The sequence below is a fragment of the Diospyros lotus genome, chromosome 4 (genome assembly GCF_014633365.1).
Source record: "Diospyros lotus cultivar Yz01 chromosome 4, ASM1463336v1, whole genome shotgun sequence".
Taxonomy (NCBI): domain Eukaryota; kingdom Viridiplantae; phylum Streptophyta; class Magnoliopsida; order Ericales; family Ebenaceae; genus Diospyros; species Diospyros lotus.
Window position 1 is genome coordinate 3104284 of NC_068341.1, and position 104208 is coordinate 3208491.

Here is a 104208-nt window from a genome sequence, read left to right on the forward strand (position 1 = left end):
GCTGAACGTATGAATAAAACCATCCTAAACAAGGTTAGATGTCTTCTAAAAGACTTTAACTTGCTTAAGAAATTTTGGGTTAAAGCAGTTTCAACTGCTTGCTATCAGATAAATAAATCCCTTTCCTCTACCATAAACTTTAGGACTCCTGAATAGTTGTGGAGTGGGAAAATACTCTCATTATACCACCTTAGACCATTTGAATGTATAACATATGTCCATAAGAAAGAAGAGAAGTTAGACCCTAGAGTCAAAAAGGCAGTATTCTTAGGATACCCTCAAGGGGTAAAAGGATACAAGCTTTGGCTGATTAATGAAAAGAAGACAATCATCAGTCGGGATGTAGTATTCAAAGAATCAAAATACTATATGCCAAATAAGGTGAAAAATATCAAGGCAGACCAAATTGTGACTTTTCAGTTTGAGGTGGAAAATGGCAGCCTTGTTGAATCTGAAACAGAGATCGAAGAGAATGAGGATTCAGCTGAAATCATTTTTGAATAGGATGATTATGTCCTATCTAGGGATAGGGTGAGGAGAGAGATTATACCTCCTGCTAGGTATAGCCATGCAGATGTTATTACCTATGCTTTTAATATTAGAGATTTAATTGAGCATAATAAACCTGTTAGTTATCAAGAAGTTTGCTTTAGCAAGTATAGAACTAATTGGTTAAAGGCAATGAAGGAAGAGATGGAATCTTTTGAAAAGAATAAAACCTGGATACTTGTTAATAAGCTTAAAGATCAAAATGTTATAGGCTGCAAGTGGATCTATAAAAGAAAGTGATGTGCCCAAAATACAAAAGAAATACTAACACCCCTTGTTTGATAAGAAAGTTCGCCACAAACAAGAAAATATTAGTTTTGATTCGCCACACTCTAAGATAGAAGAAGAAAGAGTTATAAGAATCGAGTAAATTTGCCACTAAACTAATGAATTGCTTAGATAAGAATTAGAATAAAAATGTTCTTGCACTTTCTTCATAAAAATGTTTATGTCAAAACACTACAAGATCACACATATAAATACTAATCTTAAAAGACAAACCTAATAATTAAAGAAAGATAATATCATTGCCTCTTTTGACAAAAGAGGGTTAATAATGATAAAAGATAAACCAAAAGTATAAAGTAAAACATCATCATGCCACTTTTAACAAAGGGAATCATGATTGCCTCTTTTGACAAAATAGGGCTAATGATGATAAAAGACAAACCAAAAGTATAAAGAAAAACATCATCATGTCACTTTTGACAAATGGAGTCATGATGATAAAACACAATAATACAAATAAGACAAAACACTCTCAAACATAAAGGATAAATGAAGGGTGACATCATCCATGACATCAGTTATGAGACTTGGGCTTGTTGGAAATACTCGAGCCTGGCAAATGGGCTGATTGCTTGGGCTTGATCATGGAGTGCCTAGGTTGCACTCTGGTTCTGAGCTTCCAAGCAAACAAGTCATGTAATTAATTTGGTCTTTAACTCCTTCACTTTGAATTCTAACTCTTTCAAATGGGCTAGAGTCTTCCCAATAAATAACTCAAGTTCCTTTTGAAATTCTTTAACCATTGAATGAGTAATTGGCCCAAAACTTACATGCGCTTGGACAACCATTGCCTTTGTTTTTTTACCGTTCACATCAAAAAATCAGGTATTCTAGGAGTAGAACCAGCCAGATTTAAGGCAAGGTTAGTAGCCAATGGATTTTCCCAAAGAGAGAGCATAGACTACCATGAAGTGTTCTCCCATATAGTAAAGCATATCTCAATAAGATTAGTCTTGGCCTTAGTAGCCTTATATGACTTAGAGATTGAGCAATTAGATGTCAAGCAGGGGCAGATTTATGGGGGGCAGGCACGGGCTGCAGCCCCCTCCCCCCAGATTTGCAAGGCAAATCTGGCCCATTTGGGGTGAGGGGGGTTGAAATGGCTTATGGATTTGGGGGCCAACCTTCCTCCAAATCCGTTCCTAAATCTGCCCCTGATGTCAAGATTGCCTTTCTACATGGAAACCTATAAGAAAAGATATATATGGACCAACCTGTAGGTTTCATAGAAAAAGGTAAAGAGAATAAAGTTTGCTTGCTGCAAATGTCACTCTATGGCCTTAAGCAATCTCTTAGGCAATGGTATAGGAGGTTTGATAAGTTTATGCTTAAAGAAAATTACACTTGGTGTAACTTTGACCATTGTGTTTACTTTAAACAGCTTAAAGGAAAGCTGTTCATATATCTCCTTATATATGTAGATGATATGCTTATCGCATGTAAGGAAAAAAAAGAAATAGATAAATTAACTCAAGCCCTAAAATCAGAGTTTGAAATGAAAACTCTAGGTGTAGCCAGGCGTATTTTGGGTATAGATATCAATAGAAATAGAAAAAGAGGTACTGTAACCTTGTCCCAATATGATTATTTAAAGAAAGTGATAAATCTCTTTGATATGGAAGACTGCAAACCTGTCTCTACCCCTATTCCTCCATACTTTAAGCTTCATGTTGTAAAAGATAATTTACCTAAGGAAGAAGTTGAATATATGAAGAAGGTTCTCTACTCTAATGCAGTGGGAAGCCTAACGTATGTCATGATAGGAACTAGACCTGACATAGCTTGTGGAATCAGTCTAGTAAGTAAATTCGTGAGCAATTCATCTAAAGAGCATTGGTCAGTTGTTAGGTGGGTTCTTAGGTATTTAAAGGGGTCAATAGATAAGGGTTTAATATTTAGTTCTAACACTGAAAATTCCAGCTACATTCAGGGTTATTGTGATTTTGATTTTGTAGCTGATTTAGATAAGAGAAGGTCCTTATCAGGGTATGTTTTCACTGTAGGTGGAAATGTGATAAGCTAGAAATGAAATCTACAGCACATAGTGGCTTTATCAACTACAGAGACAGAATATGTTGCCCTAACAAAAGCCATGAAATGTGCAATTTGGCTGCAGGGTATAGTTAGAGAGTTAGGTCTTGGTGACGAAATCCCTAGGGTATTTTGTGATTCTCAAAGTGCCATTCATCTTTCAAAGAACAGTTCATTTCATGAGATAACTAAGCACATAGATGTGCGTCTTCATTTTGTTAGGAATATTATATCCAAAGGACAGGTTAAGGTAGAAAAGATTTCTACAACTATAAATCCAGCGGATATGTTAACCAAATCTGTTCTAGTAGCTAAATTTGAGCAAGCTTTAGATTTGCTTAATGTTCTTCCAACGTAGCTGTGGAAGACATGTAAGGGTCTCTAATTCAATATTTAATCCATTCTTAAATCAATGTGGAATTTGTTGATTTGTGTGATTTAGAATTAATTAAATAATTTTTCCATTTACATTTTGATATTCAAATCTGATTGCATGTTGTTATATGAAATCGAGTTTCACTTATATTTATTTGATTTGAATTTAAATGTTATATATATTCTGTTGATATATATCATGTGAGCCTTTGGTTATATGGGCTGAGATTAGTTATGGGCCAAGCCCAGGTTCGTATGCCTTTCCATGTTTCGCCAACTGCTGGCCCAGCCTAATTTTCAGTCCCATTTGACGGTGCTATAAAAGGGCATAGATGCTGCCCTAATTCTAGAATGTTCATTCTTTCTCTCGCTTACTTTCTAAAACCTTAGTCGATGCCTTGAAGTGAGACACTTCCTCATGAATCCTTCTCTCGTTCGATTAAATATTTTGTTTCTATGGTAAGATCGTGTGGTAGGTAAATGTATTGTTTTAATCTCTGTCATGTTTTAATCGCCTGAGACGTGAGAGATTGGTAGGTTGATAGAGCAGATTATTTACCTTGATCGCGAGATCGGCTGAACAGAACTTCGATTGTTCTTGTTTTGTGTTCTATTTTAGTTTTCTTTTGGTTTGCAATACTGTTTTTACTTCAGTTAAAGATCTTGTAATCCGATTGTAACTTTGAGATTTTAATGGATTGATTAGAGGCTCTGCCTCTACCGTGAGTAGAATCTATTTTGATCAGAACACGTATCTTGATATGTCGCTATTTTGTGTGTGTGAGTTATGATTGTACTCTTTCGTTTCTATATTTCGTTTATTATGCTTAATTTGTTATTTGGCCGAGTAATAGGTTGCGTTATAAAACCTGTAACACTCCACAATACTTCTTATGCAATAGATCAAATTAGCCTACAAAAATGGATTGTTTTTAATATTTTTCCCTCATGAAATTGTTTTGTTTTGGTGGTTTTATTTGTCCTCTTGTTTCTCTTTGGCCACCCAAAACTTTTGGATGTTCTTAAACCAAAACAAGAAGTGGCACCAGTGGGCAGGGGCACGCGCGCAGTTGTCCTTCTCAATAAAGTCCATTTCTTTAGCACTTTCTGCAAACAACTCTAGATTGAAATTAGATTAAAAAGAAAATTGAGTCGTGTGTATTACCTTGCCAATGCCATGGATGAATTTGTGTACTAGCTAGCTAGCCTCACTAATAATAATAAGAAGTGGCAGAGAGGTTGTCATGTAGTTGTCTCACTCGACTAAACAAATTGACAATACAAAGGGGTTGGGTCCGAAAGTTGCAACCCAAACCCATTAAGACAGTACTTGTTATGCATTGTGATGTAACAATATCTAGTAATAGTAACTAATTAACACCTGCAATTAAGATCTAATCCATCTAGACCATCGATCACCACCTTTTGTTACTCTTTTTTTTTTTAGTTAGTAGCAAGGGAGAATAATTAATTATAAAGACTCAAATGAAATTTATTTTGAAATATTAAAATAAATTTCATTAGTATGTATGTATGTATGTATGTACGAGGATATGGAGAAAAATAGTTGAACGTACGTATGTGACATGCACCAACTTTACATAACTTCAAGTTGAAGCAACGAATGGTGAACGTAGAGAGTATATGAATACGTAATCATTTTGACAAGTACAATTTCTTTGCTTTCTTTGTGACTTTAGTTTCCAAGGTGCCACACCACTTACCACTCTCTTATTTTGCTCATAAAGATATATAGTTACTCCTTTTCTCTAATTAATTCAAGTCACAGTGCTACGTACAATATGATTACAGTTTCTAAGAGTATATATATATATATATATAAAAGAAAATGAACAGGCTAGGGTGGGAGAGAGATTGAAGGAGAGAACTGGCCATGAGGATTAGCAGATGCAAAGCAAAGGTATTAGGTGATGATATGCCCCTAATCTTTCGGTTTATGCTTTGAAATGTTGGGCTTTAGTAAGACAGGACTATTGATGACACTTCAGCAAATCTCTTTTCTGATGATGTCCTCGAAATCATTACACCTCAGTGGCATTCATTTTCTCCTCTTTTAAGAGCTCTTTTGGGAATATGAGCTTGTTTATGGGCTTTTGAGACCCTAAAATAACTTTCGCTTTCCCATGATTGCCCTTCCCGTGGCCTCAGCAAAAGTTGTAGAATTTAATAACAAATCAATTTGGGGGGTGGGGGGTCCAGACCCTTCATAGTTTGTGATCTTGGGAATCCATTACCATCAAACCCTAATCTCAGCAATTCTGCTCAAACAAAAAAAGGCACTAATTTCCACACACCAACCTGTACACCACCCTCTTTCTCATTAACCCTATATATGCTCTCTGGGTGATGATGCAACATATATACATACACATGCATGCAACATTTTCGCAAACAAAACAGAAATGATAGCAAATGCAAAATTTTCCAAACCCTAAACGTGTTCTCCAAATTCATATCTTTTCTATTCCCCAAAAAAGTAGTTTATTTTGCTACGTTTGTCTCTTCATTGCTTCCCTTGTTTTAGGAATAATTTTGTTGGAACACCCACCAAGCTTAACATGGGTGTCACGCATTTCAAAATTTAAAGTGTTTTGGTATATATGCAACAATTTTTATTAATTTCCACATTTTGGGCTTGCAATTTTCTTATTACAAAAGAATAATTTTAATTACCATTAATGGTGTAACGACTCGATCGCCCTCGGTGTCACGGGTTTGAAATACAAAAATTTACTAAAAGGGGGTGTTGGAGAAATGAAAATAAATTATGTAAAATATATATGTTGTTGCAGGTGTACTGAAAGAAGGCAAATGGTGGGCTAGCTAGCTTAGCTATATATATATTTGGGAAGGGGAGGTGTTTGGGGGGAATAGTAGGGGGAGATGGAATTGATGAAAAATATGGAAAAGTTGGTGGCAGTTTCTTTCTGTCAAATTATTCACAGCCGAGGGAAAGCTTTTGAGTGAGTGCTGAATGGTGATGGATTGGGACCTCTTTCTCTCTTTTATTTCTCTCTTATCTCTCTCTTTCTCTTATCTCTCTCAGATGGTAGATGAGATGTCAAAGTCCAAGTGGACAGCCCCACACTAATAATGATACTACTGCTTACTCATATGTATTCATCAAAGTCACAAAACTGGCCTCTTGAATTATTATTATTATTATTATTATTATTAGTTTGTGACACAGCTCAATATCTCAGAACTTATTAACTAGTCTCTTAGTTGAATAATGAATCTACACACAATGTGACACATTGTTAAATTTGATATTTTAGTTTAATTAGGTACCCCATGAAAATCTTATGGGTCATTTTTGAATCACATTTGGAACAGACTCCGTTTTTATGTTTAAATGATGAGATTTGTATGTGTGTGTGTGTGTTTAGTGTAGAGCAAGGAGAAGTACATTATTGAAAAGCGTAGGTGGAACCCACAGTTTAACCTTTGTGAAAAGTTGTACCTAAGTTTGGAAACTCTGGGGCACGGTGGTGGAGGGTATGTGTCCTTATCTACCCCAGAGTTGATGAGTGTGGTGGCCTACAAACTCTCCTTGGCATTGAGACTAGCTAGCTAGTGGTCTAGGATAGGAGTCAAGACCCTCGGGACCTAGCTAGTTCAACCATATAATATAACTCTATATTTCCAAGCCACAATAATCGTATTTATATGTAATTTTATTTATTAAATTATTTTATGAAAATATATATTTTTTAATTCAAGCTTGTGATCATAGTCACGAAGGAACAACCCCATATAATACGATTAATTAATACAACAGAATTGATTCTCCTATAAGATTTCATATAAAGAATATCATTAAAGCAACGTAAAAGAAGTCATCTTGTAATTATGACCTATTTTGATAATTGTTAATATATAAATATTAATGTGATCATGGAAAGAAAAAGGCTTCCTTTTTTACATTGTGCAATTGAAATAAAACTATATAAAACTCTGACTAATTAAGCACATATTTGAAAGACGAGCACTAAAACAAAGTCAAAGGAAGATGTATATGTAAACTTATATATCTTCTTGAAGATTAATGTTCATATAGTCTAACTTAAACTGGATCAGGTGTCAATTTTTTTTTCGTGATTTTAGGGGATAGCTTCCAATAACATCTATTTATCGAAACTTATGACACTTCTCGACGAGTACTATGTTCTATTTTACTATTAATTTATTACGAAAAGGGTAATTAATTAATAATAATATTGAAAATAGGAGAAAAAGAGAGAGTGGTTGAAATGATGAATTCCAGAAATAGGGCTCTCAAAAAAATAAAAGCAAAGTGAGTGTGTGATTATGACTGATGTAGCTATGATTTGCACAAGACATTATATTATAAATAAATATTGTAAAAAAAAAAATAAAGGAAAAAGAAGGAGCCATGATTAATAAGTTGGAAAATTTAAATGATATTAATTGTCTCATTTTTCTTTTAGCAAATAAGCAATAAATAAATAAATAAATAATTCTTAAAATAAATATATAATTAACAATGAAAATGGTGGCCTAACCTAAACCAATATTTAATTTAGATAAAATAATCCCCAAGATTTCTTTTAAATTTAAAGCGTCACCTAATGCAACAATCCAATCTAATCCACATTGTTTATATCTTAGAGCATTAATGGAATCAAATGATATCCCTTAGTTTAATAATAATAATAATAATAAATTAACATGAAACATTAATTAATAATGTAGAATGTGATAAAAAAAATATCAATATTTAAATGATAATTTTTTTTAATATATTTATTAACAATATTATCTCGAGAGTGATGTGATGTCACATAATCTTAATAATAATTTATGTAATGAAAATGTGATGGGTGTGGCCCACAAACAAAGACATGATTTTATTTACTTTATTGTTTGTATTTTATTATTGTTAATCTCTTCTATATATAATGCTTCCCCTTGTTAATTATTGCCTATACACTTGACTTGGGGCACATCTATATATATATATATATATAACATCTCAATGATAATATTTTCAATTTTATCCTATGTTTCGTCACATTAATATACGTTAATATATTTATTACACGCTAAACTCATGGTGGCAAGTGGTTAATATTACTAACCATTGATGATGGATCGATGTTCATTACCCTGCAACACAACACAAGATGCATGCATGATCGATGGTTAATATATATTACTAAGATCAAGATCAAGATCATCCCGATTAACTGACAAAAATATATATTTATAAAAATAATAATCCCAAAAGAAAAAGGTATTGGATGAATGAAATATACGGTGGAAAGATGAAAAGCCCTCAAATTTAGTACATCAATCATTGTAAGGGCACCACTCCACCATGGGATTAATGGAACCTCCAGTATTAATTAATTAATTAATTAATTTAAGATGGAGAGGAGGAGGAGGAAGGATTGTTTGTTTGTTTGTTTGTATCGATAAAGACAAAAGTTAAGAAATATTGAATTAGGAGAAATGACGGATGAGGACATTAAGGTGTCTGACGGGACATGCTACATCAGATGGGGATGGCGATTACGATTACGATGATGATGATGATGATGATGTTGATGATGTTGATGGGAAACAGATACATGCATACGTACATACAAGATACTACATTGCATTATTATACATTACATTACATACATACCATCGTGTGAAAGATTCATAATTATTGCTTGCCATCATGATATCTACTGTGTTTAAATGATATTAAGGTAATTTTTTTTGTGGGATTATAAGATATTGCAATGGATCTTTTTCTTAAATTATTATTTTATTTTTAATTTGTTGCTTATCAGTGGGCTATGTAGACGAAGAATTATGTGGGCCATATTTAATGGGCTTTGTGGGGGAGCCAGGGCCCATTTAGTTGATGAAAATGGACACACATCGATCATGGTTCAAGCTGGCAAGATTATTTTTATTTATTTCCCAAAACTAAGCTAAAGCAATTAATCAAGATCCACAAACATATCCTCTTATTAATTTATTTCTATTATTATTATCATTATTTTAACGTCCTTATAAAATGCTTGGCCACTATTGAACCCCTATATAGCATTGAAGTGGGATTTATTTGAAAATGATGGAAGGAGTTGGTCTTATCCCATCAGTGTATCCATACAACTCTTCTGTAATCTTCTTTCAGGTACTTATCAGCATAAATATATAACATAAAATAAATTTATATTTTTTAAGGGAAATTGCCATAGCTATTTTGTAGGCATGCCAGACTTCCTATATATATATATATAACATAATTGCCAAACGTTATTTGATGAATATTTAATTAGCCATGACTTTAATAAAAATAGATTTTAAGATTACCAAAAGTTAATTTCCCTTTTTCAGTTGATTGCTTTTGGCAAAGGGATATGGCATGGAGATCGAGATGGCCCGCTGATTGTGCAGGCAATACTATGCATGTGTGAAGCTTTGGGCCTCTCCTTTGGAAGCCTTTTTGTATGGTCACAAGTCATGGAATAGTTAATTTGAGGCCTATCCATGTCCTAGTCAAGGATAAGCTACATTTAATTTCATGAGTCAGCCTTCGAGAATTACTTGTACATATCTGTATGTATATATATATATATATTCTAATATATATTTTCTTGATATATAGAGTTATATTACACAATAAGGTAGGTAAATATCCATAATGCTGAGTGATGGCAATTCTTTTGACTAGTTGCTATAGGAAGACAGCCTGCATTGAAGGACAACGGGGGGATAAGGGCAATGCCCCATTGACAAAACAATTTCTTAAATTTTTCAGCAAAAAGGAAGAGTCTATTTTATTATTATTATGTATTATGACATACCATAAATCTCATTTCCAAACACTAGTAATAGCATAGGGCAACTAACTATTAATGCCAGAATATATCCATGGAAAAGCAAGCTCAATTTTCTATCTGAAACTAATATATAGTGCATGAAAGAAAGAACCCACAAAAAAAAAAAAAAGGGGGGGGGGGGGGGGGGGGGGGGGGAATAAGAAGGCAAAACGACAAAGTGCTTGAAATGATGGCTTTGTCTTTGTCCCTCCCCACCACCAACACCCTCCTCCTCATCTACCAGGGAATTATTGCGGTTCTATTCTTGGCTGTGTTTTTTTTTCCTTTTATTTTTCCCTTTCACAAAAGCCTAAAACAAGGCGCTGTAGTAGGTTTGTCCTGATTTGGGTTGTTTCTTAACAATTGATTTGTAGGGGTTTCCTTTCCCTGTCAGATGCCGCCTAACAACTGCTGCCTGCTTTAATGGAATTGAATACATGCGGTTGAATGGGCCCCCATTGATGGACTGCTGGGCCCCATTGTGGGCTTTTATGAGCCCGGCCTCATTCATCATTTTGGGCATCTACCATACTAGATGATAGACATAATCCATATCCATTTCCCATCTTTCTTCCTCGTATAAAGCACGTAGTAAAAGATTGATTAATTTTTTGACAGGGACAAGAGAGATTAATTAGTGAAAATATCACTCTTACCCCTTCTCCTACTCATCCACCGAGTGGTTAAATCATAGTCAAAGTAGCTTGTTTATTTCGAAGGTTAGCATCATTTCTTAATCAGTCAAATACAAAATATATTAAACTTCATAGATCAGGGTCTGATTAACATACACAAGAAAAATATACCAAGTTTTTTTTTATCTTATTGTGTGGACTAGTTGGTAGATAAAAGACTAATTAATGTCCTAAATGCTAGAATTATCAACATTAGAATTGTTTATTGCCTACTAGGTACACAATCAATCTAAAATTTAGATGCAACCTCAGTTAATAAAGTACCTAGTACAAGGTAAAATATCTTTTTGACAAAGAATGAGATTGAATAGGTAAAACATCACTCTTAGCCCATGGAACAAGTCTTCAATTGGGCTGTCCATTCATGGCTGGATAGATTTAAAGCCATATTTAACTAATGATTGAACCCTTTAGCGAGTGTGGTTCCCAACTAAATTATTGCTAATGGGGGGATCATGGCAACAAAGTCCACAAATTATTTAGTGTGGCAGTTGTTATTAGGCTTTCAAGTCACCTCCAAAGCTTTACTCAGCTTTGTTCTTGGAGAGAATATATACTAATATATGCAAGAAAGGTCCCACTGCTTTACAAAAACTTCAACCCACCTTTGTGGGTTAGTGAAGATTACAGATGCATACATGAATCCAAACTCCAAAGAGCAAGTTCATCCTAGTATATATATATATATATATATATATTTTCCTAGGTCCTACCATTTGTTTTTTTATTTGGCATGCTGCATAAGTTACATACTCGTGGACTACGGTTATTGGATATAAAAAAAAAAAAAATACACGTTGAAAAACATATAAATCAAAAAAGATAATCACAATCATTTATAAATGCAAAAGTGTTACTGTCACGCCATTCTAACCATAATGCCATGCGTCTCCACATTATGGTGGTTCTCGGCCAGTCACTGATAATATATTTACCAAAAGCTGTTCAAAAGAGGAAAGTGATTAATGCCATACAGTTCTGTAGTCCCTTTACAAAGTTCTATTATGCCTTTTCAGAAAGGTATGTTGCATCTACTCTATTCTAGATTTTCAAATTTTATTCGTCTTTCCTATGGTAAGCAACTTCAAAATGTACAATAGACAGCAGAACTGCAATTCAGAACCAGTAAAGTTTGAAATGGGTAAGCTAAAGCATCATGGACACTGAATCAGCCTGATTTGAACACCTGAATTTCAAGTGAAATGAAGTGCCTAAGCTTGTTTAGATTGTAACTGTTGGAGTTATTTGACCAAATGTGATATGTTTGAAATATATTTTAGAAACTCAATGACAGATAACTCGTGATTTGGAACCACAAGACTATGAGTTTAGTCTGAATCCTGATTTGGAAGCCAAGAGTCCATGCAAAGACAACCCTGTCAATCTATTTAAGTCACAATGGTCCCGCGAATTTCAACTATCATTACGGCAACTAGACTACCTAGTTTCAAAGGAATCTACTCAAGTTTGTCAAAAGGAAATGCATATGAAAACTAGCAAACTTTACCCCTTCTTTTTTTTTTTTACTTTTTTTTTTTTAGATGACGTCTTATTACTGGAACCCCCACCAACCGGCCCCACAGTCCAGTGAAGGATTAAATTAAGAACCTAGCGAGAAGTTTTGATTCCAGACACACCCGCAAACATGAAGGCGGAATACCCATCTATTGAAGTCGCCCTATTCGCTGAACTATGCCCTGGGGCAAGTAAACTTTACTCTTGCTTTCACAATAGTTAGTGAACGCTAGGCTTCGACGGAGGAGAGTTTCAGTGCAGTCCCATATAAAACCGAACTTGTCATGAAAGAAAGCTTCTCAAACGGCCTTTAATCTACAGGCAACAGATATAGCTTAAACTACAGTTAGTGTCCTAACATTAATGCCGTTTCTCGGTTGATGGATCTCCCGAGGTTCAAAAGCAAACTACCCTTCCAAGCATTGAACTATAAGGATATGATTAGAACTTAGAAGTTAGTTTGGTGACAGAAAAAAGACGACGACAAATCATTAGAAACAGAAGTTAAAAAATTGAAGTTGGATTTATTTATGTCTCAGTTTACTTAGAAATGGAGGGAAAATGAATAAAAAGTTTGAGAAAATATCAAGTTTCTAGGTTAGATCAATTAAAAATCGCATATGTATAGATAATTTTATTTTGCTTTGCCAAGAGAAATAGCAGTTGCAGAAACATATTAAAAACCCCAAAGGCTCAAACTCAGCTTCCGGAATCTATATTATTCATGCTCACACCTCACATTTGCGGTGACTTGGGGTAACTTATAGGAGGGTCAGGATAAATGTATTTTTCACTGAACATTTCAGTAACCAAATTAAATATGCGCACTCGCCAATACGCATACACTTGGTCAGTTGAACGAGTCAATAAAGAAGCTGCATTGACCATATTCATCAAGTACATACAGCTAAATACACATCAAAGTAGCAAAATGTCTTCCTCATGGGAGACTTAGGAGGGTGCGTTTGATTGACCAAAATTTTCAAGAAAAATGCCCATTTTCTACTCAAATTCCAACTTGTGTTTGATTTCCTTTTTTTTTTTTCTAAGCAATTTATTTTCTAACTTTTGGTCATGTGACCTGATTTTCCTTCAAATGCTAGAAAACATTTTCTTATGGAGAGCTAGTTTTTATTTTCTAGGAAACTCTTTACACTTCCCAACGTTTTCAGATATTTGCTCATAGAGATTTGATTGATGTACTACTCTCGCTAGCCAAAAAATCCTCAACCAACGCTAGCGAGTGCTCATTCTCCATCGATTGAACGCATGCCAAATTGATTGCCTTGGACATGATCGTCGGATCCTTGAACACCTTCTCCACCGCAATTTCTTGGATCATGTCAGAGCTCCTGAGGCATCCGAGAGCGATGAAGAAACTCCAGGAAGAACTAGATCGTGTTGTAGGGCGAGATCGAGGGGTGGAAGAGAGGAATCTGGCAAATTTATAATACCTAGAAATGGTGATCAAGGAAAGCCTCAAGCTCCACCCGGTTGCCCTGTTTGCTAGTTCCTAGAGAATCCATTGAGGACATTGATGTCGTGCTCGAAGAGGATTGCTATTTCATTCAGAAGAAATCACGAATCATCGCAAAGTGTTGGGCGCTGGGGCGAGATCCGGAGGTGTGGTTGGAGAATGCAGAGGAGTTCTTGCTGGAGGGATTTGTCAACCGTGAGGTAGACCTCCAGGGGCGCCATTTTGAGCTATTGCCATTCAGATTGGGTCGCCAAATTTGTCTCAAAATGCACTTGGGGCTAACGAACATTCGCCTGGTGGTGGCTCAAAAGGCTATAATTTCCAAGGGTGGAAGAGAGGAATCTGGCAAATTTATAATGCCTAGAAATGGTGATCAAGGAAAGCCTCAAGCTCCACCCGGTTGCCCTGTTTGCTAGTTCCTAGAGAATCCATTGAGGACATTGATGTCGTGCTCGAAGAGGATTGCTATTTCATTCAGAAGAAATCACGAATCATCGCAAAGTGTTGGGCGCTGGGGTGAGATCCGGAGGTGTGGTTGGAGAATGCAGAGGAGTTCTTGCTGGAGGGATTTGTCAACTGTGAGGTAGACCTCTAGGGGCGCCATTTTGAGCTATTGCCATTCAGATTGGGTCACCAAATTTGTCTCAAAATGCACTTGGGGCTAACGAACATTCGCCTGGTGGTGGCTCAAAAGGCTACAATTTCCATGGAAAAAATAACATTTTCTATAGAAAATAATGGCTATCAAATAACAAAAGCTGAAAAAAATAACTATTTCCATAAAAAATAATGGCAATCAAACACCAAAAGATTGAAAAATACAACAATTTCTAAGTTAAAAATTAAGTTAATCAAACACATTTAATTGACAATTTCCATGCAAATAATTTCTAGGCAATTCAATTGCCTAGAACTTATTTTCTTTTCATGCAAGTCCCATGCTTGCAATCAAACATGCCCTTAGTCTTTCTAGATTAGGAACTCATAGCCTCATCAAATGACTAAGCGTTACAACAGATGATGCTTTTTTATTTTTTGGTTAAATTGTGAAGACTTTGTTCGCTTTTGACTGGTCAGTTAATGAAATTGATCAAGGGTTTAAGTCACTGTTAGGGGTTCTTGAGGACAAAGCCAGAATTGGATATGAATGCTATATGTTAACATTCACATTAGCTTCAAGAGGTTTGCAACCATAGTCCACAATGTTTAGTTCAAATTCAAAATCATTCAAGCAAGAGACATTTGATTGAATAAAAAAATATTTAAATACATAATATCTTGATAGATTGTAATGCCAACGACAACTATTCATATTACAGCCGTGACATATCACCATCCAAAGGACACAGGACCCTGGTTGAGTTTACGGATTACCTCTTAAATATCTGACCACTTAGATTACCCTATGTTCTCTTTCTCGGCAAGGACTAAGTTTCAAACTAACAGTAGTAGAAAAAGCACCCTAATTAATAACATTAGCATGGGCCAAAAACCTACTGATGTTTATCATGGAATATTCATAACTTGAATGGATTGCAACATATCAGAGACAGCAATGACAAGGTCACCTGATTTGATCATTCCCCTGGCCTTGAGCAAGGAAAAAGTTTTGTTGAGGTTGCTTTCCATATCATCAGAGAAGCTCAGGCGGAACGGGATAAGACCCCACTGCAGGTTCAGACGCCTACGTACGGATGCTGTGGTTGTAAATGCAAAAATTGGGCAGTCAGGTCGGTAACGTGAGAGGAGAGATGCCATATGTCCTGTCTTTGTGTAGACAAAGAGTGCATCCACCTTTAAATTGTTGGCTGAAACCATAATCCAAGTTAATTATCAGCAGTATCTCCATAATAATAATAATAATAACAGAACAAGCATAAAAACAAATCAAAGAAATAAGATCAGAAATAAGGGAGAAAACCCACATTATCTTCCTTGGCAATAAAATGACTAAAGGTCTCCAAAACCTCACCAAGAAGGAAAAGAAGAAGAAGAAAAAATTGGCAATGGCTCCTAGTTATTGGCAGGGTTCTGAGATAGTGAGCATTATTCACATGGGGCACTTGCACATACCACTGAATTGGTATGTGCACATACCCTTCATGATTTCTACAAGCTAATAATGCAAATTTTAAACTCTTGATCCAGTAGAGGACACAGGACCATATTCAAAAATAGAATAAGTTCAATACCAATGTCCTACAAAACCCTTTTAATATCACATCAGAGAACTACATAAGGGAAAACTAACAGCCAACAATTGTAAAATAATAGACTACTGGGCATGGGAGCAAGGATTGTGGCCAAAGTGGTTAAAGTTTCGAAGTGACTAAAGAGAGAGTATCATGAAAATGATAAGGAATGAGCAGAAGCAGCCTACAATTAAAATGGAAAAATAATGGTAATAAACAAAGCAAATGTTTTTCAAGGAAACATATTGCTAGGCTGGGATATTGCAGAAAACAGATAGTTTTACATCTACAAATTTGCAGATTTTACTTCCTTAAAGGAAACGTGTTTAAAGCTGAAGTCACACTCTGCCTTGACCCGGACACAAAAAACATATAAATTGTAGAAAACATGCACCAAATAGGTCCATGCCATATGATTTTACTCAAATACTTGCATCATGGCTTCAGAGATACAATGTAGCTGGCTCATCAATAAGAAAGCCAAAATATTCTCTGGCTCATCAATAAGAAAGCCAAAATATTCTCTTTTCAGAAACCTGAGTAATTGTAGTTTTGTTTTAATTAAGATCATAACTTGAATCCTTAATTTACTAGCAGAGTGAGGATAAAACTTCTCACCCATCTTTGCAGCAGAACTACAGATCTCTTCCGAAATACTGTTGGCAAAAGAAGGTCCCATATCTGGTAGTCCTATAACTTCATGGCGTTTCTCTTCCCTCCACCACCTTTCAATCCTCAAGCTAACACTCCTCAGCACTGCCAATGCTTTCTCAGGGAACTGTCCCATAGCTGACTCACCAGAGAGCATTAAAGCATCTGCACGTTGCCTAACTGCTTCAGAAACATCAGCCACTTCGGCTCTGGTAGGCGTGGGGTATTCAATCATGGATTCAAGCAGCTGAGAGGCAACAATAACAGGCCTATTTAACTTCCTGCACAGCTGGACAATCTTTTGCTGGGTTGCAGGGACCTGTTCCAGTGGAATCTGAGCACCCAGATCCCCTCTCGCAACCATAACTCCATCTGATGCTAGAATGATCTCCTCCAAGTTCTTCAAAGAGTCAATACTCTCTATCTTTGCAATGACTGCAATATCACTGCATCATCACAACAAAATTAAATTTCAAAACTATAGCTCTACTTAGAGCTTGAATGAATAACATGTATCAGTACAAATCAATGTACTCTTTACTTTTTAGGAAAAAGAACACTTATTAAAGCATGCAAAAAGCGAATTAAAAAATAACTTTTTGTGATCTTTTTAAGTCACTTGAGTCAACAATTACGTAATTATTTAGGAAATTGAAAGAGGCCATTCTTGAAAATGGGGAGATCAACAGGTCAGGGCACAATGACTGTAGACAAGATGCATGAGAGATCACGCACTCAAATTCTTGTAGACAACTTCCTCTTTTTTGTCAGTTACAGTTCCTATTCCGTTCCTATTCCTCCCAAAATGGACGGCAGGGGAGGTTGGGGAAGAAAAAATTGAAGTAAAAAAGAACAATATCAAGCATTCTACAATACCTTATGCAGAACATAAAGATAAGAGATCTTACCCATCCGGAGACTGTGCCTTAATATAGCTTTGAAGTTGATTAATCACCTCAGCGGACTTGACAAATGATATTGCAATAAAATCAATCCCCTCTGCAATTCCAAAATCAATGTCCAACCAATCCTGGAAATACAAATTGCTAGAATGTTGGCTAACAGAACTCAAATGTTTTGTAAAACACCTATGCAACGTAGTGTAGATATACATCATAAATGTTCTGAATCATGCATCAATATAAATACTTACAGAATTCTGTATGAACAAACACATGAACATGTACCAAGATAAACTTATTCCAAACTACCCATGCACATTTAAATGAAGATCCCAAGTCATGACATGGACTACCAAGTTTACATGGCTAGATTTGAGGAGATTTTCAATCCCAAAAATTAATTTAATAACAGTGAGAAACATGTTCCAGTGATAGTTTAAGGAAATGATTAAGAGGTGGCACTGTAGACAATCACAGATAACAGTGACAAAATAAATTGGACTGTCGAAGGAGAAGTTAACCAAATATGTATTGAAATGGCTACTGCTATTTAAAATTTAGGGAAAAACTAAACGATTCTAGAAGAGACAAAGAGAAAAGTTCCAAACTAAAAAATAGTCTTGGTGGCGGGAAGAAGATGTACAAGAAAAAAATCAAAACTAAAAGAACTTTTGCTACAGGAATTTTCATGCAAGTTGTAATGAAGAAAATATAACTAAAAGAGTTATTTTTTGCTAAAAAGGAAGCAATGATGGTAGTCAGAGAAGTAAATTCAAAAGCTTACGAAAATTCATACCAATGACTAGACACAAAAAAATATGGGAAACTGATACGAGTTATCTTATAAAAGATATGGCCATAGATCAAAATGATTGGCAAGTTAGAATCAATGTAGCCAACTCCACCTAGTAAGGCTTGACATGTTGTTTTGGGGGTGGTTAATTTATCAAGTTTGAAAAAGAAGACAAGAAATCATGCTAATTTTAAAATAATAATGCACGACCAAATTCTAAGCACTTTTTAAACACTAACCAGACAAACTCAATTAAAATCAGTGAAATATAGATATTTTGTAGCTAACAATAATTGGAAACTGATGCAAATAGGGCTAGTGTGAATAAATTGTGGTAATAACCAAATACTAGATTATTAAACAAAAATTTGAACTGAGAGAAATGAAGAAAAGATCAACCTGTTCATTATGAACAGAGATTGCTCTGCTGATTGTTTTGGTTGTTGACTGTGACTTATTTTCTTTGGGACTGAACTGGCTGCTGTTTTAGGCTGCAACTGGGTCAATGGAAAGACTCTCGGGCTTAGGCTTAGCAAGCTAGGCGTTTGGATTTGAGTGGCTTAAAGAATGGTTGGGTTGTGATGTGGGTTTAAATAACTGGGTTATTGGGCTAAAAATTGGTCAGGTCAATACACAACTCTTTCCAGAGTCCCATCAACTGTGAAAGAAACTTTCCATATCTTCCTCAATTGACTCTGAAAAAGAAAAGCTCCAGGTTTCTCTAATCCTAGGAGATCTAGATACTGGGACTTCTATCGGTGGTTGAAGCAGTTTTGAGATTCATTCTTTTTTAATGTTAATCAATTCCAAGGGGAAGACTTCAGCTCTAAAGGAAGAAAGAGGCACCAATGATGCGGGAGAGTAGGAAAAATTGCAGAAAGTAGGGCAGAAAGAGAAGAGATTAAGAAGAATAAGACGAAGTTTGAAAAGAACAAAACCCAAGAGAGAAAATCAATACCAATGTATTCAATAATCAAAAGCTGAATAAAAAGTTACATCATGAGCCTTATTTATAAACCAAAACTAAATCTAACTACAATATAATTACAAATCTAAATCTGTCATGATTCCAACTAAATCCTATAATATCTATAATCATCCAATAAAAATGAAAACAAATCAAATCCAAGATAACAAAAGAATCCAAATCTAATAAATGTAAATCTAACCTATAAAACCAAAATAGGAAGCAATATCAAAATATTTCTATCCTTATTCTTATCAACCAACCTTGGAGGAAATTGTAGGGAGCATGGCATTACGTTCCCGCACCACACTTCCAGCCCGCCAAACAGTCAGGTTAGCCCGAGGAAGCAAAAGTCCAGGATCAGTACACCGGCACTTGACATCTGGACCAATTTTCTCAATCACCTCAAACCTTACCATTCCACCATCCACTAGGAGTTCATCCCCAACTTTCACATCTGTCGCACCAAAGTTCAGTTAAAAATCTGATGAATTTAGTGTCTGTATGAAATAATACTGAACCAAACATAAAAAAAAAAAAATGACCTTTTTCCATTATTCCATAAAGATCATTAACAACCAGAATATGATTACATCACAACCTTCAGAAAAACCGTCATAGTTCACATGGATAGCACGTTCAGGGCAAGCTGAATCAAGGACTCGAACACTAAAAGTCCATATCTCCCCATCCTGCATGAAAAGAGTAATGACACAAATAAGCTCCATTGGCTATGAACTAGGACTATAATATAAAAGCTGTTACAATTTGTATTAGTATAGCTGTTAATTTCTGTAAAGGGCAGATTTGTCTGTTAGGAAATGTTTTTTATTCTTATGTTTTATGTGTTTAGAATATAACGGAAATATCTCTTAGGTTATTTCCGATTAAGCCTTGTATTTCCTTTATTGCATTTCAATCCTTAAAGTTGTAACCGCCTCTATATTTTATAAATAGTGGCGGATAGGTTCTGTTGAGGAGATGAGAGAATCCTTCTATTGTATTCGCACATAGGAGTTAGCGAATTGTGAGAGAGTGTTTAATTGTGTGAGGAATCAGATCCAAGACTTAACAATTTGGTATCAGAGCCTAGGATTTCACATAATTTTCTTTCAAGATTCATCCAAGAACCCGTTAGATCAGTCTTAGAAACCTTCAAGGAATGGCGATGTCCGGTTCCGCATCTAGATATGATATTGAAAAATTCAATGGCACAAACGATTTTTCTTTATGGAAAATCAAGATGCAAGCCCTCCTCGGAAATCTAGGTTTAAAGGAGGCGTTGAGAGAGGAACCAAGGGATAAAGAAAAATTAGGGGATAGTCCTAAAACCCTCTCGGCAAATCAGAAAGCAGACATAGAAGAGAAGGCTTTTAATACTTTAATCCTTAGTTTAGGAGATAAGGTATTAAGGGAAGTGTCTAAAATGACCACTGCCTTAGAAATATGGAAAAGATTGGACAATCTGTACTTAACAAAAACCTTGTCTAGCAGGCTATATCTAAAGACTAAATTCTTTACATTTAAGATGAAAGAAAAACAAAAGCTGCAAGACCATATAGACGAATTTAATAAACTATGCCTAGATCTAGAAAACATCAATGTTAAATATGATGATGAAGATAGGGCATTAGTTCTATTACATTCTTTGCCTCGGTCATATGAGCATTTTGTTGATATTTTGCAGCATGGCAGAGATAAGTTGTCTTTAGAAGATGTTATAGGAGCCCTAAATTCAAAAGACTTGAGGTATAACCAAGAAGAATGACCCTCCAGTGGAGATGTTCTGACTGCAAGATCTAGGGGTACAAAAAAGGATTCCAAAGGGAAAAATAAATCTAGATCTAAGTCAAGAAATGGGAAGGGTCCAGTTAAGTGTTATCACTGTCAAGAAGAAGGGCATTTTAAGAGAGATTATCCAAAAAGGAAGAAAGATTTCAAGGATAAAAAGGCCTCAGATGGTGGAGTTTCAGTGTGCGAGTTTGGGTATGATAGTTCTGATGCATTAACAGTATCTTAGAACTCAGTGAAGGATATGTGGATCTTGGATTCAGGCTGCTCCTTCTTCCACATGTCACCCAATAGACACTGGTTTGAAAATTTTCAAGAAGCTGATGGGGCTAAGGTTCTTCTTGAAAATGATCATGAGTGTAAGGTTCTAGGTATAGGAGATGTTAGGCTTAAGATGTCTAACAATACCTACTGGACTCTTCAAGGGGTAAGATATATCCCATAGTTAAAAAGAAATTTAATCTCTCTAGGAGCTTTAACTAAATCTGGCCATAGTTTTAAAGGAGAGGGAGAAATTCTTAAGGTATTTCGAGGATCCCTAGTATGCATGAACGAAAACCAGCATAATGGAATTTATATTCTACAAGCATCTGCTTTACATGGGGAAGCAGCGGTGGCTGGCGGTAAGGATGTCTCAATCTCAAGATTATGGCACCTTAGGATGGCTCACATTAGTGAGCTTGGCTTTAAAGAATTAGCAAACCAAGGGATTTTACAAGGAAACCAAGTGGCAGGCTTAGATAAGTGTGAATCATGTATCTATGGAAAGACCACTAAGGTAAAATTCAATAAAACTGCTATTCACTCTTCTAAGGGTCCTCTAGATTACATCCATAGCGACTTATGGGGGCCAGCCCAAACTATTACTTATGGTGGAGCTAGGTATTTTTTGTCCATAATAGATGATTTTTCTAGAATGGTATGGATTTATGTTTTGAAAACAAAAGAGCATACTTTTGAGGCATTTAAAACATGGAAAACCATGATAGAAAATCACAAGGGAAGGAAGATAAAGACCATTAGGACTGACAATGGTCTTGAATTCTGCAACAAGGAGTTTACCGATCTATGCAAAGGAAGTGGGATAGTTAGGCATTTGACTGCCCCAAGAAACCCTAGGCAAAATGGGCTTGCCGAGAGGATGAATAGGACTCTCTTAGAGAGAGTTAGGTGTATGTTGTTTCATGCAAACCTCTCGAAGGCATTTTGGGGAGAAGCAGTAAATACTGCAGCCTATGTGTTAAATAGATCTCCTTCAGCTGCAATAGAATTTAGAACTCCTTATGAAAAATGGACAGGTCACAAACCTAGCCTAAAACACCTAAGGGTATTTGGGTGCATATCATATGCCCATGTAAAACAAGGAAAGCTGGATCCTAGGGCTCAAAAATACATTTTTATAGGATATCCAACTGGGGTAAAAGGGTACAAACAATGGAGTCTAGAACCTGAAAACCAAAAGATCTTAGTTACTAGGGATGTCATCTTTGATGAGAATTCAGTAGCTAAGGGTCTGCATGATAATGGTAGAAATGAGCCATCATCTACAATAGAGAAGGTAGAAATAGGATGGCATGAAGATTCTCCCAGTGCAGAAACATCTAGCTCACAAAGACAGGACTTGGAAAATCAGGTAGACCTAGACTAACCCATAGCTGACCAAGATTTTGACCCTCATGGAGAAAGGAAAGAGGGTTCAAATGCAGAAGATGAGCCTGACTAGCATAGATATAATGTTGCTAGGGATAGATAGAAAAGACAATCCAAACTCCCTAAGAGATATGGCTTTGCAGATCTGGTTTCATATGCTCTTACGAGTGCATCCGAAGTTGCAGGTGATGAACCTCAATCTTATGAGGAAGCAATAGCCTCTAAGGACTCAAGTAAGTGGATTAAGGCTATGGAATCAGAAATAAACTCTCTAAGGAAAAATCAAACCTGGACTTTAGTTGATAGACCTAAGAAGTAGAGAATAGTGGGCTGTAAATGGCTTTATAAAATAAAGGAAGGAGCTGGGAGTGAGCCTAAGCCTAGATATAAAGCTAGGTTGGTTGCAAGAGGGTTTACTCAGGTTGAGGGAATTGATTATAATGAGGTATTTTCCCCTGTTGTAAAGCACACCTCAATAAGAATGCTTCTAGCCATAACTGCTCACATGGATTTGTGTTTAGAACAAATGGATGTTACTACTGCTTTCTTACATGGAGAATTAGATGAAAAGATTCTCATGGAGCAGCCAAAGGGGTTCAAATCTAAAGGGAAAATAGAATAAGTATGCCTTCTTAGGAAATCCCTATATGGGCTTAAACAATCCCCTCGCCAATGGTATAAAAGATTTGATACTTTTATGATTGATCATGGGTTTGTAAGAAGTTCATATGATTGCTGTGTATATTTTAAGAAAATATCTAACAGCATATTCTTGTATCTTTTATTATATGTTGATGATATGTTGATTGCAAGTCAATCAAGGGAAGAAATCCAGCAGTTAAAACTGGAATTAAAATCAGCATTTGAAATGAAAGATCTAGGAGAAGCAAGAAAGATATTGGGAATTGAAATTAAGAGGGATAGAAAGGTTAGAACCCTAGGTTTATCGCAAGAGAATTACTTAAGAAAATTAATTCAAAGGTTTGGTATGGCTGAATCAAAGGCTGTCAGCACTCCGTTTGCTCAGCACTTTAAACTTTCAGCAAGTCAATCTCCTATAAATGAGGATGATAAGGCAAAAATGAGGAATGTCCTATACTCTAGTGCAGTAGGAAGTTTGATGTACAGCATGGTCTGTACTCGGCCAGATCTTGCCCATGCCATTGTCATGACCCAAGATTCCATAGAAAGGCATTATAGTAATAGATTTAGCAAGTTGTTAGGAGATATTTTGTAATGCTGTTACAGTACATGGATGCTGTTATTTTTGTTAGAGGAAGTCTATATAAGGCTGTTGGTAGGAGAAGGGAAGGAGATTATTGAATGAATGAAAATCTGATTTCTATTTCTCTCTTAATTCTCCTTTCCCTCTCCCGTCTCTCCCTCTCGTTCTTCTGTTTCTTCCCCCTTCTTCTTCTGATTTTTCCCCTCATTCTTCTCATTTCCTCCCCCAAACCAGGCAATGCTTAGTTCTAAACCTATCAGATCCTTCCGATTTCCGATCTAATCCTAGATTAAACCCTAGGTTCGTGACAATTAGTATCAGAGCAGTCCATCCTTGGCTGTGGTCTTGATTCGAGTTCCGACGGTGATTATCGGCTGTTGATAGGTGATTGTTTTCAATTCAATTCGGAGGATATTAAGATCGGTAGTGAACGAGAGGGAGCAAAGCAGTTTTCGCCAACTACATCAATTAATCCTAAGCAGTTTGAAATTGAAAGGTGGAGTAGTGTCAGGAGGTGACGGCCACGATTCTCAGCAACCCAGGCGAATTCAAGGAACTACCATCGGCTAGTGGTCCTCGGCTCAGGAGGTAGCGACTGGCACAGGAGTTCCAAGCGATCGCGGTTGTGTAGCGGGTTTCTGGCGATCGTGGTGTGATCGGTGATTGGGTAGAACTTGAGGAAGGAAGCGTTGATTCATCACTGGTTGGGTTATCACTGGCAAGAGGTTCGCGACTGTTGCAAGTCAAAAACAGCAGAGGAGCAGGTTCCGTAATCCACTGCGACTTGAATATTGGAGGCAACGCTCCTCGGGGAAGAAGCAACGACTGAAGCCAGAATCAAACTTGGATTTGGAAGGCGTAGCCGAGTAGAGCAAACTTGGATTTGAAAAGCAAAACTGAGCAAAGTCACTTCGGCTCAGAATTGAAGACGAGGTAGGCTAGGAGAGGTCCGCAGTAATACCGAGTTGAATTTGGAGGCAATTCATAGTGGTGCATCGGTAGTTTCGTGGCTGGAAACGTTGCTAATCTCAGCCTAGATTTGAAGACGTGTGAAGGTGAAGCATACCTCGGCTCTGGCTGTTTGATCTTCAAGAGAACTAACCAGAGCAAGGTCCTTGGCCGTGATTTATGACAAGCTAGGCGAACTCTCTAACCGCGACCACTCTCTACTATGTTCCCGTGATCAAATTCCTGCTGGATTTTGAAATTGGATTCAGACGCACTAGGAGTTCCAGTTGATCAGAACTTGCAGGCGAAATCAACCTCCTTGATTCCGACGAAGGGATTCTTGGCTAATTGGCCTTGAGGCAGTTGATTATCCAACTGCTGTGATGCTGATTGTGATTTTCGGGTGAGAGTCAGATGCTTTAGAAGGCTGATCAAGTTGCTATAAGTGTGCAATTTGTTCTGCTGTTACAATAGATTTGATCTTGAAGCATAATAGTGGCTACAATTTGCCATTTATTGGATCAATTTTAGAGGTGATTGGGTGAGGCAGTTACAGAAGGTAATTAAGATGGAAAGAGCTGCTGTTTCTTGGCCTATTGCTTTTCCAGCCAGTGAGATTTTGGCCAGGAGGAGTAGTGCTCGAAGGAGTCCCATGGAGTCTCAATTGCAACTCAAGAATGCTTCATTTTCTGCTGAAAGGGAGCCTCAATGGCAGCCAAAGAAGGCTACATTTTCAGTGGGCAGCAACAGGGACAAACGAACAAGCAATGGGATTCATGAAGAGTGCAAGGAATTTGGTCGAATGTTTCGCGAGAAGTTGCAAGAGTTTGCAATGATACTATCTAAGGAGTATCATTACAGTTTTCCCGCCGAATACTTTGATGACTATCATGGAAGTTTCAACAAAGAGGAGTTTCTTAAAATAGAGAAGCCGAAGAAAGAAAAAAGTGAGGAAAAGGAATTGGAGGAAAGCAATCAATCAATTGACAGCCTCTCAAGCACTCTTACTAGTGCTAAGACACTTGGCCAGGTGTCAATCAATGAGCAATCGTTGGCTGGAAGTGAAGTTGCAGCATCTCCTGATGTTAATGCTCACAAACAGCCTTGGTATGAGTATTCAAGGAAAGAATACAAACCTCCATTGCTGCATTTTGAGGCTGTTGTTGATATTTCTGCAGCAAAACATGGTTGTGGGTTGAATGGGGATATAGTAACAGCAACAATGGCTGTAGATCTTCCCTTCTTACTTGTATTGGACGGTGATGAAGTTTTCTCTACTGAAATTCTGGGCCAATTTATGCTTGGATTTGATCTTGTAAACCTAATAACGAAGAAGAAGAAGCCTAGAAGGAGGAAGAAGGAAAGAAGGATGAACCAGATGGAAAAGGCTGGAATTGGATGAAGAGCTATGGCTACTTGTTGCAAGTTCTTGGGGACAAGAACTCTCTTAAGGAGGGGGGAATTGTCATGACCCAAGATTCCATAGAAGGGCATTGTAATAGATTTAGCAAGTTGTTAGGAGATATTTTGTAATGCTGTTACAGCACATGGATGCTGTTATTTTTGTTAGAGGAAGCCTATATAAGGTTGTTGGTAGGAGAAGGGAAGGAGATTATTGAATGAATGAAAATCTGATTTCTATTTCTCTCTTAATTCTCCTTTCCCTCTCCCGTCTCTCCCTCTCGTTCTTCTGTTTCTTCCCCCTTCTTCTTCTGATTTTTTCCCTCATTCTTCTCATTTCCTCCCCCAAACCAGGCAATGCTTAGTTCTAAACCTATCGGATCCTTCCGATTTCTGATCTAATCCTAGATTAAACCCTAGGTTCGTGACAGCCATGAGTGTAGTTAGCCGATTTATGGCAAACCCAGGGAAGTCTCATTGGAGTGTTGTCAAGTGGATGTTTAAATACCTAAGAGGATCATTAGGTATTGGTTTAGTTTATGGTGGAGCAGGGAAAGAATTAGAAGCTAAGATTCTAGGATACTCCGATGCAGATTATGCAGCGGATCAAGATAGGAGGAGGTCAACCACTGGCTATGTTTTCAAGGTTTGGAATGCCACAGTTAGCTGGAAGGCTGGTCTACAACATGTTGTAGCTTTATCCACTACTGAGGTAGAGTATATTGCCCTAGCAGAGGCAATAAAGGAGGCCATGTGGTTGAAAGGGCTTCTAGGGGAATTGCTAGGTAGGGAGATAGATACAACCCTAAGATGTGATAGCCAAAGTGCCATTCACCTAGCTAAAAACCAAGCTCATCATGAACGCACAAAACATATTGATGTTCGTTTGCATTTTATCAGGGAAATTCTTGACAGGAATCTGCTGAAGCTGGAAAAGGTAGCAGGAGAGGAAAACGCAGCAGATATGTTCACCAAGACTGTTCCAGCAGCCAAGATGAAGCATTGCATGGAGCTATTTAATGTAGCTTGAAGGAGTCTAAGCTCTTAAGCTTAGGAGGAAGCCAGAAGATGGAAGAAAAGGAAGTTGTAGCAGAATCTGGAAGATTGAAGTCTTAAAGCTAAACTAATCAAATTGGTGGAGAAATTGTTAGAATTTGTATTAGTATAGCTGTTAATTTCTGTAAAGGGCAGATTTGTCTGTTAGGAAATGTTTTTTATTCTTATGTTTTATGTGTTTAGAATATAATGGAAATATCTCTTAGGTTATTTCCGATTAAGCCTTGTATTTCCTTTATTGCATTTCAGTCCTTAAAGTTGTAACCGCCTCTATCTTTTATAAATAGTGGCGGATAGGTTCTGTTGAGGAGATGAGAGAATCCTTCTATTGTATTCGCACATAGGAGTTGGCGAATTGTGAGAGAGTGTTTAATTGTGTGAGGAATCAGATCCAAGACTCAACAAAAGCTTTCTCAAGTACAAGGATAAATGTGAATAATAAATAAGGTAAGTTGTGTGACAAATTAAATAAATGAGTAAATTAATCTCAATGAAAATTTTGGAAAGATCCAGACATTCTTTTCAGTTAGCAAAGTTAAGATGACAACTTGGGCAGACACCTGCTTAAGTAGGTGTTCATAAGTACAAAACAACAATTAGAAACTACACTCAACTTGACATCTTCAACGCCACTTTTTTTTTTCTTTTTTTCTGAGATCCATCAAATTGCACTGGCAAGGAAAACAAGTCAAAGAAAAAGCAAAGTTTTGTTACATATTGACCATACCTTCTTAACTCAAGAATAATAAACATTTCCCTAACTGAATGAGCATTGTAGGAGATAAATTACTGAATAGGAAGAAAGAAGAGAAAAAAAATCATCATCCGAGCAGAAAATGGTGAAGCTAGATTGTTCTTGTGATTTTGAGATTCCCTATTGATAAACCCAAAAGCCTACTTCAAATCCTGAAAGCAAAAGTTTGGAGGGTGGGGAAGCAATTTGATCAGCTAAAACGGACAGTTGCACTGGTCATGCTAGCTACAATATGTTCCAGAAAATGTGACCTCCATCAAAGTATGAAGTATTCATTAATAATTAGAACCAAGCCAGCTGCCCTCTCTTTTTTCCTATGGAACTTCCAACAAGACTTCATAAACAAAAAAGGAGTCCCTTGACTAATTAGATTTCAAACAGATTAAAGGAAAAACAAAGGTTGAATATGCACTGAAGTCATGTCACATCTCATTGTACAACAGGTGTATCGTATTTGGATTCACAACACACTTCAGACTTGGACCCAATACATTTTCATCAAACAAAAACAGCAGCTGAGTCCATTGTAACGGATAAAGTCTATCACAAAAAATATATTGGTACTACTCTAGGACATTGTACCTCCTTAACTCCAGAAAGCAACTTCACTTGATGTGCACTTATGGTAAGAAATAGCCTTTCAACTTCCAGTCTCAAACCCTCATAATTAAGATCCTTATAGATTCGCAATCAACTTGTTATATATTTTTGTGATTGGACTATCAGATTGTCAGTAACCTTGATATATTTTGCTACTTGGCTGGTCAATGACATCAGTGGGTGAAGAAGGAAAAACAGAACACAAATTTCTATCCTGCTGCCAGTTGGATGGCATTAACTTGCACAACAGACCTTCTGCGCCAAAAAAACCAAGCATGATGAAAGAATATAAACAGTGACTTCCTAACGAAAAATATGTACCATAGACTACGTCTCCCAAGTGATGGACTGGTGATGTTGTGAGACCAGCAAAATGGTATGTTCTTCAGATGACTACTACAATCTTTCATCAAACCAGACAAAAAACACAACCAGATAGCACAAGAAAGCAATAAGTATTTGTCCAATTAAATATGTATCAGAAAGTAGAAACAAGGAGAAGATAAAATCACCTAGTCATGAGCATTTGATAGTTCAAATGATTCAAAAACTAACTTTTATTCACAATTGAAACAACAAAACTGTAACTGAAAGCAAACGATATTAGCACAAATCAACCAAATTAAATGAATATACCTCGGCTTTTGCTGAAGGAGCACCACCGAGATCGCCCATGTGAATCTCACTGCCTTCAGTGTCCATCATGATTGCAACAGCATAGCCTTTCTCTTCATTCAACCTTCTCACCCGCTGGATCACCCTCCGGTGCCAGTCGCGCGTGCCGTGGCACATGTTGATTCGCGCCACATTCATCCCGCCCACGGCCAACGCCTCCAGCTGCTCGAATCCACACGTCGCTGGCCCAATCGTGCAGACCAGCTTCGTCCGCCGCGTGCTCCGGAATCCGTTTTCCTTCAGCTCCGCCTCCGTTACCGTATCCACCTCGATCGAGCTCGAATCCGCCGACCACCACTTGTAATCCGGCAACGCTCCACCGCCCTTGCCGTTAACCGACGAAAGCACCGACGACTGTGCATCGAGGTCGGAACACGACGCCGCGATCGATCTTCTCACTAGTTTGACCGGAAAAGGAGGACTAAAGGCAGACAAATAGGGTTTTGAGTGGGAGTGCTTTGCAAATGTGAAGTTCGGCGAACTGTAAGTAGAAGTTAAGAAATTAAGAGACTGAGACATTCCTGCCGAGAAATTTGACGAATCTCCGATTTCCGGCGATCGGAGATACGTAAACAAAAGAGAATTTCGCAGAACAGGAGGATTTGAATTAGAATTTAGAGGAGGTAACCGGAGACGAAGAGAGACGGTGAAGTGGTGACAGAGCCCGTTTGGACCTCACCTAAATACCGATAAGATCCTGTTGAGGTACTTTTCATGGGAAATTTGCAGAAATAGGACTGGCGTGATTGAACTCCTGAAAATATGACTCTTAATTTTTTTTTATAAAATTAAGATTTTTGAGAGTTGAATAGATTAAAATATTTTCAATTTAAATTAACTTACAATTCTCTTCGTCTTTTTCTTCTTGCACGCACATCTCCAATCGCCCCGTCGATCAGAACATCTCTCTCACTTGTCTTCTGTTCTAAGCATCTAGAGTTGCTACTTTTTCGTCGATTTTTACCTTCAAAGCCATTACAGGTAATTTAAGGATATCTGATATTTGTTAAAGATATCTGTTGAGAATATCAGTAACAGATATCTATTAAAGATATCTATCATAACCACGACAAGAAACTAAAACAGTCGCAGTGAATATATCAATCACGACCACAATCAACGATGCCATGGCCTTACTGCGATCGTTTTTCTCATTTTCTTGCACATGGCTGCCATTTATCTCTTTTCCTCTCCCATCAACGTAAATACACACAGTACATGTATAATATATGTATACATAATAGAGAGAGAATGAGAAAAACCCACATCTCTTGAATCCAATTGTTAAACATGAATAATATATACACATATATTTAGATTACAGAGAATGGTAAAAGAACAAAAAAATGATAGATGGATATATATATATATGTATCTTATATATATAAAGTAATAGAGAGAGAAAGAAAAAGATCTATTGAAAAAGGAGAAAAAAGAACACGAAAAGAGTTAATTTAAAAGTAAGGATATTTTTGTCCAATATACATTCAAAAGTCTTATTTTTGCAAAATTTTTTAAAACATCTTATTTCTGCAAAGTTGCATACGGGGAGTCCTATTTTTGCAAATTTCCCACTCTTCAACAAAGGTTAATTACAATAAAGTCCCTCTAATTTCGCTCAATTTTATCTTTTAATTTGTCAAAATTTATATATTAGTTCAATTGGATGATTATTTATACTATTTCGACATTTCCACTTCCATCCCCTTTTCACAACACATTAAATCTGTTGCATTTAATTTGAATTTAAATTTAAATTATTTAACTAAAAGTATATGTAATATATATATGTAAAGGAGAATTATAAAATTAAGTATATTAAAATTTAGATTTAAGGGCGAGATAGCTCATCTCCCTAAAGTTCATAACTAATAAAAGAATTAAGGGTTAAATATATATTTTAATTTTTATATTTATATATATTTTTTATTTAAATATTCAAATTTTTTGTTATTTTAATTATATAACTTATAATTTTAAGTTAATTGCACACATCATCGTATTTAATCCAATATATGTAATGCATGCATGCTAAAATACTCAAATTACCCTTAATAACCATCATTTCCACTATTTTTTTTTTTTTTCAATAGCTAACAACGAGACATGTGCAAGTCGTCAAAAACAGAAAGTGAAAGTATTGATTATAGACAAAAACGGCAAGTGCAGACTACTAAAAGAAAAAGCTGTGGCATAAATAATGATAGTGAGAGTAATTTAAATATTTTAATAAGCATGCATTGCAAGTGCCAGATTAATTATAGTAAAGTGTGTAATTGATTTAAAATTATATAATTTATGGATATAATTAAAATAAAAAAATATTTAAATATCTAAAAAAAATCGTACAAGTATAAGAATTAAAATATATATATTTGGACGATATCTTCTATTCTATTACATAAATAAAGAAATGGGCTTTGCATAACGGGCAAAAAATCTTTGATAAAGGATATCTCCTATCCTATTACATAAATAAAGAAATGGGCTTTGGAGCCCATTTCATAACGGGTAAAAAATCTTTGAATGAGGCCCACCGGCCTAATAGCCGCACAAACTCTCGCCCAATCTGTTTCCTTGCGAACGTGGCGATGGAAGCCGCAAATGCCAATTCTTTTTCCATCATCAAACCCGCCATTTCGAACCAGGCAGAAGAGAGAAATGGAACAAGCGCATTAAGAGAATCGAATCAATAGCTTCATCGCAATCGTCGAGCTCTTTCGCACGCGGTTCAATTCCTTCTCTTAGGCAATTTTTTTAAATCGAACTGCGGAATATCTCTGTATAAGTTTGAATTTGATATTAGTGTTCTCTCAGTCCTACTGAAAGGAAATTAGATTTCTGAACTTTGCGTATTTTTTCGGTAATTTTAGGTGAAGGATGGGAGCGTTGATATCGAGATTCTGGCTCATGTTATTCCCTGCCAAGGAGTATAAGATTGTCGTTGTCGGGTTGTCAGCACGCATCCTAGAGTTGGCGGCAACGTTGAAGGGCTTGTTTACAAGAATATGCCCTTTGAGGTGTGAAATAATAGGTTTTTATATTGATTCTTCATTGTTTTCATCTTCATAAAACTAGAAAATGTTTCTTGAATTGAAAGTGTGTTCTTTTGGGAAATTCTAATACTCGACTTGATTGGTTAACACTAGACTTGTTCAGTGTGTCTCGGAATCTATTTGCAAGTAGTAGCTCTCTCTATTTTTGAGTTAAAGTCGTACGCATTAGCCTGTTCTTATTTATTAGACATGTGCGTCAGTTTTGGTTCCTTCCTCAAGAGAAAAGGAAGACGTGATTATGTTTTTGGGTGCTACCATGACTTTCCAGCAAACTTGGTCGTCCAAATGCCAACTTAAAGACTAAGGGGGTGGATTGTGTTGTCATAGTATCAAAAGAACAAAGGTTTATCTTGAATTCCAAACCCCATCACGGCATTGCAAAAATCTATTGTTAAATTATAGTTTTAGGGAATTGACAAAGTTCAGTGTAGGTGATGCTAAATTTAAGGTGACATTTTATTTGCATGGAAGTTTGACTATGCAACTCCCATTTTTTAGTCAGGCAGTTGGTGGATTTGATTTACTACGTGTCGAGGAGCTTAAGTTAAGTAGATAGCTCCCTAAGGAAAATAGCTAGCTACAAAATAATGGGATAAGTAGCTTTTGTCTCACACCTTCCAGAGAGGAAAGGAGAGGGTGGGGGGATTTTTGATTCACACAACATGGTGTATTTTCATATTGCCGAACAATTTCCATGGTTGATTTTTGTTATGGTATGGTTTGGATTGAGAAACTAGTGTGCAGCTAACTTTAAGTTGTAATTAGCAAGGTATAGGAGTTTGAGTTAACAAATAGAGTGCTCAAAGATGGATATCTGATTGGTAATAAGAAATGATAAGAATGATGACTAGATGCAGTATGAAGTTAGTGGTAGATCTCTGAAGATTTTCCCTGAGGGACATGCCTGTTATGGTTTCTTTGTGTAATGACTGTACCTATTTGGAACTATCACACAAGCATCTGTAGTAAATGAAGCTAATGGGAAGCAATCTTCTTTCTTTTTTGTTTTCATGACATAATGTTATTCCAGATGTATTATCAGGAAAAGAGGATGTATACAGTATACTCTATGTACTCTTGTTTTGAGTGAGTAATATATACTTGGTTGAGTTCATAATGAGTAGCATTGTGAGTTAAGACCTGTTAGGAAGAGAAATAAAACCATGTATACTGTGCCTTTAGTGAAGGAGATTGACATCAAAGGAGAAGTGTAAAGATGTTATATGAACATGCCAACCTCGTAATCTGTGGATGGTGATCCTTTCAGTTTGTCTGTTACTGCAATTCTACAAGTCAAATTAGATATTCAAGAGAGATAATATGGCAAATAGGATCATTCTTCCTAACAACAACATTAGTGAGGCTTAATCCCGCTAGGTGGGTAGGACCATGCTTCCTAGATTGCAATGGATTTATCATTTACTGTCGATTGCAATATTGCTTTTTACTTGTGTATTTGTCTCTCCAACTTTGGTGGATCTTTATTGGTGGGCAAATTCATTCAGCAATGAAGCTATGCTTTTATTATTTAGGGCCACCTTAACTTTCTACCTTTAAACAGGACTCTTTGGGTCACATCCATATAAGTTGTTTTAGTTTAAATCAGTTATACCCTCTGTTGTATACCCTTCTAGGCAGCAAGTTAAACTGTAAAAGACACTTTTGGTTAAGCTGTGGCAATCAAAAAGGATTCAGGTTAATCACAAAATTTAGCTTGAAAATAGGTCATTTTGTTGGCCGTATAATTATGTGATCATAGGACTACATTGTCATAGGTTTCCACTTTCTCTTTCGTGGGCATTGGGGTTTTTTGCTTCTGGAATATTTGAGGGACTTTTATCAGGGTGCATTAGATCCACCAATTTAGATAACTTTTCTGATGTTAGTCTGTCCCTGGAAGGCAAATTGTGGATGGATATTGAGTGGTTGAACTGATAATTCATATTTGCTTCAAATTATACATGCTCGATTCATCTTGATGTAAAATGTTTTTAGTAAAAGATTTTACTTATTTTTTAGTGTTTAGATGGCAAACTATAAGTAAAATATTTTTTAAGTAAATACTTTTTTTTTTTTAAAATGACTTGGAAATCATTTTTTGTTTTGAGACCAAAACTAAAACTTCATCATCTTAACGGGAATCACCCTTGTACAAAATGAAAACTAAGATGATAAAACTTTTTTTTTTAAATAAATAGAATGGAAGGCATGTCGTTTTCTCATCTCTTTTATCGATATCTACAAACATCTTTGGTGTTCCATTTATTTGCTTGACTCTTGGGATTATTTTGTTCATGGCTGATGGAAATAGTGATCTTTGCTGTCACATTTTTCCCACTCAAATTCAGTGGAAGTTGTTCTGACGTGTGAAGTTCCGAGTAGTGAAATTCCAATCGAATGCCTCATTTCTGCTGGATACTCACGGAATGGTTCATGACTCAATCTTCACAATAACGCACGTTCATTAAGCTCAATGATACTGATTCATGTGGCACCTGAAACGGCACTCTGGTTGTTTCCTTCTAATTTTCTCTTCAACCAGGGAGAAGAAAGTTTGTTTCTGATAGATAAGAATGAGTTTTGGAGTTTGTGATCTTGGTTTGATTTCTGAATTCCTTCCCCCCCTCGCTATAATTCCTGTAGTTGATCTAACTAGTTTGCTAATGATCTCTTCCTCAGGTCTGGGATCTTGGCGGACAAGGAAGGCTCAGGACACCGTGGGCTACAAATTATTGAGGAACTCATGCGGTAATCGTAGTCATAGACAGCACTGATAGAGCCCAGATTGGGATAATGAAGGACGAACTCTTCAGGCTGCTTCCACACGAGGACCTTCAAAGCGCTGTTGTACTCGTATTTGCAAACAAACAAGACTTGAAGGATGCTATTACTGGCACATTCAAGCCTGCAGTGCCCTCACAGACGAGGGATGGTTTGGGGTGGATTGCTCAGCGAGTCATAGTGAAAGCACCAAGCTAGACAATGTAAAACTGGGGAAAATATTTCAATTTGAAGGATTAAACATATTATTCTGTCTTGTATCATCTAACCGTAATATTCTTGCTTCCAAGTGATCTAATTCTTTCTTGACTTCCCTTGCAAGAAAGAATTGCTCCCTTCTGCCTACCGTAGCTTTTTGTATATCAGTTTTTGATAGAAATAGAATCCTTTGGTACAGTTGAAGCTAATCACAGGAATATAACCATAAGCTAACGCAATTAGAATCAAACCATTTATATACAAAAGGAGCATCATATTGGCAATGAAACAATGAAGAGCAGTTGTAGATAATAAAAGAAGAAGCATTTGCTGCAAACCGTGAAATGTATCTCATTAACAATTCCTAAGGCTCAGGGTTGAACTATAATTTCCCGCACAAGAACAATTCAATTGGGATTTGCCGCGGCCAACGCATTGCTCTAAAACTTGACATGTTTCTAAGCTACCAACGCCTCATTGTTAATGGGAGTCACTCTGTCAACCGGAAGTCACAGTATCGAGCAACGGCAACCCTGTGATTCTTGGGGTCCTTCAAACCATCGATCCCAGGAAGGATTTGTCGGGCCACTTGTACTGCAAAAACAAGCAAAGCTTTCAGGCTCCACTGACGTTGAGTGGCTGCAATTTAAAGAGATACAGACAGCGGGTTGAGGGGACGCATTACAGTGGAAGTAATGGATCTGGTTTTGGTTCCACACTGCTCAGCATTCTGGTGGCAAAGAATTAGACTCAATAAGGAAATTCATTTCACTAGACAGATCATTTAATGACTCGAATACATTCCCGTACTTACTCCTTGCATCCAGCTGAGGTTGCCTCCATTTTTTCAAGTTCTTCCAGCTCTTCCTGTATCAAGAATCGAGTTAAGATTGAACCACATACCAGATAAACCTACACCGTATTATCATAGCACTGGTCTAAACAGTAAAACAATACAGCATATGGATGATGACTGAATACTCTCAGATGCAGCACTTTAGTCATGGACACGATTTGATCAAAAATAAAACTGGAAATTTATGGGGAGTATCTTCCAACATATGAATTCAGGATTGTTCAGAGAGAATTTATGAGACAATTACTAGAATCTCTTTTTTAGCAGGAAATTCAGTGCTCTACGCTTATATATTAAGTCCAACTTTCCGCGCTGACAAGGTATAAGAGAAATGAGTTTCTGACTAGTCTTTTCATCGACCCAACAACCAAGGTTGGACTGAGCAAAGTCACAGGTCTCTGGGGCATAAGACCATTATGATCTTGTATGTCATAGAAAAGGGGCCAAGGTATTACGTCCTAAAGTCCAACGACCATGAGAAAGAAGCAAGAGAAGGCATTGAAGAAATAGGAATCTACTGAGCCTGAAAGAGAGGACAGTGCAGTTCTGACAATAAAAACATTGACGAAGTCTGGGCTAGAGTTGCTCATTTTAACTTGATGCCAACACTATGTAAACTGGTCTAACCTAATCTTGTGGTAGACTGAGGTATGCCAAAATGGTTGCATACGTGCCAGGACAACTTAGGTAACAAGTTAGGGTGACAATTTTTCTACTTCACTCACATAATATCCAGTCATTATCTTAAACTCCAAACAATATACTTGCAAATTACCAATAAGGATCAGGTGAAAGCACCATTGATTGCACTCTTACTGTCTTTTCTTTTAATATAATTGAAAGCACTGTTGCTTGGGCCTGAGAATGCAAATTCAAACTTAGATGGCAACCAGAAAGCAACCACTTTATGCGTATAAAAATCAGATGAACCATACCTACTCACCAAAATAAAAAGGGAAAAGGGGGAAAAGAAGGAATAGCTGAAAGGTTGCATCTAGCACATAACAAGCTATGTCAACAATTGAACCAAGCTATTTCAATTTATGCCATCTCCCCAACTTACCTAGTCATAGAACATTGATCACATAAAAGATCAGAAACTTGACAAGATTGATTGCTGTGTTCCACATAATACAAATAACTAGTCACTTCTCTAGTAGAGGTTGAAGTTGTTCTAGTTTTATTTTCATTACCCGTCTTTGCAAATTCCTAGAGCAGTTTGCTTTCTGATCTCTAGGATTCCATTACTGGTTGGATATTTACTATACTAGTTCTCATATTTACGGATACTTGAATTCTGCAGAAATCCATCAAGGAAGTTCATACATCTTGGGGAGGTTTACTGAGTTACTTTGAGATAATGTGATGTCGAAACCTTCAGAGATTCCTATAAGGCTCATTATCTCTTTCACATAAGTGAAGCCTATCAACCAAAGTGCCACTGGATCTGAACACCATTGAAGGAGCAACCATGGGACGTTTCCCCAAGACTAACATTAGCACAAGCAGCCACATTACTCTTATCCACTAATCCTGACAAGGTTCAGGAACTTATTAGCAATTTAATCAAACAGAGACCCTTTGTCCATCAAGGACTTTAACACACTAGTCTAAACCGATAAAGGCCATTATACAGAGTTTGTCAGGGTAATGTAGCCATATGAGTCAGTCCGAGATTGGGTCCTCAGCCTCATGTCTCATTTGCACTAACTTCCTCATACTAAACCTTTCATTTTTACCCTTTGAAGCATGGTCAATAACTTACACTATGTTTAGAACTAGAATTTTTTGGGGCAAAGAAGTATAAATATACCTATGCACCAGGGATTATGTACGCAAAAAAGCAGGTAAATAAATTCTTTTCTTTTCTTTTCAATTTCCTTTTCCGTTGAAAATCCTTGTCCACATCAGAGGGTTAGTTTTTCAAGTAATAGATTTTTTTTTCCTTTTTTTATAAGTACATAATTGCCATCATTTACTCAAACCATTCATCGTTTGCTCTTCAGTAGGGTGAAATATACTTATGATGTTGACTATAATCACCATCACATAAAGCCGCAATTGACCAATTTTATACAAACAATCAGTTCATTTCTCCTAGGTTCAGAAAGAATTGCAAGACATTCAGAAAGCAAGGCAACTCGAAAATCACAGAAAATGCGCTACCCAGATCAAGATTCCAACTTTTCCTCCACAATCGATCAAGAAGTCGACTAACCAGACACCCAACAAAGAAATGGAAAGAACAAATTTAAACAACTTCAAGAACCCATGAAAGTAGCAAAGAGAAGTGACCTCCAAGAACCTAGCCTCCTGCTCGAGCCGCTTCAATTCCGCCGAAATTCGATGCTTCCCTCGAGTATCCGCCGCCGCCGCCGATCGAGCTTGCTCGCTCCCCTGATGATCGGCCGATTCAGATTGCATATTTCTCTCTCTCTCTCTCTCTCTCTCTCTCTCTGTCTATATATATATATATTTGAACAGAGATGCTTGCAACAGTGAAGAACAAAACTTGAAAGAATCAAGTACTTATGGACTCTTCAATCTCCATTCCCAGATTGGACTTTTTTTTCTTTTTTTCTTTCTGTGGTGCTTATGCTATAAGAGTGGCATGGTATCAAGCTCTAGGCCATGGATCTAACCACAGCTGAAACGAGTAATGGAGAAAGAGGAAAGGTCAGAAGGGTTCTCAACTCAGTTTCTTTTGGATTTGGGCCTCGGGTTTGTTTCTGCCAGTTTTTGAAACTTCTGATTTGAGGAGCACGAATTGGGACAATACAAAGGAGGCTTTTTGAGGGGATTGGATTGTTTTTGTATTGAAAGGTGGTGTTTTTTTTCTTTCATTTTTGCGAGTCAATTTTTTGTCTCTCCCTCTCTCTCTCCTCCTTGTTTCTGGTTCCCAACTTTTATTCCACTCCTCTTTTCTACCCTGAAAACCAAACACCCCCCTCCTTTGGAGCGTGGCAGTGGCAGAGGCTGGAACTATCCCAAATCATTTGGCTCAAAATCTGTCAACTGTTGAAGGGTAAAGAAAATTGACAATAAAACCAGTTTTTAAACTGACAGCATGAGCATGACTTCAAAAGCAAAGAACACCAAGCTTATATTCTATCTATTTTTTGAATAATAGTATTTAGTTGGGTATGGCCTGTGACCTGGGTTAGGTTATATCTAAGGTTAAGAATGTAGCTTGCGAATTGCAATTTAATTTGTTGCACCATGGCGTGGGAATACGCGGCGATGCTGGCGGTTGGGCAAGTCCCTGACGGGGAACTGGTGCTTGTTACTTGGGGATCCACTCATCAGGTGGCACGTCGCCTTTCGTCTCCATCATCCTGCACGCGCGATGAGCTGGCCTTAGTAAAAAAAAATCCCAATTTTAATTTTTTATTAATTTTTATCTTCATATAGATACGATTTTTAATATATAAAATATATTTACGTTGGATTCAACTCAAGGATTCCAGTCAAACGAGACCGTTCTTTACTCCCACACCCAGAAAGGGTGGTCTGATTTGTGATTGCAGTCTTCGACGTCGTTTCTGATGACCAGGTGCTATGAAATTGTGATGATTTTATGATAAATACATAATATTTTTGTATTTTTAAATACTCGTATCTGTAAAATTGTTGTTATATATGATGATGATGATGATGATTTATTATTGCTTTGGGTGTAGAATTTTCGCATGTATTGAGAAGTTTCTTTCTTTTAGGATTATATTATAAAAGTATATATTCGGAAGTTGGTATTCTGTACCATGGCGTACACGTGTCGCTACATAGATACATACGTGTCAATTGCCCGGACCATCTTCTTCTTCTTTGCTTGTGATTCATACTGAAGTCCAAACACGCAACTCATGGTTCAACCGCAAAGAGTCCCATTTCATTACGCAGGGCAAAATGTCCAGTTTCTCGGCTGTCTCATTCAATCTCACGAACATGAAGAAATCAATCCCATTTCCACCGCCACGTGCTTCAAATTCCACTACCAAAGCCTTCTCAATCTTCCACTCCCTCAACCCATCCCCACAGCCAAAACCCATCTCGATTTCCGGCCAGTCGGCGTCGAGTACCCCGCCGGAGTTCTCTCGGCCGCCCGACTTGCCACCGGAGGTGCCCCGGCCTCCGAACGTTCCAGACTTCGACCCGATTCCCCCTGAAAAGAGGGCGGCTAACCCGCCCCCGCTGTATCCCGGGCTGAATCCGGACTTTCCCGGGCCGCCAACGCCGTCGCCGCCTAAACCCGAGGCTCCTAGGCCGCCGATGCCGTCGCCACCACGGCCGGATGAGCCCTTGCCTCCGCCGGGTGCACGGGAGATAATGCCTCCGAAGCCGCCGGAGGTGGGGCCCCCGCACCCAACGCAGCCTGATTTTCCGCCACCTTCCTCCAGTTGTTTTGGATCATTTGTTTTCTAGGCTGGCCAGTAGTGTGCTCTGTATTTCATGTGCTTTATGTCATTTTATTTCTTTCTTAATCCATGGATGAGAAACTGATTGGGTTTTGAGGTCATAAATACTAATAGTGCAAATTTCTTGAGCTGGTTCTTTGCTTTGCTTCAAATCTCCAGCATTTCCCCTTACAAAACGCAATTTACATCCACCGTAGCTTTGGGTGAACACTTGTGGAATCACATTATCCGTCTAATCTTAATTTTAACAGTTATTCCTTTGACTTTGAGTTATCAAACTCAATGAATTAAGATATATTTTGAAAATTTTAACTCACGATCCTTCAAATATTCTGATGCTTTAATCCCAAACGCAACGCGGGACTGGCCGCAGGAGATTTTGTTTTGGCGATCATCATCCCAGCACCTTATCAGGCAACCAACCTCCAATAACAAAATGCCACGTAAGCCACCATCTTTTTGATGGGCCTTCACCATTAGCAGCCACGTGTTAAACCATATATTTTCATTATTTTTGAAAAACAGCCACGTGTATCTGTTAATCCGGCTCCAGCACGATGTCCTCTAAAGGGGGAGCAGAAGCATCACCAACTTCCTTCGAATCCAAGAAAATAACTTTTACTTTTCAGAAAAGAATGAAAAATATTATGTAAACCTTTAAATCACATAATAATTATTAGTAATACATCATTTGATTTGATGATAAATATTTGGAGAAAATATTACTCTCTTCCTGGTTGTAGTTCCTATTAATTAATTAATATTATAATGTTAAGTAAGTGAAATGAATAATAATATTTATTATTCTTCATTTTAAAAAAAAATGGCTTCCATTCATTCATGGATGGGTTTTGAGATCTTCAAATCAAAAGAAATTAAAAGAGCAGTATTAATTAAAGTTAACGAAAATGAAATTCCACGCTTCGAATCTCCGTAGCAATCACGATTCACGGGCACTTTCTTCTATGCCTTCAAATCCACCGCCAATTCGGCCTCCAATCGGCTCCACTCCTCTGCGCTTCTCAGCTCCAGGAAATGGCGTCGAACATCGGTGCTTGTCCACGCGCAACCCCGCGCGCCGCTGTAATGTGTCGTCAAAGCTCCAAGTTCTCCGGCATATCCATCGTTGAACTGTCGACCTACTCGGGACCGAGAGTGAAGGGCAGACCCGGAGGGAGACAACAGAGCTGGAGAATTAGGGCTTCGAATGGCGGCGATTCGTACCTTAGCATGTGGAAGAAGGTGGTGGAGCAGGAGAGGAAGGTTGCCGAGTTCCAAAGACTCGCCGACAAGTCGGCCGGAGTTGACGGTAACGTTGATGGTTGGGAAGGTGAGAGTCCGGAGGTCTTGGAGAGGAAGAGCAAGGAGTTCGAGAAGATACTGGAAGTTCCTACGGAGGAACGGGACAGAGTTCAGAGAATGCAGGTGATCGATCGGGCCGCCGCTGCGATTGCCGCCGCCCGCGCCGTTATGAAGGAGAGTTTGTCACCGCCCAATGAGGTTTCTGATGGTGCTAGTTTGGGGGCTGAGTTTGGTGGACACATCCATTCTCAGCAAAGAGGTATCTCAAAACTTTGAAAATTTTTGCTTATTTGGCTGAGTTTTCCGCATTGTCAATTAAGTAAAGCTTCTGGATTATTTCAGAAGTCTTTTTTCAGTTTTAATTATCAACATCAAGTCATCTACGACAAGAATTAGTTTTAATTATTATCGGAAATTCTATGGTGTTCCATGTTTTTTGGGTGGCTGTAAATCTACTTTCCCATTATTTCTAAGATGATTTTTGACAGTGAAATTGATGCCTTTGATCCCCTCTTATGTTGAATGATTTCTTCGCTACCTTGGCCGTACCTAGATGATCGCATTGCAGCTGATCTTGTTTTTCCCCTTTTCTTTATGAAATGTTGAGAGCGGAAGCTACTTGTTGCATGGTATTATACTATGTTGTTAATACTAGTTATTATTCACCAGCTTCCTGTTTTTCATAAGAAGTCATCTGCTGGTTTGCAGAATCGTGAATTGATCAATTTTGAACTGGTTAATATGGGGGTCTGGTTGTAAAAATACAATGGATCCTGTATTTAATAAGAAGTTTTTGTTATGATTAGGAGCTCTTAGAAACCGATTCAAGACTTAGGTTTGCCAATCTCTCTTCACTTCTCACCCGGAAATCAAACCAACAACAGAATATAGATAACAAGAAATGAAAACAGTAAAGAAATGAAAGAGACAGATCAATCAAACCAACAAGAATCACAGAATTATCCTGGTTCGGACTGCAAAGCGCAATCCTACATCCAGCCTTCTCTCTGAGAGATAAATCCACTAGAAACGCTTGAAACAAGATACAAGAACCTTCTTTCTCTCCCTCACACAAGTTCACTGCTCACACAAGAGAATACAAGGACAAACTTTCCCTCTAAGCCTTTCTTTCTCTCTCTCGGCAGTATCACTCGCATTCAGAGAATAATAGAATGATTTGATGTTATGTTCGACTTGAGCCTCTCGCCTCCTATTTATAAACTATAGGGAGGCGGTAATTACAAGGTTAACAACTTAGCCTATACAAAAGACTAACATATCCCTCATAATAAAATAACTAAGTTAACTAATCTAACTTAGAATAAAAACAGTCGGTACAAACATCTTCACTCTAACAGATTCTTTTCTTCAACTTCTAGAAATAATCCTCCATGCAAAAACCCAACAGTTTTCATTCCCGAAATCATAAATCAATCCGTTTTGAACTGGTTAATTGAGGCATTTGGTTGTAAAAAGAAAATCATTCCAGAACTTAAAATTTTTTATTATTTTCTTTCACAACTTTAGTTCCACTATTTACTTTTAATTATTCTTTAAAAGTTCTTATTTGTGTACTGGCAAATGGAAGAAGCATTCCCACAGATTGTGCCTGAGAGTGTGTAAATTTAAATACTGTGTCCCTCATGCCATTTAGTTTCTTTTTTCCATCAGTTATTGGTTTTTATTCTGAGATTTTGAAAATTACGAGCTTGTTATGTTTTGAATTTGGCAGAAGCACAGAATGAGAGCTTGATCAGTTCTCAGTCAACTGGTGTTGAAAATGGCACACCAGGTCCGGATTTTTGGTCCTGGACACCTCCTGCAGAAAGTGATTCAAAATTTGATGATGAAAGTCACAGGACGTTGGCCAGACAAACGTATCAATATCCTATTAATGTGAACCCTGTGATTGAGAAGGAGCAATCTGTAGACTTTCTTGCCATCCCCCTTGAGAGTAAACTTTCTGAAAGCAAACACTACCCTCCCCTTCCACCTCTTCAGTCACTAATGGAGGTTGAGAAATTGGATGCTTCTACTTTCGGTCAAGAGCTGGAGAATGCAGAAGGGAAACGTATTGCTGACATTCAATTTTCAGCTCATGCAGCAGAAGCAGCTGATGCGCTTAAAACAGGGAGTGAGACGTCAACACAAGGAGTCAATCCTGATGGATCAAGGTGGTGGAAGGAAACCAAAGTTGAACAAAGGCCTGATGGTGTTGTTTGCCGGTGGACACTGACCAGGGGGGTCACCGGTGACAAGGCCCTTGAGTGGGAAGAGAAGTACTGGGAGGCAGCCGACCAATTTGGCTATAAGGAGCTTGGTTCAGAGAAATCAGGACGCGATGCTGTTGGAAATGTTTGGCGTGAGTTTTGGAAAGAGTCAATGTGGCAGGTCAGTCTGCGTTATAAAGTTGAACAGTAAATGCCCCCCTCCCCCTTCTTCCTTTTCCCTTTTCATGGTTTGAGTTTGGAAGTAGCCTTGAAGAGTACTTGCTCTCCAACCTGCACTCCTTCCCCCAAACTCCCATGGGATGGTGAGGCCAACAATTACACTACATGTGAATTTTGAAGGGATTTTTTGGCCACAATCTTATATTCATATGAGTTGATTTCTGAATTTGATGTTTTGTTTAACACTTTGTATCCTCACCCAAAAGTGTTATGTGAAGGTGATTATTGGGTTCATGAAACCAAGTAATGTACCCAAGACATTTCTAATAGACTACTGATGTGAGATAGGACTGTGACATTTTTGTTGTGCTGCTGTAATTTTTTCAAACAGCACAATTTAGCAGCCAACACACACACACACACACACAAAAAGATATATTGATAAGATCCTTATCAGCATGCAGTGAAAGAGGCATTTTCCATCATTTCCTTTACATTTGAAAAAGCAAATAAATGGTACTGCTAAAAATCGTTTCCTTTACATTTACTTGGGTCGTCCTTGCTGTATGCAATTTAATTCCTACCTTAATGCGTCTGTAGGAGGTGGCCGGTTATGTAACTGTCTGCTTGTCTTGAATCACTTTCTATTAGATGGATATTAGTGTAGTTTTTCCTCCAGCTGGAGGGATAGTATTAATTTATCTATATCCTTTACCTGGGTTAATAATGGTCTAGATCACCTCTGGAACCCTCCTTACTGCTTAAAAATGGAGAAATCAAATAACTCATTTGGCACATGTTGTATGGCTCAATACATCTATTAGATTCTTATTGTAATTGCTTTTCTCTTGTAGGATCATGGACTTGTGCATATGGAGAAAACAGCGGACAAGTGGGGAAGGAATGGCAAAGGCGATGAGTGGCAGGAGAAATGGTGGGAACGCTATGATGCCTCCGGCCAAGCAGAGAAATGGGCTCATAAGTGGTGTAGCATTGATCCTAGCACACAGCTTGAGGCTGGTCATGCTCATGTTTGGCATGAAAGGTATTGAATCTATTGTTTTCGAATCAGATTAATATTTGAGTCCTGATTCTTTGCTCATTGGATATGGTTCTGATGACTATCCAAATTAGTCTTCATTCTGTAAGTATGACTCATAAAACTGCTCTCTGTCGCATGAAGTAAGCAAAGCACAATCCTATAATTCTATATTTCTGTCATTTTAGCAAAGCACAATCTTCATTGATGCATGTCTTATCTGCATAATTTTAGCAAAGCACAATCCTATAATTCTGTCATTTTCTGAGAGATGGCTATGCTGACAACTGAAAAATCATTCTTATTTTGTGTCGCACATCTTATTGATATTTAATGGTGCCATTAATCCTGTTCGAATTATCAGTACCGGGACATTGTAAATTAAACATACTTAGCATGACACCCCTTATTGACGTTTTTTATGTAATCATCATTAGTACTTCACTATCACATCAGATAAATGTACTCGCTACAAAGTTTGTTGTTCTTCCACCCAACAACAATCCAAAATTTTGCATCTCTCATAATAAGAATGCTCACATTTAGTTCTTTTTGGCAGGTGGGGTGAGAAGTACGATGGGAAGGGTAGCAGTGTGAAATATACTGACAAATGGGCCGAACGTTCAGAGGGTGATGGCTGGACAAAATGGGGTGACAAATGGGACGAGCACTTTGATTCGAATGGTGATGGAGTCAAGCAGGGGGAGACATGGTGGCAAGGTAAGTTTGGAGAACGATGGAATCGCACTTGGGGGGAGGGCCACAATGGTTCTGGATGGGTGCACAAGTATGGCAAGAGCAGCTGTGGCGAGCATTGGGACACTCATGTGCAGCAAGAAACATGGTACGAGAGGTATCCACACTTCGGTTTTCAGCATTGTTTTGACAACTCAGTCCAGCTTCGTGAGGTTCGAAAACCATCTGACTGGTCATGATGAGACATTGATCTTGTTTCAGTTCTGACACTATAATAGAGCAAATGAAATCTTTTTCTAGCCAGCCGTTGCAATACGAGTAAATTAAACCAAAGTTTATACCTGCTGTATTTATTTTCTCAATCACAGCTGTATCATTGAACATCAACAGTTTCATGCAATAAAAGTTGTCTATTTCTTCGCACTTTCAAGTGGTTTGGAAGATGAAATTCTAAGGCAGAGCCAAGAAGAAGCATCTTATCTACTTGATTGTATCACAGAGCCGATAATTCAGGGATTAGGAGCAGCAGTGATTAGTATATGATAATAAAGTCGATTAGGAGGGCTGTCATTTCATTAGATGGCGAAATTATACTAACTCTAAATTACTACCCGATAGGTTAAATACAACCATCATTGACTATGTCAAAAGGATTTTCGTGTTGGAATGAACGTAGCTTTGCATGGAGTACAAGGAAAGAGGAACTTCTATCTTCATCTGCCCCACTGTTTTTTTTAGATAATATTATAATATATGCAAAAATAAAATAAAATGATATATATAACTATATCATAGTATGGTAGGATAGGGTAATGGTAAAGCATCATGATCATATCTCCGTCAATGAATATTTTAAGTATTTTATTTATATTCTTTTTATAAATATTTCTTAATATTTACATTTTTTATTAAAATAAAATTTTAATAAATACCCTCAATATTTACGATATCTATTGCAATCCCTACAGCGGGTCAACTTTCAAAGGGTTTGCTCAATCTCCACAGTAACCCCAATATGTGGTAGCAGGACCCTTTCCGCTTTAATCAATTTGGGAAGCCTCTTCTCACTTCTCACTTTTCACTTCTCACTCTCACTAGCCAGCTTTAATACACTAGCCAGCTTTCGAAATCTCGAGTGGGTTTCCTCTTCCATGGCTTCTTCAGTGCTGAGCGGAGCCGAACTCAAACTTGCAGTTGCCATTTCCCCAACCGGGTCATCTTTTCTTGGCTCCGATGTCCATGGCAAGTCCTTTCCCAGTAGGGTTCCATTCTCCTACCATAGGAGTTCGAATTTCAAATCGTTGGCACCCAAATGCAGTTTATCTGCCTCGAGGCCCGCTTCTCAGCCCAGGTTCATCCAGCACAAGAAAGAGGCGTTCTGGTTCTACAGGTTTTTGTCCATAGTCTATGATCATGTGATAAACCCTGGGCATTGGACGGAAGATATGCGGGATGAGGCGCTGGAGCCGGCTGATCTTTTTGATCGGAATTTGAGGGTGGTGGATGTGGGTGGGGGCACTGGCTTCACCACTCTCGGCATAGTAAAGCATGTTGATGCTAAGAACGTGACAATTCTTGATCAGTCGCCTCATCAGCTTGCCAAGGCCAAACAGAAGGAGGCTCTGAAAGAGTGCACTATAATGGAGGGTGATGCAGAGGATCTTCCTTTTCCAACTGATTATGCTGATAGATATATCTCTGCTGGGAGGTAATCTTCCTAGATTCCTTGTTTTTGTATGCTTAGGACGAAACCTTCTCTTTATTATCATTATTATTTTCAAAGAGGCTATTTTTGCAATTCGAACCCGTGACCTTTCAGTCACAGAACAGCATACTACTTTTTCTAATTTTGTGTGTATGTTCTTGATCCTCAATCCACGTCCATATGTATAGCATAAACATACTCTGATGTGTCAATATACTGGTTGGTATGGCCTATGATGATAAGCTGTCGAAAATGTAAACTATGTGTCAAGCATGCCACTTGGCATATCCATTGATAATTCAGATGAAATTTAGTCTAATTGAGACTTGAAAGTTTGAAAAGTTATTCTTCTTTTTTATGTGGGTTTCTTTCTTCTATTTCACATTGGATATCTATTGCTATTATTCGTGTTTTTGATTTGCTATTTTCGTTTTTGATGCGTCATTTTTTACTGGAGTTAAAGATTTTTACAACTTAGGTGGTATGATGGTATAATTTGATGAACATACTTTTACTTTTTTATGTTGATGTGATATTTGAGTTATATATTGATTGAAGTATGCTTATTTGATCAATATTTTTGGTTGCTTTTTGATATATATATATGTAAAGGACGTTTTTAGTGCCCAAGGCTCCTTGCTTGTGAGGGTCAAGGGAAGGTCATATTTCGTATACAGCTTTCCCCTTGTTTTGTTTATGCAAGAGACTGTCTTCAGAACTCGAACCTGTAACCTTCCTCACAAAGGAGCAACCTTACCCTTGCTACCAGTGGTCACCCCCGTTATACAAAAGAAAAATGTATAGAGTATATATCTATGTTCTTTGTTTGGTGGTTAATCCCTAGACATGATATTATAATGGCCTTATAGAGGATATGGCCCTGGGTAAAGATGGTTGAAGATCTAGAGTTCATGTTGCCAGCCCTACCTAGTATGATTAAAGTTTGTGATTGTTGTTGTATCATGCGATTCATGCTGGTTCTGTGTCCTTATTTATTCCAAATGGTTGTATCCCAGCCACATCCATGACTGTGTGTACATGTCTATTTCCCCACGTGTGCCTCTTAGATGAGCCCTATAATACCTTCTTTATTTGATTTATACATAGAATTTTGCTGTAAGCTGATTAATGTGCTTTTGGATTATGGTTCATAACAAACATATAGATCACTGATTATCCCTAAAACTGAAGTTAGGAGATGAACCGGCAATAATATCAAAGTGCCCGGTAAGATACATATTCTGGTACATACTTACTATGTAAATAATATATAGACTCCAATACTATTATGTTTTCTCCCATCTTTCCATCTTGTAAGCCCTCCTTTGCCACCACCAATTTTCTTCATGACGATTTCAACAGCTGCATCCAGCTTCTATCACATAATTTTGGAATAACTACCTAATGTCTTGCAATTTCAATGTAAGTAGCTTGCATGATTTATGAATTGGTATGGTAGATTTGCTTTTCCACCATATCAAGCAAAGACACAGTGATCTTTAGTTCAGGCTATAAAGAGAGAGAAACAGGTGCATGCTTCTTTTTTGGTCATAGGTTCTTCTAATGTATATGACTGTCTTGTCCAGTATTGAGTACTGGCCAGATCCCCAGCGTGGCATCAAGGAAGCATACAGAGTACTTAAGATTGGAGGAAAAGCCTGCTTAATTGGTCCTGTGTACCCAACCTTTTGGTTGTCTCGTTTTTTCTCTGATGTGTGGATGCTTTTTCCAAAAGAGGAAGAGTACATTGAGTGGTTTCAAAAGGCTGGTTTCAAAGATGTTCAACTGAAAAGGATTGGTCCACAATGGTATCGTGGCGTTCGCCGGCATGGCTTGATCATGGGCTGCTCTGTGACAGGTGTGAAGCCATTATCAGGGGACTCCCCACTGCAGGTAATATTTTTTTACCCAGGAACTTGTATTTGGAAACTCTCTTTATTATTGACTTTTGTGGTTTTACTATTGGATTGACATTTCTTGGTTATTGATAACATTTAGTGATTTGTTTACTATCTGAATATAGTATTGACATGGTTAAAATGGTGTAAAATTGAAAATTGTCATTTACATCTGGTTGAATGGTGAAATCTTTCAATTCAGAGATTGGCATTTAGAAGTTCCGTCAAACAAAGACTTAGTTTTTGGCATGTTAATCTTTTAGGGTTTTTGGTGTGTTAATCTTTCAGGCTGGCTTAAAGAGCACATCTTATTAGAAATGAGTTTTCGGTGGAACACCTGCTAGTGAAAACTCTTTATTTGATTTTTATGGTGATTATGTTTATATGAAGATGGCAACCCTAGTCATATTGAAAGGCTCAAATGCATAAAACCATGTGTCTAAGAGCATCTCCAATGAATACACCAATTTGGTGTCAAATGTTGCTCCAATGAATATGCCATATTGGTGTTGGGCACAAATTTCAATCAGCAAATTTGGTGTTGAGTAAATATCAACACCAAATTTCAACACCAAATTTGCTTTTTTGTTTTATTTCCAATTTTATCCCTCTTGATATAACTCCAAAACAAATTTTTCCCTTTATATCCTTTATTATTTTTATTATATTTGTATATTTTGATTAATAATTAGAAATACAAATTAAATTGTTATAAAGAATATATATTGTTGGAAATATTTTATTGAGATCTATAAAATGAGTATAATATTGCATATATTTTAAATTTTTTAATATATATTATAAATACCATGCTAATATAAAATGAACTAACTTTGTTTATATATATTAACAAATATAATTTGGCTTGATAGAAAGATAATATTCTTAATGCAAAAACTCAATAATATAATAAAAAACAATAACATTCCCATTAACTTAAATTAAAAATACATGATGAAAATAGAAAAAAGGTTAAAAACAACAACATGGCTGTAAAATAAAATACTTGATATACTTAATTCTAAACTACCATTTAAAAGTCCGGAAGGTTATCTTCATTTCCTCCATAGCCACCAAAATACTAGCCAAATGAATTTGATGATCCGCTTTCTCCTTGAAATTGTTGTTTACGGCCCTTTTTTTCATAAATTCTCATTTGTTCACTTCGAAGAGCATCACGTAGCATTGGATCTTTTATGAGATGGATAAATAATTATGTGGATAAACAATTAGTTTGATAAAAATTAGGTGGAAAAAATTAATTAAAAAATTACTTGAAAAATTAATTAGAATAACATATTTCGTAAAAAAATTAAAAAAAATATGAGTAATTATTAATTTTTTTATAAAATGTGACTAATTATTTTTAATAATAATATTTTATATTAAAGAAATTAATTAATATTGATTAAAGAATTATTTCTAGAATATTCTTTGAAGATGCTTTTTGCACCAATTTGGCGTTGAGCACATTAGAGTGAAAAAAAATTTGGTGTTGAAAAATTTGGTGTAAATTCTTGTTTGATACCAAAATAGTGTCAAATTTGGTGTTATACATGGGAGATGCTCTTAGAAGGCTTTTATGGTGGATTTTTCAGCTATCTTAAGACCTTTGTCTTGTGCTACCCAGTCTCATCTCATCTCATGTGAAGAGATTGCTGAGTACAAACATAATTTACAACCAAATACATAATAAAAGATTTGAACCTATAGCCTGAAATCAGTGTTCCTAGCTAAAGGTATCATGATGTCTGACACAACCGTACCTTTTCTTCTCTGACTATCCACTGAAGATGATACCCATGGCAGCCAGGTGGTTGAGATTGAGATGGTCAGTGAAGATTTGGGTTCATGAGACTGATACATAATGCCTTCTCAACAAAATTAAACATACTAGGCTTTTATCCCACTGTCTGGGGTTTTCTAGCCTTTCAACTAAATAAAATAGCCAAATCTTATTACCATTATCTTTTGGTCATGGAACAAAAAATGTATTTTAGACAACTGTTGATTCCCAAAACCATGGAAATTGCAATAACATGTGAATGGTGTTTCTCTTACAGCACAAGTTCCACTTTATTTTGGCCTAAAGAGGTCTGAATAGCATATAGAGTTTGTGCTGGGGAGGAACGTGATATTTCTCATATTTTCTTTAAGCTCCATAAAGATGCACATTGCTGGATAGTTCGTGGTAGTTGAGTAAATGGTAATTCATTTTTTTCTTCTTCAGTCTGTGTTTATTGGGTTTAAATAGCAATAAACTGCTATAGTTCCTGGCAGTTGGCTAATCTGAAGGTTCTTCTAATTTATCGTGAATTAAAAGTGTAATGAAGCTTCCCCTAGCTTATACTCAATTCTACTAGTTTACGGTCCTTGTCCATAAAACTTAATGAATGATGCCAGAAGTATGCACATTGTACGGTTTCACAGATTCCCCAGTTTTCTAATCTATGGGGAAATTGTGGGATAAAGAAGGGTGAAAGCGGATTAAACAACAACAACAACATATCCAGCTTTTATCCCACTATGTGGGTGAAAGCGGATTATCAAGGATTTTTGTCTTTTCTTTTTTGGCTTAACATTTAGCTAGATTCCTTACCTTCATTTCCTAATTTTTGTTTTCCCTTGTGGGATTATTTTCTGAAACTTGTATTCTTGCAGCTTGGTCCGAAGGCAGAGGATGTGAGTAAGCCTGTGAATCCATTTATGTTTCTGTTGCGGTTCATTCTTGGCGCAACGGCAGCAACCTACTTTGTGCTAGTGCCTATCTACATGTGGCTCAAGGATCAAATTGTCCCAAAGGATATGCCTATCTGAGGACAAGAGATTTGGAGAAGCCATGGTTACCGCAATTTCGTGCTATCTTTACTGGACTCAGATCTTCGTGCTTGTAAAAGCAAGCTGGTGTTCTCTAGCTCCCCAAGTAAGCTTTTATCCAAGTAGATTGACAAGCTTGTAGAAAATGCCTGCTAGAAATGGTTTTAAGACTCAAATGTTTGTACAAAAGTAGATGCTTTCCTGAATGTTATCACCAGCATCTCTCTATAAGCATTTGCGTTTCCTGAATGGGATAAACTCTTTCCAGTGATCTTATGATGATTTGTTGAGACTTCTTACTGGTAAAAGATAGGAATGGCCTATTCCTATCTGACCCTAATGATGAAATTGTGGCCTCAGAAGCTAAGTACTTCAAGTTCAACCACCAAAACTTGTTCCAATCACCCAAGTTAGGTCACTTTTTCCTTAAGTCAAAAGAACAGAGGGCAACAAGTAGAGGGCTAGTTGGAGAAGATGAGGGCAGCTAAAAGAAGTAAAAGATTTCCAGCTGTGTATATCTTCTTGCAAATTGGTCAGCATTTGATTGGTCACCGACTGGGCGATTTTGCCTCAAATGGGTCCACTCCATGAAGAAAACCAGTCAGGAAATGCAACCCGTGAAACCCAATTGTTAGCAAGACAGAGAGAACCCAAGCATAGCATGCATGTCCAAAAATACAATTAAGTCCACGTCCCACATCTCCAAATCTTCATTGTTTATTTCTCTGTGTCTCTGATTGCCTGTATGAACAAAATCATTGCCGTTCTAGTTCACAGCTCTACAAGCCGGAAAAGGTGTGATTTTGACTAAGCAATTTTGGTTCACCCATCCATCACTCATTATCCACAAGGGAAGCACACCTACCAGATAAGGGAGCCCAATAGCATTGTTAATAGTTTTTAGTTGATGCATGTCTCTATGATTAGTGCCTAGACAATATATATCTTGATCCTCTATGATACTTGTGAGCCTGAGGCCTTGGACCCAGGCACCCAGCTCTCCCAATTTTCTTCTTTTAAATTGAAAATCCGAGCCATAAGCGTCACAACACACTTTATATATTTTAATTTAGTAAAAAATAACTTGTTCTTCTAAAATATTTAAATTTTATGAACTCTTTGCTCCTCCAGCCCCATAGATTGCGTACCTCTGCTAGCTCTGAGTTTCAAAAGATAGATACTTGGGACTTGGAGATGTGCAGTGCAGATGCAACTAATTTAGAAGTGGTAGCAAATGCAAATATATATATATATAATATGTATATATAAATCTTGGAGTTGGAGCTGAGTAGAGTCAGTTTGGGGATAGGAAAACCGCGTTTGACAGCCAAGCACATTAATGCCAGTTCTGATTTGATTATCTTTAATCCTTGTCTCTTCTTCATAAAGTCTGCCTTCCCTGCAGCTGCTAGTTGGTTAAGCTTTTCCTTGGTAACCCTAACTTCTAGATGGAGGGAGCTTCATCCAACCCAACTTCTGGGTTAGGTTGGACGTTTGAAGCACTAAATGCTATTATTCCGTCCAGTGAGTCCAAATCCTTTGCCCCAAGCATGGCGTTGGTCAAGTTTACTTGCCTTTCATGCTTGCTTCCTCCCTCGCTCTCAAGGCCCCGGGTCCCCGGCAAGCAGGGACCCTACCACCGGCATTGACGACACACACACACACACATATATATATATATATATTAAAAATTTAAAAATACTATTTAGACGTTCACCTATGAACCCTTATATATATATATATTAATATAACACACATCATATATTATAGTATATGAATGTCGTATTAATATCACAAAAAGTATCTAAACAATATTTTTGAAACATATACACATACATAATTATTGTGACTTGCAAATTTATTTTAATTCACTTATCAACCTTACTTTCATGGATTCAAATCATTTAAACATGCTCCCAAGTACAAGATGTAGTGGTAAAGTATTTGAAGTTTCACACAAAATATTAGGGTTCAAATTAGTGCGAAAACTTTCTGAAAGATTTAAGTTTCATATAGACTGCACTGAATGTCTAATTCTAAATGTGTATAAACTGTGTTTGCATCTAGATTTACTCAGAAATGCATCAGAAGAAAACTCACCCGCCCCAGAAGATTAGTTGGGTGAAATATTTAAATATTTCTTTAGTCTAAAGGGTACGTCTGAATTTCAAGAGACACTGCAAAAAACCAACCCTTTGCTACGCCCATTAAGTCCACGGTTCGAAGGTTAAGTTTGCACTATCCTGCTCATATTGCACCAAGAGCAATTGATGAACTAACGAGGCCATTGTTTGGAAAATTTAATGGGTTCTAAAATTTATGGGATGTATTAAATTTTAATGAACTTATTAAATATTAAATATAATTAATCAAACATTAACATTTAAGTGAGTTTAAGAAACCCAATAAATTGTCTAGACTTTGTCCAAACCAACAATAACTTTTATTATACTTTAATAATAACATCATCATCCAAGATAACTTGATAATAACAAGTAAGAACTCAAATGATAAATTAAAACATTTCAAGGAATTCAAAAAGGAGAGCTCAACACGCCTCTCTGTGACAAGACTTCCAAACAAGTCTTCTCTCTGAAGGCAAACTGTCCTCCAAACGTGAAACATCACAGCTGTATTTCATAGTATCTTTAATTAGGAACTGTTAATTAATAATGAGAGTAAGTAAATGCCTGTGCATGAGATGCATAATCTCGTTAGCGATACAATTTCGAGAAATAGAGAAATAATGGAGTGGCCACGTTGAAATAAAATTGCCCATTTGATCTTTCCCAGGCGATTAATTAATTAATTTATAATTATGTTGTTCAGACAGACAGACAGACAGACAGTTGAACCAAGTTTATTTTCATTACAAAGACCTCCTAACCAGTTAAATGGTTTAAACTTCAATAATAATTTGTATTGTTTCATCTTAAATTTTTTTAGAAAATAATTTTATATTAATTTTACATTGCCACAATGGATTATAGTCCAAATCTAGTCCTAAAGCTTCTCCTATTTCTTTGGGTAACATTGCAATCCAACCGAATAAAATATCATTAGCTCAAACTAGGCTCCAGTTCGGATCCGTCATAACTTAATATTTTATTTTATTATATATATATTATAAATAATTAAATTAATATATATAATAATTTAAAATTTAATAACTTTATATTAAATAATATATTTATAAAATTATAAATAAATATATTAATATATTTATAAACAAATTTATTCACGAGTTATTTGTGAATTTCTAATCGAGCAAGTTTATAATCCTTTAATTAAGTCATTAATATTTATGAATATCTAATCACACTTGTTTGTGAGTTTTAATGAGATAAATTTATTAAAATTCAAAGTTAGGCCCAATTTTAGATCGTTTATTTAAAAAAAAAAAAAAGAACACAAATGAATTTTATTGAGTCAAACACCAAATTTTTCTCAAATAACTCGATTCACCTGTGACCCTACTTTGAGGTAAAAATGATATTTTTAAGAATTTCTTTTATAATTATACCTCACAATTATGAATTTCTTTCATGTAGATTAAGCTAGTACCATATAAAGATAAATTTTATAATTATCATTTTTTATTATTCCGTACATTTAAAAGAAGCACCCATTAAAATGGGATTATCGATATATTATCTTAATTGAACTTTTATAAAAGGAAAATCATAAAAATCTCATTTCCCTTCTTAATAGTTAATGCTGTCTTCGGTCTTTAGTCCTCAACATACTGCAGGCTTAATTTTGACCAGGTATTAAGTTTCTAAATAAAAAATCAATGAGATATTGGCCATGGAAAGGGCTCCACCATCCTCCATTTATATTTCAATTCCACACATATACATATATATAAGCCCAGCTAGCATCCATTCAGCTACACTCATCAAATCTCTCTCTCTCTCTAAATTGCCTCATCGCTGTCTCTCTCTTTGAAGCTCCAGTATCTATCCATGGCAGATGTGTTGAATGAAGACCAGATTGTAGAGTTCCGGGAAGCTTTCTCTCTGTTTGACAAGGATGGAGATGGTAATTAATTAAGCTTTCTTTCTCTTAATTTCTGTGCTCATTAATTTGTACATTTTGGTTAATTACGCTCTGGCTGAGCATATGAATGTGCAGGTTGCATCACAGTGGAAGAACTGGCGACGGTGATCCGATCACTGGATCAAAACCCGACGGAGGAAGAGCTTCAGGACATGATCAGCGAAGTCGACGCTGACGGCAACGGGACCATCGAGTTCGCCGAGTTTCTCAACCTCATGGCTAATAAAGTCAAGGTAATTAACTGAAATTAATTTCTCTGCTTCAACATATTAATTCTACAGATTACCAATTTGTTGAAAACATAACATATATTTAAGGACTCTCTCTCTCTCTCTCTCTCTCTCCAGGAGACTGATGCAGAAGAGGAGCTCAAAGAAGCTTTCAAGGTGTTTGACAAGGATCAAAATGGCTACATATCAGCTACTGAGGTGAGACTAGACAGACGCTTATTCATGATATTTTTCACACTTTTTGCACGTAAAAATTAAAATTACAAATATCTTACTTCTCAACCTTTACAAAATAGAGAGTCGATACATCATTACAGACATATATATGTATATATATATATATTTGCATGCATTATGATTTTTATACACAAACTATATATTACAAGCTTTAAACATTAATATATTTTCTTTTCATTAACCAAAACTTTCCAATATCTTGGTGACTAAGTAGTCCTCAAAACCGCGTTGCTAGCCTCGCAGTGTGAACGTCAAAGGGCTTGTTTTCAACAAGAATTTTGTAACATAAAAAAGATAAATTACCATAAGTCTCTTGACTTCCCATTGTCAACATTGCGAGAAAGCGACTTCTTAATCAATGATAATGATATTGCATGAGAGAGAGAGGGGGGGGCGGGCGGGGGGGGGGGGGGGGGGGGGGGGGGGGGGGGGGGGGGGGGGGGGGAGAGAGATTAAATTAATTAATATTATATATATATGTATTGAAATTGGTGAATGGGCCTTTTAATAATGTATTTAAGTACAGTTGTTTGACCAGTGACTTGAAGGGCATCTGCTTAACAGTGTTTGTTTGTCTTGCAATGAACATTACCTAAATTCTAGTTTTAACCTAGAGTGCATCCGTATTTGGACTGTTTTTATATTTATTTTTCTCAGAAAAGATTCTAGCTACTAATCCAAAGTTCGTATATATATAGATTTGATTAATTGAATCTTTTGCAGCTGAGGCACGTGATGATCAACCTTGGAGAGAAGCTAACAGATGAAGAGGTGGAGCAGATGATCAAGGAGGCTGATCTGGACGGTGATGGCCAAGTTAACTACGAAGAGTTTGTGAAGATGATGATGGCCGTCTGATTTGGATGGGAATTATTAAACCCTTCATTCCAATGATAATGATGAAGATTAAGAGATAGTCTGATTCAAATTTGTTTATTTTCCAAAATAATTTTCTTCCCAATTTGTTTTTATTAATTCTTGTTGTAGTCTAGTCAATGGATATGTAGTGACTAGCTAGAAAACGTAGAATGATCGCCTTGACCATCAACCCGTCTCATCATTTCCATCTATCCCTTTTTGTAACTTTAATTTCTTTTTAATTTTAATCCTGAATTTAGCATAAAATGATATAGAAAGTCTGTTATTGGAACCAGAATGCAAATTTAATTATTATTTGTCTAATATATGAATGATATAGATGAGTTAGAGATTTAATTGGGATTATTCAACTCGATTGGGTATGGGATGGAAGGGTTCAAACCCAATGCATATTTGATATGAACTTTTCCTTCTAAAAGTCTATATGTAAAAGAATGATTGTTTATAATCTCTTGGCAGATGGCTTATTTTGAATGGCACCTTATGTCCAAATAATCAATCTTTCAACCCTAATTATTGGTCTCTGGCTAGAAAGAATGCATTTTCTTTCCACTTCACTAATTAATTGTTCAAAATTAGCATTTACTTATCTTACTCTATGGTTTCAACAACTCAGCCTAATTAGCCAGGTATGCTGCTTTGAAATTTCAATATTAATTTAAGGGGGGTTGTTACTTTTTGACTTTGACTGGAGATGAATGGCCATGGCAGTGAAGATGAAGATACTTGGAAGAAATATATAATTTTGATCAGATGCCTCCAAAATAAATATTCCTGTTGAAAAGAGAAGCCTCGTTAGCTGTCACATACTTCTCCTTTCATATTGATATTGCTTTTGCTTTTGTTTTTATTTTTAAACTTTGCTTGCTTGGATCTGCTCTTTACATTGCCTTCTCACCCACTGTCGGTAACTCTCAAAGAGAAGGTGATTATATATATAATAAACCAACCTTAATTATATTTAGTCACACACCCAAAAAAATACTATTAATTAAACTTCCCTAGCATTGTCATGAGAATCCCTTTTCGTCAAATTAAAGCCATGCATGCCCTACCCTATAGTAGGGTAGACTCATTCAATTCAAAATGTGGGCAAAAACTAGGTCAATCTTGAACAAGTCCAGAGACCCACTTCGTATATATAATTATGGAATTCACCAAATGGTCCATCCATCACCGACCGACCAATTCCAATGTTTCTTTTAATTTCTTCATATATACTTGTTATCAATGAAAGCCCCATCCCATTCTTACATTACAAGTTCAAGTATTGAAAAGGTGCCCTATGGGCTATGGTATTGTAAGATAAAATATGGCCATTTAAATTCGATATGGCTTTATCATTATTCTTAAATCGAATAAATAATAATATAAAAAATCCAAGCCTGTCCAAGTGTCCATTATATTTAAACCCACCTTTAATTTTTCAACAGTGAAACGATACGTTAGGCTCTTAGAAATTTCTTAGATTAAAAGATCAGTAAGTAATATATATTGAAATCTAGAAAAAGACAAAAGAAAAAGAAATATATTGGATATAATATGACAGGTATAATCGATCGAGGCCAAACTTATATTTTTGTTCTTATATTTTTTTTTTTTTGTATAATTGCCTTGTTTCAATTATATTCTTAAATTTATATTTTTAAATCAATTTAATCTTTATACTTTAACATTTTTTTCATATGACAATCCAAACTTTTCATTGTTTCAATTACACTTTAGTACCGATATTTTTGAGTCAATTTAATTCTTGTACTTTGATATATGTACAAACTGTTGACTTATCTCACTTTATTTATTTTTTTTTTACATGTCAAAACATATTAGTTAATTTGACTAAAAAATGAAAGCATAATGGTGTAATTAAAACGGTGAAAAGTTTGGGTTATTATACGAAAACAAGTCAAAATATAAAAATTAAATTAACTAAAAAATATAAGGTGAGAAGTGCAATTGAAATAATAAAAAAATTTAAATAATTAAATATAAAAATACAAAAATAAAGATATGAGTTTCGCCTTCGATCCGGCTAAAATATTGTACCCAAGGCAATGGGCCGAGCTAGGTCCGGCCAGGACAACCTTAATGATGCAAGCGCAGCTGTGCAGCCCAATTTCAAAGTTGGGCCTAATATAAATCTGCCCAAACTGGGCTCAATGGGCTGGTGATAATAATAATTGGTTGGGTCTTAAATGACTACAAGGATGTCTTTTATGATTGAAAGTCAGATATTATGCACGTGAAAAAAGATAATTTTAAATAGGAAAAATTTTCCGTTGTGATATTAATATTTAAAATAATTGAAAGAATTATTTTTAATGTTTAAAAAATAAAATAAAATATCCTTGAAATTTAATATTAGCTGCAATTTTTTTCTTGTGACTAAATAATCGCTACTAAACTTTATAAAATGACTAAATTATCTTTATATTTAAACATTTTTTCCTCTTCTTTATATTTCTTTCTCTCAATGTTTGCAATAGTAGGAGTTGTTCGCGATGATGAAGACAGTGACAACGATGACAAGAGTATTTGTTTGAGGGAACTATTCATCTTTTTTCTTCCTTTTTTTTTTTTTTTTTTTTTTTTTTTTGTGACGGCAAGGATGGTCATGATGGCAAAGATGGTGGGGGCATTTGCTATTTGGGAAATTCTATCCCCAACCCGCCAAATTACTCTTCACAGCCAATGCCATGCAAAAGGAAAATTCTATTTGCAACTATATGTTTTGCTTTCCGTAACCTAATTTTAATATTCCTAAAATACCCTGAGCTGAAAACTCATATTTCCCCTTTATTTAAATCTTTAACGCTCAACCACCCATCATTACTCTTCAAGTGCGTTCACTCACTTTCTCGATCACGATTGCCACAACCATTTTACTCATCCACAATTATAACTAAACATCGCACAATCACTATTATTCAACTCCGACTATTACACAACCAATATTATTCAACACCAAACATTACTCAGGCCAATTGTTCTTGCCATAACCAATTACTACTTACTATCAGCAGTTACTATTAGCAATGAAAGATATCCACTATTATTTACGTATTCTAGCAAAAAATAACACAATTTACAATATTTATCACTAATTAAATCACATAATTTACATATAAATACACGAGGGATGAGTTAAAAAAATAAGATTAATTAAAAAATAAAAAATACGTCTTGAAACCCCGAACCTCGAGGTTGGGGGGCTAGGGGATGCCCCGAACCTCGCGGTTCGGGGGCTCAAGAGTGCCCCAAACCCCGAGGTTCGGGGCTAGGAGATGCCCTTGAACCCTGAGGTTCGGGGCTGGGGAATGCCTCCGAACCCCAGGATTCGGGGGTTAGGGAATGCCCCGAACCCTGGGGTTTTGGGTGTTCAGGGAACCCCGAATCCATGGATTCAGGAAAAATCAATTCTCCCGAAGTCATGAGTTCGGGAAAAATCATTTTTCCCGAAACTATGAATTCGAGAGAATTGCATTCTCCTGAACCTCAGGGTTCGGGAGAATGCAATTTTCTTAAATTCAATTATATAACATATTATATAATTAATATAATGTTAACATATATGAATTGAACGGGGGATAATTGCATTCTCCTAAACCTTAGGGTTCAGGAGAATTGCATTCTCCCCAAATGTATATAATATATTATATATATATATTATAATTATATACATATATATAAATTATTCTGAATCATCGTGTTCCGAATATTTGGATTAATATTATATTTATTTTTTCTTGAATTAATATTGCTTTAATTTTAATTTTTTTGAGTTAAATGCAAATCGTAATAAAATTATATTTATTTTTATTTCTTTAAAATTTATATTAAATTTATGATATTTTGTCATAAATTAAATAAAATAAAATATAACAACAAATACTAAAATAAAATATTATTACAAATAACTTAATGTACGTTGAAAAATTATAATTATAATAATACAACAAATAACAACAAATAATTCTAACCAGAAGAAGCTATGAAGCATGGAAACGGCTCGGAGATGCCGTTTCGGCGTTTCCGAACCGTTTCCCGTTTCGAAAATGGGAAAAATCGGGCTGTTTGTGTAAATTTTAGAAAATTCTAGGCCGTTTTAGAATTTACCAAAATTTATTGGAAACGCGTTTCTAGCCGGACGCATTTTAGCCACACAATTTGATGAAGCCTTGGTCTAAACTCCTCATCTTTTTCTCTCTCTTCTTCTTCCAGTTCGGCCCTGATCTAAACTCCTCATTTTTTCCTCTCTTCTTCTTCTTCTTCCAGTTCGGCCCTGATCTAAACTCCTCATTTTTTCTTCTCTTCTTCTTCTTCTTCTTCCAGTTCGATCGCCTTCACGCGTTTCTATAGCACGTTTTCCTGATATAATGCTTCTAGCTATAAGGGCTAACTTACTTATGCGATGTGGATCCTCGGTCCTCGGGTTTTCTTGTTCGGCATGATGCAGTTTCTACTCTTTATCAGATATTAATTGCCGTCCAGTACCTTGATCTAGCTGAACAAGTATGTTGAAAGCTGGAATAAGTACATTTGCCCCTGTTTTAGTGTGCTGAAAGCTGGAATAAGTACCTTGAGCCTCTCGCTTTTGTCTATTGTTTATATTTGATTTTTTTTATTTTTTATATTAAAAATTATATTTACAAAAAAGTCCTTATATTTTTTAAATTTACAGTTTACCCCGCGTTTCCGTTTCCTACTTTTTTAGAAAAATGTCATTTCCACGTTTCCGTTTCCTATTGGAAACGTCTCCCGTTTCTGTTTCCGTACAACCTAGAGAAGAAGAATAAGAGGATTTGATGCGCGTGGAGTGTCTTTTTTGGTGATAGTGTTTGAAGGGTATGTTTGAAATAGAAATAATTGTAGAAAGTAATAAATGTGGTTGTAAATAATAAAATTTAATATTTTACTTTACACATTAGTTGCGAAGAGCAAAACATATGGTTACAAATAGAATTTTTTCATGCAAAATTCTCCCTTAATTTTAAAATTCTTATTTTAGCCCCCACAGTCCCCCCTCCCCCACTCTCGCTCTCCCTGTGCAATGGCCGTGAGCCGTATCACAGAGAAAGAGAGAGACAGAGAGTGGGTCGACTGCCATGGCTTCGCCAGGTAAGTGTGTGTATATATATATGGTGTATGTGTGTGTGGGGGGGGGGGGTCGGTCATGGCAACTGATCCATTCTCTGTCTCTCTCTCTCTGTAATACGGCCCACGGCCATTGCGCAGAGAGAATGAGAGAAGAGGGGATTAAAATAGAAATTTTAAAATTAAGGGGGAATTTTGTATAGGCTGGGCTGTGGAGAGTAATTTGGCAAGCTGGCTTGCTATTTTTGTCACTTTATCCCTTTCATCAATATTTCTTTCTCTATAACGGTGGAGAGTTGTTCACAGTACCAGCAACAACAACAATAATAATAGTATGGGCATTTGCTCACTCTCACTCTCTCTCTCTCTCTCTCTCTCTCTCTCTCTCTTCTCTCATCATCGCAGATCTATGATGAGATTGAATTTTCCTTCATTGTAGACTTGCAACGAATTTGTCGCATAAATGTATATTTACATTGATCACAACGATGATGATGGCAATGAAAATGAACGTTGATAGGGTTTGCCAACAAGGGTTTAACACACACACACATTATTCTTCGAATCTAAATCTGAGTTGAATTCATCACACGCTGATGATGAATCCAGGCAATGAACACACATGGGTTTATCCCAATTTGTTGCGATAAACCCAAATAAGATCACTACATGGAGACCCGCTAGGTTCATCTTCAATGCCGGTGATGAACTCAGTGAGTTCCATATTGGTGTGGATTTGTTTTTTTTTTTATTTTATTTTTTGTTTTTCAATTAGAAAAGAGAATAGAAAGAATAAAGGATAAAATGATCATTTATTTTTTTATTTAATAAGAGAGGTGGTTATTACAATTTCTTAAATTTCGTGAAGCTTCAACCATGTTCTTTTGCAATTTACACTTTCAAATATGGGTTGGTTACTTCTTTAGGTGGTTACTTATATATTTATATATGCAAATGTATATACATATAGGAAAGAGCACATCAAATAGAAGTCATATGATTTTATCTGAAAGTATTAAGTAAATATTACAATCAAAGGCAAGCAAACGAGCTAAAATACAATCCCCCCGCCCTCTCTTCCTCCAATGCCATCACTCATACAGATTTGTCCCACACAAACAAACAATGAATCAGAATATAGAATTACAAGAAGCCAAGGCAAAAAAGAATTCCAGCAATTAATACAAGTCAATAGATAGTAATTTCCGAAGCTATAATCACTCCTCCTTTGGTTGCAGAAAGCTCAAAAAGCTAGCAGAAAAACATAGCCATGATAACCAAGAACATCAAATGTAGCTGAAGAAACTTGTGATTCTGAATGCTTTGGATCTTTCAATTGATTGCAGCTGCGCAACAGATGCAGGTGCTGAAGATCGAAGGCCGCGGCCTTCGCTTCCCGCTCCTCTTTGTTATTGCACCAGATTCCTTGACTGCTTTCTTTTCATGGTCATCTTCTTCTTTCTGGGACTTAGCCATGAGTTTGGCCTTCTCTTCTTCTTTCAAGAAGTTCAGAAATGGAGCTCTAGACTTATCTGAATCACTTCTTTCCACTTGGATGGTCTTCTCTTCCACTGAGATTGCCTCGTACTGCAAGCTTCCGAATGCACTTTTGTCATGATGCAACAATGGAGTTTGATCCGACTCTTCAGACCTGGTTTTATGCGGGAGATCAAAACCGAAACTCGGCGATTTCCTAAGCTCAACTGCAACACTTGGGTTCTCTGGAACTGATCCTGTACTGAACCTTGCTGAACTTTCTTCTGCTTCAGATGCTTTAGGTTCTACACTTTTCTCCTCAGTAGGCTGGTGTGCTACGGCTTCAGTTTCTGCAACTGTGACTGACATTTTCCCTGGAAACCTTTGTAGATCTTCTTCAGCTTTCCCATTCTGCAATCCAACTTCAGAGAAAACAGCTGGCTCAGCTGAGTTGTTCGTATCAACAACTGAAGATCCATTCACAATGAACTGACTGCACCTTCCTTGTTTTGAATCTGTCAAACACACAGCATTGCTTTCAATTTCAGAATCCTGATTTTGATCCGGGCATTTCGGAGAAGTATCAGAAGATGCCAATAAATGATAATCAATTAGGTGAGTTGCTTCTATTCCACTCTCCAGTGCCTGCATATTCTCTGTTTTTTCCTCCATGTCATCGATGACCTCCTTTTCTTTTGGTTCTTCTTCTTTAGCATGGTTGTTTTCCGTTGAAACCATTCCAGTTTCAGGATCCATTTGAATTACTTCTTCCAAATCTCTGCTCATTTCTTTTACCTCCCCATTGCTAGTATCTTTCTGGTAACCATTTTCAGCTACCATCATTTCGTGGCTTTGGCTGTCTTTCTCAACTGTAGAATTCCTTGAAGAATCAGCCATGCTCTCCTTTCCCGGATCAGTTTTAGAGGCATTACCCTCATCAGCCTTGGCTTCATCCTCCACGCCCTCATGAAACTGAGGCCGAGGATGAGTCTTTCTCTCCTTATCTTCGGTGAGAACAATGCATTCATCTTGTGGATCATAAGATTCTTCAGGAGATATCGATGACTTTATCTCAGAACCAGTTTCTTCTGATGACTTTGATGACCCATTCCTAGCTAATTCCACCAAGCCAGGAACTTCTTCATCACAAGTGTTGTCAATTCCACTCTGTGATGTTAATTCCATGGCACTCAAACCATTCTCCACCTCACCTTCAGCATTAGTTTCACCTTCATCATCACCAGTACATGTAACTACTGATTCATCTTCAGTTGCTGTCTCATCCACTTCAGCATCTGAAACAACACTTTCGTCCATGTTTCCCTTTGCTTCAACTTCACCACGTTCCTGCTGATTACCCTCTGTTGCTGCAGATTCTAGGGGTTCTTCATTGAGTAATGCAGATTTTGTTTCACCAGTCGAATTTCTTGCCCCTTCTTCCTCTGTCAGATTTTAGAAAACCAAATTGAATGGATTGAGTTTTAAGTGCTATAATTTTGCTTCTACTTATCTTAAGCTGGATCGGACTCTCGGTTTAAACACGAAAAAACATCAAACAGACCTTGCCTAAAGGATGTCTGATCCCCAATTTCCTGATCATTTGCTCCCAACACATTCTCCTCCAGATTTGTCTCTGATGCCTTGTCAACACGGTTCTCGTCTTCAGCTGAAGAGGGAGCCTCGTTGTATTCTATTTGAGCTTCACAAAATTTAAACAATGGTTTACAAGCCGGTGACAAGTTGGGAAGACAAAAGATTACCATTAAAACACAAACCATTTCCGTCTGATGGATGCTCAGAAGACAACCCTTCAGATTTCTCATGAAAATCTTTGTCTTTCCCTGCGGGAACTATCTGGTTTTCCCCCTTCCTATCTCCTACGCGATCGCCTTCTCCGGCAGAACTTCCTGCAGCTTCACCTGGTTTGCTCTCTTCTTCTGCATTAAGCGTCACAGCAAGATAGACAAAGTCTAGCATTGTCTCTGATCATACAAAAATATTTTGAGTTACAAAGAAACTGTAAAAAATGTATACCTTTCAGCCCAGAAACATTGTTGTTGCCCATCTCATTGCCCATATTCAGCTCCTCAAATCCTGCAAAATCTCAACAAGTTCTTGTAAGCTTGCAAACTTTTAAATACAGGCAGCAAGTTTTTGCTCCAGAAAGTAAGAATCGAAAGGGCTCTCGAATTCGAAATCTGAATGCCTAGCTAATAACTTCGTTACCATGATCATGATAATTAATGATGCTCACATGCTAATGGCTATGAACAGCTTGAAACTCTGAGGCTGCCAGAGTGTTAACACTCGATTAGCACGACAACTAGAGTGATATTGCTTTAAGCACAAGCCTGAAATGGATGAACCAATAAAGCTAGGCAGTGGAAGTTTTGCCTTGTATCTTTCTGTCATTATGAATTTAATACTGCTGAATGGGTTTCTGGTTAAGTAAATTAATCTCACTGTCGGTGACTAAGCCTGCTAATATGATTATGCTCTGCCAGCACCCTCTCTTATAATCAGTATTATTCCGTAGGTTAGGCATCTCTTTCCAGGCCAGATCGAAAGCTCTGTATCTGCGGCGCAGAAGAATAAACAGCAAACAGTGTTTGAACAAGGCGGAGGTACATCATCGTCATCATTATCATTATCATCATCATCATCATAACTTGGTGTAATGTTATTGAAGAAATTCCTTTATTTTGCACATGAATTTGACAATCTCAAAATGGGAGCCTCAGTCCCCCAACAACGTCCTTTCTAAAATAGTTAAATCGGTGTTCGGAATCAAGTGTTGATTAGGAAGAAAATATCATGGAAGGTCCTCCTATTCCAAGTGCCCTCCATTGGGACATAGGATCGCAAGGTCCACATGAAGAGGGAAGGGCCTTACAAGGATGGGGAATTAATAATGGATTTGACAAAGGCCTAGTGAACTGGTAGGTCTATGATCTTGAAGGTTACTTGGAGGCAAAGCTTATAATGGATAAAGAAAGGGTGGCTGAAAGAAATGTTTTTCAATCCTAAACTCATCATAGCGTTGCATTTTCTTTGGGGCTCTCCACCTTTAGGCATGTTTAAAGTCAAGCTCTTGGACCCTTTTCCCCTGCTTTTTTAATCGAAGAAAGGATTAGAAAGAATGGTTGGTGGAACTAAGTCCAGCATTTTGGGCTTTACCATAGTTTTAGCACTTCAAATGATTACATCAAATTGCTTCCTTCTGGGGATTTTCTTTTCCAATCAAACCCAGATGGGCAATGATCTATAAAATAAAAAAGGTGGAATTTTGATGGGGCATGGAATTGAGTGCCTGTTGCACTTGGAAGTACAGAGCAATGGGATGTTATTAAAAAGTTAATTAAGGGCATCATCCATATTTGCTTTTTCTTTTCTTCTGTAATTTTTGGATTCTTCTTCATGTTTATCAGTGTTTTAAAGGGTGGAGACATAATATATATTTACAAAATATAGAAAATGTAGAAAGAATAATAAATATGATTATATAGGTATAAAAGGGACACATTAGGAGGTTTAAAAAATAAAAGAAAGATTTGAGTAATAAATAACCCTACAGTATTATTATTTATGATGAATATTATTCTTATAATTGCAGAATAATAAATAAGAATGACCCATTAAAGTTTCAAATCTAAGTAATTTATAATAAATAATAATTTAGTGATTACTTCAGGTAATCCATAACAACCCCAAACAATTTGGGCTCGTCTCGCTGGGCTTGAGGCCTGCCTCAATTTCCATAGTTTCTCCTTTCAGACCCTTGTGATTCACTACCAAAAATAAATAAATAAATAAATAAATAAAGGAATCACATAAAGTATAAAAAAAATCACAATTAAGATAAATCATGATTATAAGAATATTAACGTTATGAAATTTTGGTAATATATTTTTAAATTTCTAATTATTAAATAATGCATATTTGAGAGACTTAAATGCCATTCTCAATACAACAATACGCGTAATTAGGTACTAAGGGCCTGTTCTCTTTCCCGTTTTCGGGCCGTTTTCTGTTTTTAGTTTTTGAAAATATTGAAAATGCGTTCTCTTTGTCATTTTTCAAAACGCGTTTTCAAAAATAACTAAAAATTTTGTTAAGAAAACTCAAAACAACATTTTATTGTTTTGAGCGTTTTCAGTGAAAATACACTGAAAACACAAAACAATTTGAAAATGCGGAAAACAGCCCCCAACCCCCCCCCCCACGGGCACATGCAGAACCACTCCCCCCCTCTCTCTCCCCCCATCTTCTCTCTGTTCTTGCTCTCCTCTTCTGGCCATCGACAGCCATAGCCACCGCCGCCGTCGACCTTCAACTCCGTCGCCACCGCGACTAGCGCCCCTCAACGCCACCGCGACCAGTACCACAACCACCGTCATCGACCTTCAACCCCACAGCCGCCACCGCAACCAGCACCTCCCTCCGCCACCTTCAACCCCACAGCCACCGCCACCGCGACCAGACCCCCCACCGCCATCGCGACCAGCCTTCCATCGCCACCGCGACCAGCCCCCCATCGCCACCGCGACAGTACTGCGACAAGCACCTCGCGACAATACTGCGACCAGCACCCCTCACTGTCGCAGCCACCTCGACCACCCGCCGCCGCCCCCCCCCAACACAGAAAACCCTAGAACGAAGAATATGAGATGGGTTGCGGCTGATTTGATTTTTTGTTATGTTATTTAAATTTTTTATTTTATTTATTTATTAAACTGAATATGTGTTATATTTTATTTGTATTAATTTTTTTAAATGATATTTCTAAGGTTGTTGATTTTTTTTATTTTATTTGAATTTTATTTTATAGTTTAAAATTTTTGAATCAAATTTATAATTTGTTAAATAAAATATCATAATAACAAAAAAAAAAATCGTTTTTAAAATTTCAAAGCAAACGTGTTTTCTAGTTTCCTATTTTAAGAAATAATTTTTCAGAATGACAAAAAGAACGCATTTTTAAAAATTTCAAAACAGACACTCAAAACACAAAACTCAAAATGAATTCAAAACTCAAAACACAAAACTCAAATACAAAGAGAACACCACCTAAAGTTCTGACGTATTGATGGTTGAATGTACTGGTGAGTCAATCGAAACAAATTAGAAAAAAAATGTTTTCTTTAATTGGTTTGAATTATAACGTAGAAAAAATAAATTTGTCACCCTAGCTCCATTGTAATAGTGCATAGGGTCAAGTCTTCCATCTACCACTCATCATAGTATTGTAAGTCTAGATCATCCTATAAACAAAATATATTACAATTTGTACAACAGAAATAGTCTTGTATTTAAGACTATAGTTGTCCTATAATTTTTTTTTTTTTTAATTTTTGAAGTTCAGTTTTATAAAGGTCTTTGAACCAAGCTTATATCTATTGGGTCCAAAATTAATGATAAATTTAGACTCAAATTCAAATTATTCTTACAATAATATATTTTAGAGTGACATGATAAATTGATCACTGTACTTGAAATGAGTCAAATAAATTATTATATTTTTAAACTTGATGAGACGTTAAACATTATGAGAGATATCATTTTGATGTTGTTAAACGACCGTTCAATTCTATTACAGTGAACTGTCAAATTGTCCATTGTACCTTGATATAGGGACAAATTGGTAGCTTTATTTTAAAAATTATCAAATAAATCACTATATTTTAATACATGAATTAACCATTCTATATATGTCCATGAAGTTAACCATTCTATATATGTCATCTTGACACTATTTGAAGCCATTTTAATTTCCAATACCATGATTACCAACATTTGAAATATGATTTTAAATGCAAATTTTAAATTAATATTTTGATTGAAAAGACAGATAATGTTGTAAATGAAACTCAAAAGCCATCTACTGGTATTAAAATAACATTAACCATAAGGGTTAATAATAGCTTTGAGTTGCCCCTATAAATTTTAAATCAACGTGGTGACTTAAAAGATAAATTTATTATTAAAAGGTAGCATTTAGTTGGAGGGTAATAATAATAGAAGAAGACAAATCTTGCATGAACTATATCAAATGTCTAACTCTAAGTGTGTATAAATTATGTCTACATCTGAATTTATTTGAGAGATACTTCAAGAAAGAAGGTCATTCGTTCCTAAAAATTAATAGAACCAAGCTCAGACACCTAAATAAAAACAAAATAGTAGCTTTTGAGTCTAAAGACATAATGATTTGTTTGAATATTTTTAAGGTAGAGTGACTAATTTGTGCTCTGTCATAATCAAATTAAATGATCATCCAATTCCGTCAAGACAACATCTGTTATGATAGCTAAAATTACTCTAAATATGAAAATATAGTAATTTATTTAATATTTTTCAAAATACAAAGATCATTTTAGCACTTCACCATATACTTAAACAATGGATTTAGAATTTCAAATTCTAAAATAATTAATTATATAATCAAATAACTCTTTTCAAAAGCCCGGGTAAAATATTGAAATTATAAAACAATAATTATAAAATATTTTTATATGTCAACAATATCCAAATTATATATCATTACTATCACATGTTTGGTATTTAGATTTGTAGTATCTCAAAATTTCGAAAATGATAAAAATATATATATATAAATATCAATTTCAGTATTTGAAGATCTAAGGTATAATAATAATAATAATAATAATAATAATAATAATCTCAAAAATAATAAAAGCATAAATGAAATTAATTAAAATTAAATTTAATTAATTAACATTGTTAAAAATGTGTGGCTGTGCACGTGTGCGTGGAGGCTAAGTAATCTTCAGTGGCCATGTTTTTTCAAAGTGAGAGAGAGAGAGCTCAGGGGCGAGCAGAGAGTGAGAGCCAAAGAAAGGGAGGGAGATGGAGAGAAAGAGATCGGGAAAGAGAGAGAGCTGGTGGTCGAGGGCTAGCCGGAGGCAGCCGAGTGCGGTCGCGGGCGGCCATGGCAGCCAAGCACCCAGCAGCGGCGGCGATGCAGAGCAACAGCAGCGGCGACGTGCGCGGCCATGGGAGGCGGAGCTGGAGGCGGGGCTGGCCGGTGGTGCCGCTGGCTAGAGACGGCGTCGGCTGGTGGAAGAAGGTCGTGGCGGTGTTGGTTCGGCCGCGGGAAGAAGAACAAGAAGAAAAGAAAGAAGAAATGGAGAAGAAGCAAGGCAGAGGAGCAGGGGCGAGAAGAAAGAAGAAGAAGAAGGAAGGAGAAGAAAGAAAAGAAAAGAAAGGAAAGAAAATAAAAAGAAGAAAAAATAAGAGAAAAATAATAGAATTTTGGGATTTTTCGGCATGAGAAGTGATCAGGTACGTGGGTAAAAATTAATAGAAGTGAGATATGTTTAAATTATAAATTTTACGTGATTAGAATTAATTAATTTAAGTCCCGATTGTATTATTTGCTAGGAAATGTTTTACTTCGCAGCGGGAGTGCAAGATAGGCAAAGAACGACCATGTAAAGGCAAGTTCCTAACCCTCTCTTCATGTTCTTTAATTTCCGTGAGAGATTCCGTAATTTCTCATATTTTATCCCTTCCCTTATCCTAATTCGGCGTCTAGCATTGTTATTGAGTTATTATTCATTTGTTTTAAATTAAATCCGAAACTTCTTGAACTTTATTTATCATGAGCCTACGGGGGTTTGTACCATCCCCACTCCTCTTGGGAATGATGTTGAACCCTACTTGGGAACTAGGTTCCTAGACGTGTGAGTTTATTTACAGTTTTCTCGAATTTATTTATTGTTCGGTTAGAGCTATCGAGCAGTAGGGCAGGGGTCGGCTATTTGGTGACGTCGGGGTAGACTATTGTACAACCCTGATGTGGACCGTCGGGTGGACACTCCTAGTCACTGGCCGTTGACCGGTGCCAGACACTGCTGACTAGTTCTGCCAGTATGTGATTTACTGCATGACTAGTTACATTGTATTACTGTTCATGATTTGATATGTACATGGGTACGGGTTGCATGTTGGGATATTCATTTATTGAGTATGCTTGGACATGGACATTCTATCTTGGTTAGGTTGCATCTAGCACGGGCATATGCATCGCGTGTGGTTTACTATGTGGGCGGAGCATGGCCTGATGCCTAGATGTATGGGCGCCAGTGTATCACGTTGATGCTCACTACGCCATTGCATTTTTATGTGCATTGCATGGCTACTGGTAATATATAGTTCTCGGACGGGAGTACCGTTCTGAGGGAGCCTATGGCTCGGGTGTCGGGAGTACCGACATGGACTGGTGACGGGAGTACTGACCCGGAACAGCGCGCGCAGGTTTGTTGGAGATACATGTTGCCTTTCAGGATAGCGGCAGGATGGTATGGGACTTGGGTGCCGCGTGTCTTGTGTGGGTCCCAAGGATCGGTATGTACTTTTATTATGCTATACTATTGTGTTGTAGCGTCTCATGGCTTGTGTGTACATGGAGGTTTATTATGGGGAGAGTTTTCTGGGCATGTTCAGCCTTCAGCTTTTCTTTTTTTTATGCTTGCTGAGTTTCTCGACTCACTTTGCTTTCCATCATTCCAGGTAGTGCCAGTGTGGGCCCGAGCAAGGGGGTCAGCGTTTAGCGGCAGAGTCGGTATGGTGTACAGGCAGTTTTGTCAGTCACTGACAACTCTGATGTCTGAGTAGGACTTACTCTATTATTTTCGACTGTGCTAGGTCATTTCTCGTGTCTCGTATATGTCGGCACAAGTGTCTATATTCCTTTATTTATCTTGTGACCGCTATGCTAGCGTTGTTCCCGTAGTGCATGCATATATATAGTTTAGCTTCCGTTGTTTTCATTCTTGTGTATGCATGTCAGGGTAGTTTTTGTCTTGTGTTTCATTTTTTCCCTTTCGTAGGCACTCCCGTTCGGATAATCCGGGTGGTTGGGATATCCGGACGAGGGAGCTTACAAGATTAAACAATAATAGTATTAAGTTAAATATTAAATAAAATAATAATATAATAAATTAATTTATCCCTTATTTAGTATCTAAATTTTAAATAGATATTAATTTATCCCACTCATCTGACTTGGATTAGTTATCCACTCATCGATAATATTTTTAATATGAGCTAATTATGAATGTAATAAAATAATTTTTGTTAATAATTTAAAACAAAAATTATTAACAAAAATAAAATTAATTTATTAGAAACTAGATCCCGTCAGTCCAATTTGATCTTCAATTTTCAATTTAAATTTTTTTGATCTCGATCTAATTTACAGCGGCGAAATTCATATTTTTGCTTTAGTATTTTTATATTTTTTTGTGACTATTTAAACTTTTTATTATTTTGATTACACTTATATATTTATATTTTTTAGTCAATTTAATCTTATATTTTAATTTTTTTCATGTGTTAACTAAAACTTTTTATTATCTTGATTACACCACTATATTTACATTTTTCAAATCAAATTTAAACTCTATACTTTGACGTATAAAAAAAGATTAAATTAATTTATTTCACTTTATTTTTTTTATCACATTTAAGTACAAGGAATTAAATTAACTTGAAAATATAAGTACAAAAATATAATAGAAATAATAAAAAGTTTGAATTGTCCCACTAAAAAGATGTCAAAAAATGCACGTTAAGAAATATAATTGAAATAATAAAATTTTCAAGTGACCACACAAAAAAAAACATAAAAATCTAAAGACAAAAAATATGTATTTGGTTAATCAATTGTGGTTGCACATCTCATTATATATATATATAAACTAGAACACATGTATGACTGCGTATATGCTCCTTGCATGAATAGTCATGAACATGGATGGCAATGGGCTAAAAATATATTTTTGCTCTTGATCTTTTATGTTTTTATTTTTGTGAAACTCTAAATTTCTTGTGGTTTTAAATGTGTTTTAAATCGTACAAAATCACTCATTAAACACTTGATCAGCAAGTGATATGGACGCTTGCTGACATGTCAATTTTCTGACGTCTCCTCAATTCACTCTCTCTAACGTCTATTTTTTTTTTGTTGGTGTCGTCTCCTTAACTTCTCTCTTTTCGGCTATGTCTTCTCCTACATCTCATCTCTTTCTCTGCCATCTCTTCAACTTTCTATCTTTCTCTAGCGACATCTCCTCAGCTTCTTATCTCTCTCTAGTGGTGTCTTCTCAATTATCTTTCTCTCTCTCCAGTGAATCTACATAACTCTTACTCAAGCAACTGGATAACTAAGAGTAAAGGAGAAGAATTTGAAATGTAAGAGAAATGAGAATAAGGCCAAAGACAAGCCTTTTTGACTTTACACATCGCTAATTGTGAAAAATTATCTTCTTCTTCATCCTCTAAATCAAGTGACGACAAAGAGAGATGAAGTTGAAGAGATGTTGGAGAAAGAAAGAGAGTTGAGGAGACTCAACCAAATAGAGAGAGAGACCGAAGACTGCGCTAGATCTGAAGTGACACAACTAAAGAGAGTAAGGGGAGCTAAGAAGAGACCAGAAGAGAGAGAGAGAGAGAGATTAGATGAGATGCAATTGAAAAAGATGTAAGAGACACCAGAAAAAGAGGTGACATTGGAAGAGGCGCAACAATCTATTAACTTTGGACTGACTAGGCCAATGTTTAAGTAAATATTATATAAAATGTAAAAAAATTTATGTTTAAACAATATTTTCCCTTTGTTTAATTTTATATTAACTTTATATATTAAAACTTATTTCTCTTGCATTGTATCAAAATAAGATCATCCTTTGCAATAGCCTCTGTAATTGTAAACGAGGTTTGGTGGGTAGGGAAATTGAAGTCGGAAGCCATTGACTGACGTCTTCTCGGCAAGGCGTTAGTATCTCGCCCAGCAACCATTGACTGACGTCTTCTCGATTGATTCAATTCGCTTTCTCACCAGTCACCAATCCATTTCGGTACGTATTATGCCACGAAATTTCATAGTTCATACTTCATACATTCTTGTATGTGGATTCTTTAAGCATGCAAACAAACAATAAAGCGGCATAAAGTGAGATAAAATGTCATACTATCAAAAGTTTTACTTGACTTTTGAAACTTTGTTGACTTTTGATGAATAAAAGTAAGGCTAAACTTTGGGAGAAGATGGTGATGTTTTTTTCTTTAAATTAATGGCTTATGATAAAGAACCATAGCGAGAGGTCGACGACTAATGGTCAATTGTAACGATAAGGATGTGACGGCAATGATGAGAGGAATAGGAGAGAGAGAAGAGGTTGTTGGAGGAAAAACTGACAAAATGTTCATTGACAACAAGGAAAAAGTGACAAGATCGTCATTTAATTACACCCCATAAATTATTCTTACAAATAGCATTATTATTCAATTAAATGTGCTTAGCGATTTTAAGTAAATCTTCACAATCTTAAAAGAATAATTATTTTCAGATATAATCGAATAGACAATTAGGAATTCAATTATTCTCAAATATGCCATGCCGAGGCCACTAGGCATTGATCTCAGAAACGAGTATCATTTTTAAAAACACAAAAATATTCAATACAATTTAGACAAACATATAATAATTATATATAAAATTTATTCTTTTTAGGCTAAAATTCATTAAACTCTCTCACAATTTATAACCTGCAATGCTTAACCCTCTATGTAGTTTTATTTTAGATTGATAATCTCATTTGACATCATTTACGGACCAAAAAAATTAGATTTATATGCCAAAAAAATGATCACAATGCCCAAATTAATTTTAAACAACTACACACAATTTTATTATTATAAATCAATTAAAAATAAAAATATAAATATAAAATTTACCCTTAAGTGGAGTAAATAGCACAAATTGATGATTTGAAAAATAAAAATAGACAAAAAAGTGAAAAAAATATAATCACTAACCATAATTAGTTACTAAACACAAGTAAAATCTCGATTTATTTCAAAAAAATACAAAAGCCAATTAGTCCATAACCTTAGCAAAATTCAACTCATCTTTGACTCAAAAAAAGAAATTAGTTTTCAATTTATTTTTAAATTATCGAAGCAAAGTAATCCCCAAAGAATTCATTTTTTTGTCAATAAATACTGTTTTTGATTGAATTTCCAAATACACAATTATTTGAACTTTCTTATTTTTTCTTAATAAATATAGTTTTGATTGAATTTTCAAACATTATATTTATGCTTCTAATTTAAAATTTAAAATTTTATCATTTTCCTATTGGGTTAGTGATTACAATTTTTCATTTTTTTTCTTTATCTTTATCCCTCAAATTATCAACTAGTGCCACTTTTCACTTAAGGGTTAGTTTAGTATATTTTTATTTTAATTAATTTGTAATAATAAAATTATGTGTAATTATTTAAAATTTAGGAAGGCATTCTAGTTATTTTATTCTCAAATGCGAATCAAATTTTTTAACTAAAAAATAATATAAAAAGAATTATCGATTGAAACTAAAAGGATTAAAGTTTAAATTAGTAGACCACTTTTTCAATTGTAATTAATCAAACTTAATTTTAACTGTAATCCAAAATAAAACTAAAAAGAAGATAAAATATTAATGATTTGACAACACGTTTACTTTTTATACAATTTACTAGTTTATAAACTTTTTGCAATCTTGATCTTTTAACCGCCTCGAGGATTTCTTATCTTGCCCCGGACGTGGACATGTCAAGCATCCCATCCCCCCCCCCCCCCCCCTCCCAAAAAAAACAATTGTTCTATTTTATTTATTATTAGTATTAATTTTTTAATATTTTATTATTAATCTATAATGCATAAACATAATAATATTTGTAATTTATATTTTATTATTCAATATTTATAAAAACTCAAACTTAGTTGGTCAAGTCCATACTTTTAACTCTCGTACTTTATTATTTTTTTCGTATAATTATTTAAATTTTTTATTATTTTAATTATATATTTAGATATATATTTTTAATCAATTTAATATTTATATTTTGATTTTTTTGTATGATAATCTAAATTTTTTGTTACACATCAACAAAATATAATAAAATATTTTGTATAATAAAATATAAATTAAAAATATTATTATGTTTATGCATTATAAATTAACAATAAAATAATAAAATATCAACAAAATTAATAATAATAATAAATAAAATATTTTGGGTGGGGGCCGGGGGGGTGGGAAATGCTCGACGCGTCCGTGTCGGGCAAAATAAAAAATTTGCCGGACACGGGCAGGAGGTCAAATCCATATTTTATACACGTTGATTTGGTGAAGAATTTAAAAATTTGCGGGTGACTGGTCTATAAGCAAGGGACGAAAACAATCCAATTCCACCAAGCCGGAGTCTTCCACATTTCTTCATTCTCCGGAGCAAGATTGGTAAACCAAAATGAAGAGATGGCGCTTGGCGTTTACTGCTATCTACTGTTCAAGGGCCTTCTCGCATTTGAACAAACACGTTACGCCCACCAACAAGAAAAAAGTTTCCCCTGCTCCATCTTACAGCCGCCTGGAAATCGTCAATGTTGTTGAAGAATCGGTCCCCTGTTTTTCCCAACATTAGCCACTCAACCCTTGCCAGTCTTGTGAAGCAAAAAGCCCTTGACGATCTTGTCGAATTCGGCGGGTATAGCTTCTACTCTTAAAACCGATATTAAGTATGGAATTCGAGGTGATTCCGAAGATCTTTCTCGGCGCCACGAGGCCTTTGGCACCAACAAGTGCGGCAGGCCACCCGAGAAGAGCTTCTTCCAATTTGTGTGGCAGACTTTGACAGATTTCACTATTGTAATTTTGTTAGCATGGGCAGCTCTTTCTCTTGGATTTGGCATGAAGGAAGATGGTCCAAGGGAAGGATGGTATGACGGCGGAAGCATATTCTTGGCCGGCCGTATTCCTTTGTCGTTGCGGTCTCAGCCGTAAGTGACTTCAGGCAAAGAAGGCAGTTTGTGAAGTTATCCACGGTGAGCAGCGATATCCCGATTCATGTCATGAGAAATGGCAGGCGACAACAGGTTTCAATCTTCGAGATCGTTGTGGGAGATGTAGTTTGCTTGAAGACTGGAGACCAGGTTCCAGCTGATGGATTGTTCATAGATGGTCACTCGCTGCGAATCGGGGAATCCAGTATGACAGGAGAAAGCGATCACATTGAAGTTAATTTAGCCCAAAATCCATTCTTGTTCTCTGGAACCAAAGTGATTGACGGCTTTGGCCGAATGTTAGTCACCTCTGTTGGGATAAATACGATCTGGGTGACATGATGAGCACAGTCAGCCACGATTCCCCATGAGCAGACGCCCCTACAAGCACGGTTAAATCAGCTTGCTTCATCAATAGGTAAAGTGGGTTTGGCAGTTGCTTTCCAAGTTCTCGTTGTGTTGTTGGCGCGCTACTTTACAGGAAATACGGAAGATGAGAATGGAAACAAAGAATTCGACGGCAGCAGGACGAAAGCTGATGATGTGGTCAATTCTGTGCTGGGAATCATTGCCGATGCAGTGACCATCGTCGTTGTCGCAATTCCTGAGGGCTTACCGTTGGCTGTGACGCTTACTCTGGCTCATTCCATGAAGAGGATGATGGCTGATCAGGATATGGTTCGGAAGCTCTCTGCATGTGAGACAATGGGCTCTGCCACCACCATATGTACAGACAAAACCGGCACATTCACGCTCAACCAGATGAAAGTTCTGGCTTGGACAAGAATTTGTTGATGAGAGAGACTCCAGTCCAATTGCAGCCGAGGTTCTTGAACTAGCATTCCGCCAAAGCCATCAACCACTTTGGTTCCGGAGAACAAGAAAGGGTTTTGGGCTAAATTAACTTCAATGCGATCACTTTCTCCTGTCATACTGGATTCATCGATTCGCAGCGAGTGACCATCCATGAACAATCCATCAGCTGGAACCTGGTCTCCAGTCTTCAAGCAAACTACATCTCCCACAACGATCTCGAAGATTGAAACCTGTTGTCGCCTGCCATTTCTCATGACGTCAATCGGGATATCGCTGCCCACCTTGGATAACTTCACAAACTGCCTGCTTTGCCTGAAGTCACTTACGGCTGAGACCGCAACGACAAAGGAATACGGCCGGCCACGAATATGCTTCCGCCGTCATACCATCCTTCCCTTGGACCATCTTCCTTCATGCCAAATCCAAGAGAAAGAGCTGCACAGGCCAACAAAATTACAATAGTGAAATCTGTCAAAACCTCCCACACAAATTGGAAGAAGCTCTTCTCGGGTGGCCTGCGGTAAATGTTGGTGCCAAAGGCCTCGTGGCGCCGAGAAAGATCTTCGGGATCACCGCGAATTCCATACTAAATGTCGGCTTTGGGATTCTTCTTCATGTAATCATCTTTATCAGTGTTTTAAAGGGTGGAGACATAATACGATGGGTTTTATTTAATAATAGAATATATATATTTACAATATATAGAAAATGTAGAAAAAATAATAAATATGATTATATTATAAGTGTAAAAGGGACACGTTAGGAGGTTAAAAAAACAAAAAGATTGAGTAATAAATAACCCTACAGTATTATTATTTATGATGAATATTATTCTTATAATTGCAGAATAATAAATAAGAATAACCCATTAAAGTTTCAAATCTAAGTAATTTATAATAAATAATAATTTAGTGATTACTTCAGATAATCCATAGCAGCCCCAAACAATTTGGGCTCGTCTCGCTGGGCTTGAGGCCCGCCTCAATTTCATGGTTTCTCCTTTCGGACACTTGCGATTCACTAGCAAAAATAAATAAATAAATAAATAAAAGAATCACATAAAGTATAAAAAAATCACAATTAAGATAAATCATGATTATAAGAATATTAATGTTATGACATTTTGATAATATATTTTTAAATTTCTAATTATTAAATCATGCATATTTGAGAGACTTAAATGCACTACAATTCTGACGGTACTGATTGTTGGATGTAGTGGCGAGTCAATTCAGACAATTATAGGAAAAATGTCTGTTTTACTAAATTTTTAATATTCTTAATATATTTTCACATTTAACATTTAACATTTATTTGAATTAATAAGAAGCTGCAACATCACTAAATCTTTTAGTTATGGCTGGAGGCAATTTTGTACGCATAAAGATTGTGAGTCCTCCTATAGGTCTTAAGTCTTTTGTAGTTGTGGTTTATTAAAAGAGTTTCAAGCTATGATACATGGAAATGTTGTTGGCGGTATCGTTTCGACATTTTTAAAATATTTTTTATACTAAAACGTCAAAAAACACTAAAAGAATATTTTTTTGAGTTGTTTATGCAATTTTGAAAATATTTGAAGTTATTTTGTAATATTAAAAAAATATCAAAAATATGTTTTCGTCTAGGAAAAGATTAGAGATGGATATTTTTTAATTTATTATTTATTTTAATTATTAAGTTATGGTTTATAGATAATAAAACTTATGTTTATGTTTATATGAATATATTATGAAATTTATATTTATTTTTAGATAGAATAACTATTTTTTATAATTTTTATATTAAAATTATATTTACAAAAAAACCCTATAAATTTTTTATTTATGCATTTCCCCCCACTTTTTTGTTTTCTATTTTTTTGAAAATACCATTTTGCGTTTCCATTTTGTTTTGTATCCATTTACTGTTTCGTTTCCATTACTGTTTTCGTACGTAATATATATCTCAAGAAACTTTTTTTTCATTTAAAAAGAAAGATGAAGTAATTGGCATAATAATTTTCTTTTAGCATGACCATTCAAGTTTTCGTTAAATAATTTTTTTATAAAATTCACATATAATATAAAACACAAAAGATTAAGGAAGAAGAATATTTTTCAAATCCATAATTAGTGATAAAAACTTGATTGAATAGCAAGTACAATTGCACAAGTCATAAGCTAAGTTTTCCTTTCTTTCTCTTTTATTGTGCCAAACTTGCTTCTCAATGGGTAGAAAATGGTGTGATAGATTGAATCAGAAGGAAAAGGAGACCTAGTCTTCAATTTATAATGTCAATAGATTTCTAGCCATCATAAAACTTTATCAGGTCTACATTTATTTCATAAATCAAAGACAAATGGGCCTAAACTCATAAAAGTGCACCAACCCCAATATATTAGTTATGATCACATATAACTTATTAGGCATCCAGACAATGTTAATCTAAAGTCCAACTAATTTTCTCAAAATAAAACCCAATTAATATTGCACACATTATAAAAAATTCTAACATTCTCCCATTTGTACAATATTAGTTGGTGTCTTGAATTTTTTTTTATTTGAAATTGACTCTTAAGTTGGACAACTAACTTGACTGGCCACATAGCTTAATAGATAATCATCTCTAAACATGTTCCGTTCAACCTAATTACCAAAATAAGATCATAACTGTCAAAATGTATTTATTTTCATAAATTTGCACTATGGTCATAATCTTGGCAATTACATACATGAACACAATATGATTTAAAAGTGTATTATAGACAATAGCATGTACCTTCGTGATCTTTATACCAAGTCTATATCAGTCTTTTAACCATCACTACTCATGAAAGCTGAATTCAGATGCCTTTAAATAGTGATAAAAGTAACAAGCATATAGTTCCAAGCATAACAATTTCAAAATATACAGTGATATCATCAATCTCATATCATAAAAAGATACATTAGCATTCTCGTGGTTGACAGACCCTAGGAGGCGAAGCTGGTGGATCGTGGGCAGGTCGCCCCTGTGCTTAGGCCAGGATTCTGACTGCGTCAGCGAGCTACATTACTGTATTCTCCAATGCTTCATCTCGCTGCTGCCAGTCCCGGATCGTCCCTGTTCCAGCGATTTGAACAGTGGGTTGGACAGGGAATCGCGATGGTATGCTGGGAGCGTCTCCGGCTAGTGGTGGCAAAGGGATATCGATTGTCGAGGCAAGAGGTCCTCCATTTGGTGGAAAGTCTCGCGGTCGATCGCGGTGATTCTCAGGTGGGTCAATCGCCACCTCGGAACTTCAAGTATTCCTTCCCCTTCCTCTAGCGCCAAAATGTCGACGTTCAATTTCAGCCGACCGTGATTTGTTTTGGGCCGCGGTGAGTAAATCCAAAATGCCAAGAAAAAAAAAGGAAACAAAATTTCTAACGTGAGTCGACACCGGAATTTTTACGTGGTTTGGCCAGAACGATACCTACTCCACGACCACACTCTGATTATTCCTTCAGAATGGCGGTATCTGATTATTATTTCTGTCCCTGCCTCTCATGATATCCATCATTCTTATTTATACTTAAGGGCTTTTACAATTTAGATAACATAAAGAAATACAATGATTGTATAATGGGGGACAAACAACCCTTATCGTCTATACAAAATCGGGAGTGAGATCCTCATTACGAGGGGCATGGGCTGTTGCAGATAAAGTGAACGGACCCTACCTCTGACTTCTCAGCAGCTTTACCACTTATGCGAGCTGATGATTTTAGGCCAGCAACCTAGGTGATACAGTGAACTGAGGGTTTTTATAGCGAGCCCGTTAGTCGATTCATCGAGAGCTTGCCGGGGGTTTTATCAGGAGCTCGCAAGGTGCTTGCTTTACGGGCTTCAGACTTTGGTGGTGTATGGATTTCATTTAATGAGATCGCCGGGATCTTCCAAGCTCTGGGTGATTGGGCCTGCCCATTGGACTGAGCCTGGCCCGTAAAGGGGTGATGCGGGAATAACGTATAACATGAACCATTAGAACTTTTATTATTTTTTAGTGAAGAAAACTGTTGCACTATTATCATAATAAATTTTAATTGGCCTTGAGATGAAATCAACAACCAAAAGCCCATAAATAAAGTTCTTTAACCACATAGGTTGATGTATCTCCATAACAAGTTATAAACTTCGCTTACATAGTAGATGAAACTATAAGTATTTGCTTTGCACTTTTCCATGAAACTACCATATCAGCTAACATGAACACGTATTCAAAAGTGGATTTTCTTTCATCAGGACATCTTGTAAAATCCGCATCTGTATACCCAATCACCTAAGGTGATCAACTTTTCTATACACAAGCATAAAATCATTTGTTTTTTTTGCAGATATCTCATAACTTTCTTTGCTATCACCCAATGCTCAAATCTAAGATTAGAAGAAAATCCTCCCAACACATTAACTACAACAGCAATATCGAACTTAGTACAAACTTGGGCATACATCAAGCTTCCAACAGCACTAGTGTAAGGCACATTTTCTATTGTTTTATCACATTTTTGGGATAATTTTTCTTACTAGGCAATTCTCTTTTGGTGATAGGCACCTCCCAAACTCTACAATCTTGCATATTAAAATGCTTGATAACACGATCTATATATGTTCTCTGAGAAAGTCCCAACATATCTTGAATCATGTCCCTGTTAATTTAAATACCAAAAAAAAATTATGCTTCACCAAGATCTTTCATGTCAAAAGTCTTGGAAAGTATTTGCTTAGTATCATGAAGCAAATTCAAATCATTACTTGTAAGGAGAATATCGTTAACGTATAACACAAGAAAAATAAATTTGTTCCTACTGATCTTGAGATATATACATTAGTCTATCTTATTTTCAACAAATCCAAAAGAAATAACCACCTTATCAAACTTTAAGCACCATTGACAATAAGCTTGCTTTAAATTATAAATTGGTTTATTTAATCTGCACACCAAATATTCTTTGCCACTTTCTTTGAAACTTTCAGGCTGTTGCAGATTTACTGAAAACTCTATCCAAAATGTACATTATAGTCTTTATAGCTTCACCCCAAAGAGACATAGGTAGATTACACATACTCATCATCATTCTCATCATATCTTTTAGTATGCAATTTCTTCTTTCAGCTACTCCATTTTGATCAGGTGTGCTATGCATGGTATATTGAGCAATTATCCCACATTCTTGTAATTACATGGAAAAAAGACCCATACATTGCCCACTAGGTTCATGTCAGTCATAGTATTCTCCATCTCTATTAGATCTCACAACCGTTTATACTTTTCTCTTGCTACTTTTCAACCTCAGTTTTGAAAATCTTAAACTTTTCGAGTGCTTAAGATTTATCTACAATAAGATATACATATCCATAATAAGAAAATTCATCGATGAATGTGAAAAAATATTTATTCCCACATAATGTAGAGACATAAGATCCATTGATATCAATGTGAATAACTTCCAAAAGCTTGTTACTACAAGTTGCACAATTTTTCTTGATCTTAGTAAGCTTTTCCTTTATACAATCAACACAAATTCTAAAATCATTAAAGTCAATAGTAGGCATAATACCATTTTTAACAAGTTGCTCTATTATTTCTTTAGAAATATGACCCAATCACCTATGCCATAAAGTTGAAGAGTTTTCTTTAATCAATGTTCTTTTAGCACCAACATTCTCAACATTCAAAGAAGTAGCCAAGGTTGTTAAAATCGAAATTTTAAGTAAGATTGTAAGAGAGCCCCATAAAATTGGATTGTAATATTGAATCATAAAATTATAAGATTTTACAGATAATTAAAAATACTATTTAATTTATGTAAATATATATTTATAATGACATAATTCTTATTTTAAATGAAATATATGTACCTATTTCAAAATTATTTCATCTATCAATTTCAAAAATACGAATAATATGAAATTTCTAAATATTAAGTTCATTTATCATCAATTCATTATTCATCCATCCATAATCAAAATTCTAAACAACAAACATTACCATCATCGTTGACAAACATTGTTCTTAAAAGAGATAAACACACACTATGCTCAGCACAGTGAACACTCACGACCCACTCACTATGCTAAGCTCTATGACGACTTAAAAGAGATAAACACACACACACACATACATAGAGCTCAGCTGAGCACACCCACTCACTCATTATTTTCATTAACAGTACACAACACATAGCACAAGTTGGATAGTCAAAGCCAAATTACCGATCAACACACAACACACTTTGTTGATAACGAGGGTTTGCAAAAAGAGGAGAAAATTTACTTATCAACCACGTCAGAGCAAAGGGGAACACGATTGCAGGGGAGAACGCCGATCATGAAAGCTGATCACCCATGTCGTAGGCTTGCAGTAATGGGGACCTAGATCAATTACAGGGGTTAACAACTAAATAAGGTTTGAAAAAAGGGCATTAGATATGGAAATCTTTTCGTTTGTAACTTGGAAAATAACCCAAATAGTGAACACCATAAACTCGATCTGAGTTTGACGAGTCAGATCACAATCCTAGGCTGATTCCACCTAAACTCAATCGTATATGTGAGTTGGCTCGTTTTATGCCTATTGACTCGTAAAATGGTAGAATTGTGTGAGTCAACTCGCGATTTTAATAACAATGGAAGCAGCGATGGAAGAAAATTTTAATTTATATAACCCATCACACAAGAGTGTAGTGCCAACAATAATCAAATTAAAAACCAAATTCAAACTTCCATTACCAATGCAAAAAAAGAAAAAAATATCCTGCACAATCCATCTTATAAATAGAAATCAATTTTCTTTTAAAAGACGATACATATATAAGCAATGCCACTCAAAACAATAATATAACCAATCTCTAATTTAAAAACTCTACTACTCCTATAGCTTCAACTTGAACTCGAATGCCATTTCCAACCACTAACACTCTCTCATGATCACATGGTTTTCTCTGGCTCTTGAACTTCTCCACTTTTATTCTTTGTTAACCAAGCCTTATACTTGTGACAATCAATCTTTTTATGACCCATTTTCTTACAAAACTAGCAACTGGTCTTTTTTTTTTTTTTTTATAGCATACTTAGGTCCATTACTTTTTTGGTTGTTGTTCTTATTGCCACCTTTGTTATTTTTACGATAATTGTGGTTCCAAGAATATCCTTTCAAATTTGGCTGACTCACAAAATTCACACTACCGCCAAAACCTCTAAGGATATTTTTTTCTTCTTGATCACAGATGGAGATGAGTTCATTAGTATTACAGTATTCCATTTGTTCTTCTGAGCATTATAGGAAATCTTCAATAGGTCAAACTGTGAAAGCAAGGAATTTAGAGCATAATAAACAAGAAATAACTCATCAATGGGGATCTTAAGCTTAGTCAGCTTAGCAGTTATGTCAACCATCTTTATAATGTATTTTCTAACGCCACCCACGCCATTACATTTCATCTCTGTCAACCTGTCCATAAGCTCTCCAATATCTTTCTTTCTAGATGATTTGTATTTCTCAGCTATATCATCAAAGAATTTCTTAGTCTTTTCTATCTTAGGTATAACACCAATGAGATTGTGGGAAATGGTCATTTTCATTATCATCAATCTCAAACTATTTGTCATTCCCCATTTTTCATACTTAGCTTTCTTTTTAATAGAACTCGTTGTAGTTGGCTTAGGAAGCTCATTCTCACGTAAAGTTATGTCAATATCCATCAAACAAAGTTGAATTTCAATGTCCTCTTTCCATTTTTAAAAGTTGGTTCCAATCAAAGTCTCAATGGTTGAAGTCTGATTACTGACACTAAAGGTGTAACGGCCTGCCCCCCGGAGCCCCTACCGCGCATAGAGGATCCGTGAGAAGGTCATTATTTGAATGATATCGAACAATAAAGTAACTATAACTCACACACAACTCTTTTAGAAATCATAACTTTTTACATCGCATAACATTTCATAACCATCTTTACATAAACATTCACAACAACTTGAGCCCACCTGGGCTTACATAACATATGCCAATCTCAAAAACATAAACATTAACCTTAACATAGGCACAATGACACACAAGACCTAGTCTTGGGAGGGCTCTGCACTTGCTATCACGACTCGATGATTGGGACCCAACCTAACTCTACCGAATGCACCCGCCGACTTAGGCGAACCTTGAATCTAGAATGATGTTCAAATGAAAGGTGAGTCACAAGACTCAACAAGCTTTAGAAAGAAAGGCTGTAAGTTATAGACATAACTCTTTCTCTAACACCCCATGCAATTCATGCCAATGCAACGTTATACCATGCCATGCCCAATACCTGCCTTATTTCTAGATGTGTAAACATATAATAAACTTCACATAAACGGTCCTTGAGGCCCACATCAGCACACATTGGCGCCCAAGTTCCAACATACAAACCTGTTATCAACCTTTTATAGGTTACCATACCATTTCCCTTATATGTCCCTTCCTGTCACTCACAACATGATTTGTTGCCGTGAGTCTCACCCCAAGGTCTTACTATTGCCGTAGGTTTTACTCCCAAGGTCTTTCTACTACCGTGGGTCTTACCGTGGCCCACTTCCATGGCGTACGTTTCGTGGTGGGCGCCATCCATCACCCATACTCATCACTTAAAACCACACATTCTCACCGTGCAATGCAATAAGTAGAAAATGCAATGGCTTTTGCAGCATAAACATGATGACAAGGCCCCCCCATAAACCAAGCATCAGGCCATGCTACGCCCACATAGGAATTCACACATGCGATATGCTCTAAATACACCGGCTCACCTAAAGAACCCAAGTTAGCTCTTAGACTAATCGGGTCATGCAGATGCTCACACATCCCAACACACACAAAGCATGTCCTAGCAGTGAATGCAACCCAAGCCCTCTGCAACACGCATATCATGATATGCATAAACCAAGGCAGGAATCTGGCAGTACTAGCTCTTCTGACCCGTCTAGCATTTATCGTAACAGCTGATGACTGACGCCTATACATCCAGCCATCAATTGCCACGACCCATGGTCGACACTCAGTGGCTTTGTACCCCATACCCTTAATACACACATGAACACCATTAGTTGTTTATCGTCTAGCCTTAGCATTACATAACATTTCTCCATAACTCTTTATGTACATAATCACATGAACATCATAATACCATTCTCACTCTCATCACTTCTCATGTTAATGAACCATTCACTTTTCTCATTAAACCCTTTAACATAACCTTGTAATCCATACCAACTCTTCTAAGAACCTAACCCATCAGGTTAGACATCATTCCCAAGAAAAATGGAGCAATATGAAGCTCCGGAACGAATGTAATGAACTACACCAAAACATTATTTACTTAACTCATTCCATTAACAATAATCTTATTAATAAAATATAAACCATAGGGTGGTTCCCACACGGATTATTGTTATTATTGTATGAAATTGAGTCATAGTGAGAGAAGAAATAAAATACGAGATACCATGAAAACTTTCACGGGAATTAAAGAACATGAGGATAAGGTTAGGAGCTTACCTGTAAATGGTTGATTCTTAACTTTTCTATGCTCCCAATGCGAAGTAAAATGTTATATATAAAATAACAAGTTAACGGCTCAAATTTATTAAATCTAACTGCATAACCCACATAATCTAGCCGTGAAAAATACATAATTTAAACATACAATACTTTTACTAATTTTTACCCACTTACTTGAATATTTTGGACACCAAATAACCCCCAAAATCTTATTAATTTCTCCCATTTTCCTTTCTTTCTTAAGCTGCTGGCCGTGCCTTCTTATTTCTCCAATTTGTTCCTCTACTAATGGCTCCAAAACGCCTTAAGGCCTTTAACTGCCCCCTGCTTGCTACCCAAGCCTCCCCCAATTTATATCAAATTAAGTGGCTTTTAAACCACAAAAAGGGAAGGCCGAGAAACGGCCACGTCGCAGCCCAAGGCTGCTGTCGCTTAGGCCAAAAACGAGGCCGTTTGGCACCTCAAATTGAGGGGGGAAATCTAGCAAAGTTGCACAGCCACAGCGCCTCCCCCTAAGCTCGATCCTGCGCCCCCTGCTAGACGCATATGCGCGTTCAACCAGCTGGGCTGACTTATCTTTTTGATAATATAGTGCACCCAAATATATTTAATGAGACTTGCAGCCTACTTCCCAGAATTTTGCCATAGCCCCAAAATTTGCAAAACTTAGCACATACACCCCTATAACTCATTTTTCTTTATTAAGCTTATACCCCAAATATTCCCAAAAATTTACCAATTTAACTCCATCATTATTTTCATAAATACTCCCAAATAATTTACTTAATTACCTTAATTTTCCATTTCTTTAAAACAATATAAATAAATACTTTCTCTTAAATTTTTAAATATTCAATAATAATCTCAAACACCGTTTTTAATAATTATTATTTATCTCTAAAATTTTGAGATGTTACAGAAGGTGCAAGGGATTGTATGATTAAATATTCACAATTAAAAATGGGCAAAAGATAAAACAAGAATAAGCCTTAAACCTTAATGGCATTATTCTTATAAGAACTCAATATGCACATTATAAAATTACCTTTGGGCAAAAAATATAATATGCAACTTAAATTCTCAAACCTTGAATTTTTGGGCATAAAATATAATATTATTCTTAAACAAGAATAAGGCTTAAACTTTGATGACATTATTTTCACAAGAACTCAAGATGCATATTATAAAATCACATTTGGGTAAAAAATATAATATACAACTTAAATTTTTAAATAAGTAAATCAAGGACAAAAGATAAACAAGAATAAGCCTTAAACCTTGATGGCATTATTCTCACAAGAACTTAAGATGCATATTATAAAATTACCTTTAGGTAGAAAATATAATATACAACTTAAATTCTCAAATAAGTAAATAAGTGAAAAACATGTAACTTAGAAACAATCTTCTTTGGGATAAAAGTTACACATCACAATGTATTTTCACATTTGCATCATGTTCTCTAAATTAAAATATACAATTAACACATTTGAGTAGATAATTATACATCTCAATTCAGACAACACACATCCCAAAATACACTAGGAAATTACATATTTTAGTTTATGGTCCACTTTGGTAATCCATAATTCAATAACCAGGATATCAAAATTCATGCGCATAAAAGAATCATATGAGCCAAAAGAGTAAATGAAACTACTAATATTAATCATATGAAATTTTGATTTTTTTTAAACACAAAATGGGTTTATTATTTAATTTATAATTTTAGTCTCAAAATTAAACTTATTAACTATGGCCTAAAAGTATAATCCAAACAATTAAATAAAACCCATTTTAGGAATATGACCCAATATTCATATGGGTTGAGATAATAAAATGAGGCCCAAATAATTAAAATTGGTCCACCTTATTAACAAAACAAATGGCTTAAGCCCAGGTCAACCCCATCAAGATTCGACCCAATGGGTCAACCCAACACCTAATGGGTCAAAACTCATTTTCATCACTTAGGGTTTTTGTGCCTCTATGCCGTTGCCGTCGCCATCTACTTCCTTCCACCATTGACTGCCTTTTCATCTTCCCTATTCATCGCCAACCACTCCATCTTCTTAACCATCATTGTTGATCACCCAAGGCTTCAACCCTCTGGTAAAGCCTGCCATGTGGAGCACAAAGCTCTTCAGCCATGATAGTGACTCGAGGTCATCGGCCATGGTGTCGATTGCCCATGCAATATCGACCAAGACAAAGAATACCCATCGACTAAAACGAGACAGAGACCATTGCGCTATAGGAAACCCAATCAATTGACAACCATGGTGAAAACCGATCGATCGACGGTGAAAAGGAAGCCCCGATAGCAAGCCTGTGAGTAGTCGACCACCATCATCAATGACCACCAATCGGTCACTGCCTTTCATTCGTCGACAACTCGAACAGACTTCCATGGTGAGGAAGACCCAGCACAATTGGTCCGTCTAACCATGCTAAGAGTCGAGAGCCAACAACGATGGCATGCGATACAATCAATTCGACCCATGTCAAGCGCCAAGCTTGAAACATCGACCATGGTAGAAAATGGCAGAGGGCCGTGACCATAGCCGCCATCGATGACAGCGAAATTGACCGACCACATGATTGAGAAGATGACAATAACGAGATGCGAACCAACGACCAGTCACAAAGACCCACGAACAGTGTCGGTCACTCTCAACAAATCAATAGAAAACTTCACAATATATATAAACACATGTAAAGTTGAGGTTCTACATTATAAGAAAAACAGTTTTAGTGACGGAATAATTTTGTCACTAATTAGGGACGGATATCCCTTGCAAAATTTTTGCGATAGATTTGCAACGCATTATTTCGTTGCTAATATATTTTAAATTTAGCGACCGAATTAGCGATAGAAACCCCATCACTAAATAATTTTTAATATCTTTAATAAATTTTTAAATTGAGCGACTAAAAAAATCTATTACTAAAAAAGAAAAAAATTTAAATTAAAAATTAAAAAATTTAGTGACGAAAAATATCTGTCGCTAAAAACGGAAAACAAGTAAATTAAAAGTTAAAAACTTTGGCGACAGAAAATATCTGTCACAAAAAAATAAAAAAATAAAATAAAAATAAAAAACTTTAGCCACGGAAGAAATCTGTCCCTTAAAACAAAAAAACAAATAAATTAAAAATTAAAAACTTTAGCGATGGAAGATATCCGTTGCTAAAAAAAAACAAAATTAAAAAGTTAAAACTTTTGCAATGGAACAAATTCGTTGCTAAAAAAAAAAATTAAAAATTAAAAACTAAAAATGTTAGCGATGGAATAAATCAGTCGCTAAAAAAAAAATTAAAATTAAAACAGAACAAATCCGTTGCTAGAAAAAAGAAAAAAAATATATATTTTAGTAACTAAATTTATAAAATATGAAATTCATACTTTAATTTCACATTTTAGCAACTAAATTTATATTTTTGACTCAATTGAATTAAATATACTTTTTTTTTTCTAACAACTTAAACTTGTATGTATTTGTATTTATCTTTTTTTTTTACACATCAAAGTAAAGTAGTTAAATTGATTAAAAAATATAGATATAAAAATTAAATGAACATAAAAATATAAATAAAGAAGTGTAATTAAATAACAAAAAATTCAAGTGACTGCACAAAATATATATATATATATATATAAAAGTACATAAATAAAAATCTAGATTTGCCCCATATATGCATATATTTTTTAAAGATATTAATCTTCATTATTGAGTAATATGTTGTCATTTAACGAATACCCATCTTTTTAATTTAATAATATGCAGATAGAATTTTTAATATCCATGATGTTGAGATGATACGTTTCACTTGTTTTAATGTCACGCTATATAATTCAGGAGTTTACACAAAAACTTAGTAATGTTACTGAAAATAATCTTTAACAAAGCATTTATAAAAATTTAATGTGAAATTCATAAAATACTTAATTTAAATTTAAAATCTGATTTGATAATGAAATTCTTCATAGTTAAATGTAGAATTTATAAAAATTTTAATTAAATTCAAAATTAGTGACATAATATTCTGTTGTTAAGTTGCAAATTAATAAAACATGAAATTACAAATTAAATTCAAAATGAGTGATGGAATATTTTGAAAATAAGTTTGAAAATTTTTTGGGATGCAAATGCAATTTTAAATTTTTTTTAAAAAAATACTATAAAAATATTTTATACGCATGATTAACCAAGGAGTCTTCTAGATCAGCAGGTCGTTCGCGCAAGGGTAAGGTTGGGAGGTCCAAAGTTCAATCCCCGAAAAAGGCATGAATAAAGCGTTGAAGCATCGCCATGTGGCTGTTGGTGGGCTTGCCAAGTGGCGAGAAGAGGCGAGGCCATGCGACGCTCGCATGTTGTGGGAGCACGAGAATTGAATTACGTCGCTGAATTAGTGACGGAATGTTCCTCGTTGTTGTTCAGGGATAGATTGAGAAACAGAATTTTTAGCGACGAAATTTGAAATTTTAGCAGCGAATTTTTTCGTCACTAAATGCTTGATTTTTTGTAGTACTATATGAATATGTGTTGACTTTGATACCACATGTTAGATAAGTTTTTCATAAAATTCACATATCATATAAAATACAAAAGATTAAGGAAGAATAATATCTCTTTAATCCATGATTAGTAATAAAAACCTGATTGAACAATAAGCACAAATGCACAAGCCACAAGCTAAATCTTCCTCTCCTTCTCTTCTATCATGCCGGAGTCACTTCTCAATGGGTAAAAAAAGGTGTAATAGATTGAATAAGAGGAAAGATAAGACCTAATTAACCTTCAATTTATAATGTTAATTAAATTCTACTTATCATTAGGGGTGTTCGCGGTGCGATTTGGTTAGTCTGAATAATTTTCAGCACGCCAAACCGCTAGTGCGGTTTTTCAACTAAATCAGACCGCAATTTGATTTGGGTTCGGTCAAACCGCACCAAACCAGACCGCATTTGCGGTCTGGTTTGATGCAGTTTACTGCGGTCTGAAATGCTACTTAAAATCACTAAAAAAGATATTTAAAAAGGTAAATAAAGATACAAATATTGGTAAATAAAGACAATTAAATGTAAATAAATAGGAGCAAAAAATAAAGACAAAATAGTGTAAAAAATAAATAAGATGGGGCTACCAATTATTAGATTTTTATAATAATGATTTTTTTTATAATTTTTTTTATTATTTTCTTGGGCGGTTTGGTTTAAAACCGAATTGACAACTGTCCAAATCGCAAACCGTACGGTTTGGACAGAATCCAAACCGTTTTCGACAGCAAAAAAAAAAAAAAAAATCGATCAGTTCGATTTGGTTCAGTTCGATTTGGCCGATTTTCGTGATGTACCGATTTTTTTTAACACCCCTACTTATCATAGAACTCTATCAAACCTATACTTAACAAATAAAGGACAAATGGCCTAAACCCCATAAAAGTACACCAAGTCCAACATATGAGTTATAATCATATATAAGAACTCTATCAGACCTATACTTAACAAATAAAAGACAAATGGCCTAAACCCATAAAAGTACACCAAGTCCAACATATGAGTTATAATCATATATAATTTATTGGGCCTCTAGATAATGTTAATCTAAAATCCAACTAATTTTCTCAAAATAAAACTAGATCAATATTGCACACATATAAAAAATTCTAACAATTTTTTTCTTGCTAAAAAATATTTAGTCCCAACTATCTATAACTAATGTGGAAAAATGAATTTGTCACCCTACTCCATTATGGTGCATAGGGTCAAGTCTTCATCAACTACTCATCTTAGTATTATAAGTATAGATCATCCTATAAACAAAATAAATTTAAGAATCGAACCCTACAATCCAGAGATACAAGAAAAAAAAAAAACTCTAGAATTGTTAAAACTACCCGCTGGTACGTAGTTGAGATGTTCTAATCCCTCCCTGTGTTGTCCGTGCATCAGTGACGGCAATCAATTAATTTTAAAAAAATATTATTTAGATATTTAGGAAATTACACTTGGTGTTACCTTTTATATTGTATATTATATTCTGTGTCTAATTAATATAGATATATAATATACCAATACAAGAATATTACACTAAATATTATTTTTAAATGTCTAATTAGCATTTTTAAATTAATGACAGAGAATTTAAGTGTCATTACAGACAAAAACAATTGTGTGTGTGTGTGTGTGTGTATATATATATATATATATATATAAAGAGAGAGAGAGAGAGAGAGAGTACTTAATTAACCCTCTACTCCACTATGATGAAATATTGCCTCGTACGTGTAACCCAAGGCTTATTATATATGATGAAATATTGTAGTCATAAATACCACATTAATTACGTATGTATGACAAGTCCCAAAAATTAGAATATTAATTGGAAGACCTTATCTTTCAAGTCCTTAGATCAACGCAATTAATCAAAACTATATTCATATTAGTCTCTGTATAATTTCTTTATTTGAATCATCAAAACTATAGGAAGGTTGACCATGTAGAAGCTCTCTGAATATGGATGTATATATGCAGCTAGCTAGCGACGACCAAGACATGATAAGTTTCTACCATATATAAATAAATAAATAAATACATTTTGTTTCTTTTGGAACTTCCATCCGCAACAACTAATTGCTTTAATTAATTTAATGATTTATAACTTCAAAATGGTTAGTTAGTTTTTAATTTCCACATAGAAATTAAAAGATGCGTGACGACTCAGTAGTCATCAGATGGAATATTATTATGAGTTGTTACATTACATTTTTCCATGCATACGCATGCATCCTGACGTGGCTTGTCGTCCGTAATGGGATTCACTAGAATCCACGCCATATATGCACCAACCACCTTCTTAATTTTATCCAATATCGATCGATTGCCCCAAAGAATCGAATCACCTGGAAATTGCATGGAGAGTTTGGACATCTCCTTTGTGGGTCTTGCTCGGAAATTTCCTTCAAGTTTAGGTACGTTGGATGGGTGGTATTCGTTGTGGATCGGATCAAAAGGTTATATATAAAGTCATGTTTATCCTTATAAAAACATTTTAAAATATTATGTGATAAGCATCGTTGAACACAACGGATGAACGCATTAATATAGACCATTGCAAGTCCATGGTTTATATATATTGCATTGAAAATGACTGTACTAGCTATAACTATGTGCTAGATGGATCTCCATTGTTCACTGGATTATCTAGAGTATTTGTTCTCTTTGGTTGGTAATAATGGAACAATTTTGTTCGTTGGAACAAAGGAAAGTAGATTTATTCTCTCTAAAAGTAACTTCAAGCAATGGGGAATTGATGGTATAAAACGAATATATGTTAGGAAGATTTAAGTGTCATGTCCCCTGTCCATTAAAGGATCTGTCGATGGAGAGACAGTTTAAAAATATTTGTGATTATAGTTAAGAGTTATTTTGATGATCTTTTAATAATATAATAAATATTAAAAATTATTTAAAAATTTCTAATGTAAGAGTGGAATAAATAAAGATGTGGAGAGTTCACAGCTAGTATCTTCAAATTAAAAAATTATTAATTTATTTTTTTTCTTTAATGTCTAAATTAGTAAGAATTCTCTAGATGAAATTTTTATTGTTTAAATAATTATTTTCTCAAACCATTCTCTTAAAATAATATCATTTCTTGTTATTTTTTTTCATTACACTATTAATTTATACTTTATTATTCATTACCTAATATTAAAAACTAATTCGTGGACTTGGGGAGTTGGGGGGGGGGGGGGGTTCATCATCTAAATGGCACCTCACTATTAATTTATCCCCTAATATTGAAAAATGATTCGTGGACTTGGGGAGTTAGGGGGTTTCATCGTCTAAATGACATCTCACTATTTATTCCCTAATATTGAAAATTAATTTGTGGACTTGAGGAGTTGAGAAACCTCTTCATCTAAATAATCTATAAACTTGAGTAGTTGGGAGGCTTTTTCGACTAAATAAAACAACAAAATAAACAGATTATGAATTCAACTAAAAAATCATCATAAAATAGAATTAGTGATTTTGTATCTCAAAAAATAAAAAAATTAAATAATTAGTGAACCAAAATGATATCTTGGTTATATTAGGCAGAGCGAGTAGTTATTTGCTTGTATTTATATAGTGATAGTATGTATATAAAGTGAGAACAGTTGTAGAGGACAGAGATAAGATGTATATAATATAAATAGGTGTGATAGTTTAATTTTATCAGATTGATGAATAAGAAAGAAGTCATTCATTCTTTCCTTTCTCTTCTCTGTTAACATGATTTTTTTTATTTCTTAGCTTCTTCAAATCTTGATTTTGCACATGATAAAGAGTCATGATATTGTTTTTATAGTAAATAAATTAGGCTAATCATTCATGATATTTTGACATAATTATAAGAATTTTTGTTATATATAAAAATAAATTTAAAATGACTATTTTAACTTTATAGTTTTCTATCTCTTCTATTCTATTTTCTCTCTTTAATTTCTTTCTGCTCTGTGAAATAGAATTTGAAAAGAAAAGAAAACCTAACCTTTAACCTTAACCTTAAGAGAGACTCCGATAATTATGTCAAATTTTATGAGTGATTAGCGTAATTTATTATTTTTTCAATTATAAAATATTTTAGTATGCTACTTATAATTATTAGACAAGTTTACTTAAATTTGTTACTGTTTTCAAACCATACCTTGCATTCTTCCGACCAAAGTATCTGCCACTGCCCCTACGAGTGCAGCACGAATCGCAATTAGGTAGTAGATTACAGATAAGGATGCAGGTTCGAGTCATGACAGCCACAGTATGAGAGTTTTATCCTCATATAAGATAATTTCTTATAAATATTATATATTGTGTCTTCTATCTAATACGTCACCATATACCGTGATTAATCGCTTTTACATACACATATGGGGACCTCAAGGCAGGCAGGGGATTTCACTTTTGCAGACAACTATCCGCCACTGCAAGACAAATGAGTTGCAGAGACACGGACATGCTTATCCATTAGGCCTTGCGTGGTGAAGTGTGTGTCAGAACCAACGTGGCGATGAATGGACAAAAGTTTAATATTATAAGGATAACCATAATATTTGTTACATGTCAGAGTTATCAAAAGTTTTAGGATGATGCTATTTGTACAAAAAAACTCATATGCAGATGAATTTACAAGTAACTGGAAAATATTATTTTGTCCTTTTTTTTTATTTCAAAGACCATTTTAGCCCTTTTTATCATTTCTCTCATCTTCTCCCCCTTCAACATCGTCCGTCGCTAGTCGTTGCCTCGCATGCGTCACTCGTCGCAACCTGCCCCGCCCCCCTCGCCCGCCACTGCCTATAAATAGTATTATGCAAAGTTATATTATTTTTCCCTTGGTTTAATTTTATATTGACTATATATATATATATTAAAACTGATTTCTCTTGCATTGTTTAAAAATAAAAGCAAAGACCGGCAAGACGCGACCACGTGACAAAAACACCGTCAATCTTTTAGTCTAAAATAATGTTAGGGTGCTGATTGAGAATGAAAAATGGGATAAAATTTTAATTTTATGGAATTCCAATTCTTACCTCATCCCTAGGAATTTTAATTCCTTGATTTCAAAGAAAATCTTCACTTTTTAAACTAAAATAGAATTTAAATTTCATGAAAAAGGAGAGCTATTTAATAGAATTTTTTAAAATTTAGATAAAAAATAAATTCCATCATCATTTTTTATACCTATCAAACGCTTATATATCCCATGACAGCGCCTTTTGCGAGGCTTGCAAGGTGTTATGATATTGCCCAGCAATTCCATCAACCATTGACCGACTAACGAGGTCATGGGTTCATGTTCTCCATTGATTCACCGGACAGGGACATTTGTTTTCTTAGGAGTGAAGGCAACGCAATTATTATTATTATTTTTCAATACCAATCCATTTCGGTGTTGTGCCAAGAAATTTCCCAAAGTCTTTTATGTGGATTCTTTAAGCAAGCAAACAATCACTTTTAGTGGAAAATAAGTGTGGATTCTGATTCAGCAAGAAGAGTGGGGGAGTGGGCACAACTTTTGAAGAGGGATGGCTGCCTTTAATTTAAAAATAAAAATCAAAGGTTTTGTTTAATATTTTTGTTATTATTTTTAAAATTAAAAAATGATAGATAGAGTCAACCAAATTAGACTCTAGGACATGTGGGGGTCTAAAGATTTTATTAATTATAATAATAATAATATGAATTTTTGTTTATTATTAATTTAAAGTCTAAATAAATGAGGAAGATTGTGTTAGATAGTCAACTGTCGATATAATTTTATAAAATAAAAAAATAGATGCAAATTTAAGATAAATTGAATGAAAATAAAAAAATTCATGAAATAAACTTCAAATGACGAGATAAAAACTTGTGATCATATTATAATAATAAAAATCTTATTTTATTGAAATCTTAACATTTCAAAAGGGTGATGGGGATGGATGGATGGAGGGAGATTCCTAACATAAAAGTCATATGCCGACAATAAATTGTTTAAATTGAATAAATTAATTTTTTTAAAAAAATAAATCAAATGAATCAAATAATTATTCAAATCAAAAAATAAAAAAATTGAAAAATAAAAAAGAATCAAAAATAAAAAATGAAAACAGATAAAAATAATTTAAAAAATAAATATTATTCGAATAAAAATAAGTGTTACTTGAATAATACTTATTCCTACTCGAGTAAAAAAAAAAAATAGTATTCGATTAAGAATAATTTTTATTTGATTAATTTTTACAAACAAATTTTATCTTGAACTACTACTTATTTTGAAAGATTTATTATTTGAGTAAAGATGATATCACTAGATTAATTTTTTTTAATTAATTAATAAATTGAGTATAGAAATTAACATTCTTGTCCAATAATTATTACCATTTAAATCAAAATAATCAAAAAATTCAAATTTAGAAATCAAATTAGACCAGTTTACAAATTGAACGAAGCTCAATCGAACAACTAATTTTACTCGATTCAATTTTATTATTTTAATTTAATTAAAATTTTACTCACCCTTAATAAAGATGATGTCTTGTAAGAGATATATACTAACAAAAACTTTAATGACTTTTGAAAATGACTTAAAACTTCACTTGACTTTTGAGCAATAAAAGCAAGGCTAAACTTTGGGAGAAGATAGTGATGTTTTTTATTTTTTTTTTATGATAAATCTCATTTTACATGAGATTTATTAATATAGTATCATTACTACAAGTTATTATATTTATATAATAATTAATTACTACAAATTTCGTTTCTTAATTTAAAGAGATATGTTGGTAGATTCTTATACATTTAACAATCATAATCCACTAATTTAATAGTTTCAATATTTGAATAAGTTTAAGATGGTCCAATTAAATATGATAATTGATTTTAAATAAATGTTGACAATCTTAAAAGAAAATCATTATTCTCAAATATAATAGATTGGACAATTAAGAATTCTATTATTCTCAAATATGTCATGTTGAAGTTGTTACGCATCGATCCCATCGACCAATTTTATCAAGATTATATCAAAGTATGTGTAAGCACTCCCGTCCGAATATCCTAACAATCCAGTCTATCCGAACGAAAGCGCTTACATAAGAGAAGAGAAATAGACATAAGATAAAAATACCCTAGCATGCATACATACGAAAAATACAACAGCGGAAGCAAAATAATATACATACATGCCCACAAGTATCTTGCTGGAACAGCGGTCAAGGAGTATATAAAAATATACAGACACCTGTGCCAACAAATAAAAGATACAAGGAACAACCGGGCACAGTAAAAAATGAGAGTCAGAACTCCTAACAAAACATCAAAGAAGACGGGGGTAGCTAACTGTACACCCTACCGACACGGCTGACTGCTAGGTGGCGCGGTCCTCGCCCTCGACTTTTGCTTTACCCTTACTTGGAATGATGAAAAGCAAGGTGAGTCGCAAGACTCAGCAAGTTTATATAAAAAGGAAGGCTGTAAATGAAACAGAAGAGAAGATCACTCCAAATATAAAGCCACATGTCCACACAAGCCATGTGACGCAACAATGTAACAGTGCCGCATAGTAAAAACACATACCGGTCTTTGGGGCCCACATAAAATACCTCGCACCCAAATCTCATACCAACCTGCCGTAGCCCTGAAAGGAAACATAGATCTCCAACAAACTTGTGCGCACTGTCCCGGGTCGGTACTCCCATCACCCGTCCATGTCGGTACTCCCATCACCCGTCTATGTCGGTACTCCCGACACTCGAGCCATAGGCTCCCTCGAAACGGTACTCCCATCCGAGAACTAATTACTACCAGTAACCATGCAATGCATATAAAATGCAATGGCGTAATGAGCATCAACGTGATACAAGACGCCCATACATCCAGGCATCAGGCCACGCTCCGCCCATATAGTAAATTACACGCGATGCATATACCCGTGCTGGATGCAACCTGACCAAACTAGAATGTCCGTGATCAAGCATAACCAAATCATGATAATCCTAACATGCAGCCCGTACCCATGTGCATATCAAACCATGCTACAAGAATAAAATGATACCAAATCATGCTATAATCACGTAACGGCAGAGCTAGTCAATAGTACTTGGCACCGGTCAACGGTCAGTGGATAGGAGAGACTAGCCGACGGCCTAAGATAGACCGTATGATAGTCACTCCATCACCGAACAGCCGATCCTTGCTCCCACTACCCAACCGCTCTAACCTATAAACAACTCAAAAGCCATAATAATACCTGAACAGCTAAAAACCTAGTCCCGGGTGAGTACGACATCATTCCCATAGGCTTGGGGGTGGTACAAACCCAGTAGACAACCAATGAATAAAACCCTCGAAACCAATTTAATAAATTAAATTTTAAAACAAACCGTTTAAAATTCCATAATTTATTAACAGCCGAAACCAATGAAGGGAGGTCAAATAAGTTGACAATAAAAGAATCGACGATGAGGGTATAAAGAACTTGCCTTTCCGAAAATATCCTTAGGCTCGTTTTGACCAAACGCGATCAAAATTATACAAACTGCAATAACTCAATTATTTGCCAAAATTAAAAAAATTGGACTCTAAACAAAATTTCGACTGCACAAAATATTAATTACTAGCTTGTTTACATACCTGGATAATTAAATCGCTGATTAAACTTGATTTAATTTGAATTTAAGCTCCAATTTCTCACAAATTCATGTCGCGCGCACTGCTCCATTTTCTGTAATTTTCCTTACTGTTCACTTGCACATAAACACGCCCGAAATCGGGCTTTAAATTGGCCGCAAAATGAAAGAAGGAAGAGGCGCCATGTGGCAACGCGCGGCCAGTCGTTGGAGGCCACCGCCTCTAACCCAAAACGACGTCGTTTTGGGATGCCTAAGGCCGATTAAATTAGCCAAAAATCGAACCCTCGCGTGCACACCTGCCGCGAATCGAACCCGAGATCGCTCGTCTCGCACGCACGCCCGCGACCACCCACGCCCGCACGCTCGCCTTAATCATATAGTGCGCGCATTTTATTTAAAGGGGTCTTCAGACCCTTTTCTGAAAATGCACCAGCCGCCCATAACTTTCATTAATCACACAATCACCCCCTATATTAATTACACTAATGCCCGAAACTTCTAAAAATCACACAATTTAATTTATTTCAATTTTTCTCTAATTCTAGAAATTTCTAAAATAATTAATCAATTACCTTAATTTCTTATTTTCTTAAAATCTTATAATTTATTTTTATTCAATCACAATAAATTATTTTGATATTTTTTTTAAATTAAATTATCCCAAAATTAAATTAATTTACCATTTACAAGACGTTACAGTATGAGATCGCCAAATTTTGCCTTAGGAGTCACTTCAACCCAAAGAAAAAAGTTTTATTAACATTTTTATTAACTTTGAAAAATATGTTAACTATTTTTAGATCTTATATCGATTTTTTTTAAGGTAAAAAAAATAAAATAAATTTGTATAAGGTTAACAAGAAATTTAATGAAAATTATATATTATGACAGACCTTATACATATATATTTGTATAATTATCTTTTATTATAGAACTCTTTTTTCAAGAAAAAAAACCCTTTGATCCTTTCCATCCAAATAAAGGATCATGAGCTATATCATATCTGATAATAATTATTTTTAATTCCACAAAATTTTTAATGTGCAATTACTTAAAATGTATATAAATATATTTTTGCTCATTTTTTAGGATAAATTTCACAAATAATCCTCAAGATTTGTCTAAATTGAACCCACTACTTCTGTATTTCTTAAAATATCACATACCTCTTACAATTAACAGACCTAGCAAAATAACTATTTTGCCCCTGCATATAAGATATTTTTTCATTTTCTCTCACATTTCTACCCTCTTTTTTCTCTCCTGTCTTTATTTTTCCCTATCTCTGTTCTCTCCATTCTTTCACGTCACCCGATTATCAACTGTTGACTATTGAACACCTTTTCTTCCCCCCCCCCCCGCCATTTTGCCAATTGTCAACATAATTAAACTTCAAAGACAATATTTCGATTTGGTTTAGATAAAAAATTCTGGGCTCCTCTCCTAATGAACCCAAATTCAAACCTAAAATCACGTCATCATATGTGAAGGTGGAATGATGTCATGGTATTATACTAGAGATGACATCATGATTGCCAAACTGGCATTTGAATGGTCTTTCTTTCCCTCAATCTCCCCTTTGTTTTGAAGGGATTCTTTGAAATTTTAAATCTAGATTTAGAGGCTTGTTGAGCATCTTTGGATTCCAAGCAGGTTTAACTCTGGAAGCTCCCAAAATATAGGTCAGGTAATTAAATTGTGATAAAAGTTAAAATTCGTACTAATAAATTATAAATTTAATTCTTTATTTTACGTAATATGACAAAATTTTCATCTATGATTCATCTCTTCTATAAAAAATGAGGGCATGAGTGACTAGAGACCACGTAAATACAGTAATCTCAAGATTCAAGCCTGAGAGGTTTGCTCATTGCTAGCAACTTGTTTTCGATTTTTGTATAGTTATAATAGAGAAAGAGTAATTGGGGAATTTAAAAAAATTGATAGTTGTTTGTTAGTGAAAAGGGATAAGTGATACAAGTTTATAAAACACAAGGGAAACGAGCATCATTTTTAAAAACATAAAAATATCTAATACAATTTAGACATACATATAATAGTGATATATGAAATTTATTCTTTTTAAGCTAAAATTTATTAAACTCTCACAAAATTTATAACTTGAGACACTTAACCCTCTGGTAGTTTTATTTTAGATCCATAATCCCAGAAAATAAAATGATCACAGTGCCCAAATTAAATTTAAAAAACTATACACAATTCTATTATTACAAATCAATTAAAAATAAAAATATCAAATTTACCCTTAAGTGCAGGTAAATAGCATAAATTGATGATTTGAAAAATAAAAATAGACAA

General features: G+C 35.6%; 7 protein-coding genes and 1 pseudogene across 9 annotated transcripts; 5 read left to right on the forward strand and 3 right to left on the reverse strand.

Moving 5' to 3' along the window:
* Positions 1-15044: 15044 nt before the first annotated feature.
* Positions 15045-30115, reverse strand: LOC127800083 (pyruvate kinase isozyme A, chloroplastic-like). Its single transcript, XM_052334505.1, has 6 exons — positions 29360-30115; positions 19900-19990; positions 19562-19755; positions 17545-17666; positions 16604-17082; positions 15045-15601 (listed from the first exon to the last, which is right to left on the reverse strand). Exons 1-6 carry the CDS (start codon positions 29915-29917, stop codon positions 15300-15302), a joined length of 1746 nt encoding a protein of 581 aa, XP_052190465.1. The 5' UTR covers positions 29918-30115; the 3' UTR covers positions 15045-15299.
* A 2163-nt stretch (positions 30116-32278) lies between these two features.
* On the forward strand, positions 32279-35503 carry LOC127800084 (uncharacterized; annotated as a pseudogene).
* A 169-nt stretch (positions 35504-35672) lies between these two features.
* LOC127800085 (guanine nucleotide-binding protein subunit gamma 2-like) lies at positions 35673-39449 on the reverse strand. 2 transcript variants are annotated; one of them, XM_052334506.1, is made up of 4 exons: positions 38585-39426; positions 36248-36300; positions 36119-36163; positions 35673-36027 (listed from the first exon to the last, which is right to left on the reverse strand). In XM_052334506.1, exons 1-4 carry the CDS (start codon positions 38711-38713, stop codon positions 35943-35945), a joined length of 312 nt encoding a protein of 103 aa, XP_052190466.1. In that variant the 5' UTR covers positions 38714-39426; the 3' UTR covers positions 35673-35942. The 2 variants fall into 2 exon arrangements, with proteins under 2 accessions (XP_052190466.1, XP_052190467.1); XM_052334507.1 differs by lacking the exon at positions 36119-36163 and having other exon boundaries at positions 38585-39449.
* Positions 39450-41596: 2147 nt separating this feature from the next.
* LOC127800087 (uncharacterized) lies at positions 41597-46554 on the forward strand. Its single transcript, XM_052334508.1, has 4 exons — positions 41597-42265; positions 43739-44397; positions 45251-45441; positions 45995-46554. Exons 1-4 carry the CDS (start codon positions 41740-41742, stop codon positions 46368-46370), a joined length of 1752 nt encoding a protein of 583 aa, XP_052190468.1. The 5' UTR covers positions 41597-41739; the 3' UTR covers positions 46371-46554.
* Positions 46555-47099: 545 nt separating this feature from the next.
* Positions 47100-52827, forward strand: LOC127800088 (2-methyl-6-phytyl-1,4-hydroquinone methyltransferase, chloroplastic-like). Its single transcript, XM_052334509.1, has 3 exons — positions 47100-47839; positions 49423-49729; positions 52396-52827. The coding sequence occupies exons 1-3, from the start codon at positions 47283-47285 to the stop codon at positions 52549-52551; spliced, it is 1020 nt and encodes a 339-aa protein (XP_052190469.1). The 5' UTR covers positions 47100-47282; the 3' UTR covers positions 52552-52827.
* Positions 52828-56424: 3597 nt separating this feature from the next.
* On the forward strand, positions 56425-58292 carry LOC127800089 (calmodulin-like protein 11). Its single transcript, XM_052334511.1, has 4 exons — positions 56425-56592; positions 56686-56843; positions 56958-57038; positions 57801-58292. Exons 1-4 carry the CDS (start codon positions 56517-56519, stop codon positions 57933-57935), a joined length of 450 nt encoding a protein of 149 aa, XP_052190471.1. The 5' UTR covers positions 56425-56516; the 3' UTR covers positions 57936-58292.
* A 5744-nt stretch (positions 58293-64036) lies between these two features.
* Positions 64037-67056, reverse strand: LOC127800090 (uncharacterized). Of its 2 annotated transcripts, none has more exons than XM_052334512.1 (5): positions 66781-67056; positions 66561-66620; positions 66302-66463; positions 66088-66225; positions 64037-65968 (listed from the first exon to the last, which is right to left on the reverse strand). In XM_052334512.1, exons 2-5 carry the CDS (start codon positions 66601-66603, stop codon positions 64383-64385), a joined length of 1929 nt encoding a protein of 642 aa, XP_052190472.1. In that variant the 5' UTR covers positions 66604-66620; positions 66781-67056; the 3' UTR covers positions 64037-64382. The 2 variants fall into 2 exon arrangements, with proteins under 2 accessions (XP_052190472.1, XP_052190473.1); XM_052334513.1 differs by having other exon boundaries at positions 66753-67056.
* A 4420-nt stretch (positions 67057-71476) lies between these two features.
* Positions 71477-79171, forward strand: LOC127799149 (putative calcium-transporting ATPase 13, plasma membrane-type). Its single transcript, XM_052332900.1, has 4 exons — positions 71477-71687; positions 78088-78373; positions 78460-78610; positions 78728-79171. The coding sequence occupies exons 1-4, from the start codon at positions 71477-71479 to the stop codon at positions 79169-79171; spliced, it is 1092 nt and encodes a 363-aa protein (XP_052188860.1).
* The last annotated feature ends 25037 nt before the right edge of the window (positions 79172-104208 follow it).

Bases quoted from the DNA above. Each gene is read 5' to 3' on its own strand.
- LOC127800083 (XM_052334505.1), bottom strand. From the start codon at position 29,917: ATGTCTCAGTCTCTTAATTTCTTAACTTCTACTTACAGTTCGCCGAAC. The intron at 19,991-29,359 runs GTATATTCATTT...CTTTTCATGCAG, and splicing joins CTCCTTCAGCAAAAGCCGAG to GATGGGGAGATATGGACTTT. The intron at 15,602-16,603 runs GTGAGAAGTTTT...TTATGGTTTCAG, and splicing joins TAGTTCTGCTGCAAAGATGG to CCAACAATTTAAAGGTGGAT.
- LOC127800085 (XM_052334506.1), bottom strand. From the start codon at position 38,713: ATGCAATCTGAATCGGCCGATCATCAGGGGAGCGAGCAAGCTCGATCG. The intron at 36,301-38,584 runs GTCACTTCTCTT...TTCTTGATACAG, and splicing joins AGGAGGCTAGGTTCTTGGAG to GAAGAGCTGGAAGAACTTGA. The intron at 36,164-36,247 runs GTAAGTACGGGA...CTTTGCCACCAG, and splicing joins ACCTCAGCTGGATGCAAGGA to AATGCTGAGCAGTGTGGAAC.
- LOC127800087 (XM_052334508.1), top strand. From the start codon at position 41,740: ATGGCGTCGAACATCGGTGCTTGTCCACGCGCAACCCCGCGCGCCGCT. The intron at 44,398-45,250 runs GTCAGTCTGCGT...TTTCTCTTGTAG, and splicing joins GGAAAGAGTCAATGTGGCAG to GATCATGGACTTGTGCATAT. The intron at 45,442-45,994 runs GTATTGAATCTA...TCTTTTTGGCAG, and splicing joins GCTCATGTTTGGCATGAAAG to GTGGGGTGAGAAGTACGATG.
- LOC127800088 (XM_052334509.1), top strand. From the start codon at position 47,283: ATGGCTTCTTCAGTGCTGAGCGGAGCCGAACTCAAACTTGCAGTTGCC. The intron at 47,840-49,422 runs GTAATCTTCCTA...TGTCTTGTCCAG, and splicing joins AGATATATCTCTGCTGGGAG to TATTGAGTACTGGCCAGATC. The intron at 49,730-52,395 runs GTAATATTTTTT...GTATTCTTGCAG, and splicing joins CAGGGGACTCCCCACTGCAG to CTTGGTCCGAAGGCAGAGGA.
- LOC127800089 (XM_052334511.1), top strand. From the start codon at position 56,517: ATGGCAGATGTGTTGAATGAAGACCAGATTGTAGAGTTCCGGGAAGCT. The intron at 56,593-56,685 runs GTAATTAATTAA...ATGAATGTGCAG, and splicing joins GTTTGACAAGGATGGAGATG to GTTGCATCACAGTGGAAGAA. The intron at 56,844-56,957 runs GTAATTAACTGA...CTCTCTCTCCAG, and splicing joins TCATGGCTAATAAAGTCAAG to GAGACTGATGCAGAAGAGGA.
- LOC127800090 (XM_052334512.1), bottom strand. From the start codon at position 66,603: ATGGGCAATGAGATGGGCAACAACAATGTTTCTGGGCTGAAAG. The intron at 66,464-66,560 runs GTATACATTTTT...CGCTTAATGCAG, and splicing joins CAATGTTTCTGGGCTGAAAG to AAGAAGAGAGCAAACCAGGT. The intron at 65,969-66,087 runs GTCTGTTTGATG...AAAATCTGACAG, and splicing joins TCAGACATCCTTTAGGCAAG to AGGAAGAAGGGGCAAGAAAT.
- LOC127799149 (XM_052332900.1), top strand. From the start codon at position 71,477: ATGGCAGCCAAGCACCCAGCAGCGGCGGCGATGCAGAGCAACAGCAGC. The intron at 71,688-78,087 runs GCAGAGGAGCAG...CGGCGGGTATAG, and splicing joins AGAAATGGAGAAGAAGCAAG to CTTCTACTCTTAAAACCGAT. The intron at 78,611-78,727 runs GTTAATTTAGCC...TGATGAGCACAG, and splicing joins GAGAAAGCGATCACATTGAA to TCAGCCACGATTCCCCATGA.